We start from the raw sequence: 132,500 nt of genomic DNA on the forward strand, positions 1-132,500 counted from the left end.
ACCAAGCTTTTGGGAAACGCCTCCCAGGGCGGAGGTTGGAAACGGAGGTTTGGCCAGGCGCTGGCGCTGCCAGGATCCACCGCGCTCTCAAACCCCCCAAACCGGCACCCGGGTGCACCGCGCGTTCATGTTCAGGGGGAGCAGGGGGTGCAAAGAAAAGGCGCACGCTCACGACGCCGCACGAACAGGGTACGATGCGAACATCCCAACATCGTGAAATACCTGATGCACTCGATGAAATGACCCACGCCAGGCTAAGGGTCAAACAGGAGTGAGCGCTGCAGGTGACGTTTGCGCCTTCAGTTGGTTGCGAGCGCACACGTCACTCTGCCAGCCTCACGCAATCGTATAAAATAAGTCGCTTTGACACAGCTGATACGACATCTTGTTCTATTTTCAGAGAGTCCGAGAGTCACGCTGCTTCGCCGCTCCCGACTGGGGAGCGGCGAAGCGGCTTTTGCCCTCGTTGATCTTTGGGTCAAAGTTGGCCCCACAAGGCTGAGTTCTACGTGTTTACCTTGCTTGCACACAAAGTCTTTCAAATTCCTCCGCCGTGTTTCCGGCTCCGTGTCCTTTGAGGCAGATTCGACACCACATCAATGAGTGAAGATAGACGTTGACATTGTTTTTGTGTCATCGTCCATTTGCTCCCATGGGTCAAACGGAAGGGGCGCTAAGACTCTAAGCGCTGCAAAATAAACCTCGAAGTGATGCCATTTGGCATTCTGTTGTTTGAACACTCACACTGCTCCCAGTCCAAACATCGAAAGCTGTACGGAAAACAATGAATGGGGTTTGTCAAAATATCATCCAATAGAAATTACATCTAAAGTGTTTTCCATGTTTACAAAATTCCTGCCTATATTGCCAAGCAATTTGCAAGCAGCAAACTGTTCACCATCTGCCTAGTGATCAGGCCTCATAAATACACTTCTAACCACAAACACGACCAAATAATAGAAAGGGCCCCATTATTATTTTTTTATTGGTGTTATGGAAAGAAGAAGTCGCAGTAAAGCTCTACCAACCAAGATGTGCAAAACACAAAGCCAACAAGGCCGTCCAGCCAATGGGAATTAAGAACTGCACAGTGTAACTGACCTTGGGTATTTTGTTGAAGAGATGTTTTATATTTATCTATCTATTTATCTATTTAAAAAATATTATATATATATATTAAAAAAAAATATATATATATATATATAATTTAATTTTAATTAAAATTTCATATACATACATTTATATTTACAATATACATACATTAATTACATTTATAACACATGTATTATTTTGTTTTTTGGATTGTCAACTATAGGCTCACAACAATGGAGAGCTCAGTTGAAAAGAAATGGGATTATTGTACGCAGTATATGTGAAACACACACACACACACACACACACACACACACACACACACACATTATAATGAATCCCCCAAAATGCAGTAGCCAAACCCGCATCCTTCCAATCGTGGCGGAGACAGATTGATGTAATGAAAATGTGCCAAGATAAGAAGGGCTCTGGCAGCTCTCCATGGTGGGAGGGCGGCGGAGTCCATAGATCTTCTGCCATGTCCAACGACAGATAAGATGGAGGGCGACCACCAGGATGCAAAGGTTGAGATGGCAAGATCACACGGAAGATGATAAAAGAGGCATGCGAAAGACGTTCATATTTTTTTTGCATACTTTATTTGCACACATCTTTTTTTGGGACGCGAGGCATCTCGTGAATCAGTCATTAGTTGAACAAAGGATCTAAAAGTCACCTTGAAAGCCTTGTAATATTATGCTCAGTAAATGTTTGTAAAGGGAAGTTTCTCATTACAGTATATGATGCAGGGCGGGTTGTGTCAGACAACTCCACGGCACGATGCTGCCACAGCAATGCCCGCCTGACACCCTGACACCTGTGTGTGTGTGTGTGTGTGTGTGCGTGTGTGTGTGTGTGTGTGTGTGTGTGTGTGTGTGTGTGTGTGTGTGTGTGTGCGTATGTGTGTGTGTGTGTGTGTGTGTGTGTGTGGGTGTGGGGGGCTCATTCATTCAATTACAATAAATACATCTACCATGACAACACTTAATATTGGTTTTGTTTGGAGAAACAGGGAATGGGGACCCACACCCTTTTTATTTATATATACTGTATTTTTCTTTTTTTTTGAAAGGTGAAATGCATGTATAATTTAAGAACCGGGAGGACGGCAGGAGAGAAGGGTGAAAAAAACAGGAGGGCTGACAGCGCTGCGTCGGTGATATTTACATTGTGCTTCATCGCTGGTCATGGGGGTGTGGTAGAACCGGGGCTGGGCGGCTAAAACAACACTTCACCGCTGGCCTTTGGATCCCCTCTTCATTTCCTCATTTCAACACGGTGCACCGGCGCTGTGTGTGTGTAAAGAATATTTAGCGCTCACTTGCGTGATTGCCAACTGCCGTTGTGCGCTAAATGTTTAGCCAAGTAGCTAGCCAGGATAATGGCTCCCAGCCTTTGTTTCGAAGGCTGAGCCGTGCGGTGGCGTGAGGGAGCGGAAGGACGCGAACGGAGAACGGGACTAATTTGGGATGGAATTTGAGCGTTGCCACAGGGAATCCAACACGTCTCAATCACTCGCACGTACTCCCCGCGCACGCAGGAGTAAACAGACAGAAGCACTCGCACACGCGCACACACGAAGAGGCAGGTCTTCATGCCTCCAGTGCCGTGCACATAAAGGGATTCCCTTGCCAAAGAGAATCAAATGCCCGTCGAGATTTCCCCAAATCTGCCCTTACAGATTTCAAAATGCTTCCTCGTGTGTGTGTGTGTGTGTGTGTGTGGGTGTGTGCACTGCAGAACACTTTGATCTTCAGGGCTCCCCAGAGCTAAGCTCCCTTTTCCAAAGAAGCAGGCAGGCAGCCGTCAGACAACCCGTCATAGGCTGTCGTGTCGCGAGCGGCGGGCGGGGCGGGCGAGAAATGAGAGAAATGAGGAAGAGGAGAGCGCATGTGACCCTCCGCAGCGCTCTTGGCCCAGGGAGACGCTCTGTAGCGGGAGATCCTGGTCACGCCTCGAAACACAACCCCAGTATATGAATCATCCGGCCAATCTGTTTCTTTTCTCTTTGTTTGTTTGTTTTTTTTCGGATAAATGTGTCGAGACGCTGCCGCAGAACACGAGGATTAAGAGAGTGACGGCGTTCGTCATTACCCTCCTGATCATGCCGTTCGATGAAGTGGCCGAGGTCAGCGCCTGGTGGATTTCCATTCCTCTCGCCCCCGCCTATTATTCCAAAAATTTGACCGTGTTTTTTGGGGGGGCTTTTTCGCAGGCCGAAACGATGGAATCACAGCGGTTTTGTAATCAAGAAATCGCCGTGCTGCTCGCCAAAGGTTTAGGCGGGGTTTTTTTTGCAATTAAATCTTGGGAATCTTTTTTAATTAAAAAAATAAATAAATAAATAATAATTATAATAATAAATCAATACAATTTGGCGGAAAAGTAAGTCTGTTGACATACTTCACCCGTGTGACATCTATGTTCCGTTTTGGCGGGGATACAAAACAGGTTACTCTGCATCCCCGGTGGTCAGACGGTCTTGACTAGACTATTGTCTGGATCAGTTCACGTGGCAACGTGGAAAACCTTTTTCGCGCATAAATGTTGAATCGTACAAAATTGGAACCTCCGGCGAACAAGACGGGGATCGGTGGGGTTTGCCTTCGTTTGTGTGTTCACAGGCTCGCCTCGCTGGCGGCCCGCCTCCAATCTCTCGGCAACACCATTCCTTAACGCTCCAATTCTTCTCCAGAAAAAAAAAAGGTCAGCGGGCCCAAAGAACAATGTTTTAATGAGGGATTGGTTGAAATGAGATCAAATACAATAAAAAAAAAAAGAAAAGGAAAGAAAAGCATGAGGCCAAACAAAATAAACAACAGATTTGTTTCCCGGGAAAAAGCCACAATTTATTTTTGTGGAAAGCATGACTTCACCTCGGCCCCATCCGGTGATTTCTCTTCTTTTTTTTTTTTGTGTGTGTGTGCTTTTTTCCTTTCAGTACGAATGGCTTCCAGAGGAGAACCATCTGTGACCGAAGAATGTGAGACATGGAAGAGCCAAACTCTTTTTTTTCTTTCTTTAAACTGGAGATGTTTTCACGACGGCTGATGTTCTGCCAAACATTCTCCTCCGTGATTTGAAACACATTGAGAGCCTTTCCCCTGGAAGCCTCGACGCTTCCTTCCACCTTCTGCTCCTCCTCCTCCTCCTCGTTGGCTCGCGCTCTTCATCGGGCCTAACTTCACTTAGCGGCTCTAAAACATGCCTGGATCTTTTTTTTTTTTTTTGAATCCGTTCTATGTGATCGTGTGTGATTTTGATCACTCCATTGTTTTCTTTCGTCTCGGCGACGATGGGCTACGCCGCGTTTCTCCAGTCACACTGCGCTGCCCGTGACAAACGAGAGGCTTTAAAAGCACGAGCTCCCTGCATGGAGACGCTCCCCAAACGTTGTGTAATTGCTCTCGTTCTGCTCGGTTCTCCAGGAAATATTCACACACACACACACGCACACACGCACACACACACACACACGCACACACACACACACACACACACACACACGCACACACACACACACGCACACACAGACGTACACCAGACATGGCATAATACATCGCTGTGTTGTTCTCTTTTGGTTTCTTCCCTCCACCTATCTAGGTCACTGTATGTAAGCCTTCTGGGCTTGTTAACTGTTTAGCACTGTGTGTGTGTGTGTGTGTGGTGTGTGTGTAGACCCTCACGTGCAAGGTGCACATGTTTCTGTGAGCGTGTATGTGTGTGTGACGTGTCAGAGCATAGTGTTGCTGCCATCATGTCTGCAGGGCTGCAGCGGCTATTTATAAGTGTCTGTTTGACCTGGACTAATTTGCCCTGATGCCGTTTATTGCTCTCGAGCCCCCCCCCCCCCCCCCCGGACTTAAGCATTAGCGTGGCAGGAGAAGTGCCTGAGTGGTGTGGGATGGTAAAATGTTCAGGGTGTTTTGTTTTTGGCTCTTTAACAAGGCCTTGTCACCCTGAGGTCAGCTTACAAAACACCGTGACGCTTACATTTTGCCTATAAAAATGGCTCCATAAAACATATTGAAAATATGGATATCTCAATATCTCCCATGCAGGAAAATTACAATCGCTTAGTTATTGACAAAAAAAAGAAAGGAGTAGATCTAAATTGGGGGAAAACATTTTTGAATTATAATGAAATGTATAATAATAATAATAATAATAGTAATAATAGCACTAATAATAATAATTATAATATAGGATGATATTATGGTATTGTAAGTATTAATATTATTAATGTTAGTATTAATGAATTAATTAATAATAATTTTCATAATTATTACTATAAATATACAAATATACTGTAAATAATTATATATATATACATATATACACTGTGTATATATATATATATATATATATATATATATATATATATATATATATATATATATATATAATATCAATAATTGATATATAATATCAATACCAATGGTTAAAGGAATGGTTAAAGTGACCTTACTTTCAGTTTTGTCTTTAGAGGTAATACATTACACATGTACTTAGTTCTTTACTAACCAAGAACATACCCTTTGAAAGCGACATGCGACGACGCTTGTTACAAATGATAGACTTCATTTTTAACTGCTGCTATTACTGTTTCATTTTGCCTCACCAAACAAAAAGCAACCACTGATGCAAAATGATACGAGCGGAAGTGCTGAGGGTTACGTATTCAGAGGAAGAGCGTTACCATGGTAGCAGGCGTTTTGACACATGGAAAAGAGAAAACAGTATTTTACAGATGACTCATATAGCACATGATTCTAACTCCAGATCAAAATGATCACTTTTGGATTGACTCGCATGGCAGCCCATAACTCGACACACCATCGTGCACGGCGAGAAACTGACTACGGACTTTCAGTGGCAGCTCACTTCATAAGACGGTATTCATAATTTCCTCTTGACAGCCCATCCAACCCCACGTTCTTCTGTCCGTTGATCCCAAAAATGAATGAACATTCAAACCATTCTTTCAAAATGGACACCTGGTGTGCAAGTCACAAATCAATACACACCGCTGGCTATGACCCGCAGGCTAAGCTGCCTCTTGCACACACTCCTTTGGTGTCTCACCGGGCGAGGTGGGAGCTGTGAAATGACCTTCACTTGCCGACATTGCAGCTACGAGAACAACACCCCCCAAAAAACGGTGGAGAAAAAAAAAAAAAAAAAAACAGACTCACACCCGCACCTCCATCTTCCTCTGAGAAGTCAGGGGCGTTCTCTCCTTCCTCAGTTTTGTGGTTGGCGGCCGAAGTCTACATCAGTGTTTCCGCCGCGGCACACTTTTTACAATAAAACGGTGCCATGGCACACCGCTATCCTTGTCAACCACTAAAAACCGCAGAATCCCCGCGAACCGAATGAATGAATCAGTCGGTAAATGGAGTACTCTCTTTACCGAACGACTGGTCGAGAACCAGATCTCCAAAAAAAAAAAGTCAAACCTTTTCTCGGTACCCGCGGCACGGTGGTCACTTTCAGAGTGAAACCTGTTCCGATGAACACAGAGCCGCCGCTGTTACGGCTGGAACTGACGAATGAGATGAATCATTACAGCCTTGCAGTTTTTGACCTTGCAACACAAAGGGTTTTTTTTTTTTTTTTTTTTTTTTTTTTGGTCCAGCATTTGGCGTTGTAGACTGGGTGTATCCTTGAACGTCCTGATATAGAACCTTGGAAGCCTTCAATGCATGTCCACACAGTCAGACAAGCAGGATGGATTTATTGATATGTCCGATATAATCTTTACGTACGTTCATGGGCAGATGGTCGATTAACTCGCCGTGGCCCCGAGTCCACATCTCCAGTATGCTTCTAGGCAGCGTTCGCGTTCACTAGGTGCAGACATAGCTATCTGCCCTTGATGCTATAATATAAATCAAGACGTAGTCAATACGTAGCTTGGGAACGGCGGGGGGTTTTTTCTTCCACACCAGGCGTTTATAGCCCGGGCGCAAGAGGTCTCACTACAAGCGCCAGGGACCCCTGCCTGAGAAAATTGGAATTGATTTGCGAGCCAGAAATAAGGCATATTAAAATGAATCTCTGTTCCCGCGTGTGTGTGCTTCAGTGTGGCTGCAATTAAAATGCGCGATATGATACGGGCAGGCTGAAGCAAGGATTCAAGGGAACACAGACCGACATAAATATAGTGTCGACACTCAATGTCAGGTCTAATATTGATGCTAAATGTCGCACCCACTTACAGTTTTTTGAGGGACGCTAAGCAGGTGTAGCACCAAAACATTATTATCCACTATCTTCAAACATCCTTTGCTGGTTAAATGAAATCACTGGTCGCCTCAAAGTGAAACACACGCGCCACTCAGGGTTTGATTTTGATTTTGACATTTTTTCAGGAAGAACACCGTCAAACAAATGGTCGATGGGTATCTTTAAACGAATATACGCTTTTTGGCTTGTCCGCTCCCGATGACCGGGGAACTTGCGCGAGAGCGGCCGCCTGGGCGTCGGGGCCGCAGGCTCCCGTGTCCAAGCCGTCTAAAAGAAAATACTATTGATAGTCCCTTCCCCCTTTCCTGACTGCTAGAAGCGAGTGGTCTTCCTCGCCCGACTCCACAGCCGTTCTTTCCATCCTCCCCTCCTTTCCTTTCCATTCGTCCCTCTGAAATGTCATCTGAGATTATTCAAATATGTTTCCCTGAAGTCGTTCTGGACAAGCTCAACCACTTCCCCGTCTCTAACGATGAAGCCCTCCCGGGAATTGAATGTCCCCGGTTGATGTTGGGGCGGTTGTTTTAAGGGGGGTACAATCATCCTCCCGCCTTCACACCCCGCTTCCCAAGTAATTGGACGCCGTGTATCAGCAACACCCTGAAAACCAGAGATAAAAAAATCAAAGCAGATTCTCACCAACAGCAGGCTTCTCGCTAGCATTAATAACGGGGAGCGAAAGTGAGGATGACTCGCGATACTCACTTTTTGCCCTCCGTTATAGATGCTAGTGAGGTTCAAAAGAAGGTTTTGAGGCGGAGGATTCCTCTCTGTACTCACTCAATGGACCCAGTAGAAACGAAGAAGGCCATAGTGAAACATTAAACCAAACACTGGCGGTGTCCTTTCAGGGGTCGGAAAACAAAGACGCGGCCACACACTGGAGCCGGCGCTATCCGAGCGACGACAGTTTAATAACAGCGGCGTCCTTTTGACCCTTTGACAAAAACGAGAGACAAAAGGGTCGTACATCTCTTCGAAGATGAGGCAGAAGACACACGATGGACGCTTCGTACCCCTACGAACAACGTGGGCCCCGAAGGGGTCGCTGCTCGTCGTGGATAATTAATCACACCGATTATGTACAAATCATACACAAGAGAGGACGTATCAGAATAGAGACACTGATTACAAAAAAGGTCACAAAAATGGCCCCATGCCCAACTCCTTATTCCATCACTTAGACATATAGTCGTACTGAGAGAATTTCTCCCGAATGTTTCCCTTATTGAATTTTATATATGATGTAGTAATCTAACATTTCCATTGACTATCAGACCTCTTTGTGCCAATCTGCGCATGAAGCACCCCCTGGCGTATCATTTCCATGTGTACACTTCACACCATCTACACTACTGTTCTATCCAGTCATTGCCGGTGGTGTTTCTTGGGAAGCAGAGGTAGCGTTTCAAAGTAACTCGAACCTTTAGCGAAGGACGTCGGCCACAAAACAAACGAAAACAGCGGCGTTGCTCTTTTCCACGCCCTACTCAGAGATTATAAAAGGTCAACAATATTATCAATCCTTTCTTTGACGCGGGTATTTCAACGGGAGGAGAGGAGGAACTTTTTAGAACCCCCTCCATTTCCTGCCGTTGGCAACCAAGAGACCTGGGGAGCCGTAGTTGTCGAAAGGAAAGAAAATACTATGGGTTCATTTATTTATTTTTTTCCAACCAAATTTCCGCCCGCCGCCGCCAGGGATCGGTTCTGGTGGACATTCCTCGTTAAAAACGAGACTGAGAGGATCTCTCAGTGAATGGAGCCGTTAAATGACGGTGTCACGTGAAACTTGCACATTTAGTACCGGGTTTTAATGGTCAGCACAATGCAACGCACTGGCAGAAACGTCGCGCAAACACCAGCCGAATTTGAAATCGCGTGGGGGGGAAGGCGGCTGAGTGACAGAGCGGACGCGGCCTAGGAGGGATCGGAAAGTGGGCGGAGGGAAAAGCTTGCGGAAAATGTAATTAAAAACAGAGCGAGAGAGAGAAAAAGTGTTTGGAATGCGACCGGAGGGAGAGAGCGGCGCTGAGCCGGCGGAGTGAGGGGGATTAGAGGCTGATCCCAGGGCAGCCCATCCGACATGGAGAACCTTTCATTGTGGACTTTCCTTCCAGATCTCTCTTAAAGCCCCACCCCCTAGCCCAACACACACACACACACACATTCCAATCCGTAATTCACAGTAGGGATCTGCATTCCAGCCTGATGGTGTGTGTGTGTGTGTGTGTCTCAGGTCAAAATGCATTGTGCGTGCACACTGTGCATTTGTGTGTGAGTGAACGTTGATCCTGTACGTTGAGGTGAAGACACGGTTGTTATCGCTCGGTTCGACGCCCCGCTCTGGCTTGGAGGCCGACGGTTATTAATGTCGCGGCAGATCCATGTGATTAGCCGTAATTAATCTCACAGTCAACCGCGTGTTAACCGCAGGAGACATGACAACATTTAATGGGAACGCAGGCCGACCAAGGAATCCAGTCTTTTGTTTGTTTGTTTTTTTCCTCCAGAGATCCAGGTTCAGGACAGAATCAGAAGTTGCTCCCAGGTGTTTTTATGTTGATGAATGGACTACACTGTTTTAAAGAAGGGTTCGCCTCGTGCACTGAGAATGGAAAAATCCACCGAGACATTTTTATTTTCTCCAACACACTCAGGTACTACTCACCGAAACGACCAGTTCTGTTCCCAGGGACCAGGTCGTGAAGCCAATTGGTCGATAAGCGAGGACTCGTGTTATTTCATGGAAGCGAGCGTGGCTGGTATATATAGAGTATCGTATATATAGTGTACATAGTGTATATAGTATATATAATGTCTATATAGTGTATATAGTATATATAAAGTGTATATAGTATATATAGTGTATACAGTGTATATAGTACATATATGTAGTGTACATATTATATATAGTGTATATACAGTGTATATAGTGTATGTAGTGTATATAGTATATACAGTATATGTAGTATATATAGTGTACATAGTGTATATAGTGTATATAGGTCATATGGTATATACAGTGTATATAGTAAATATTATGAATATATATAGTGTATATAGTGTACATATAGTATATATAGTATCTACTGTATAGTGTATATAGTATATAAAGGGTGATGAGATGAGATGCTTGATGCTGAGACGTCGTGGTATTGTACACAGCGTACAACACAGACTGGTCGTAGAGCTGGTTCTAAGTCTGAACGGTGGTTAGACAGGTAGGTGGTTAGACAGATAGGTGGTTAGACAGGTAGGTGCTTCAGTGAGCAGTACCTGTATTTAATTGAGGCGACGTCTGGGCGCATGCACCACGACGCCAAACCACCACGGTGATGATGGCTGTGGTGAGACAGTTCACCAGCATCTGATGATCGCAACCACGACAATATACACAAATATACACATACTGTATAATGTATATACAGTATTTCTATTTAGTTGTGTACTTTTGGGGTTTGTATATTATATTTATACATGTATACAGTACTGTACAGTGCCCACGTGTGCAGCAGGTGAGGGCGTGTGATGAGTGTGATCAGGCCCTGAATGTCACCTATACATCACAGCAGAGGCCATCAACACCACCTCCACCACTTACACCACCTCCACACCCCCTCCCAACATCAACACCACCTCCACCCATCAACACCACCTCCACCCATCCACACCACCTCCACCCATCCACACCACCTCCCCCACCCACACCACCTGTCAGTATGTATGTATCTATGTGTAGTTATCAGAGGATGGAGGGAAGATGGAGGCAGGGTTGAGGCCTTACTGCACCCTACAACAACAACAACAACAACAACAACGACGACAGAAAAGAAAGGAAAAGAAAAAACAATGATGATGTCAGTTTGTTATTGACTCTCCAGCAGCAGCAGCAGCAGCAGCAGCAGCAGCAGGTCTGAATGACTGAGCAGGAGGGAGGGTGGAGGGTGGAGGGTGGAGGAGGGAGGTAGAGGAGGAGGGAGGGAGGTGGAGGAGGAGGGGGATGGAATCTATCTATTGCAGTCGGGGTGGGTGACCAGCCAGGCAGAAATGAGTGGAGTAGTGTGTAGAGCGGCGTGTAGTGTGTGTGTGTGTGTGTGTAGTGTGTGTGTGTGTGTAGTGTGTGTGTGTGTGTGTGTAGTGTGTGTGTGTGTGTGTGTGTGTGTGTGTGTGGCGTGGGGGGATGGGTGGGATCCTGCTGCAGTCTTTGCTTCCGCAGACATAATCTGTCCCGGTTGCTGCGCAGCTCTTAAATAGTTTACAATAATCTCTCTCTCACCCTCTCTCTGTCTCTCTCTCTCTCTCTCTCACCCTCCCTCCCTCTGTCACCCTCTCCCTGTCTCTCTCTCTCTCTCTGTCTCTCTCTCTCTCTCACCCTCCCTCCCTCTGTCACCCTCTCCCTCTCTCTCTCTCACCCTCCCTCCCTCTGTCACCCTCTCCCTGTCTCTCTCTCTCTCTCTGTCTCTCTCTCTCTCACCCTCCCTCCCTCTGTCACCCTCTCCCTCTCTCTCCCTCCCTCTTTCTCTCTCTCTCTCTCTCTCTCACCCTCTCTCTCTCTCCCTCACCCTCCTTTCCTTTGCCCTCGTGTTGAAAATGGACGACTGTTTTTTTTCGCGCTGAGCGGCCAATCTCTGTGGAGAGAGAGGGAGAGGGGGGGAGAGAGGGAGAGGGGGGGAGAGAGGGAGAGGGAGGAGAGAGAGAGGGGGGGGGGAGAGAGGGAGGGAGAGAGGGGGGGGGGTGAGAGAGAGGGAGAGGGGGGGAGAGAGGGAGAGGGAGGGAGAGAGAGAGGGGGGGGTGAGAGAGAGGGAGGGAGAGAGAGAGGGGGGAAAAAGAGAGAGGGAGGGAGAGAGGGGGGTAGTTGATGAGTAAACCTCTTTACAAATCGTCCTCTGCTTCCTTCCTCCTCATCCACCACATAAACATTAAGGACAGAGACGCGCGCACACACACACACACGCACGCACCAAAATCGCGCACAGCGATACGCGGCTTCACCGGAGCTCACGGTCGCCGCGCGGCTAATGCGGAATTAGTGTTAATTCAATATGGAGCTTGATTCAATGCGGAGCTTGATTCAATGCGGAGCTTGATTCAATGCGGAGCTTGATTCAATGCGGAGCTTGATTCAATGTGCAGCTCGTCAGTCCACGAGGGTTCCACCCCGAGAACACGAGACATACCTGAGCGGCGGTGCGCGCGGGACGCATGACGCAACGCGCTCTCACAGGAAGTGCCGCGCGCTCTCTCCCCCCCCCCCCCCTCCTCTCTTTCTCTCTCTCCCTCTCCCCCCCTCCCTCTCTTTCTCTCCCCCCTTCCCTCTCTCTCTCTCTCCCTCCTCCCCCTCCCTCTCTCTCTCCTCCCCCCCTCTCTCCCCGTCCCTCTCTTTCTCTCTCCCTCGCTTTCTCTCTCTCCCTCCCCCCCCTCTCTCTTTCTCTCTCCCCCTCTCTTTCTCTCCCTCCTCCCCCCTCTCTCCCCCCTCCCTCTCTCTCCCTCCCTCTCTTTCTCTCCCCCCTCCCTCTCTCTTTCTCTCCCCCCTCCCTCTCTCTCTCTCCCCCCCTCCCTCTCTCTCTCTCTCTCCCTCCCTCTCTCTCTCTCTCCCCCTCTCTCTCTCCCCCTCCCTCTCTCTCTCTCTCCCCCTCCCTCTCTCCCCCCTCCCTCTCTCTTTCTCTCTCTCCCTCCTCCCCCCTCCCTCTCTCTCTCCCCCCCTCCCTCTCTCTTTCTCTCTCTCCCCCTCCCTCTCTCCCCCTCTCTCTCTCCCCCCCTCTGTGCCCGCTTCGAGTGGTTTCCTGGTCGGGACGTTTCCCGGGGCTCACGTGGACTTGTTGGCTCCGGTGGTTGTGATGACTGACTCTGTGAACCGGGAACGGGTCGCCCCACGGCCCCGTCCCTCGAGGTGAGAAGGCTTTGACGCAAGACAAAGTCATATCGATACAACTTCATATTAAAACAGACCAATTTACATGTTGCAGTAAAAATAAATACACGCAGTTATATATATATATATACACACACATATAAATATATACACACACAGATATATATAATATTATATATATTATAGGTATATGGCAGTGACTAGTTTGGCAGGAGCTGAACGAGAATGGAGAAGTAAGACGACTCCTTCCCTCCACTAGTCTGGGGGTCCACCTTGAGCCCCCCTGCCTTGGGTCACAGGCCGGGCCTGTACCAAGCCTCGAATGGACACTAGTCCGAGTGGGTGTCGGCTAATCCCGCACCCTCGCGTCGCATCGCACCGCATATTATATGTATACATATGTTATACACGTGTATATATATATATATAAAAATATTTATTTTAAACTGCCACATTTAATTTCTAAAAATATAATAATAAAGTATAAAATATATAGAATCTAAAATCAAAATGGATAAGTGTAAATAATGGAGTTTGAAAATATATTGACAGATATTATTCTACATTATAGATATCATTATATTTACAGATAAAACTCTCACATCAAATATCTCTCCCTGCGCATGTATGCATGAGTGTGTTGGTACATACATGCGCCTTGAATGTATGCACCAGCACACACACACACACACACACACACACACACACACACAAGAAGAGAAAAACAAGCGCACACAAACACCACCTGCAATATGCACGCCGACACTCTCTCCCTCTCACACACACACACACACAACGTGCTCAAAGGACTGTCACATCTCTTTTTATTCCCCCTGCCTCCATGTCACCCGAGCTAAATTATTTAATCACTTATCCGCGGCAGCCAACCATGCTATTACCGTCTCTGTGCCGCTCTCCTCGGCGGAATTAAGATGTATGACCCAGTCGTGCTTCTGTTACAGGAGCCCTTGTTGTTGTCAGGACGCTGCGCTGACCAGGGGTGCTGCAAGACACACGCAGGCTTTTTTTTCACCCCAGTTTATTATATGGAATATTAAATTTCACACTGGCCCTCATGTACTTCCCTTTGCATTATTATCGCATTTGCGCATGGAGGCATTCAACACAAATACAAAGGCCAGAAACCCTCCAAAAACACAACAGGGTTGGTGTGAGCTACTACACACTGACACTGCCATGTTGTTTCTAACATGTAACTCCACGGAAATTGTGATTTATTTTTAACGTATGCTTAATTAAAACATTTGATACAGTTTAAATATTTTAACATTTAAATCTTTTAAAATGCCTATACATTTGAAATATATTATAATAGATTAAAATGTTGTATATTAGAAAGACAGAGGTGGCAGGATGCACTATGGCCACGCATAAAAAAAACACCATATACTGGATGTTGAATTTGTTTGCTTACGCCGTGGGCAGAGGAAACCACTTTCAAAGTGGTCAGATCTCTGGACCGTTCACACCACACCAGCTTCTGTCTTGTGATGGGGAATCTTGCAGGCGTTGTGGTTTCACACTACATGACCAATCGGGGACAGAGGATCACACATTACAAGATCTTTCACCAGGAGGAATCCCCGACGAGTCGGTGGGGTCTCCAAACGACGTCGTTACCAAAACACACGCGAGAATCGACAGCGGTAAGGACGTGATACCATGCGATCCATAAGATACCACGAGAACAAAAGAGGTTGGAAGCAGCGGAGAACGTGTCCCGGAACCGCGTCAGCAGGACACTCAGTTCGAACATAACAACAACTCTGCGGTGGTGCCAGTGGTTCTGCTTTACATAAAGATCTAAAAAAATAAAACAATTTAAACGGTGAAATCAAACCCGACGTCATTTATTGACGGCACCGAATTTCCTCAAATAGTGACCGGGGCTTTTATTGACCTCCGCCGTCGTCGTCTGGGCGCCGCGCTCCTCTAAATAAATACATCTTAAATAAACCGGCGTTATCTTTTGGGGGTCGGGGACACGGAAACGGCCGGGACGCACGGTGGACCAGACACCGCTCTCTCTCCGTCACGCAATCCACCGTCCTGGTCGGAGGCGGAGCGTCCCTCCCTTTAAAATGTTCATGTCATACAATAGAAAGACCCGAAACAATCCATCTAGAATAAAAGAGTAAATCCAGAAGGGGAGGCGGGGCGCGGCGCTGGAGGAGAAAACAAAACACACACTGACACAGATTCAGCATCGTTCACCCCTTTCTTAATGGAGGAAATACGGTATCTGTAAACCGTGCTTGTTGACCCGGGAAGAGGAGGAGGTGGAAGGAGCCGGAAAGGCAGGTTGGATTTCCGTCCTCTGCCGCGACGCACTTAGCTGTGAATCATTTGTTTTTCAATTCTCCATATCCTTTTAAAGGAATTGGGGAAACCCCGTTCATTACCCCATACAACTTGTATTTGTCGACCGGGAAGTCTCGACAGTGCGAACAAACAGGAAGGAAATTACGATTCCGCTTCTGAGGCCGACGGGAGAGCAAGGGTCAGGGGGAGCTGGGGATGAGGAACCACAGGCATGTGATGTGGGGAAGGGAGTGTGTGTGTGTGTGTGGGGGGGGGGGGTGGAAGTTCACTCATGGGGTCAACAGACTCGTGGAGGTTTGGCAGGGGTGGGGTACGAGTGCAGGTGTGCGTGTACTGTAGAGGGGTGACGGAGGGACACCGGTTAGGGGATGAGTGGACTGATAATCTGGTAATGTGAATGTGCAACCGTGGGAGGAGGTGTGTGTGTGTGTGTGTGTGTCAGGGTGATTGAGTGTAGACACTGGGAGGAGGTGGTGAACACCACCAGAGGAAGGTGGGGGAAGGGCGATGCTAACTAACTGCTACTGTTGCCGTCGAGATACTGCTGCCTCTATACTCAGGAGTCAATGAATGATTGTGTAGTGAGGGCGTGTGTGTGTGTGTGTGTGTGTGTGTGTGTGTGTGTGTGTGCAGTGGGGTGGGTGGTCACGGTTACTTGAGGGTGGTTTGGACAAATGCGACAACTCCCCCCCCCCCATTTCTATTCTGTGATTTTTTTGTTTTTCTCTTGTAACAAAAGGTAGGTGCTAAATGGGGGCCACTGCCTCAGGAGGCAGAGCAGGTTGTCCGGTAATCAGAAGGTTGCCATTTCAAATCTTGGCTCCTCCTGGTAGCTCCTGAAGTGTCCTCAAGCAAGACAGCGCTCCCAATGAGCCCTGCACGTCTGCCTCCATCTGTGCACGAATAAAAAGTTGTGAGTCGCTTTGAACCAAAGCGACCGATCAGTGATGTCACGCATCGGGGGGGTGAAGGCTCGGGTAACTTTGCTCCTACCGCGAGGAGGGATCACCTTTGTATTTTCGGTGCCACCATTGGGATTCCGTGGATGGAACACTTGAGACGGAGCGATCCGGTGTCACGCGTCGTAAAAGCCGAGCCTTTGCGACGGGAAACAAGGCAAAAGGTCAAACAGTGTGTGTTTGTTGTTGCCCGGAGAACAAGCTCCGCCACAATCCTTTCGCTCGGCCCCGCGGGGCAGGCGTGCAAACTCTTTTTCACGTCGAGGCGGACGCACACGCTGGAGCCGCCGGCGACATATGTTACGCGTAATCTTCAGAAATTGACATTTCCAACGGTTTTCAATGAGTCGGAATTGATTTGAGGCAGCAGCGCGAGCACGGCACCACCATGACACACTTGAGTTCTACCGCCACCGCCGCCCTGCTGATTCATTCAGTTGGGTCGGCTACACCACCCTTAACGTTAACATTTCCTGGTGGTGTGCTGAGATAGTTCTTTTTAACTTCTCCCAGTCTATTTGTGCTGACCATGCGTGGTTACTCATGCCTAGATGACTTACTTTATGACACAAACACTCCCGCTCAGCTCCCATCATGCTTTTTCTGTGTTGAGGCTACAAGACACGGTCCGAGTCCAGGCGTTCATAAATACTCGCAGTCTTACGTCCCGGTGCTCACGGACACTTCAGCCGGGGATGTAAAAAGATCCAGTTTGTGACAGCGGCACTTGTTTTTGTCGCCCGCGTACCAGGGAGGGACACATGACATGAACGGATCAGTCGTCCTAGTTATTGTCTGAAAACACACAGGCGACCTACGGGTTAAACCAGGCGTGCTTGTGGGTATCGCTGGTTCTTTCTGTGGCTGGTCATAGAACTGTGGCGTACACCAGACAACCTGACAAAAAAAATTAACTGGTTTCAAGAAAAGTCTGAAAAGATGTGGAGTACATTTGGCCTTGTTGGAGAGAAACCTTCCCACCTTTACGTCAATCACCAAAATTGGCGGTAAAATCAGAGGATTTGTCGTGGTGTGCGTCAAGGCCTTTTGTGACACCCAGGGTTTTAAACAGTGGAAGAGGAAGACCTGCTGAGGAGCCAAAGTTATTCAAATACAGGTAAAAAAAAAAAAAAAAAAAGAAGCCACCATTCACATCATGGTAATGCCCGGGCAGGCTGTATTGTATTGTATTTGGGGACAGGACCAAAGTCAAGTGACGGTGGAGCTTCATGAGCCTGTAAGCACCGTGCTGGTTGAAGACAATGCAGGCTACCGTTTTGGTTACTGCACGTCTGTTTTGGCATGTACATCCATCAAAAGTATACGCCCAAATTTGCGGTTCCCTAGGGTCGAGTGGCCTGAAGACCATCATCGCCGGCGCTCAAACCCTCTGGCCCGTGCCGGGCATCCAGTGAGGGTGCGAAACAAAGGGAATGTGGGTGCAAAAATTAACACAATTATTTACAGGAAAATAAACCAAAACAAGAAATGACACGACAGTACATGGACCAGAGGGCGACCTGTGAACGAGCCCATCCTAAATGAACAAAACAAAACCAAAAAATGAGGCTGAACCTCAGCGGCTGATGTTGTTGTTCTCCCTGTGGGTCGCCAGTAGTTGGTGGTATTTCACCAAGAAGGGAAAATCTTACCTACACAACCTGGAAACGCTGGCCCCGGCCCCTGCCAAAAGGTAAAGATAGATAAGAGTTAGATAGATGGATACAGTTAGTTAGATGGATACGGTTAGATTGATAGATAGTTAGATTGATAGATAGTTAGATTGATAGATACAGTTAGTTAGATACAGTTAGATAGATAGATACAGTTAGATAGATACAGTTAGTTAGATACAGTTAGTTAGTTAGATACAGTTAGATAGATACAGTTAGTTAGTTAGATACAGTTAGATAGATACAGTTAGTTAGATAGATACAGTTAGATAGATACAGTTAGTTAGATAGATACAGTTAGATAGATACAGTTAGTTAGTTAGATACAGTTAGTTAGTTAGATACAGTTAGATAGATACAGTTAGTTAGTTAGATACAGTTAGTTAGTTAGATACAGTTAGATAGATACAGTTAGTTAGATAGTTAGTTAGATACAGTTAGTTAGTTAGATACAGTTAGTTAGATACAGTAAGATAGATACAGTTAGTTAGATACAGTTAGATAGATAGATACAGTTAAATAGACACAGTTAGTTAGATACAGTTAGTTAGATACAGTTAGTTAGATACAGTTAGATAGATACAGTTAGATAGATACAGTTAGATAGATACAGTTAGATAGATACAGTTAGTTAGATACAGTTAGTTAGATACAGTTAGATAGATGGATACAGTTAAATAGATACAGTTAGTTAGATACAGTTAGTTAGATACAGTAAGATAGATACAGCTAGATAGATACAGTTAGTTAGATACAGTTAGTTAGATACAGTTAGTTAGATACAGTTAGTTAGTTAGATACAGTTAGTTAGTTAGATACAGTTAGTTAGTTAGATACAGTTAGTTAGATACAGTAAGATAGATACAGTAAGATAGATACAGTAAGATAGATACAGCTAGATAGATACAGTTAGATAGATACAGTTAGTTAGATACAGTTAGTTAGATACAGTTAGATAGATGGATACAGTTAAATAGATACAGTTAGATAGATACAGTTAGATAGATAGTAAGTTAGATGGGTAGGTAAAGGTCACAGTGCACTGGAAGCCTCCATAAACCTCCGTGTACACGCTAAAGGAGGTGTCTTCCTGTTCTGTAACCCACTCCTCCAGTCTGCCGCTACAACCACAACATGAGGCTTTCTCTTCATACTAGAGCCCCCCGGGGCCTATCGTATGTGTGTATGTCTATGTGTGTATGTATAATATGTATATGTGTGTATGCACATGTATATGTGTGTGAGCGTGGGTGTGAAACGGGGAATAGTAGACTCCAGACATTGTGTGCAAGCGCTTATATGTTTACATACCGGAGCGTTTCCCTTATATTTCATTTTAATGTGGATTGACGGTTGATGAATAACCCTCACACAAATAATTGAGGTTAACGACTTAATTGTCCCTTCTTTTTCCCATTCAGATCGATGGCAACGGTTCAAACTCAACTCAAACGTGGATTGAAACGTATGATTTCTATGAAGGATCGCAATCCGCTCAAATAATCGCGATCGAGATTGTGTCATAAAAATAATTGTGAAAGCTCTGCAGTCAACCACTGCCCGTTTAAAATGTAGATATATAGAATATTACTAAACGCGTACAGAATGTTGGATATAGAATATTACTAAACACGTACAGAATGTCGGATATAGAATATTACTAAACGCGTACAGAATGTCGGATATAGAATATTACTAAACGCGTACAGAATGTCGGATATAGAATATTACTAAACGCGTACAGAATGTTGGATATAGAATATTACTAAACGCGTACAGAATGTTGGATATAGAATATTACTAAACGCGTACAGAATGTCGGATATAGAATATTACTAAACGCGTACAGAATGTCGGATATAGAATATTACTAAACGCGTACAGAATGTTGGATATAGAATATTACTAAACGCGTACAGAATGTTGGATATAGAATATTACTAAACGCTTACAGAATGTTAGGTATAGAATATTACTAAACGCGTACAGAATGTCGGATATAGAATATTACTAAACGCGTACAGAATGTTGGATATAGAATATTACTAAACGCGTACAGAATGTTGGATATAGAATATTACTAAACACGTACAGAATGTTGGATATAGAATATTACTAAACGCGTACAGAATGTTGGATATAGAATATTACTAAACACGTACAGAATGTTGGATATAGAATATTACTAAACGCGTACAGAATGTTGGATATAGAATATTACTAAACGCGTACAGAATGTTGGATATAGAATATTACTAAACGCGTAGAGAATGTTGGATATAGAATATTACTAAACGCGTACAGAATGTTGGATATAGAATATTACTAAACGCGTACAGAATGTTGGATATAGAATATTACTAAACGCGTACAGAATGTTGGATATAGAATATTATTAAACGCGTACAGAATGTTGGATATAGAATATTCCTCAGCGTAGTGTTAGGCCTCCTGCCCAGAAGAAGGCTGGGTTGGGGTTGGGGTTGGGTGGGGTTGGGTGGGGTTGGGTGGGGGTTGAAAACAAAAAGCCCCGGATAAGACGGGGTTTGGCTGAGCACGCGTCCCATCCCCCGGACGGAGCCGCTGCTCTCACACCCCCCTCCCCCTCCCCCCGTGTCGTTGTGTGTTCGGAGCGTTACCGACGACCCCATCTTACCCTCTTTCCCTCCCCCCCCCGTCCCCCCCTCTCATACTGCGACACCCATTTTGATGTTGATGTGACTGGAGCGTCTTTCCTTCAGCTGCAGAGTGGCCCCGGCCTGCCTGCCTCATTTCCGCCTGGCGGGTCAGCCCGCTGTGTTTCAGACCGGAGCCGTTGGCCGCCGCCGAAGCGTTTGGCTCCTTTCTCCGGCAGCGAGCAGCCCCTTTACAATCCAGCGCCGCCGCGGCTCCTCATTCATTTTACACCGGGATTTACTCCGTCGACGTCCGCGTTTTCGCCACGCGGCGCGCGCCGGGGTGTCCAGGCGGCGGTTCGCCGGGCGGGGAGGCCGTGATAGCGCCGTTTGGAGGGCGAATCGATCGGCGGAAAAACAACGACGGCGGCGGGGGGAGATTCCATATCAGGAGCGCAGCCCTTGTGTGATTTCGGAGCCTCCGGTAAGTGGTTTGTCCTGGCTTTTTCGCACGGTTGTCGTCGGTGTGAACCGGCGGGGGCAGCGCCTCGCGTCGCCCGTCGCACCTTTTATTCGGACGTTTTCTCGGCGGTGGGGGATGGGCAGCGGCGGGGCGCGAGTGCGCGCAGGCGCGTGACCGCGTGTATGTGGAAGTGTGTGTTCACGAGCTGCTTCCATTCAAGGCTCCAGCTCAGCGGGAGGTGATGGCGGAGGGTGTGTGGACGAATACACCGAAAATAGAAAGATGTAAACATTGCGTGTGTGTGTATCGGTGTGTGTGTGTGTGTGCGCACTTTAATTCTATAATTCTCGTCAACAATCCCCCAACTTTCTCTTATTATTATTATTATTATTATTATTATTATTATGTTTGACTCCACATGTGTGCTGATGGTGATCGCAGCCTATTCCGTTGCGCAACAGACTTGTACTATAAGAATGATATTACAACGCGTGCCATGCGGCTGGATCCTCCGAAGCCACGGGCGTGGGGGAGGGACAACATAAACACACACGCACACGCACACGCACCCAGGGTTACTTGCCAACCTTGTGGAGCAACTCATTGACACAGTGTTCTAATCATAGATAAGACTTGAATTCCGTTGGCAGTGTGGCGAGGACGGGTTGATATCGGGGTGGATTGTGAACTCGCAGATTTTTTTGGGGGGGGGGGGGGGGGGATATTAGAACTGTTAGCATTGCCTTTGTCCCCCCCCCCCCCCCTTAAAAAAAAGGATCCAGTTTGATTTATTTTTGAACACATAGCTGCTTTCATTGTCAGAGGAAGAAGAGTCCCCTGCTGCCCTGCTGATCTCCAACCATTTCCTGTCTTGTTTGTGTTGTGTTTGGCTGCGGTGGCGTCGTCACCAGACTGCTCTGGTTTCATGTCGTGGGTATGTCCCCAGAGCTGGACGTACTTAGGGCTTCATCAGCCCCAGACCCCGGGCAACACCGTATGTCATTGCCGGTGTCGTCGTCGTTGCTGTTGTTGTTGTTAAATTGTTGACATTTACACCGTGCTCTCTTTCAGTGTAACCTCGGTGACCGGGCGACACCGACGTGTTGTGTGCGATTCCATTCGCGGCGGCATGGAATTATGGGGTTTGAAGTGAATGGCGGTAGCTCCCCGATTGTTCATTACTGTGTCCATGAAATGTGCCTTTGTATTTTTTTGTTGAATTGACGGCGCGGTTGCCTGGCGTGACGGTGTTTGCCGGGCTGCCGAGGGTCCGTGGGAGGATTACAACACAGAAACTGCAGGAAAAACGCAGGTCTAATGGTTCAAAATCAGTATTCCTCTCCCCGAAGAATGTTTTACATTCCACAGCGTCGAAAGTTCCGACGAGTTGCAGGGCGACCCATCGCAGGATGGAACTTCTCATGTTTTCATTGGCCAAATGCTCCTTTGGAGAACATAATTACCCCGGTGAACCTGACCACCTGCGAGCTTTGGAAAGGTATGCTGGCAGGTTGACACCGGCATTCCTACGCCTCCCCCACCCTGGCGGTGACTCATATTCATGGTGAACACTGTATGGAGTTATGTCCACCCGTACGTTGACTGAGGTCGTTCACCCTCTCCGCGGATCGGTATAAATTTGAAAAGACGGCATCACCGTCTTGTCCTTGTGTCCATGCCGATAAGGGGTTTTCTCTTCACCAAAAACTGGGCTTTCGGGGGGAAAAACGGGAGGCTCTTCGGAAAAACGGTGACGTACGATTGTCTCGCGATCGTGTCGTCATGTCATCCAGGCTGTAGCCAAAACAGTCGTTCCACTTCATCGCCTGTCCAAACAAAAAAAGCCTTTGTCGTCAGATTTACTCTGTTTGGCTAGCAGCGTTGACATTTTGATAATTGCACTTGTCAACAAAGTGCTTGGAAAATGGCGTAAAGACACTGATGTAAACCTGCTTGGTTGCTGCCTCCGGTTGTTTGTGTGTGCCCGTTAAAGAAATGTTTTGCACTTTGGCCGACTTGGCCGAACTTCTCAAACGTTGTAAGAACGCTGGTGTCGACGGGACACATTTCCACATGAGGTGTGTTTTCAATCAGCAATTCCAAAATGAAAACACAGTCGACGTGTCTTCCGTCGATATTCGCAATTTTTTCAATAACATTACCTGTAAGTTTTTATGAAGTAAAAATACTAGTCGCGGCGACCTTTTTTGTGCCTCCCACCATTCCTCTTGTTTCGAGGCTATTTTCAAAGCTAGGTGTCTTTCACTTGGTGTTTGCCATTTTAAAACTGAAGGAGCCGATATTGCTCTCCCCATATGAGTATTTAATATTTGCAGATGATACTCATCCCTGATGGTGGTTCTGTTGCTAGTGTCCTCAGTGCTGGTTGTTCAGTGATCACTGGCAATGAAACAGTGTTAACAAGACAATGTTTGTTTGTTTTTCTTCACGTTTATTTCACATTGTCAAGGGTCAGCCAATATGAGCAATAAGACCGGGCACAACAAGACAAAACTATTTGGCTAAATAGTTAGGCCAATGAATTGCAAAGAAACAAGAGATGGTTCCACCCCTGAGACATAGTTAAGGCAGCTGACAGAATTGGAGAATTGGAACAGGGACCCAATTCTAGAATTATACAACTTACTACTTAAATCCGTAAGATATGCACAAGCAGGTTATGAGGAAGAGAAACCCCGAATATGGGTTATTAATGTGTCAAATATGTTGTGCATTACTGTAAAAAAAAAAAAGAAAATCTGCATCGGTCTCTACCGGTGAGATAATATTAACTCGTGGCACACTCGTTCAATTGACTCCTGTTCCCATTTCGTATGTGGAGCAGTGGACGTGAGAATATGGCCAGTCACAGATAGCGGGGTGAAGTTATCTACACAACACACATTAATCATCGGGCCTCATTAAATCAGAGAGCGAGAGAGAGCGAGAGAGCGAGAGAGAGCGATATGTGGGCTAGCACAGTTATGTAAGCAGAGCTCGCCCCGGTGTTGTAGAATTGGATGTGTGGGGGAGGGGAGTTGGAGTAGCCGAGGGAGGGAAAGCTGGGACGAACGAACTTCCTGTTGTGAATTAGTCACCGGGCCTTCCGTGGACTGTGGCTGGGCAGAAGCTGGGGGGGATGGGGTGGGGAGGGGTGGGGGAGTCCCCGTACGGTTTGCGGCAACGACATTCCCTGCAGAGATTATTCAAACCCCGAAGAAAGAACGCTGTGTCTGGGTCAACAAGTGGAAAAGCTTTTTAAAAAATCCAACTGTAAACAATCCTCCCCCTCCCACGCAACCAAATGTGCAGATACGGTTTTGGAAGTCTGGCCGTTGGGCTAACCTTTGGCCCAGAGTAATGGCAAGCTCCGGGCCTTTGTCTAATCAGTTACACACACGCTGTATGAAAGGTGGCGGTCTCCTTTGAAACACTTTTCATACTCCCAACCTGTCGTCGCGGCAGACAATCGGTCCTTTCTCCGCACTCGTCAATGCGGCCAGTTTACACTTCTGGGGAGGTTGAAAGATAATGGCAATACCAGGCGTGCCGACGGACAGAAAGAAAAATGGAACTAACATCAGTGATTTGATCAAAAGATGTGTGACTTACTCGTGCGTTAACGCGTTCCCCGAACACGCCGAAGAACAAACCACATTTATCCCTTCCATTTACGGCCGTCAAAGTGAACAGAATGTTTCAAATTGGTCCCTCAGATGACGAGTGCTGACAACAGGACCCACGTGATTTGCGGGGCCCCCGGGGGTCAAGTTCAACCTGGTAAAGGAATGCTGGCAGTGCTGGGCTTCCCCCTCCCCCCTACACTTTGGGCTTTGATGCTTACGGGTCTCCGCTCCTCCAGAGAGCACTAGTCATTTATATCCTGCTAAATTCCTTCCTAACCCCTCTGGGTAGGCCACATGCATTTAGAGGACTGAGATTCTTTAAATTGTAGGGGGGCCTTACTAGCATTTTGATCCTTCCCATAGGCTGTTACGATGGCGATTCAAGTAAATCGCGCAAAAAAGTACCTATGATTAGTGCCTATTGATATGTTTAAGTACAAATGCCATTGTGTGTCACACATTCTCAAGTCAAGGTCAAGACTATACTAGCTTACGCTAGCAAGCTTGGGCCCTGTTTACTGGCATTAAAATGTGTCTTGGGTGATCCGATCCCAAGTGGACAGCTCTTAGTACAGGTGTGAAAGCACCCAAGACGCATTGAGATCCGATCGCTCAGACGACACACAGAGGGGTCTGGGCCGCACATGGCCACATTGAAGGACCGCCTACCAGTGACGTCACGCGGGGGGGTGCGGACTGCACTGGGTGACACCATCAGAGGGGGTGACACCAAGATAACTGTCTATAAAATCGTTCCGCAGGGTTTTAGCAGAAATATATAGTTTTTTTTATAAAGAAATATCCATGTAGTTATTACAACAAATACATTTTTCATAAGCCCAGCTTACATGTACTGTATCAATGCATCAATCACATGTACCTTATATACAAGGCATATAGATACGAAATGCGTAATGGAGAAGGAGCGATCTCCGCTCCGCTGCGTGTTCCCGTGCCAACCCGTGCCGCATCATGCAAGTCTCCCCATTGCTTTCTATTGCTATGGAACTTCATTTGCTATCAACTGGATTTCTTTTAGGTGAATACTCTACTTGTAAATTAGGGGTGTGCATCTCTGCCTTATAAGACGAGCCCATACGTATCTAGATACATGGGCTACGATGCGACCCGATAATAATATATAAATGCGATGCGATTCAGGGATGATACGTTTTAATTCGCAACGCTTCGGTGCGAATACAATGCATTTCGTATTTTTTGCAATTTGTATACATAAAAATTATGTAGATATTATTAAAGATATATATCTTATTTTAATTGAATTGTATTTTTTTTTTATCCTATCTTATTATTTTTATATTTATTGGTTTTTTTTTACGGACTATTGAGCTTGTAATTTTTTAATGCTTATGGTCTGTATTGAAGTGCACCAAACCTCACCATTAGGAATTCTTAGTACATGTAAATGTACATGGCGAAAGAAAACCTTAGAAAAAATTGGATTCTGAAAGTGGCATTGCTTACCTTCAAATAGATATATTTCATAGAAGACCAGGGAATCCCAAGTATTTTGTTACTTTATGGCATATATTGTGATTCAGATATAGTAATATACAGTATATAATATTATAATGACCCTTGATGTGTTGGTTCACAAGTCTCGTGAGAGGGAATGTGCGTGCGCAATCGGGTGGGGGTGGGTGGGGGCGGGGCAGGCAGTTGTCAGTTCAATGGCGTGAGTCTTCCGCAGCAGCTTAGAATTAGCAGCAAAGCTTCAGTCACCCGATTCGTAACTTTAAAATCGGGCCATCGACCCGTTCGTCATGGCACATTAAGATCGATCCAGGGGTCCGTGTGTCGATGTAGTCGAAATAGTAAGTCCTGCTCTTCTGTAACGGGGAGACTTTCTCACTCTCCCAGGCTCCGCAGAGCCATCGACACCCTCCTCCCCCGCTTGGTTTGCTTGGAACACACCGAGGAATAGACCCGGTCTGTATTTTTTTTGTTCTCTTGCCCGCACGCCAAGGTCTTCGCATTTGGTCTTTGCAAATGGAAATGAAGATATGTTGGCGATGGTGGCGCCGCCCCTTGTGGTCGCCTGCGCCGGCGCTCCGGTCGTACTGTACTATATGTAGCATACTGTACCGCGTACTGTGTCACTGTTCAGGGTTGTTCGTGATGCCGTATTGCTGCGCCGTACTGTTGTATACTGTGCTGTATTACCCCAAACACTACCTCACTTCATTCACATGCCACTTTAATGTACATATCTGTATATACATAATTGCCTCTTCCATATACATAAGCATATTTCCTCTATCTATTCCATTTTATTTCATTTTATTTTATTATATTTTATTTTATTCTATATATTTTTATTTTATTCTATAAGTATTCGACTTACTGTGTTACGTTTTAGGAATCAGTTAGTTGGTCAATTAGAAAGAAGTTTTTCCTAGGACATATTGTGTGTTGTCACTGGGTGCGTTGCATTACATTTCACTGCATATATGTATGAAAGTATGTATATGTAAGTGACGAATAAATCTCTTGAATCCTGAATCTTGAATCTTGAAGGGCGTGTTTACTTGCATATCGAAAGGGAAGCGAGATCCGATCACAAGTGCTTTCTTGAGACCCACGTGGAGAGGCATTTTAATGACAGGTGTGAACAGACACACTTGGAGCCTTCCACCAGTGATTGGATCACCCAAAACGCCCAGTTGTAAACAGGGTAGGGCTGGACGATATGGCCAAAAATGTTATCACAATATCATTTTTCAATGTCGATAATTATCACAATAATAATTTTTATATTTGATAAAAATAACAGTTCTAGTTGTATTCTCGTGGTTTTACGTTAAACACTGAAAAATAAAATAAAATAATAATATGCAAACATAAAAGAGATAGATAAATAAATATATATTATACACATTTAACTATGTAACATAATCATCATTGTTGTCTGAGAATAGTCCGAAAACTTGGGAACCTGTGCTCTGTGACGACGGGGACGTTTGGAGCGGGCCGAGGGACTCTCTCCGACCGTGTCAGCGTAGATGTCAATGAAAATCGCAGATTCTTGAGCGGGAACGGGTCCGTGCCGGGCTCGGGTCGGGCGGAGGGCGAGTTCCACCTCGAGTCGATGCTTGAGGAAGATCCTCCGCGTCAGCCGGGGGGCCTCCTCCCCGCTGTGTGCTGTCCGGCCAGAAAGCGCCGTGGCCAGGGAGGGAGCGAAGGATGGTTCTGGACTACATCTGGACCCCAACGCTTGTCAGAGGATTGGCTGTTGGTGAGAGATGGTCTGCTGTACGATTGGCTGTTCGTGTCACATGGTCTGCCGTACAATTGGCTGTTCATGTCGTGTCCTTGTAGGTAAAGGCAAACAGACTCAAAATACTGTATCGAAAATAAAGCTCATAAATTTATCATCATTATCGCAGAAGATTTTTTCATGAGAATTATCAAGATTATTTTATCGCCCAGCCCTAAAACAGGGCCTTAGCTAGTTTAGTCTGGCCCAAAACTGGTCAAATGACCCTGGACCAGTTTACAGTGGCTCACTCTTCTGTGTGAGTTTGCTTTCGTTTTCAATTTCAAATTGAGATGACCTTCCGGGATGCAGCATTGCTCTCAGTGGAACATTTCTTCCTACACTTGGTGCTTGCCACCGGCCCATTGACTTCCAAACTGAAATATTATTATTGTTATGATGATGATTATTGTTATTTAGATTTCAAAAGGAGGTTGCTGTGAATTCTAAATCTCTCCTATACAAGTTAAGTTAGTTAATATGCAGTAGACTAGCACCTTTTATTGGGGTGTGGATACAAAGCAATGGTTAATTACAATAGCCTTTAGAATATTTTGCCCTCCGTAGTATTGCATAATTGCCCAATGATTATCGTGAAAGCCTATAAATGTGACACATTGTTAAACTATAATCTTACCATCAAACTCTTGTTGCGTGGCATATGAACTGCCTGTGCCGTTGGCATTTGTTTTTCTCGGTTAGGTTTTTCCATTCTTTTACTAGACTGGCACCTGGCGTGAGGTGTTCCTTAATGTACAGACAGAATCTTATCGAGTTTAGTCGACAAACAAGCATGAGTCCACTTTTGATTGAACTCTGCGGAACGTTGGTCCTGCTCTATTTATTATGATACTGAAGGAAGGTCATTATAGGAGTGGAGCGATTCATCAAAGAATCTATGGATGGAGAATTAATTGGATACATTACCGTTTTTTTTACTGGGAAAATCTGTTGAAGTCCGACATATTTAAATCTCTCCGGTCAAAATATATGGTGAAAATAAGCACAATTTGAATTAGTGCTGGGCGATAAAACAATACGATAATTATCAGGATATGTTTTTACTCAATCTCGAAAGAAAAAATAGGCTCAATAATTTTGATTAGTTCTTCCGCAGATTTCTTCATTTATAGTATAGTTTGGCAAGTGGCAACGAAAAGCCAATCATTTTGAATGACCTAAAGCTGACCCTTCACCTCTAGCCAATTAGCTTTGTTGATATAGAAAGAAGCCCCGCCCCCTCCCCTCCAGCAGGGAGTCCCTCGTGGGAAGGTTGTGTTTGTAAACACACCATCGGCGGAGACACAGCGGCTGTGTCCAGAATGAGCAACTCGGGGGAGAAGTCGAACGATGTTGTAGCGTTGACAACAGGGCCACATATATCCATAGTTTGCCGTTTTGTTTTTGGTTATTCACGTTTCAACCCAAAGCAGACGGTAATTATTCATTGTGTAAAATCTGTAGATGAGTGTGCCCGACAAAGACAACACAAACTTTATTTATTTTGATTTCGGCCTACTCTTCATATTTATTTTGTTTTTTATTTGATCAAAATTTTATGTAAGTGAAATGTTAATTGAAGCAGCTGCACTTTTGCAGACAGTGTTAAAAAATGTTATAACTAGAAGCACCCGCGCGACTTACCAATATGCCAGCCGTTGTATTTTTTAATGGTATCGTGTGTGTGCGTGTGTGTGTGTGCTGAGGCCCTCGCAGTGTCCGAAATATCAACATTGACTGCCACATAGTGATTTAATTGAATTTTACTTTTTAAAATGTGCAAAATGTATTTGTAAAAAAAAAAAAAAAAAATTGTAGATCTGCTCGCAGCACATTGATTCTCTCTCTCTCCTTCTCTCTCTCATACCCCATTTCCATCAAGTCATTTTTCGGGCTGGTTCGGAGCCGGTGCCTAATCTGGAACCAGTTCTTCCTCGTTTCGTATTAGAACGCACAAGCTGAAAGCCTGCAGATTCGAACTCCGTTAGTCCGCGGAGCCCAGAGCCCCCCCCCCCCCCCCCTGGTTTTTAACATTCACTACCGTATCGTCCCAGCTTTCACGACAATTCAAATAATAATAATATACTTGTTTTCAGCGCTTACATAGACGCCTTTCTCACTCATTACCTAACCCGATAAAACACAATGCTCTATGAAACATAAGCAATGACGATAATAATAATGATAATAATAATAATAATAATCGTGATAATAATAATAATTATAATCGTAACAATAATAATAATCGTAATAATAATAATAATCATAATAATATTTGTACCCCAACCAGATGAAAAGATGTATGCAGACGTCTACAGTGGCGTAATGAGGTGCCTCTCGTTATATCCGTGGAAAAGCAATCCGGTTCTTAGAAGGTTCTGCAAGTTGAACAAACTGTGAACCGGCACTAGCACCAACCCAGAACCAGAACTAGGTTTGGGTTGGTGGGAAAGGGGTGTGACAGACAGACAGACAGACAGACGACGACCTCGTCTGTGAATAGCCCCTCCTCTCCTCTCCACACTCTTGAGTCCAAACATGATCATGCATGGGATGTTTGGGTTGGGTATGGAAACCCCGCACCACTAAGGCACCGGCTCCTACCAGACCGAATTGCAACGCAGATTTCGGCGCCTCATGGCGGCGCCACGCGCGAGCTGCCGATTGAAGCATCCACCCTCCGGTGCTCCGGAAACCACCACAGCCTTCGAGAGACATCATCGCTTGGAGCGTGCTGCCTGAAACCCTCTGTATGATGGCGTTCGTCAGTGTCACATTGTGGCCGCTTAGCCAATCAGATAAAAGAGGGGGATCATTAAAGTTTGAATACAAACTGTCACTAATTGAGCGGCAGGTACGTGCAAGGGGAGGTGTCAGAGCACCTGCCCCATGGACTCCACGGTGCGCTTCTTATCAGGCACTCTTTTTTACACTTAATTTGGGGTGTCGAGGTAGCAGGTTGTCTGGGCCAGATACATTCATGAGAAATTCCTCATGAAGCCCGAGCCTCAGCGCACCTGCCCCTCGCAAAGCCTCCGCACGAGACCGTGGAGGGAAAGTGAGAGCGGATCACCAGAGGTTACTGGACAGCTCTGAGCGGAGAGGGGGAGAGCTTCCTCCTCCCCCTCTCTCCCATCTCTCCTCCACTCCTCCCTCCCTCTCTCCGCCTCCAGTTGCAGAGCACGGTGAGCTCCACCTACACCGTTTCAATCCTCTGATTTTTCCCGGTGGATGAGAAAAACGTCTTGTCATCCATGTCAATTGCGATGGGTGGAGTCGCTCGCCGATAAATGATTTAATCGTGAATCGGACCAAGCCTAGCGTGGCGGGAGACAGGTCCTGATCTTCTACAGCCTTCTTTCCCTCCTCTCGCGAGGAGTGAAATGTGACGACCGCGCGACTCCGCTGTGCGCGCAGGCTGTACGTCACTGTAAGATGCGAAGACGAACTAAATGGGTTTTATTCCTGAATTTAAAAAATTCAGGAATATTTTTTGCAGTTTACAAATAAAACGTTGCATTGGATTGGTGTTCATGTGCGGTCCGTTAGTCTGGAGGATAATTACACATAGTGACTCCTGTCCCCTTGTTAGCCAGACGCGTTGGTCGCCGTAACAACCGCGAACACGGCAACTCTTGGCTCTGCGTTAACAAGCCAGCGTGTTCTGCGTGCAGACATGTTTGCTGTTCGTTCAGCCTTCATCTACCGCTTCCTTCTTCACGGGGTACTTCCTCTCTACTGCCACCTGTCATGTTGGAGAATACTGCAACGGAGAGTGCGTCGAAGTACAACTGCCTTCCCTTGTCTCTCGGAGTGCGTGCGCCGTCCGTGAAGGCCCCCGGGCGAAGGCGTGAGCAAGGCTGTAGTCAAGCAGTTGTGAAGGCTGTGAACGTTTCGTTCCTATCACAGATATGAATACAGCGACACACACCTGAACAACGTTTCACGGTGTGGAAAAGGTGTCGAAGAGCCCAGGAATTGTCACAAGCAGTCTATTTCGGTGCTCTGGCAGGCTTTCCGCAGCGGGGCTTAGGGTCGTGTGCTTTAATGAGAAGGTGAAAGCTGTGTTTGGTCTGTTCAGCTTCGGCTGTGTCACGGGATCTCTGCGCCGGGTGGATGCGTTTAGGATTATGTCCGGGGCTTGCCAAGACCCAGTGCTGCATGATAAAAGTTCAGAGATTAACCTTTAATGCAAGAGCTCAACCCAAACCAAAGAATATTGCTTTTAATTGGGCTCTTTTTATTTGGACCCCTTCCCCGGTAGAGTGGCTAAAAAGGAGATCATGGCGTTGGAAAAATGTGTTGAATTAATTTGTATGATGTGTTATTACTAAGTTATAACTGCTTATAGCAGCAGCCAGGCTGTTGACTCTGTGGATGTCATGATTTGGAAACGGATTACGCCTACCGCCGACGGGAATGGGATCGGATTAAAGGTGCGGCGTGACAAGAGGATCCGCTTCAACACAAACTGGTTTAGTGCTCAAAAGAAGAGCAAAGTAATCACAATGCCCGAGAGGGTTACTGTTGGACTGTTATCAAGACGGGATGCCCCACCCTGACTGGTAGCGCTACCGCCCTAGGCTTCGCACCACATGCTTGCAGCGGTCCATCTCACTCGCTTCCCCTCCCCACCTTCCTGTCCGTTCTGGCCTGTGTCGTCTACAGAAATGGAACAACAGGATAGCGGTGGTTTTCCCAACTCTCTGCATGAAAAAACCCATTCTATTATTAAAACTATGTCACTAAACGCCCTCGCCCCTGAACCACAGAGTGAAATTCAGACGTCAGCCGAAAATAGTATATTAGTATTAGATAGGTGTCCTGGCATTCCTTGAATAGATCATTCAACGCTGCTCTCTACCACACATTTAACCTTTATTCATTGTCAATCTTATACCTAATATCTCAGAAATATATGCCAGCTTGTTTCTTCTATTATATTTCTATTTATTAATAAATCCCATTGCTACTTCTCCCATATTTCTAGAGATACACGGTACAGATTTTTTATTATTATTATAATATTATTATTATATTATTTATTTATTTATTTTGTTTTTGTTGTTATGTTATTGCCCCCTCAACAAATAAATCTTCATGATAGAAAAACAGCTGAACTGTTGTAAAGTCTCATGACACTATCTTTGAATCAGCACAAATTCAATCATACAAATGTATGGAACAACCTTTAATATAACCTTCTTTCACATGACAAAGATTATTTTTGTGAAAATGACCTACTAACTACCTACTGATTGAGAATAATTTTTCAGTACTTAGCCCAATAAAAAATATTTTGGGGAAATATTAATTTAATGTAAAAGCAATAGAGTTAAAAAAAAATCTAATCAATAATCAAAGTTAAAATAATTAAACTTTTTGCCATCATCTGTAATGGAATTACAGCCGGATGTTACATAGCTACAAGCAAGCAGCCAACTCTACGGCGCATGTCTGCTGTGACTGCCAGAGTTTACGGGCCGGTAGATGCCGATTTCTCGGTGCTTGTTTCGTTCCATAAGGAAACGGAGTAAAATAAAATAATCTACATCTAAAATAAAAACACACTGGGTTTGCACCGTCGGAGCGCGGGCGCCCCATCGCTGGTGCGCCGTAGGCCCCGTGGGAGAGGGAGACGCGTGCAAATTGTGCCCCGAACGCTCCCTGTCTGCGCCCAACTTAGGATGGCCCCCTAGGGGGCTGCCTATGTTGCCTACAGGAAGAGCTGGCCCTGCCAACACAACATTTAGCCAGCGCAAAATATATGCAACACAACAGATAAACATCGGCTACTGCCATCGGTGAATGTCATCTTATTTGGCGATTTGCCGATGGCACTCAACAAGGCGGCTATCCTTACATATTTCATCACATTTGCTGTTGCTTTCAACATGGCTTGTGTAACAAAGCCAACAATGAACTAACTACATCCCTGAGTATGTCATGTTCAAACAATGTAAACACTCTCGAGCATTAAAACGTCGTTCAGAGTGACGTTCCTGATTTGAAGAGAACATTTCCAACATGTAGTTGCACTGTATATAGTTCACAACTTGCGGTTGTCAGCTATGTTGGTGCCGTTGTCAAACGAGGTGTCAAGCATGGTAAGCAGGATGGTTTGAGGTTAATGTTTTTTGGTAATGATCTTGGCATATTTATGGTCCCCCCCGCGGCCTGATTTGAGGGCCTACTATAGTGTCCTCTAACAAGCCCTTGTGTGACCCTGAAATGCTTCCAGGTTTTTCCCCCCTGTCCACACCCAAGCTGGCCTGGCCTTGTTCTATGTAACACTATCTCCCCTCATTCTGCGAGCCTGTGTTATGGCCCCAGAGGTTAACGGGAGAAATGGGGGTGGGGTGGGTGGCTGGGGAGCGAGACAAAGAAGAGCGATAAAGAGGCAGGAGGAAAAACAAGGGAAGAGGGGAACAGGAAGCTGAGTAATGGAGCAGAGATTAATGCTGGGTTCAGGCTACATGATTCTGGCCCGATTTTCCACTCGCCGGCAGGTTCTTGGAGATCGCCGACTGCCAAGCCACAGTTCGGCGGAAAATCATTGCACGCTCCCGTGAGCAACGAGCGCGTGGTGTGAACTGCTTCACAACGCCATCCGACTGCTCGCGGAGCGCTCGCTGATGGCTCCCAGACGCCAGCGCGATATCAAGCAGGTTTAATATCTGGTCGGGAGTGACTCAATAAGCTCCAACCAATGAGAGCAGACACGGGGAGGGGAGACGGGGAGACAGGAATGCATGAGGCAGCAGCTAGAAACGCATACATACCTATTTTACTTTTCTTCTCTAGGTTTTTAATATAGTTCTTATTTAAATTCTGCTTTTATTTTACAGTGATCAACAATAGAATAAAAGTAAAATAATCCTGTCCCGCACATGGTATCGCCTTGTTAAAGGCGGGTGTGTGTTTTGGTAACAGCATAGTTTGGAGACCTGACAGACTCGTCCTGGATTCCCCCCGGTGAAAGATCTTGTAATGTGTGACCCCATGTCCCCGATCAGTCATGTAGTGTGAAAACCACAACGACTTCAAGATCCCCCATCACAAAGTTGTGTAGTGTGAACAGTACAGCGATCTGACGACTTTGAAGTGGTGTAATCTGCCCATCCCATAAGGTAAAATTGTACAGCAAAAATAGGGAGGCGACCAAGGGAATGACTTCAGCTGGTAAGGTCAGGGACGCAGAGCCTTTGGGGGAGCTGCAAGACGAGAACTGTTCGGAGGGAAGCTCCCCCAGGGCAAGTCTGTATAGCAGTAAGTGTGCTGATGGAAAAGTTGTACACCATCCAGGGGTTAATGCCTCAACTAGGATAATGTGGCAATGTTTTGGCGATGACTATTGGGGCTTTCACAAGATAGATTTATATACAGTAAATATTTGAGAAACTTGCATTGATAATGTGGATGTTATGACCAAGGCCTTATGTCTAGAAGATGTAGAACAGTCTACAAAGTTCAGAAATTTGTGTTACGGATCACCAGATGATTTCGGGTCTCATGTCACAATATCGACATTGTAAGAAACACTGATCAGCCACAACATTAAAACCACCATTAATAACAACTAATACTGTGTAGCTCCCCCCTGTACCACCAAAACAGCTGTGACCCGTGGAGGCATGGACTCCACAAGAGCTCTGAAGGTGTCCTGTGGTATCTGGCACCAAGACGTTAGCAGCAGATCCTTTAAGTGCTGGAAGTTGTAAGGTGGGGCTCCCATGGATTGTGATGTTGTTCGGGCACATCTCACAGATGCTCGATAGGATCGGACCCTAACCCCAGCCGTCTAAATGATGTAGAGGAAACATGATTCATCAGACCAGGTCACCTTCATCCATTTCTCCATGGTCCAGTTCTGACGCTAACATGCTCATCGTGGGTGCTTTCAGTGGTGGACAGGGATCAACATGGGCACTCTGACTGGTCTGCAGCTACACAGCCCCACATGCAGCGAGCTGTGATGCACTGTGTGCTCTGACACCTTTCTATCACAGCAGCATTAACTTTTACCAATTTGTGCTGCAGTAGCTCTTCTGTGGGATCGAACCAGACGGTCCATCTTCACTCTCCATGCGCATCAATGAGCCTTGGGCCCCATGACCCTGTCGCCGGTTCACAGGTTGTCCTTCCTTGGAGCACTTTTGGTAGTTACAAACTAGAGATGCAACGGTACACAGTATGTTATGGGACTGTCCGGTACGCCCCCTACAGTTCAATACACACACGTGAACCACAGTATTACGATATCACATCTTCCTGTTTCGTGAGTATGACAAGATGTTAACCCTAATGGTTACCTCTAAAAGGAGACTCATATCTCATAAAAGGAGAGATATATCTAAATATTCAAATTTTTTAATGAAGTACAATCTGAAGCTCTGAAGTACAATCAGACTATAAATCACATTGGCTTACATTTGAACAACATCAGGTGTGTTGCCACAGTGTAGGGTTTGGAGCGGTGTATGTTTTTTTTAAACTGCTTCACCTCAATGCTTGCATCAATGTTGTTGTAGAGAGAGGAGGAATGTTGAAAACAACAACCATTTCAATCTTTATTTTACATACTGTTTTTATAATGATTAGTTCTATGTCGGAAATATCATCAATGCTTTCATTAGTTATTGTGTGAAAAATAAATATAAACATTTCTGCTCATTAATTTTTTAAATTACACTACATCTTGAGCTTGGTTAGACTGCCTCACAATATGTCCTATGATCTCTGCATACACTTTAAGTTATACAAGGTATTGCAGTAATCCAGTTAAAAAGTTGTGCCATAAATACCTTTTATTATAATTGAAATTTGAGCTACAACAGTAATTGCATTACTTCTACATACATATTACATATATTAGGACTAAACAATTTAGGAAACTAATCAAATTGTGATTTTTTTTTTTGTTGTAGAACAATATAGTGATATTCATAAAAATATCACAGAACATAAGGAACATCTTATGTTCTGTATTATTCACTGAAGACAAGCTATAAATCATTCCATAGTATGGCCAACACAACATTGCGTACATTCAACATATAAACTGCTCTTTCCTGTAGGCCAGGCCTACGTCTTATGATGAAATGAGATTAATTGATATGAATAACATCTTAATTTATCTGTTGAATTGTAAAAAGAAAACCTTTCAATCTGAAAATTAACATTAGAAAAATATTCAGTTTTTCAGCAGAAATATGTTATTTTTTATAACAATGTTGTGCACATACGTCCACATACACGGAGCGCTGCTCCGTGTGCTCAGGGACAGCTTCATGCTCAAAATAAAAAGGTAAAAAATAGTAATAAAAAGATGCATTATTCTGGAAGAGGCTCAGTCCAGACTCTACGGGTATTCTGGGCTCTGCAAGCAGCACACGCTGCGCACCGGGTCTCACTGGGGGCGAAGGTTAAAACATTCGGAGGGGCACGGAGAAAGTGTCCCCATTATGCAGGGTTTTCCCATTATGCAGGGTTTTCCCATTATGCAGGGTTTTCCCATTATGCAGGGTTTTCCCATTATGCAGGGTTTTGTTCCATATGCACTTGTTTCGTCCCATCAGGAGATGTAAAATAAAATGAAAACACACGGTTCTGGCACGCGCACCGTCATTACCGGCCAAGAAGTAGACAGGTGGCCCACCCGATGGGATGGTGCACTAGGCGGCCGTCTATCCTGCCAATGGGAAGGGCCGGCCCTGGACGGCACTGTTGGTTAGATTGTGTAACAATAAAAAAAACAAAACATTTTTTTCTTCAATCGCAGGCTTTGCGATTTGAAAATTGCCTTCTGTTTAATTGTGATGTCGGTGTGAATTCGATGAATCGTGAGCCCCAACATGTATGTTTGTTCTTTGTATTCAAAACGGGTCTTGATGAATAAGGCAAATCCGGCAGCAGCTCGATGTCTCCGGTACAATGTGGGCTCATATATGATGGATTTGAATTCATTGCACTCTCTCCAAAACATTTCTGTGTAGTTTCATCTTGTGTTTCTATGGAAAACGCGCGCAGTTGAAAAATATATATTTACCTCTTGCGCTCAAGTAGAGAAATGTCACGCGGCTCGGCCTGCGCGGCTGACGTGGCCGGCGTGGCTCCAGCAGTGGAACAACGTGGATTTAATATGAGGCGTGCACGTACGGCACGCCGCGCCGCCCCCGCACACTGCGCCAGCGCGCCTGGTTTGGTTTGCGACCGTTACTCCAACGGCTGTGGTCGGCACACCTTTAAAGCTGACCATCCATTCCACTATTTTAGGAGCCAACCGCACAGATGTTTGGCTACCTGCCACCATGTCTCCTAATGTTGACAAACCACCCGCACGGGCAAGATTCTTCGACCGTCCCTTTGACTTTCCTGCTGAGGGAACGCTGGCTGTTTAAAGGCTCTGGGAGTGTGTCATCGTCTCTCTCTCTCTCTCTCTGTCTCTCTCTTAGTGCCGAAGAGGTGAACCGCTCTGAAGACTTCTGAATGAGCGTCGATCACATGGTAGGACCCTTGAGCCTCTCACGTAGAGCCACCTCGGGCCGCATTTCAAACGGGAAACCCACCTTTGGCTTATGGGCTGCCTTGAGATTTAAATGTCAGTTCTCTGCGCCTTATTGTGGTCGTTTTTCAGTTGTTTCAGTGCGGTGCAAAAACTATTTGTGTGCCGGCACTTTGGGGGGATTTGGAGAGCTCTGAGTTTGCATTAAAGTGAGCGAGGAATGCAGATTGTTTGTCTGCGTGTGTTTATCACATTTTTTATCAGCCAAATCTCTACCGCCTTGGTCATGTTTTGGTGTTTTCAAAGGCTTTAAATGAGCAAACTCCACTTCAGTTTTTAATATTTCTTGGCTACTCTCAGCCCTCCATGACTTCCAAGCAGCTCGACCTGTTCACAGGTGTTGGTCCACATTGATGGTTTTACTTTCCATCAAGAGCTTTGGGGCTCTGGGTCAGCAGAACGTTTGGAGCGATTTTTTTGGACACGGCTGTCCATTCCCTCAAGGGGAAATGTAAAACCGGAAATAGATTATTGCCGTTTTTATATGTTTTGTTCCGCCGCATAAAAGCCTGCGTTGCTCACTGTTCTCCGTCTTCCTCAACACAGGTGCTGAGCTTCTGGGAAAAGGCTCCAACTGAACATACTGGTGGTGTAAACAGACGTAGCTCTGTGGTGAGTAGTCTTCAGCTAAGCCAGGCTCCTGCCAGGGCTTCCCCGTGTGGTATCTTCACACACACACACACACACACACACACACACACAGAGGTCCGCCTTATGCTTACTGTATGAGGATTGATGATGAATGCTGCACTGGGAAATGATGCCGGTGCATTCCCACAAAGAGACTTCCTTGGAGGTTGTTCTCTGCTCTTGGAGGAAGCGTTCCTTCTTCCAGCTCACACCGTAAAAGCGCATCTGGCCTCGTTCATTAACTGTGTTGTTCTGCAGCAGGGACAGGTTTCTTCCTTTGCCTCTCTTTGACTCATAACCTAGTATTATGTGTCTTGGAGTTAATATTAAGGCGTGGACCTTTATTAATGTGCAGTGTTTAGACTCAGCTTCATGAATTAGTTTGCGGAGTACCCACACCGAGCATCGAGACGGAGCACAGGGAACCCAAACTAGTGTATATTTCAATTAAAATAATAATAAGATCACTGATTTTGAAGCCCCTGTCTGGTTACCATTGATATAGGAACGACTTAGTTAAAAGTAGAGCGCATGAGTGTAACATCAGACCTGATGCCAATATTGGCATCCCGAGTTAGGGATTATGGATGAGTCCCGTGTTTCACTGACCCTTTGATCCAAATCACACCGGTCATTTCATCCTTGCAAACGACTTGTGGAAAATTATTTTGGCCATGCATCTTGCCACTTGCTTCGTTGACCGAATGTAGTTCACGTTCAGTATGTTTTTAGCTCCACTGCTCTCACACGCTCTTAACTCTCCACATTTCTACCACGCCATGCACCGGCACAACAGACTCCCACACTTTCTCCTCTAACACAGCATATTATATAGTCTGTAACACAATACTTGTCATGCAATGCCAATACTGTCGCCCCCTCGGCGTCCATTACAGCTTGGCCATCCCGGAAGTGGAATGGCCGAGTTCTCCTTCTGTGACCCCTTCTCCAGTTTTCTTTCCTTTTTTCCTACAAGTGGGTTTTTTTTCTGGAAGGGTTTCCTTGGCCTGGTGGGGGATGTGAATGTGTTCTTAGTGAAATATGGGCCTGTGAAGTCCTTTGAGACTGTACTGGAAATTAGGACTATATAAATTGACTTGACAGCCAGCTCACCCTTCTCCACCATGACTGGTGGTTATAGGTATTCACCGGTATTCATCGTCATTGTTTTCATCTCCTTGTATGTAGGGGTGAAGCCTTGTCACAGGAAGTGTATGCTCCGTCTGGGCTCTGACTCAGGACACAACATCACCGTCGCAATTTTAATTTGCCGGGGCAAGTGTGTGTGTGTGTGTGTGTGTGTGTGTGTGTGTGTGTGTGTGTGTGTGTGTGTGTGTGTGTGTGTGTGTGTGTGTGTGTGTGTGTGTGCGCGTGTGTGTTTGTGTGTGTGTGTGTGTGTGTGTGTGTGTGTGTGTGTGTGTGTGTGTGTTTGTGTGTGTGTGTGCGCGCACGCGCGCGCACAGAACGTCCAAACGCCGGGAAGGGACGTTACACGCACAGCTACGAAAAGCGTAAGTCGGTCTATCTGGCAAATGCTTTGATCACGTTTTGTTCAAAAATAATTTATTTTAATGTTGAGAAACGGATAACTGCAAAGGAACCTCGGGGACACCTGGCTTGCTTGGCAGTTCTAAATGAGTTGAGCAATCTCCCAGTGAATCTGAAACTAAGGCCCCTTTGGCACGGTCGGGCCGAACGCTTCCCAGCGCGGTTGGTAACGGTTACGGTCGCAGTTCCTAAACGCGTGGTTTAGCGTGAAACGGTTGTGAATATTGGAAAGAAAAAAAGTTTTTTTTCCAATGGTAGAACATGTTATTTGATAAGTCAACAAACAAACAGTGGTAGCTCGTAAGGAAAATGATACTCAAACTCGGAAACCCAAATAAATGGAAATCCTCAATTGGGAAAGAGTGCGTGGCCAAGACGGCGGGGTCGCCATATCTACGGGAACGACAACAACGGTCGCTGACGCCTCGTGTCATTTGTTGTCGTCGCTGCAGTTTTCCTTGGGGGCCTCCCAGTGCTGGTTCTAGCTCCGCCGCTGATGGAAACACAGGCCGTAAAAACCGAGAACACGCCAGCTAATCGGTGCGATTGGGCTCGGTGCGGCGGCGCTACGGCCTCGGAGCGATCGTGTAAAATGGGCCTTAACAAGGAGGGAGATTTTGTCACTAATTGCAATCAGCCATATTTAACTTTACTAATTTGAAATGACACACCTTGATGGTTCTCTCCTGGTGCTGGACTCCTTAAGTTTCAATTGAGTTTCCTCTCTCACATCTTTATAGAGCAATATTTGGACAAACCAGTGCGCTGTACCGCCTGCCTTGACCATGGGACCTCTTCCGCTTAATTGCGTGGTTGAAGGGGAGAACGGTTAAAATACACTTGGAATTACTGAAGCGTTGGGAAATGGATATCCAATGCTCAAGGTCATTTTTCAAGACTCACAGACCGGGAATCTGATTTAATAGTGGACTTTGGTGGGTTTCATTATTCAGCGAAATTTTGTTGCCTCCACGTAGCCACTGTCGAAAAAAAAAGAGAAGCAGACCGGGGCCCCGTAGTTTTCTTTTTCTTGAACTGAAGAACATGAAGTGTTTGTTATTGACACGTTGTTCCGGTTTACCTAGAAAGACTCGTACGCTGCTCGCTTCCCAGGTTGTGCTCTCGCTCTCAAAATACACCGCAAATATGTCAGACGCCCAACATCCAACGTGTCCTCGAGGAAGCAAGAAGCACCACACCCCCAGCAGGGGGCTTGTCCTCCAGTAACCCGTAGGTAGTCGTGACCTTTTTAGGGTGAGGACGCGGTGTGGACGGGGAAGGAACGTGGACTGAGTCCAGGGGAGGAGAGAAGGGAAATGGAATTGAGGGATGGAGGAAGATACAAGGACGGCACGGCCACGAGGCTCCAGTCGTTCTTCAGTTGCACAAGTCGAGATTGTTTTGTTCCGTCGGTTTAAAAGCCTTGTAGCCTTTGCTTCTCATTTAAAGCCGCGGCGGAGGCGATGGATTGATTCTCGTGTCGTGAAATGTCGTCTTTTCTCCGTGTGGAAGAATCTGGGAGCCGCAGATGGAAGCAAATGCTGTTGTTTGCTTTCAAAGGAATCTGGTGCGGCTCGACAACGGAAGCAGGGCGGGGTCTGTGGGGGGCATCCATCTGTGGTCCCTCAAACTCGAGGCCCTTTAAAGCACACTGGTTTATCCTGACACACATGATTACCGATGCCTCTGAAGGAGAGCCAGGTTCACTGGGACACTTGTGGTAACACCTGGTAACGCTGCTGGCCAGCAAGCCAATGACTAACAACACAAGGCTCTACTGTGTGTTTGAACAGAAAGGCCTCCACCCGTACACCATCCAGCACGCCACCAATCACATTATCATGAATCACATCATCATATTTAAGTGTGGGCTTCAAAGTAAGTAACGATTATCTAGTTTTGCTGGAACCACCTCTTATGTTGTTGGCGCCGCCATCTTTAGCTCAGTTCCCATGACCAACTGATAGCGCCCCCAGTCTCCTCCATGTTAAGAATGTCCTCCTACATTTCAGTATAATTTTCTCCATTTAGAGAAAGCCAAGCGTTGTACAGCTGTTCTGCCAGAACACGAACAGATCAATGCGTCTTGCTGGTCTGAAGAATCCGCAGTGTGACTGGGGCGATGCATATGCTGCTTCATTTGTGGGCAACCGCATATAAATCTTTTCTGAGTCCTTACGTGGCCACAGAGACAGTTTTGATGGATCTGAAGTCAAGTTTATTTATACAGCCCTTAATCACAGTACAGTCTCGGAGGGCTCTGCAGGCCCAAAATTTCACATTTCTGAAATCAAAGGCATCCCCTGGTCTTAGCCCCCACCCAGTCAATGAAAAACTCCCGGAAAACCCTGGGGGGCAGGGAATGGAATCCCTCTTCCAGGACGGCCAGGCTGCAACGGATGCTGAGAGGGCGACATCTTTAGCATTCTAAAAGGAGATAAATATGACTGGACACGGAGGACTGTGTCCAGCCTACTCCTGCCTTGTCTGTCTAAGTTCAGCCCTTGGGTCTCCTGGCGGCTCTGTCAGGTCATCAGGGCTGTGGCACTCAGACCGGTGGATGGACCAGAGTTTCTGTTATCCAGGAATTACCGTTTTTGGACCGGGAAAATCTGATGAAGTCCGACATATTTAAATCTCTCCGGTCATAATGACCAGTGAAAATAATTCCCGCTAAGCACAATTTAAATTAGTGCTGGGCGATTAAACGATTACCATTATTATCACCATATTTTCCTCTGTGTCAAAATAAAATAGACTCGATCATTTCGATTAAAAAAATTCCGCAGATACGTTCATTTCGCTGTTCATTTTCACTGTCGATATAAGCCCCGCCCCCTCTCTCGTGGACAGGTTGTGCTTGTAAACCCAGTAAACACACACACACACACACACACACACACACACACACACACACACACACACACACACACACACACACACACAGAGCACAGTCTCCACAGCTCTGAGTGGAAACAGAAAGATGATGTCATGACAACAAGGACACTTACATCCACTGTTAAGCCTGTTTTGGGATATTTAAGTTACGACCCAAAGCAGACGGTAAATATCCATTGTGTTGTAGAATATATGGGACATAGAACACTACAAGCTTTTTGATTTAATGAAACATACCTGACATATTTATTTTGTTTGTCCTTTTCTCAAATGTTTTTTTGGAGTGAAACGTTAATTAAAGCAACTGCACTTGTTACGTATTGTTCCCAAACAAAATTATTTGATTTCAAGTAGTAATATTCCTCATTTTTATTTATTTATAAAATGGCCTTAACTGATTGGGATTAATTTTATTTTGAATATTCAATAATAAATATTATAAATCGACATCCCTTCATGATTTCATCCTTTATAAAGCCCGCCTATCAATTGTTTTTAAGCTCAATAAACACAGATCATATTTGACCGGAATCGCTCCCATTCCTCCGGGGACACTGAAATCTTCCATGACAAGTGGACCAGCAGCAATTTGTTCCAATGGAAACTCCGGGATGGACTTTGCTGTCCCACCACACACACACACACACACACACACACTCACACACACACACACACACACACGCACGCACGCACGCACGCACGCACGCACGCACGCACGCACGCACGCACGCACACACACACACACACACACACACACACACACACACACACACACACACACACACACACACACACACACACACACACACACACACACACACACACACACACACACACACACACACACACACACACACACACACACACACCCCACTGTGGCCACCTAATGGTCCCCAACTGTGACTAGATTGCCTCATCCATCCTGTTTGTCTGCTTCCCCTTCTCCAGTCTCGCCACTACAAATAGGTCCACACCCAGGTGTCAGGTGGAGGTAAACAGACTGAAACACTGGGACCAGGCAGACTGCTTCCTTAGAATTAGCCAAATGTTTTACAGCCAAGACTTTGACTGATTGCTCTCGGAATATATTAGTGGTCGACCGATATGTGGTTAGAGTGGGGTGGCCGGTGGCCGATATATAATGCCAATATCATTTTTTTTTGCATCTGATAAAATACGACAATTGAATTTTAATAACAAATGAGATACAAAAGTGCTGAGGTTATATGGACATTTGTTTAACACTAATGTTTTTGTCTGCATTGTCTCTACAGTGCACTGATTTTAATAAACAAATGAATCAACTGAATAGATTTCCACAGGTAATCAAAAAACTAACCTGAATGAATGGCAAAATAAATATTTGGCTGAGGGTGTCTGAGCACCAGCCCCGTGATGTCAATGGCGCCCTTTTTATGTGCTGTGTTTTTTTTTGTTTTTTTTTTTTGTTTTTTTTTAAGCGTGAATGGGCATCGAGGTAGTGGATTTCTGCGATGGGGACGCCCGCGATGGCCAGCATCATGACGCCTGTGAGCTGCGCTCCACTATGCGCTCCGTTACCTTATTGAACCGAAACCAAAAAAAACTGGTGTTTTGTTGAAAAAAAATTGTTTCATTCAATTCAGGAAACAGGAAAAAATGAATAGATCCAAATGAAAAAGACAGGAAAACCGGAACACAGGCACGGCGCGGTGCGGCGCTGTCTGGAGGAGAAAAGAAAAAAAAAAACTCCACTCCGATTCTCTGAGTTAGGTTTACGTTTGGCCTCAAAGGATTTCCAGACAGCACTCCTGCTTTTCTCTTTCAAAACCGGTCGCGGAGGCTCTGCCCTTTCCGTCTTTAATGAGCTAACACCATAACACATTATCCAGACCGCAAAGACAGCGTGAGTGCGAGGAGGCGGGGCTACGTGAGCCCCGCAGCGGGGTGTGTGGCTGTCAGAGAGACGAGAGAGCAAGGAAGTGCTGCTGGCATCCGTGTATCTAAAGTGCAGAAAATGAATTTGGAAACCGTTTCAAATATTCTGAATATATGTATAGAAAATTTCATATTTTTGACAACACAATTTTATTATTATTTTTTTTTTATTGGCCTGGTGAGCGCAGGCATCGGCCGATGCGGATTATCTCAAAATGTGCAAATATCGGCCCAATTAATCGGCCGACCGATCAATCGGTTGACCATTGGAATCATGGAGTTTGTTCCTTCATTGACAGTGAATGCCTACACTGCAAAGAATGTTGCAAAATATTAAATAGGCCTTTTGTCTTCTATTTTGACAGTAGTTATTTAACAGTGTGGTGGCATTGTAAATGCATTTTTCTTGATTAGTTATTGTTTTATATTTTCTGTCTCTATATACAGTCCTAGCACATGGTGTTACCCCCGAGCTTAAACTGCACCTCGTAATGTCACGCATGGTGCCCGGTCCACCACGTCATTCTTTTACAGTATACCATCGCCGTTCCAACAGTACATTGCAGAAAAAGACGCGGAAAAGCATGCAGGAGGAAGCGAGATGCCGCGACGAATCAACGTTACGTGAAGGAGTTGACCCTGTTAAGGGGATTCCTGGGTTTGATTGGGATTCTGACTTGGGCGTGGCTTTCGCTAATCCATTCCCGCCGGCCACGGTGAGATAACCCAGCGCGATGACTCGGTGACCCGCCGCATTCGCTGTGAGCGTGGCGAGCAGGTTGGGCGAACACGCCGAGAAGCTCAGCACAGCCGGGGCAAAGCACACACACCGCCATCTGTCACCGGCCGCAGATAGAGCGCCGGTGCAATCTGTCGCTTCCTGGGATGGAAGGAGAACAGCAGCAAATAAACAGGAACACCATCCCCTGCCCCCTCCTTCCCTTTCCCCCATTTATTGCTTTCTCCTCTATTTGGCCTGACCCTCAAGCTGTTGGTGGTAGTAGGAGCACGGTCCTCGAAGTGACGTCTATTTCTGTCCATCAGCACGTCTCCCGGTCACTCAATACCCCAAGTTCAATCACATCAAAAGTAAATGTTGTAGGGTGGTAGTAGTAGTAGCTGTTGTAAGAGCCACCTGATGACTTGGATGTACAGGTTTATATTTATATTTTTTTCACACAGATTTTCACTGCTCATGATTAACTATGCGTGGAATACTGCAAATATCTAATCTCCACACACTACACACCCACATACACTCTGTATCTCTGCTGCCTCTGATTCCGCCTGGCAGATTCGGTTAAAATCTGGGCACGCTCTGCACGATCAAAGTGCATAGATGATGTGTAATGCAGATGGCCCATGTAAATGACTACGTAAGAGCCTCCTGATTTACTATGAGACGTTTGTTGCCATGCATTTTGGCGATCGACAATCAAAGCCGTAGAAGGCCTGCACGATATTAGGGAAGTCTGCGATATGCGATAACATGGTTCAAATATTGCGATGACGATATGACTTGTGATAAATACAAAATATTTAAGTGTGCATATTAGTTATGTCCTTCTGCTTTAATAGATACACTGCTGACATAGACCACAAACATTGAATAGCCTATGCAGATTGAAAAAAGAAATTAAATAAATTATTTAGAACATGCTTTTACTCAACAAATTGTACAAGAATCACTAACCAATTAAACAGAACAATCATTTAAATAAGACATTCTACCTTTAATATATAAAAAAATAATTTCCCCTGCTGTCTTTGAAAGATTTTCTTCTCAACTCAACAAAAACATAATTTTTAATAACACAAACACAAATGATAAAAAAAGCACTGGCGCTCCATCCAGCGTCCTTTATGGCATAGTACGCACATTTATTTAACAAGTCTAAAATAAAAATAAACATTTATAAAATGAAAAAATATATTTAAATATCTCATCATACATTGTTACTGTTGTATTTTTGTCTGTCTTTTTAAAAACAATCCAGGACAGATCCACTAGTGACGGGTCCTGTCGCTTTAAGAGATTGCATTGTGGGTAATGTACGGCGCAGAGATCGCTGGTGAGAGCCGATACACTGGTTGCGTGTTATTATTTTATCCTAAAAGTTAGAACATGGCTGTATGCGACCTGTCCAAGAGTACTGCCTCATGGTGTCTCTGAATGGAACCTTGTTTTTGGGAACTTCCAACAAAGAGTGATTTCCTTCCACAAACATACTAAACACGTGTGCATGTGTAAGCCCTCAGATATCTCATCCACTTTTTAAACATTTGGGACTAAAATACACGACTCAGACTCACTGCTCTGGAGCTGCAGGCGAACTTCATGTGTGAGAACACAAACAATATGTTTTGACTGACTTGGGGGGTGAGTAAGGAATGTCAAAATTACAATTCTGCTCACTAACTATCGACGCTGACATGGTTATTATATGATTATATTCAAAAATGGTATTTTTGGAATTTGCAAATCAGTTTAAAATCTTAGAGGAGATGCAATGTGTTTATCGTGCACGTTCATATCACGCCGATGATGAAAATACGATTTATCGGTCAGCACTGGAAAAAAAAAAAAACACACCACCTATGTTTTTGTAACAACTACCTCAATAATTCAAACATAAACTAGACGAGTTATCAATTCCAAAACTGTCCAAAAACAACCAGATGATGAACTCAGGGTCAGCTCCTTGAACATAGTCACCACCATTGAGCTTCCATTGACCACATTTAAGTGTAAAAGCTGGTTCCCTGAGCACTGCTGTGCTGCCACTTCCCAACAGGACAGGACAAACAGGCAGCTGCTCATCACACGTCCTCCATGCAGCTTAGTTTCAAATCCAGGCTGAACACGCCACCGCCAATGACGGGGCCAATAAAGGGCTGGCATGCGCCGAACGATTGTTTCCGGAAGACTCCGCAGCTTTTGTAATGCAGTGTAAAAGGCCGTTATAAAAGTTAAATACGCTCCGTCAGCTATGAGGTTATCCAACAGCTCTACGTGTTGGTAAAGAGCTGTTGGGGGGGGGGGCATTGAAAAGTGATGATTTATTGAATTCAGACGTGAGCTGTAGCCGGTTCACAACATTCAAAGTTTGCAGTTAATCACAGAGATGTTGCAATTAGAAACCCCATTGTTATGTTTCAGTGTGTTTGTCCACATTTACGGCTCTAAGGTCGAGCTATTTTGGGGGTCGCAGCTATGTAACGGGAAATGCAGTTTGCTTCGGGACACTTGGCTTTTTCCACAAAAAAAAAACAACATTTCATCTCAAGTTCAGCTCTGGTGAGCACAAACAAATACAATGCCTAGAATACAACTGATATGCACTCACTGAGCACTTTATGAGGAACACTTGCCCAGCGCGAGTGGATATGGTGGCATCCCCCACTTCTCAAGCCAAAGTAACGCCCTTTCCCGGGGCAAGTCAACTCTGTGGTCGGGGAGGTGGAATGCCTCAGGCAGCTGTCCGATCAGACAAGTGAAAAAAACATGTGCTCTCTAATCTAACGTTAATCCGAAAATAAACTGCTGCGTTGCTTTTCCAAGTGTGATCTCTACGTTATCTGAAAGTAAACTGCGTACTGTATGGCTGAAGCGGAGCTTTTCCAGCTGAGCCGCCTGCGCGGGTTGGCCTGGTACTTGAGCCGAAGCCCCGGGCGGCGGAGTCGGCGCTCGCAGGTTGTGCGTTCTAATAATGAAGAGAAAGTGCGCTCCGGAATATGATGAATATGATCAATTATATCTAAATACGATAAAAACTGATATATTTTACAATATGTCCCCTTGATTTGTCCACTTAAGAGGGCAGAACAGACACCGGCAGCTTGTGAGAAGTGCCGGTCTGCGCCGGTACGCGCTCCATACGGGTAGTTAACGTTATGGATATGATTTGGGCTGTGATATCAAAGATAAGATAATAATGTCAAACGGAACGTGGCGCCGTGATGTGATGAGTTAAATTAGAAGAACATACAGAGCGGACGCGGTCGTGGTGGGCGGAGGAGAAGAGATACTTGCAGTGGTTTTGAAAAGTTTGTCTCTTTTCATTGAGTCCAGACGCTCCCCACTGAAATCCTAAAATCAATCATTTAAAAAATGCTAAACAGAGAAAACATTTTTTTAATAAAAACAAATATACATTTCTTTCCACGTCGTCCATGCTGGTGTTTCACTGGCGGGCTGCAACGTAACTCGCCCTAACCTATATGAAAATAGAAACGATCGCCCAAGCCGTATATATACCATACTGTGTATCTATACCTTATTTATTGTTATTGTTACCTGTCATTAGTGCGCTAATAAATTATAATAATTGTCCAAATCCCTGCTTGTTTTATTTATTTTTTAATAGTCCTACATTTTCCATTTTTTGGACAAGTAAATTCGGACCCCTACAATAGCATAATGTGATGGACTCCAGGCCAAGAATAATTGAGGCTGTTTTGAGGGCAAAGGGAGGCCCTACCCAGCATTAGTATATTGTTCCTAATAAAGTGTTTAATGAATGTAGGTCCAAATGTATAAATAGCCTTGAAATTAAACTTAAAATGATGCACTTTGAGGACTGAAAAGGATGCTATCGGTCATGAGGACGAGACAAATGGGGGAAAACAGCTCATGTCTGGTGCAGCGTTTCCGTTATCGGGTAATTGCCAGTTTTTGACCAGGGAAATCTGTTGACGTCCGACATATTTAAATCTCTCCGGTCATAATGTCAGGTGACAATAATTCCCTCCAAGCAGAATTTAAATGAGTGCAGGGTGGATCATTTCGATTAGGGGGGAAAAAAAAAAAAAGTCTGTAGATCTGTTCATTTCAGCGCTCGGCAAGTGGCAACAGGAAGCCAATCAGTTTGGACGATCTGTCCCTCCCTCGTGGACAGGTAGACACACACAGACAGAGCACAGCGTCCAGAAGAGAAACAGAAGGATGACGTATTGTTGACGACAGGGACACATACATCCATAGTTTGGCGGGTTTCTTTGGGATACTGATGTTCCGAACCAAAGCAGACGGTAAATACTCATTGTGTAAAATATGTCGACGGGACGTCCCAACATAGACGGACAACACCACAAACTTTATTATTCATTTATTATTTACTTGTCATATTTATTTTGTTTTTGATTTGATCAAAATTGTACTTTAGTTAAATGTTATTTAAAGCGGCTGAAACGTATTAGTTATTGTTCACAAACGGATATTATTTGATTTCAAGTCGTAATATTTGTAATATATATATATATATATATTTTTTTTTTTTAAAGGGCGTTAACTGACAGGACCTATTTTATTTTCAATATTCAATAAAAAAAATTAGACATCTACATGCCTTCATGACTTCATTGTTTATATAACCTGCTTATCAACTGTTTTCAAGCTCAATAAACACAGATAATATTTGACCGGAATCTCTCCCATTTTTTCGGGAAATTGAAATCTTCCAGGACACGTTGGCCAGCACCAATTTTTTCTAATGGAAACTCTGCTCTGCTGGTTCCAAATTTAGCAGCGCTGATCCTGGTTTGTTGAGCTGCGCTCGGATGACAAAAGACAAAGTAGATTGCAGCCTTGCCTACGCACACTCTCCTAATAAATGGGCGCTGCCATCTTGAATCGGGCGCTGTGCGTGTGTGTGTGTGTGTGTGTGTGTGTGTGTTGGGGTGCGTGTCCTGTCTGCGAGTGCGTGACGTTGCAGTAAATCAGATTTATAGCTGACGAGGGGACTTTCCTGGAAGGGCTTGTGCAATGTAGCCAGAGGAGAAGGAGAATCGAGCTTTGTGTGTGCGCGCACGCTCGCCACACAAACGTGCAGCGCGTTTACCCAGCGTATGTGTTGCGTGTTACTGGCCCTTACATTCCCAGTGGCGTTCAAACAGAAGCCACATAAGTGGCCTCGCTCTCTGTCTGCGCCGCCGACCCCCCCCCCCCCCCCCTTTAATATTTCCGCACATCGTACGTCTTTGTCAGAGTCTTCCATACCTGTGGAGTATGCTCTCGTTCGGGTAGTTTATCACCACCAAACAAGCGGTCAACACAGCAGATTGGGAAATAGGTTTTGAATAAGCCGAAGTGTGACGCTGTGGAGCCGTTTCCGTTTTTGTTTTGTTTTTTTGGCGAGAGCCATGCAAAGTCACTGAAATGGTCGCAGACACTAATTTCATAATAACATTCAGTGTACCAAATATAGAGTTTCTTGCGTCTTTGACCCCATCCCCGCCCTTCTGCGCTTTGGGAAGCGGTTGCTCTCAGCCAATCAGACGAAATGTGCTAAATTGGTCACACAGCTCATGGAGCGATCCTGTGCATTTCGAAGGCACACGTTGCAATCACCGAAGCCCGAACTGCGGTCAGCCCTTCATTGAGACCTTTTGGAAAATCTGTTTATTTTTAGAGAGATGGATGGAAAGACTGATAGATCAATAGATATACAGTATAGATGGAAGGATCCATCTGTCTACGTTGGCTGAATGGAAGGTAGAGAAAGGCAAGTTGTATCTCGCAGGAAAGGAATGTTTTTCTCGCAACACCCGCCTCCCTCCACGTTTCTCTCCTCTTGTCTTGTGTCCTCACTCACCCCCCCCCCCCCCACCCCTACGCTCTTTATTTAGCAGTTTCTGAAAATAGGCACGCGGCTGACATACGGCCATTAAATAGGAATGAGCAGCGTTTCCACAAGGCCGCGTAATTGTCAGGAAAAGGCAGCGGCTGCAATCACAGCCGGCGAGGCCTTCAGTGTGAAAGGAAACAAATAATGGAGGGATATACATTGTGATACCTCAATGTCGCCGGAAGCTATCATTACGGCCCCCTCCCCCTGGGGGGCTACAAATCATACCTGCCAATGTGAGACTAAAATAATAACTTCATAACAGTACGCAGCAGCACCCCCATAACTGTCCTAATATTTTATTTTTAAAACCACACGGGTCTGTGCAGTGGAGATTGCCTTGATGTTCTGGAGACCCCGCTCGGAATCTCTGGCATCCCATTGAGGGTGCCTGAAGGATCCTGCCTTCAATTGTGTGGATCTAAATTTGGGAACAGTTTTGTGTGGGGGGAGGGGGGGGGGCATCTTTCCACCCGGTAATATTAATACGGTAGGTGACAGAGCAACTACAACTTAGAAGATGAGCTGCTCTCTCATGTGAAGTACCTTTTAAAGATACACGGTCACTTGGCTTCTTTGAATAATTTGGTGCATAACAGCATAGCAAATAGCAATAAACATAACAGGAGATAATAAGAAAGTAAAACGCAAGTGCTGCAAGTCAAGAAACATAAATGTAAAATAGAAAACAATATGTAAAATATGGCTGTTCTTTGAATAAAGAGCTGTACAGTTTGTGCAGGAATGTGTAAAATATGAACCAAGGAATGTGCAAATGTTCACAGTATGAAGTATAACAGTATGTGCAATGTGCAAGGATAATGGTCCAGAAGAATGTGTGTTAATGTAACGCATTGACAGATGTGGGGACTTGGCGGTAATTTAACGTGTAGTGTCTAAGGGGGCGGGATGAGAGTCCATGTCGGGGCGGGGGGGGCCCGGGCCTTGTTGATGAGGCTAGCTGCAGGCGGGAAGAAATGTTCTTATGGCATGGGGTTTTGGTCCTAGTGGACCGCAGCCTCCTGCCGGTTGGGGCGTACCTCAAAAAGTTTGTGTCCAGGGTGATAGGCCACAACCTTTCCTGCTCGCCTCAGAGTCCAGGAGGCGCACAGGTCCTGGAGAGACATTGCAGCCAATCACCGAGCAAAATGCATAATGCATGCATAAAGCATAATGACCGAGCATAACCCAACTCCAGGGATAAGGGAGGTATCGCCAATTTGTAATGTAAACATGGACCCGTAAAGCCATGTCAGTACTGTGAGAATAAAGCTGATCAAACTTGAGTCAGAATAGGGAATACTTCTCTGGTGGTTTTCCGTCTATGCTCGGAAACCACCGATCTGTCATTTGATGTGGAACTCGTTATCTGTCAGATTGGAGGCCCTGCGGAACAGATTACGTTGTTTTGGTTTTTTTAGCCGCTCCCTGTGGCCTGTGCCTCTGTGTCCAAAGCAGACCGCTCAGAATCTCCTCGGGCTAGTTAAGTTGCAATAATTCATCCTGCAAACCTGATGGTTGACACCCCTTGTTGTAGAGGGTCACCAGTGGAGGTCACAAATGAGACAACTGGAACCAGTCGCTTCTACAGGTGGAGCTGGTGCTTACTTCTAGGTTTCACCAGTGAATTTCACATTTGAATGTACCCATACCTCCCTCAAATGAGACCCCTTTAAGCTGTAATTGGTAGAAGACATTTTATAGTACGGGTGCTCCTCACTTAACGACCGAGTTCCGTTCCTAGGACCAGGTTGTTAAGCGAATTGGTCCATAAGCGAGGACCCGTGTCATTTTGACGGTAAGGGGGCGTTGCCACTGCGAACGCTAGTGTAGTGGATACTGACAGACTGCGGGAACGAGACTGAGACTGAGAACGGTGATGAGATGAGATGCTTGACGCTGAGACGCTGTGCACGCAGCGGTCTTGTACGCAGCGTACAATACCGACTGGTCAGAGAGCTGGTCGTGAGGCTGAACGGTCGTTTAACAGGTATGTCGTCAAGTGAGGAGTACCTGTACGTGGTCTAGGGTAAAAGCTGAAGGTGACGGGCCCGGTGTGTTTGGAATGACCAAGTTGGAAGAGAGAGGAGGACAATGGAAATTTTAGATAAAAGAGCTGGAAATTCTCGTGGACAAAACAACTTGAAAGGGACATGTAATTTCTGCTGCTAAAGAAAACAGTGTTAAGCGCATTGCATCTTTAGCATCATACATAATTGAACTGCTAATAATAACTTGAAGGGATTTTTATCTCTTTGGTGAGTCAACGTGGTCTATCTAACTGATGAAGTCTAAAAATGCCTGTTCTGCACCACACAGTCATAGGTGGAAAATCCTGTATCCAGTCTTCAAGCTATTATTTGTTTTTCATGTTGTTACATTTGATGAGCAACTCAATGACATATGTATGTAGGATGTATAGACAATGAATGCAACATACAGTAGCTCCATTGTCACGATAGGACTGATTGCTATAATGACAGCGAACCCCACACCCTTAATTTCTCTTGTTCATTTGTAACACTAACACTTGTATCACTTCAGCAGGCAGCATGTAATCCCCACGCTGCATTTTGACAAATAATCACAAATTTTTCACAAAAACATCATGGCAGCAAAAAAATTGCGTCCAAATGCTGTCTTGGCCCATCTCCACTTACTGGGCCACTGTGGTTATTTTTGTCTCACTTGGAAGCCTCAGCACTTCCCTCTTCCGACATAATCTCATTAATCAACATCACATGTTGATGCCTATGAAAAAAAAAAAAAAAAAAAAAAGACGGCAGATAATAAAAAACAAAAATAGCGGATTGCCTCTTCAGTTCCTTATCGGGTAGAGAGCGGTAGAATGGACGGCGGTAGAGTAGACTCCCTTTGTCCCTTCTCAGAAATCGCTTCCTTTTAGGGCCAATCTGTTATTTCCCAGGACACGGGATTCCATCGCAGATTTCCCTCATCACCATCTGTCGTCATATCGACGTGAAATGAATCAACCCGTCAGAATATTAACAAATTGCAGCCCACCTTTTAAAACCGGCCCCAATTTGCATGCTCCGACATGTTTTTGTGTTAAAATATTTGACCCAGTTGACGCTGACCTTGCGCTTCCAGTGAGGGGGGGGGGGGGGAGAAAAAAAAAACAAAAAAAAAACCCCAGTATACGACCGACTTGTTCTCTCGTTCTGCGGCTTCAGCCTTACAGTCCTCCCTCTCTCCCTCTCCTGCCTCTTACACCATGACTTGATTTGAGATCTACTGTACAGCCAAGCTCACCGCTGGCAGCACACACACGGTGAAGGGGGGTGGAGGGTAGAGTGAGCGGGAGAGAGAGAGATTCCTGTCTCCTTCTCCCCATCCCCCCATCCCCCCATCCCCCCAGCTCCTCCTGCCTCTGTCAACAGTCTGCGAGCCAGGTTTCGGTTGTGGCCGGCGGCTCCACAGCACCACTGCAGCGGTGTGGCCGTTTGGCGGAACTGCGGGGTATTGTCACTGGACTCCCGCGGTTTTAAAGAGATGCGCCACTGCTGCCCCCCCCCCCCCGCCCATTGTTATGTGAATTTAGTGTTTTACCAGATTACTTTAATAAAGAGCTGGGGGGGGGTAGTTTTTGTTTTTTTGCGTGAATGGGCATCGAGATATCATTACAAACAAAACAGCCGTATTATACTGTTTATCGACCAAAAGAGGGGTCGCCAACCCGACAGACCCCTGTTTTAGTGGGACGGTTGGAAGGGGGTGCTGATGGGCGATCCATTTCTCCCATAATAATAATAAAAAATAAAAATAAAAAAACTTGGGATAAAATAGGGTAATATATGACCGAACAATCGCCACATTAAGGGGGCGCCACTGTGTGGTTTTAGTGGGGAAAAAGGAGACAATAACTTCTTTCCCAACATTAGTTTTTATAATCACGGCGGGAGAATAACATGGCAACACTTGTGTTTTAATGAGTCATGTTCCAGAATAAACAACATTATTTAGCTGGGAGGAGAGAGGAGAAGAGAAAGTCCAGACGAGCGGCGGGAAGCGGATTTATCTTCTGGGCAAGATATGAATATTCATGATGCACACGTTCTGAACGCGTCCTCATCGCTCTAGTCCAAATTAGTCTTCTTTGTTATTATTGCTGTTATTATTATTATTATTATTATTATTATTATTATTATTATTATTATTATTATATAGTCTACTGCAAAGGGGAAAGCAATGCTTGCTTTGCAATGCACGGTAAACTTCAGAGACAACGCGATTGTTGCTTGTAGAAGTATTGTCGGCTTTGTTTTAGAGGGATCGTGTGGTGTTTAAACATACATTAAAATTATTTATGTATATTTATAGGAAAGGTGGAATATTTCATACATTTTTGAAAACCATAAACAACTTGCGATTATGACGGTGTCTTTGCGCGTGTGTGTCGATGACAATCGATAACCGTGAATCGCTCCATTATGAAGTAATGGGCCCGGCCCTAGTTTAATGGTGTAAATAGATTGAACGTCAGCCCCTTGTCCATTGTGTAGGACGGGGAGCTCCAATCGTGGGCGTAAATCAAACCTGATGACCTCCCGCTCTGTCGCTCTCTCCCCCTCTGTCTGTCTGGCTATGCAAAGGAGTAATGTTTTTTTTTCCTTGATGATGAGACTCCTCCCTCCCCCCCTCCCTGTCTCTCTCTCTCTCTCTCTCCCCCAGGGCCAGGTGTGTGTGTGTGTGCTGACCTCATGGTGTAACAGGAGTAAAGATGAGCATTAGCAGTGATGAGGTCAATTTTCTGGTCTACAGATACCTACAGGAGTCAGGTACCAGAACACACACACACACACACACACACACACACACACACACACACACACATTTCTCTTTCAGTATTTGAACTATGACCTTGGGGAAGACTCCACTCTGATTGGCTGGAGGGTTTCCATTCAATTATAATGAATAGAAACCCACTTAACAGTTGCAGCCAAACTGAGTTGGCTGGTCCTGTGACTGGGGGTGTCGCTGTATGAAATTTCACCGTACGGTATCTACCAAAATACCGCAGTATACGGTATTTCAGGGCATTGATTTTCTGCCTACGTTTTCTGTACATTCAGTTCATTATTCGTGCATATTAAAATAGGAAGGCACATGGTAAAGCGTGTGACGTGGCGCAGCATGGGAAGGCGCGTGGCGAGGCTCTCAAATTCACAGGGGAGACAGAATAAGCAACATCCATATCAAAATTGAAGATGTAAACTTGAATTCACCTCACCTTGTCCGCCGCGCAGTAGCAGATGGACAAAGGTGGTTCCAGTCCATCCAACGGGCAATTTCCCGCAGTGCCACGTTCCGCCATGTTGGTTTACACTCGCTCCCACGCGCACGCAAGTAACGTAAAGCACCGTGTTGTAAAATATTGCCGTGAAACAATTCTGCCGCTGCCGCTCTAAACAGAAGATGGTGGAACATGTCTGCTGTGGTAAGCGTGAATTTAAGTTTACATCGTCAGTTTTGCAACATAAATGTGTACGGGGGACACGGTAACACAGGGAAAGGCTCACGGTTCAGAACCGGGGTTGCTTGGTGCCGCAGTGCACTCTACCTGCGACACTGCTCCCAACTCTGTCGTCCACACTCAGTTCGAGCAACTTTCCACGTCTGGTGAACGGTGCATGCGTGGTTTTTGTTTCCAGACAGTCGATAGACAGCAGATGTTGGTGAAAGTGTTCAAGTGATTATGCACACAGGCTATATGTACTTTTCCTGTTGCTGGTACCTATGTACCCAGTATGTCTGTAAAGGAAACATCCATTGAGCTTCATATTTTCTTCACATGTAGAATACAATTCATGTCATAATGCTCTGCCAAATGTTTTGCAGATGTGTTGCATCTTTTATATATAGTATGATTTTGACATGATGATTGTAAACTATTAATACATCGATTGTATTCTATTGTATATATATTATGTTGGCCAACTATAAGCAGCGTAGAAGACAGTCAGAAAGACGAGCCTGCCCACTGGAGTATTAACAAACCAGTTCCATTGTAAAACAATCCAGTGTGAATTAAGGATAGTCCATTCGGTCAGGTTCCGGGTATTAGAATGACCAGAAGGTGGTCACCATGGAAACAAAACATTGTCTTGTTAAAAAAAAATCTGTAGTTGTGGGATAACGCCCTTCAAGGTGCACATTATAATTATCATGTTTATTGTTATTATTATTATTTTTTTACTCAGATATGACCAGTGTGTTCCAGTCAGTAGAAACAGATGGTTGTCATTGCGTAGTTGTTATCGGATGGGGTGAAACATGCTAATACACACAGGAAGTGCACTGCCAAACCCCTGAAGGTGACGTCGAGCCCCCCTCCCCCCCTCAGGGTTTTCCCACTCTGCGTTCACCTTTGGCATAGAGAGCCACATCAGCCAGTCCAACATCAACGGCGCGCTAGTGCCCCCTGCTGCCCTGATCAGCATCATCCAGAAGGGCCTGCAGTACGTGGAGGCGGAAGTCAGCATCAATGAGGTGAGGTGGTGTACATACACATCCATCATCATCCATCCTCCTCCTCCGGTTCATCATATTCACTTCCGTGCGGCTCCACCCCCGGTTAGGGCCCGGTGAGACCAATCTCGTTTTTCTGTTGTTAAGGCACTTTTCTTTAAGAAACGGTTGTTGGTGAATCCAGAAACATTTCATTGGTCATCGTGTCCTATCCTCATATTGAGTTTTATCGACAAAGCGTTGACAACTGGAGGAGAATGATAGTTTCAATATCTTTGTTGTTTTGTCAACAACTCCACCTGAAGTTGTAGGTGTTGCTTCGAATGGATCCAGAAAATGATTAAAGTATACAAGTATAATTATATAATTATATAAGTATAATTACATAATTATATAAGTATACGTGTAATTATATAATTATATAAGTACGAGTATATAAGTATAATTGTATAAGTATAATTATATAAGTACAATTATATACTTATATAAGTATGAGTATACGTATATAACTATAAGTATAATTATACAAGTATAAGTGTAAAAGTATATAAATACATAAGTATAAAAGTATACGTATAAAAGTGTCAGTATATAAGTATAAATGTATAAGTATATAAGTATAATTATATAAGTATAAGTGTAAAAGTATATAAATACATAAGTATAAAAGTATACGTATAAAAGTGTCAGTATATAAGTATAAATGTATAAGTATAATTAGCGTCTTTCAAATAGGTACACTTCTACTCTATTTCACTCTAAATAAAACTGGATTATTGGCAAAAGCTCTAGGAAGTAACTCTCTTGGATTCCGTGGTTCCAATTCAAAGCGTCTGCAAATGTTGATATAATGACACGGTAAAGCAGAAAACGATGAAAGCTTCTCCCGGTCAGAGGACAGCGACGAAAACGCCGAAACCTCCACGGAACCCTCGCAGGCGTCCTCATTTCAGGGCGGAGCCTTGTCGCCGAGGGCTCCCCCGCTGCACGCTGCGGATGACAACCAACGATGTGACGACTCGTCTCTGAAGCGACTCGGGAGAAGCTGAAGCAGAAAAGTCAACTTGTCTTTCTCTGTCGCCACCGAAACGCAGGACGGAACGCTGTTCGACGGGCGCCCCATCGAGTCACTGTCGCTGATCGACGCCGTGATGCCAGACGTGGTGCAGACCCGGCAGCAGGCCTACCGGGACAAGATGGCCCAGCAGCAGGCGGCCGCCGCCGCGCCGGCCTCCTCCACCGGGGGCAGCATCTCCAGCAACGCCAAGAACGGCGAGAACACCGCCAACGGCGAGGAGAACGGGGCGCACCCCTTAGCCAGTGAGTGCACGGGGAGAGAGGGAGAGAATAACAGACGGACAGTTTGTTAATACCAAGAGCTATGATCAAGTTTTATGTTTTTGTTTTTTTTTATATATTGACGTCTCGAATAGACAAAAGTGGATCACATGTCAATAATTCATCAGGCGAAACGTCCAAAAAAAGTTTCCTCATATCAACTAGACATTATAACAACAGACATGAGCCTGCTGCCAGTAGTCCTGTTGAACCTCCGCCTCCATGACCTCCTCTCCTCCGTCAGACAACCACACCGACCTGATGGAGGTGGACGGTGAGGTGGAAATCCCCCAAAACAAGGCCATGGTTCTGCGGGGGCACGAATCGGAGGTGTTCATTTGCGCATGGAACCCCGTCAGCGACCTGCTGGCGTCCGGGTGAGTGACCGCGCCCCCGTCAGGAAGCAGAGCCTTTGAAACCAAACACAACAATGACGTCACATGGTCTGTTTTGTCGGTTTTATCTGGAAATCACCTTGACTTGAAGTGTGTGTGTGTGTGTGTGTGTGTGTGTGTGTGTGTGTGTGTGTGTGTGTGTGTGTCTCTCAGGTCCGGCGACTCCACCGCCCGAATCTGGAACCTGAGTGAGAACAGCACCAGCAGCTCCACCCAGCTGGTGCTGCGGCACTGCATACGAGAGGGGGGGCAGGACGTTCCCAGCAACAAGGACGTCACCTCACTAGACTGGAACGTAAGGACGCACACACACACACACACACACACACACACACACACACACACACACACACACACACACACACACACACACACACACACACACACACACTGAGATGCCTCCTTGACGTGCAACTGTTATTTTTAATGCAGGGGTTCCCGGCCCCCTTTGGGTCCTCGAAGGAATTACAGGGGGTCAGCCGCAAGCTTTTATTTTTTCTCACTACACTATCGTTCACACAATAATACTAATATATATATATATATATATATATATATATATATATATATATATATATATATATATATACACACAAACACACACAGTGTTTGTCCTATATGCAGCTAGCAGCGGCAGTACGCCACTATTGAAATACGACCACCGCTGCTGAATGATTATTTTTTTACGAGAGTCTTACAAGGGTCTTAAACTAACGTTATATTATTTTGCACAATGGACACGTCACATCCAGGTCAATTCACACATCTGTGAGTAAAGCATGTAAACGAGAAACATTGCTCTTACCTGAGAATGTCAGCACAACGATTATAGCAACAACAAGCAGCAGGTAGATGTCAACAATGAAGCGGGCAATGCTGACCACGGACACAGGATTATCATTGGCCAAATGGAAAAGAGTCCTGCAGCTTCAACAACACAGTCAGTCAAAAAACGAAGGCAAATCTAGACTTAAGAATAATAAACAATAAGTTACTTCTTACACTACTACTTAAGTTACTCACCTAAATAAGCAGAAAAAAAACAGATGCTATCTTTTCCAATGGGGAACACTGGTAGTAAAAGGAGAATTACTAAAATCCCGCCCATGTTGTCACGGTCCGTTGGCAAATGGCCTCTGCAGTAGAGGACATTCTGTCGGTGACGGTCGGGTTTATTTACCACTTTCATCACCACATCAGTGGAATGACTGGACATTCTTGTCAAAGACGCACTTCGCCGTGTACACGGAGTGAAACGTGGAGGAGAGGGAGTGGCACCGGTGCGCTTGTGATTCTCCGCCGATGTTGACTTTACACCGTTACTGAAATATTTCACACAAATGTGCGTTCACTGTGCAACAAACTGGATGAACTTATATTGAACTTTATTTTTTTATAACATTCAAATTTCGTTCCCTGCAGCCCTAGTGCCGGGTGCAGTGTGCGTTGGGGGGGGGGGGTGCTGTGGACCCCTCTGCGTAGCCGACCGCAGCTCTGCCAACTCCAAGTCGGAGCCGCAGTCGACTCCTCACAGGGGCCCGCGCCCCCCAGCGCCAACTGCCTTTGTTTACCGGTGGATTTGAATGCCCCAATATGCCGACCGTGTGGGACCGTATTACCCACAAAAATACAGGGAGAATCAGGAACCTGATTATGATTTTGAAGTTGAAATCAAACGCTCATTTTGATTGGTTTTCAGAACCGTGACACCCCTAAAAAAAAGAGTTAGGGTTATATATACAGTATATGGTCCACTAGATCCAGATTTTTATAATTATAAAGCCCAGAATCGTGATTGTGGCACTGCCGCTTGGGGCCGCCTGTGTGAGCACCTCGTGTAGATTACACACATTTTAGTATTTTTAGAGCTTATTGTGCGTAATCGTCAGGTGTCATGACATTTGTCTGCATATACAGTATGTATTTGTATGTGACAAATAATCTCTTGAATCCTATCTAGACCTGTCTTTATCTTGGCATTAAATATTATATATTATATATCATATATTAATATCATATAATAATATATATATTTCTTCGACATGGATGCCTTGCTAACCCTTCTCTCTCTGACAGAGCGAGGGAACTCTCCTGGCGACGGGCTCCTACGACGGCTTTGCCAGGATATGGACGAAAGACGGTAAGACGCTGGCTGAACGGCTGTTTCCACGCTTGGCGGTGCACCAACGTTAGGGTCATGGGACCAAACAAGCTGACTCACTCTGGGTTAAAAAAAAACAACAACAAAAAAAAAAAAGCAGTAGCCCTGTGTGCCAGGTTGATGTTGTTTCCATTCTAAAATCCATCCTGTGGCTTTAGCTCCACTTCACCGTTTAAATATAAAAGTAGAAAAATGCCATCACACGTTTAATGATAAAATATTATTTAAACGTTTAGTAATAACCCGCCGCTAAGCTGCTAAACAGTGTTTCCCCAGACTACGATCCATACCTACCATCCAAATCTACCGCAGCGTGTTAATATAGTAAGATTTCTGAAGAATACAAAAAAATAAAGCTCTTGCTCCCCCCTCACAGATGTAAGGCGTTATTAAAGTTTGCTCTGGTTTGTGGTGTGACTGTAGGTAACCTCGCTAGTACACTGGGTCAACACAAAGGACCCATCTTCGCTCTCAAGTGGAATAAGAAAGGAAACTTCATCCTCAGCGCCGGCGTGGACAAGGTGATGCAGCGGCCGCTTACTTGACGTCCCAGCACACGCCAGGAAACGAGTGACAAATGAAAGCCTTGTTCAACGTGTGTGTGTGTGTGTGTGTCTTCCAGACAACAATCATATGGGACGCCCACACAGGAGAAGCCAAACAACAGTTTCCTTTCCATTCAGGTACAGGAACGTGAAATGTATCCCCCCCCCTGGAGCTGAACTCATTCATTCGTTCATTCGTTCATTCATTCATTTAGTTTAGTTTAGTTTAGTTGAGTTTAGTTTGTTTATTTAGTTTGTTTAGTTTGTTTGGTTTAGTTTGGTTTTAGTTTAGTTTAGTTTGTTTGGTTTAGTTTAGTTTGTTTAGTTTAGTTTAGTTTGGTTTAGTTTAGTTTAGTTTAGTTTAGTTTGTTTATTTAGTTTGTTAAGTTTGTTTGGTTTAGTTTGGTTTTCATTTAGTTTAGTTTGTTTGGTTTAGTTTAGTTTAGTTTAGTTTAATTTAGTTTAGTTTGTTTAGTTTGGTTTAGTTTAGTTTGTTTATTTAGTTTGTTAAGTTTGTTTGGTTTAGTTTGGTTTTCGTTTAGTTTAGTTTGTTTAGTTTAGTGTAGTTAGTTTAGTTTGGTTTAGTTTAGTTTAGTTTGTTTATTTAGTTTGTTAAGTTTGTTTGGTTTAGTTTGGTTTTAGTTTAGTTTGTTTGGTTTAGTTTAGTTTGTTTAGTTTAGTTTGTTTATTTAGTTTGTTAAGTTTGTTTGGTTTAGTTTGGTTTTAGTTTAGTTTGTTTGGTTTAGTTTGTTTAGTTTAGTTTAGTTAAATTTGGTTTAGTTTAGTTTAGTTAAGTTTGTTTATTTAGTTTGTTAAGTTTGTTTGGTTTAGTTTGGTTTTCGTTTAGTTTAGTTTGTTTGGTTCAGTTTGGTTTAGTTTAGTTTAGTTTGTTTATTTAGTTTGTTAAGTTTGTTTGGTTTAGTTTAGTTAGTTTAGTTTGGTTTAGTTTAGTTTAGTTTAGTTTAGTTTAGTTTGGATTAGTTTAGTTTAGTTTGTTTGGTTTAGTTTGGTTTAGTTTAGTTTGTTTAGTTTAGTGTGTTTAGTTTGTTTGGTTTAGTTTAGTTTAGTTTAGTTTAGTTTGGTTTGGTTTGGTTTGGTTTAGTTTGGTTTAGTTTGTTTGGTTTGTTTAGTTTAATTTGGTTTAGTTTAGTTAGTTTAGTTTAGTTTGTTTAGTTTAGTTTAGTTTGCAGTAGCTATGGATCCAAATGTTGATTCGGTTTTATTTTCCTGAAAGGAGAAGTGGAGGTGTGTGTGTGTGTGTGTGTGTGTGTGTGTGTGTGTGTGTGTGTGTGTGTGTGTGTGTGTGTGTGTGTGTGTGTGTGTGTGGCCTGACACTGCTCCTCTTCATCTGGATTTTGGCTCTTATTGAGGAGACGCGAACAGAATTCAGGCACATCTGCATTAGCTCTCAGTTACTTTTACCTCTTAGTAACTTTTACCTCGTAGTTACTTTTACTTCTTAGTTACTTTTACCTCTTAGTTACTTTGAAACGTACACTTACAGTACGACCGTGTGAATGTCCTGACTGTACTGTAAATATTCTGTATGTACTTTACTTCTGTCTCAACTTGAGCGTCTTGGATGGAGCACATCTCTGCACGTTGAAGCTACTCCAACCAAACACCTGGAGCTGGATTCAACACCTTGAATAACTGTCATTTAATAACCTTTCTCAAGCGTCCGATCCAATCCAGAGAGGCTTTTTTGTGTTCACGCCAATGTCGGCGGTGGTTGACGAGTGCACGGTGTCCCTGCAGCTCCAGCTCTGGACGTGGACTGGCAGAGTAACAACACGTTTGCCTCGTGCAGCACAGACATGTGCATCCACGTCTGTAAGCTGGGACAGGACCGACCAATCAAAACATTCCAGGGACACACGGTGAGTGCAGGTCCCCACCACGTAGGGAAGCGGAGCAAACCAAGAGTCGATGGTAGAACAGGTTGAAATATCATCTGTGTGTGTGTGTGTGTGTGTGTATATAATATCAACGTAGGAGATAGTGAAGAGTAGTAACTCCTCCCTCCTCCTCCACCCTTCTCCAGAATGAAGTGAATGCAATCAAGTGGGACCCCACAGGGAACCTTCTGGCCTCCTGCTCCGATGACATGACGTTGAAGGTGAGGCCACCTCCACCCCCGTCCTTTACTCGACGTCTCCTACAGCTTCCTCACTTATTATTTTGTCATTCTTGTCATTTTTATGACAAGTGTCAAGGTCATTTGGGAAGAAGCGGCTTGATAACCATCACCAACCCACACGGAGACTTTCCTTCCTTAAAGAGTCTTGAGTTTGTTTCTGACAAATCCCGAGGGAACAAGTTTGTTTTCAAGTTCCTACAACGTTGTGGTTGAAACCCCAGAGCGGAAAGGAGGAAGTTCTGTGTGAAGAATCTGTTTGAAAGGCACAGAGTCAAACAAACAAAAAATAAAATTAAATCAAAAAATTATAATAATGATTAAAAAAATAAAATAAAATGAAAAGTACAGAATCAAACAAACAAACATTTTTTTAATTGATGAACAAACAAAAAAAGAAAGGCACAGTTTCTATAGGGTTTGAAAAAAGGAATTTGAAAGCAGATTTTATGTACATTTTAAAGTGATACAGTATGTGATGTGTAAATCTAATGTGAATTATACACATGAAACCCACTTCATGACATGCATGAAGTTTACTACATCACATTTCCCTCTACATGTACATGTGTGTTTCAGATCTGGAGTATGAAGCAGGACTCGTGCGTCCACGACCTGCAGGCTCACAGTAAAGAGATCTACACCATCAAGTGGAGCCCGACCGGCCCCGGCACCAACAACCCCAGCGCCAACCTCATGCTCGCCAGGTGAGTGTGGGGATCTGTGCTTCTCCCCGAGAAACGACATGACGATGATGAACAGAAACTCCGTCACCACATTGCACCATTCGCCGGATTACACCGTCAACTTGCAGAAGATGATGTAAACAAACTCAACGGAAATAACCGATGGAGGAGGGGTGGAGATGCTGTGAGGAGCAGTGTGGACTTACAATGTTTACAGAATTGGAATTTCCTCAGTGAAAAACGTCATCATTGTTTTCGTGGAGCAGCAAGTTGTTTTCTGCGGTGAAGGAATGAAAAGCAGCAGAACACAACTTTTTGCGCAATTGAGACGAGTTTAGAAAAAAGAAGCAAACATATGGTGGTGTTGGCAAACCCCAAGACCCCGGTCTGCAGTGGGTCCAAAGCAGGGGGTGTAGTGGTTGTAGTATATTGGTGGCGGGGGCTGTTTTTTGGTGAAGTTCTTTCTTTGTTTCTGTTTTCGTCACCTCTGCCCTCCTCTCCAACTCCTCCCAGTGCGTCGTTCGACTCGACGGTGCGTCTCTGGGACGTGGAGCGCGGCATCTGCATCCACACGCTCACCAAGCACCAGGAGCCCGTCTACAGCGTTGCGTTCAGCCCCGACGGCCGGCACCTGGCCAGCGGCTCCTTCGACAAGTGTGTCCACATCTGGAACACGCAGGTACGCCGAGGAACGAAGAACACCGCGTGGTTTTCAAAGAGACGTGACTGAAACGGCGTCGCGGCACGATGTCCACTCTAAACAACGCCTTCTCCCTTTTCTCCCCACTGTGTCCAGACGGGGGCACTAGTCCACAGCTACCGGGGGACGGGGGGCATCTTTGAGGTGTGCTGGAATGCAGCGGGGGACAAGGTGGGCGCCAGTGCGTCCGATGGATCGGTAAGTGAATACGGGATCAATTTAAAACAGTCACTCTGGCTGACTCCCAATGGCCAAAAAAATAATGTGTAGGTAAAAAAAAAATACCGGTGGTTATTGTTTATACCGTGTGGGGTTGTGATTGCACGGCGATTCTTTGATCCCGTTTCAAACATGGTCTCTGCTCTCTCCTCAGGTTTGCGTATTAGACCTGCGGAAATAAAACTGCTGCTGCTCCTTGGAAGCCATGGACCGACCATGAATGTGTACATAGCCAAATGACTGTCCCTGCCTGCCCCGCCGCGTACTGCACACGCTCATCCACCACGGCCCCGCCCACCGCCAGACAGACCAGACAGGAAGCAGGGGAGCAGGAACAGGAAGCCAGCAGTGCACCCCGACACAGCAGGTCCACGCCGAGGGAACGGGGGAAGGAAAGGACACAATGACGGACGGAAGAGTGGAAGAGTGGAAGAGTGGAAGCGCCCTCTCTTTTCTCTCTCTAATCTGTGCAGAGACTGATGGAGAGGTTGGAAGGGACGCGGTCAAAAACTCAAAAAGACAAAAAAAACAAAAAAAACAAAACAAAGAAGAGAAAACAGATCCGTATACGTACCAAAATTTGGAACTTATTTTACTTTTTTTCCCGATCTTTAACAACCCACCGCACTCGGCATCTTCATGGAAAACAAAACAAGAAAAAGCAAAAAAAAAAAAGGCTAAAAAAGGCAAAAAAAAAAAAAAAAAAAAAGAGTGTTTGTTTGGTAGCTGGATGTCAACGTTTCAGACATATCAACCCTCCACACCCAACGGGACTGAGGCGCTCAGGCCGCTCGCAGATTTCAACCTGTTTTTTTAATGTGATTTTTTTTTTTTTTTTTTTTTTTACTACTTAGTGGAGCAGGGTCGGGTCAGATCAGAGTTGCAATAAGTGAGGAGGCGCGGCGCAGCGCACACACACACACACACACACACACACACACACACACACACACACACACACACACACACACACACACACACACACACACACACACACACACACACACACACACACACACACACACACACACACACACACACACACACACACACACACACACACACACACACACAAAAAAAATATCTGGTAGTGTCTTTACTTTGGTTTTCCAACCAGCTCGGCAAAACATACAAACTACAGCTCTAAATCAGTTTGTTTCTTTGGCTTGTTCTTTTGGTGTGCATGTGTTTTGGACATGGGGTTTTCCAGCAGCATCCAAACGCACCGTCCTGCATCCAGGGGGTATTTTTGTTTGGGAGGGGTTAGTGGAGAGGCTGTCTGCTTTCAAATTTCACCAGACTCATAAGTAACGAGGAAGATGGAGCTCTGAAGTGACCGTGTGGGGGAAGGCGTCGAGATTCTTCTTTTTTTTTTTTTTTTTTTTTCCCGGGGGGGTTGTTTTGTAGAAAAACTAAACTGGGGGCTTCGTGTGTCGACCCCCCCCCACCCCCCCCCCCCCAAACATGGTGTCACCCGGGAGTTGTGTCAACAGATCATCCCATTACATTAAGACTGGGTTCAATTTGGGACGAACTGAACATCGTGCTCATACTTGTTTCATCAGGTCGGTTCACATCCAGTCGGTCTAAACGGTCAGATGTCTTTTTTTGGGAGGAGGCTTCTCCCTCTTCAAACTGCAATTCTTGGAGCGGAGCTGTGTTTTTAGGGGGAAGAAATAGGAGGTGCCCCGGAGCCCGAAAAGTTAGAATGGTGGAATCATGACGGTTGACCTTGGCTCAGCATTTTTTTGGAAAAACAATCCTTGGTCTCGCATTAAAGCGATAGCTGGACATTTGTGGCTGGTTTTCGTTATCAGTTCTAATAACATGACTTTTTAAACCGGAGATCATTTTCCCATTAGATGAGACGGGGAAGTGAAGGAATTGGTTTCCAAACCGAATGTCGAGCTATCTCTGTAATGTGTCCCGCTTTACGGCTCCCTGTGACCTGGTGAATTCTGCTCACTTTTTTGTTCTGACGTTCCTTTCTGACCAGACATTTTATACTCTTTTAAAAGAAAGATTTTAAAAAGTAAATTTTTTTGTAATTTCTTTGTAGAATCTATAAAAAAAAAAATTGAAATGTCAGTTGATAATTTATCGGCCGTACAGCGTGCCCGCTAACTACAGTGATTTTGTTACTTTTAAGAACAACGCAAAGGTTGACTCAGTAATTTGGACACAGCTGGAGGTTTTTTATTAAAAAAAAATGTTTTAAAGGCGTTTGCCTTGTATTATGTTCCTGGGAACGCATTTTCTTTTTTAAACAAGAAAGCCTGTATTCATTATTTTTTAATGTTTCTTATAATCTGAATTAAAAAGCACTTCAATAGCTTATCTAAAGATTATGTTGAAATATCTCAACACAGGAAGTGCTAAACTTCCAACTGCTTTTTTTTTTTTGGCCATATGGCTGCAGAGGCTGAGAGGACATTACTGAGTCAACCTTTACTCTTGTTCCTGCGATAAAGAGCTTGTTTCAGCCCTGCAGCATCTCTCCAATGGGTCAAAGTTCTGCCCCCTTCCCTTGAGGTTTTTTTTTTTTCCTTTCCTTTTTTTTTTTTTTATTATTTCTTTCGGGGAAAGTTGCTCTTGCATCACATCGATCTGTTGCCATTTCAATCAGATCAGTTAAAAAAAAAAAAAAGTCCAGAATAAAATATATTTTGATATTAAGACTCTGTAGTTTTGCTTTTGTATCCCCCGCTTTAAGGAAATGCAGGGTATGTGCACTCGACACACACCGCAACCACGTTTCTTCCAATCGAGTGCAACAATAGCGAAGATTTTGAGTTGGAGAAGGCGTCTAATGTCGCAGAGGTCCTGACTTTTTTTTTTTTTTGCCATTTCAGATTGCATTTTTAACCAACGGTGCTTATCCATGTACTAATCCCAATTGGTTTTTATTTTATTTATTTATATTTTCACATCTTTTACAATACAGCCGCCATGAATGACAATAACATCTTAATGATATGAATAAGACAAACAACCCTCCTCCCCGTCTCCCTCCCTCCTCCCAGTCCAAGAACACAGTAAAAAAAAAAAAAAGACCTAAAGATGAATACATGAATACTCATTTTCTAACAGATTTTAATGCATAAACTTAAGTTATTGCTTTTCCATTTTGAATCTTGCGATACCTATGTTTTTAAAAGCACTTGTCCCGGAAACCAAGTCACCCCTGGTGAAATTAGCGATAATCGTCGTCTAGGACTGACATTAGATATGTAAACTTATTAAGGAACATTAGACGCTGCTGCCCGGTGTCTGTTATTTTTATGTACACGTTATACACGCCGGGATTACGCCAGGTTCTCACCTTAACGTCCATAACGTAAGCTCCCCGTTTAACTCTGGGTTTATTAAGAGTTAAGCCAGGGAATTGGTCACACTGTCTTCTGATTGGTCAACTTCTGGGAGCCTGCCAGAGGGTGTAGTCAATGCAATTTGACCCGAAATGGAAAGTCTTGAAATCTAAACGTAGGTGTTGGAGCCCGACTCAGATGAAAATGAGCTCGTAGGTTACTGCAGAATGTCTGGTGAATTTTACGCACAATACCTACTTATTGTGACATAATGGTGGATTTTGTCTTTCAAGCAATCTTTCAAGCCGTATATTTTAAAGTATGTCCTCTATTTTTCCGTCAAGAGGTGTATTGGTGAGAAATGCACTAAAATCAAAATTGATCAAAGTTGAAAACATCTGCTGTCAGGAAATAAGAAGGTTATAGTAAATCGTAATTCTGCTGCTACTACTGTATAGTATCTCCCTGGACCGCCTGTTTTACTTTGATAGCCTATTATTCAATTCACTGCATCATCTTTTCCTCATTGTATTTGAGGTTTTTACCAATTATCCCTGTTTGAGAAGTTATTTCGGATGAATCAATGGACAAATATCTACTCGAGTGTCACTACTATGTAATCACTTCACCACTCCTCTTTCTCAAAGCTCCCACCGTAACAGAAATACGTAAGCCCCGCCCCAAACCTGTCAGCCAACAGGGAGACGGGTGCCACCAATCACACACCAATACACAAGGATTTTTTTTTTAATGAAAGCTTTACCTTTCAATTCCAGCCTCCCTGAGGAACAATGGTTAAGCATGGGACAAAAACATCAAAATAAATTCAAAACTTTTTAATAGAGATTCGAAGAAAAACGAGCACATGCTACATAATCACACAACACAAAGTTATAGAGTTCACATTGTAGTAGAACCAAACATTGGCTGACAAAGACTGATGTATCCAACCGCAGACATCACTGGATACATTAAAATAGTGACTCCTCCACAACAGCAAAGATTTGAAAACTGGTTTTGGCCAAGACGTCGAGGATCCCGGCAGAAAAGCATTTGACAGAACAGAAATTATAAATTAAAAAAGTTCCACATCTGCCCCTCGTTTATGAAGAGAAATAAGCGGAAGACAGGGAGGGCTTGGACGGCCGCAGAGGGAATTCTGTGGGAGGAAACACAACAAATCTGAAAACACAAAACCACCGTTAAAAATAAATAAAGATCATTAATGAAAATATGAATAAATTGAAACAAGGAGTTGTTTTGTTTTATTTTACCGGGTGACCCACCTCGGGGGTTGAGGTTGGACAGCAGCCCGTGCAGGGGGACGCTGTTGTCTCTTCTCTCAAAGTACTTTGAGTCCAGTCCGGCAGCGTCTCCTCTTAAAACAGGAAGCAGACGGAGGAACGTCACGTAGATGAGGGTGGAGTAAGTCCAAACCTGTAGTATGTGTCTGTATGTCCAGGGGGCCACTGATCTGACTACATAAACCACACTGAACAACGGTTGCGTTGTGGACGGCAGGTTTTGGTTCATGCTTTTTTTTTTTAAGTTTGCTTAAAGGGAACCAATGATGCTGCTTTTTTAAGTTTTAAGTTGATGTAAGTCTCTGAGGTCCTTAAAACAGGTCTTTGAAGTTTGCTGAAAACACCGCTCAGATGATGCATTCGATCCCTTCCAACAAACCTCTTTAACCCTCGTATTCCAAAACGGTTGTTGAGGTGGAGGGAGCCTCCTGAGGCCATCGGGTCTGTCAGCCAATGAGGTTTGAGCAGGGCGGCCGGGTTTTGTTTTATTGATTCTGTCCCTTTCACAGATTTCACCTGGTGAGGCCGCCAAACTGTGTTTCTGAACAACTCAGAGAAGTGAACACTCCGGTTGCTGAACCTTCCCTCATGTCAGATCTACGAGGCCTCGTTTAAAGCTTTGTTCTGACTTTCGTTGCCGCGCTTCAAGCTGGTGGGAGGCGCCGCACCGCGACTTGGACACAGGGATTTTTTTGTTTCAGGTAAACCTTGTCATGTCAGCCTTAAAATAAAATAAATAAATACATCTACAAATGACGGTACAAAAGAATCGGTGACGGGCTAAAGTCAACTCTTGCTGAGAGTTAGGGTTAGCTAGCTCGCCTTAGTGGTTTGCTCACGGCGATTCCTTTGTCATTAGTTTACCTCATCATTTGACACTTTGGCCATGTCTAAAATGAACATCCAACATTGTAACATTATATAAAGGACAGAAAAAAGGAAAAGCATAATAGGTCCCCTTTAATATCATATATGTCAATAACGACACATCAATAAATTGGACACGTTAATAGTCATATCACGAGAACATTTATAACGTTAAATTTACAACTGTTGCTAAGACAGAGTGCTGTTGTAAAACAAAGACATAAAAAGTGACGCAAAATCTTTGACTAAATAAAGTAGAGATGCTTTGAGGAGTGAGAAAGCAGCAACATGAGAACAGAATGGGAACTCACAGTTTGCCGACGAGCTGCAGCGGGCGCTGCTCCGTGGCCTCCACAGGAGACGGACCAGGCTTGACCACGGGGTAGAACTGGGCCTTGGAAAGAAAAAAAAGTCATGAAAATGAACAAATGACGACGGGCTACGAGCTGGATCAAATCAAAATGGCGGGATGCGGGTAACACTGTGACACAAGTGGACACTGCATTGTGGTTTCCTACCCTGAGGCCTGCGGGGGGCGTCTGGAAGGACTCTGGTGATGGAGGCTTCCTGGAGAGTTCCTTCTCATTGAGCTGCTTGTTGAGCCAGTTGATGACTGAACAAGACACCACAACGTCAGGGAGGACAGCTCTTAACAAAACAACAACTTTCAAAATACTCCTTCAACGACCAGTTTTGGAGCCATGACATCGTAACGTCGAGCAAATTAGATCATAGGGGGAACTTGTGCCCGGCGGCCATTTTGTACATCGTCTACATCGTTCAAACGCATATTTACAAATGTCTTTCTAAGTCACAGCAACTGATCAAGTCCTAAATGATTCATCCAACATCAACGTTTAGTGACACGATGGAGGGAAAGAGGGAAGGAGCCGCCAGCCCCTCACCCATCAAACCCCTCCTCACCGTTCTCGTTGGTCTTCAGAACCTCTTTGCTGTCGTTGAGCTTCTGGACGGTGGACTCCAGCTGCCCCTTCAGTTTGGAAACCTGGGAAACAGAAAAGAGGAAGCTTGACGGCTGCAAACTGCTGTCGTGTTCAGTTAGTGGAGGTGTCCTTGATTCAAAAAAGAAACAAAGAAGAAACAGGAAACTAACAGCAAAGCTGCAGATGAGAAAGTTAATTCCATAATAACTGACATTGTGACAAGACAATCAGGTTTCATTCTTCATCACTAAATTAAATTCAAGGACTTTAAAGTACTTGCTTTCTTTTTTTTTTCCTTTTAGGACTTCACACAAAACAAACATAAGTATCAATTTTCAATGTGATGAAATGTTATATAATATTAATCCAGGACTCAAAACAAACTTTTAAAAGTCAAGCATCAACAAGCAGCAGAAACCTGGCGTCAAACTTCAGTTGCCGAAACTCAAAATATGGTTATTTTAAGCCACCGTATATTTTGGGTCATTTAGATCAGTGCTTTCAAAATACATTTTGTAATTCATTTTAATATCTAACGCGTTAAAAAATTAACACAATTAACGCAGCTGCATTTTGTTTACCCCCGGGCCACACCACAAGCAGAGCTGCAACCTGGAACATATTTGATATGGTATAGGAGCTACTACAGCTAACTATATACAGTACACAAACTATATACAGTATACAACTATATACAGTATACAAACAATATACAGTATACAACTATATACAGTATACAAACTATATACAGTATACTACTATATACAGTATATAGGTGTACAGTGTACACCTATATACAGTATACAAACTCATCTGATGAGGATATACCCCTTGAAATGCATCATCTGGTAAAGTTACTGAACATGTTTACCAGCTACAGATGCACCGATGCTCATTTTTGTGGCCGATTCCTATTTGTGATTTTGTTTTAAGTCCGACCTGCAGGTTCAGACGGGAGTCTGCTGTACATACATGACAAATACATCCCCACATGCACATACAGACTACCGCAGCAATTTTCAGTTACCACAATAGTGCGATTGCTGATTTTGATACTGTTAATTATTGTTCATTATTCTGAGGACGAAATTCAAGCACTTCAAGGACCGGGTGAGAACCCTCCACCCACCTGCTCCTCCTGGCGCTCCAGCTGCTGCTGGGCGTCCTGCAGCCGCTTCCTGCTGCTCTGCAGCTTCTCTGAAGTCTCCTGTAGCAGCTTCTCCTGGGACACCGTCACCGTATTCTTCACCTTGATTTTCTCCGCCAGGCCTCGCAGCTCCGCCTGCAGCTTCTTGATGATCCCGTTGGCCTGTGGGGAACAGGGAATGAAAAAAGTTTGGAATTGGTTGGGGGGAAAAATAAGATCCTAACCCTTGTAGAACTAAGTGTGAAAACATTAAATAATTTAGGAATTGACCGTGCTAAGTATTTTGGTGAACTGCATCCTGTAACATAATAACATTAAATGTTAACGTTACCAGTGTAAAATACTGTATTTGTTCCAAATTGTAAAATAAAACAAAAAGTTACATTTTAGACCAAAGAAGCCTGTTTGGGTTCAGATAACGTGTGAAAGATTTACAACCATTTAAAATTTGTTCATCAGCGCAGATTGCTCAAATGATTCAAAAAGTAACGGCTGTTTCAATAACTGAAGCGGAAGTAGTAAAACCTTGATAAGCAGGCTGTGTACATCCGCACGCACCTTGATCAGCTCCTCAGACAGCGACTTCACCGTTGATTCCAGCTTCCTAATTTGATGTTCCTTACTTTCAGCGGAACCTTCTATCGATTCCTAAACGAGCACATGGACCAAATGAATGAAAACAAAAAGTCATTTGACACAGTATTACACATGAAGAGTCCTCAGTGCTTCAAGACCTCCCTGCTAATCAACAAAACATTTCCTTTTCACATCGACTGAATGTCCTACAATGTGGGTAAAGTGATTCAACTAGTTAAAAAAAAAAGTCAACAGTCAGGCGATATTCTTTGAAAATGTAAACTTTAATATTTATTAATAATTACTATAAGAATATTAAAAGTGACGCAGCGTACGTGCTGCCTCCTATTGAATCAACTGTTGCGGCTCCACCGCCACGCCGTCGTGCGGAGCCGCACAGCACTCCTCCTTTTTTGCGCGAGGGGTTTATTTCATTTCATTTTTCAACTGCTACGCAGGCTTTTCCATCGAAACACAAGATAAAACTACGTAGAAATGTGTTTGTAAAGAGTGCGATCAATCAAGGTGTCCGGTCTGGAAATAACGTGTGGACGTGTCCCTCTTTATTACGGACAGACTCTTCAGACACTTGCTTCCCCTCGCTCTAGCGTCGGGTCGTCCACGAACGATCTGGTTCTTTTGAACGATTCTGTTGTAGTCTGTTCTGTGTTGTCCGCTTAGGCTGCCGTCTCCTGCCACCAGGAAATGTTCCCCCCTCCGTGTAAGCGATAGTCTATGCAGGAAGGAAGAGGAGGAGTGAGGCGAGCGCTGGGTGCGAGTGGAAGGAGAGAGAGAGAGAGAGTGACTGAAGAGAAGTCGGTTATAAAAAGGGACATGGACATCCCAGGTTGTAACTTTCCGACTGGACACCTCAACCCCGGGGTAGTTTTAAGCCTTGCAGCAGGTGGTAAAAGCGGCTTCAGCTTTACACGGAGGTTCCGTCTGCGTCTCCTTCATTGTGTGTCTGTTCGACCCCGCCCTGCGTCACAGTATTATTCAACTGTGTTGAAAAATGTTTAAAATGGCTGTTTTCAATGTTCCTCCCCACATCGTTAAGCCTGGGTCGCCACTTAGCCAGTGGAACCAGTGTTAAACCACTCTGCACGCCGCGCCGCCCGATGGACTTAGGCCTCATAAATAAGACAGCAAAATAAAAAAATAAAAATGATCAAATCATGTAATTATCCGGGAGAAAGCCCGAGCCGCGCTGCGTCTCTGCTCCCCGGAGGAGGTGGCGGCTCCCATGGGACGGTGCCCCCCCCCCCCCCCGGCGACAGCGGTGTCTGAGTGCGCTCTGCACTGCCGCGTTGCTCCTCCAATATATGAACCGAACTGAAGCGAACCAAAGGAAGAAAGAAAGCCTGTTTCAGAATGACCTGGAAACGGGGTTGACGATGATTTGTGGGGAGGGGAGAAAAGCACCAGACACGGTGAAGGTGGAATACCAGCTCCTGTTCACACATGCTTTGAATTGTGCTTTACAGGTCATTAAATCAGCAAAATGAAAGGACAACCCCCCCCCCAAAAGTAATAAAAACACAGAAGGACTCAATCACTGGTTGTCGATATATTCGTTCAGTCGCCCAAGCCTAATGAGCACATCAATTACAATGTAAGACTATGAAATGACTTTCAAGACGGAATATTAGTAATAAACTGAATTGAAGACGTTTAAAGATGCCTGAAAGGACCCTGTACAAGAAACTTCAAGACAATCTTCTTTGCAGTGTGCGGATCACTGTACCATACCCTACCATACCGTACCGTACCCTACCGTACCATACCCTACCCTACCATACCATACCATACCGTACCATACCGTACCATACCATACCGTACCATACCCTACCGTACCATACCATACCATACCATACCGTACCATACCATACCGTACCATACCATACCGTACCATACCATACCGTACCGTACCGTACTAAAACAACTACAGGTACTCCTCACTTAACGACCGAGTTCCATTCCTAGGATCAGGTCATTAAGCAAATTGGTCGATAAGCAAGCGGCTGGTATATATATAGTGTACTGTATATGGTGTATATATAGTGTATATAGTATATAAAGTGTATATACTATATATAGTGTATGTAGTATATATAGTGTATATAGTATATATAGTGTATATAGTATATATGGTGTATATATTGTATATAAAGTAAATATAGTGAATATAGTGTATATAGTAAATAAAGGGTGATGCTTGATGAGATGCTTGACGCTGAGACGCCGTGGTCGTTCAGTGAGGAGTACCTGTCTCGTGGCCACGTGAGAGAAGACAAACATTTTCCCGGCACTCTACGCTCGCTCTTCTTCACCTTCTGCTGCTGCGTGGCCTCCAGCACCTCCCTGGTGCGGCTCATCAGCTGCTCCTTGTCCTTCACCTCCTGCTCCAGGACGGCCAGCCGGGTCTGCAGTTGGCCCAGCAGCCGCTCCTTGTCGTGGCACTCTGTGTCCAGAGCCCCGTTCTCCCTGCGCAACGACAGAGCCTGCTGCTTGGCCCGCTGGCACTCCTGGAGGAGGAACGACAGGAGAGGAGAGAGGTGAAAGATGGAAGGAAGCATGTGCATCATTTCATGAAAGGTAAAAAAGGGTAAAATTACAAATAAGGTTGTTGAAGCGGAGTCAAATAAATAAATAAATAAATAAGTTAAAAGGTAGCTCGATTTTTTGTTGGAAGTTAGATTTTTGACATCATTTGTTAAAGATGTCCGAGTTATTCAATTTAAATTCAAGAAGAGGTCCAGTCAACAAAGTTCCTTCCCAGCAAAGGTCCAAACATCATAATGGCTCATCATGATTCAGGGGCCTATATTGTAGTTATCAAATGAAATAAATAAAGTACATTTCAATAACTTTTCAAGAATAGTTAGTCAATTCTTGTCAAAACTTTCCTCATACAAGCACATTGAACAAGAGGAAATATAAATAAATATAGCTTCATTTATTTTATTCAAATGCTTAATATGTTCAACTGAGTAAAGTATAACACCCCTTTAATATGCCCGTTTTTTCTGTTTCCTACTTCTCATGGTTCACTTATATTTCTTGTGTAGTCAGAGAATGGGCATAATTTGAACAAATCATTTTATAACACAGCTGTGATATCCAATGTTCAGGAATGTAACTGGCAAAGACAAAGCAGCAGGAAAATATACAGAGTGGGGGGGTGGGCAGCCCTGCAGAGCCTGAGAGAGGGACTGAGAAAGTCTCCCCGTTACAGAAGTGCGGGATTTATTATTTACAAGTAAAGAGTATTCACACACAAAAAAAAAAAACCTAGTAGCAACTGAAATTAACAGGGAGACGTGCATGATGGGGCACAGGACGCATGGGGATCTTTGTTTCGTTCAATTAGGGAAACGGGAAAAATATTAAATACATCTCAAATAAAAACAGATTGGTTTTGTTTGGAGAAACGGGGACGTGAAGCGGAGATCGCTCCATCTCCATTAGATATTTCCCGTGCTATAATTACATCAATATTAAAATCATGTATTTATGTTTACATTCAGTTTGTTTGACTATTTGCTTTGCGCAAGGCAGAAAATGTATTAAATATTTAAAATTGCAGATATATACAAGTTACTCGAAGTGAAACTACATAGTGACCTGCATCTAAAGTACCAACCGGTTGCTAAACACCAGTAATTAGTCGGCGCTCCAAACCCCACTTCCCAGCAGTTCCCCCTTTTTAGAGTGAAATCCCATTGGGATTATGTTGTTTTTCCCCAGGGAGCTCTCCCCTGTTGTACTCATTAAAACAGTTTGGGTGCCGCCAGTCATCTAAAATAGTTAAAATAGTAAGATTGGGCTGGAGCTGAACGCAAACAAACATCCTCGTGGATACTTGGAAGGGGAAAAAATAAATAAAAAAAATCTTCACGCACTTCGGCCTATAACGGTCCTCGAATCTCCTCTCTATTTCACTTGGGCATCACACGCACACACACGCACGCACGCACACATACGCACGTTCAGGTCAGAAAATCCAGATTAATCAGGAGAAATCACATCCCAGATTTTTTTTGTCCCAGTACTTCCCACTCTACCTTCCTTGTTTAGTGAGAGAAATGAGCCTTTGCTTGTCGTGCCAGTCGTTTACATCCAAGCTGGAATGGAGTCAGTGCCATTCTCATGTGCATGTGTAGGTGCTCAAGGTATGGTTGCTATGGATGATACTTTGTTGTAAGGATGTTCATAGTGGAGAGAGCTGCCTTACAACCAGGTGCAGAGCTACTGTGGTTGCAGGGAACGTGTCCCAGACACAGTGTGAAGCCAGGAAGTGATCAGTCAGTGACTCTGAAACACTCACTGCTGCTACTACTACTACTACAACATACTGGAAGATGGGAGGCATCTTGCTCTGTCCATTCATGTCACTTCTCTCTCTCTGAAGTCAGTCTGATTGGCTGAGGTGCGTGAACCACATGATTTAAATAATAGCGTGTGATTGGTCTGGAGCCTCTCCACTCTGCTAAGCCAGTGCAGCAAATGCTGGACAAGCTACGCCCATTAAAAAAAAAAACAAAAAAAAAAAACGCTCCATCGACAGTGTTATTAACTTCACAATAATTGATCAGAAATAGGTTGCAGTCCGGAAAGAGCCACTCATTAGTGAAGCCTGGTATTAAGGCTTGTGGGCCTTTCCACTGCCTACAACACAGAGGCTTTTAAAACACACAACTCCCAAAATAAATTCACTGTGGTTTCAAAGTGAGCGTACTTTATAGACAGGTCCTCCGTCTTTTCTCTGTCCTCATATCTAGTATATCGTAATGATAACTGATTCGAAACTAAATTTTAAAAAGCGGCCAGACACACCCACCTCCTCGGCGCTGGCCAGCTTGATCTTCAGGTCCCTGATTGCCGACTCGCTCTTGTACCTCCGCTCCGTCAGCTCGCGGTTGGAGGCGTCCAGCTCGGCCAGACGGCTCTGGAGCTGCTGCGTGCTCCTCTGGTGAGCCCCATCCAGCTCCTGGCGAAGCTGCTCGTTCTGCTGCTGCAGCTTGGTCTGGATCTGGAGAGCCGGGGGGGGGGGGGTTTGCACTTTCAACGGACGAGCCCCACCCATCTTAGCACGTTATTTTAAAAAGCTGAAGGAGCCGCTGACCTCCAGAGCCTTCTCTCTCTCCGCCATCAGGTCGTGGGAGTGGCGGCTGGACAGCGAGCTGCTCTGGCTGGTCCACTCCGAACGCAGCTTGTCCAACTCCCGGGTCTTCTCCGACAGCGTCTGGGAGACGCACGGGGACAAATGAAACCAGCCAGACGCCGTTCCATCGCCATGACGACCTCGTCATTATTTTGTGCGTGCAATCTCACGTAATCTAACCCAACCCAAATGTCTCCAAGTAACCCAGATGTTTTTTTTTTAGTTTTTTTTTTTTACTCGTCGTGAAGCCGCAAGGTGCGCCGCTAAAATACCCTCGGCTTTTGAGATGCTGGAAGGTGAACTTCCTTAATTTCACAGGGCTGGCTGGTCGATGCCCTCTGCAGGCTTGCATTGAGCCAACAGTTAGAATGCAGCACGTTGTTACCTCGGTTCTGGGCACAGGGGTGAAACTGATATAGAGGTTTTTGTCTGAATCTGCCTGAAGCCAAAAAAAACTCCCAAAGTCCCCCCCCCAAAAAAAACAAAAAAAACTGTTTAACATACTTGGTTTTTTTTAAATTACATTAAAGACAATGACCATCATGTCATGACCATGCCAGCCCAAATCCTAATCTCTGCCATTTATGATTGAAAAATAAGTCTTTTTATGCAATGTCACCAGCCTAATAACGACTTTAACGAAAAAAAACATGAAAGAGGATACGTTTAGGGACAATGATAAACAACGTATGCACCAGATACATACAATATTCCATATTTAAAACAAACGGCACAACATGGCAACATGGCAGTGCCTGTCACCTGCTGGGCGTAGCTGAGCTGCCGAGAGAGATCCTCCTCCGTCTTCTTCAGCTTCACCTCCAAGCTCTGCTTCTCCTCCTGCAGCAAATGACTGAGTCAGTGTCCGTACACATTACCACACGGCAAAGCCTCTAGAAGCACATTACGTCATATGAAGTCACCCCCAAAGTTATTTTTCCGGGCTTTGCTCTATTGCAATTAGTGTAAAAGCAGTAGAGCTGGGTGTTGGCAGGATCTCATGGTCACGTTTGTTTCATTATCATTCAACCAGATACTAATGAGATGGCTCACAATACCATTCTATATCCATATAGTGACATTTTATACATAAGAACTGCTACCAACCTTTCTGTATACCTGATGTGAATGAAGAAGATATTTCACAGAACAAATTCAGTCCATCGCAAAAGACTATATACTGTGTGTGTGTGTGTGTATATATATATATATATATATATATATATATATATATATATATATATAAATTATATTTCAATTTATCTGTGGTAATATATTAGCTTATTGTTGTGTTTAATTTAAGGAGAAAATGTTTGCATAACTTACAAAGTATCGATAATCCCATTTTCAAATCGACCCAGAAATATTAACTGCAGAAATAAATTGTATCGAATTTATATTTAATCAAACGTACCCCCTTAAAGCACTATTTAGAAAAGCACTCAAGTTATATTTTCTGGCTTGATTAGCATAAAAGCAACGCAGAATCACACACACACACACACACACACACACACACACACACACACACACACACACACACACACACACACACACACACACACACACACACACACACACACACACACACACACACACACACACACACACACACACACACCTGGCAGAGCATTTCTAAATTAATTTAAAGTTCATTAGGCGGTATAGACAATTACCGAATGCCAGACGTGCAATTTCATATTCTGAAATAAATAACGGGGACATTTAATTCGGGGAGGGGAAAGACAACACCCCCCGCCCCCGCCGCCCAAAAAACCCCAAAACAATTCAGCAAATGAAATTCAAATGAGTCTGGGGCTGACCTTCAGGGAGGAGAGGCATCCGGCCAAATAATCCTTGATGTCTTTGTCGCTGCCCTGGAGCAGCTTGAGGGACAGGTGGTTGAGGTGCTTGAAGGCGTTGGTCTCCACAACGCTCAAGAAAGCAGAGCCGTCCACCACAGAGGACTGGCACGTCAGCTGCAGCAGGAACCTGATGCAAACACCACCAGTTCAAGTTCAAGAGATTATTTGTCACACACATAGACGTACAGTCTTGCGGCCGCCTGCGCGAGCACCTCGTGTCGAGTACGCACATTTTAGTATTTTTAGAGCATATAGAGCTTATTGTGCGTAATCACCGGGTGCCATGACAATCTCAAAGCTAATAATTTAAGATAGTTGTTGAGGTTGGGGCTGATAGGGATGAAATATACACTGAGCAGGACCTAACATGTCATCAAAACAAAACAGAGAAAGAGAAGGACACCAACACACCTCCAGTTGTTCTTTAAGGCGACCACAGACAACACGACTTTCAACGTCCTGACGTCGGCGGGGCGTTCACACCACACAACCCTTTTCCCACCGCCTCACGCCAACACACACACCAGACCTGACCAAACCTCGGTGTTTTTTTTACACGCGACCATGCCGAAAGTAAACGAAAAGAACGGACGGAGCTTCATCACGATTAAAGGTTTGCTGCTGTGGCTGCGAGACTGCTCGTCTCTTTTGTGCTCACAAAAGAAAAAAGAATAGGACATTATGCAAATTTGGAGGAGGAGCGGGTGCTTAGACGCGGACTGGCATGGATTCATTCTGCAGTCGGAGGTTAATTATTATATATAATCATTATTATAAACAAAGACCTAAACTGTGAGGTGCTACGAAAATACCCAACGTACCTTTATTTTAATATACGCTGCCTGAACAAGGCATTAGTTGAATGGAACTGGACGGTAAGTCTTTGTCGCAGGGATCAGTGCTTTGCATCGGCAAGAATCCAGCATTTACAACATGCGTCAAGATACATTTTGATGCTGGTTATTATAGAAATATGCTGCAATTTAACTCTCATTAGTCCCTATGTCTTCAAAGAACAATCGATAGACGTTGGGATACAACGGATCCTGTTTGCGCAATACAGCTTAGTGGATGGGGGGAGACAAAAACTACAACTGGATATTTATCACGAATATCTTGAATCTTGATGCCGTTGTTTCAAGAAACAATACAGAAGCTGTGTGAACCAAAGAAAACAAATAAATTTATTATATATATATTATATACCCATAACAATAATTTATCCTGCGCGTAGAATCACACCTTGTATAAACTGCACATTCTATGTATATATTTGACTACTCCTGCTTTGTATTTTCAGCTATTTTAGTATATTTGACAATTTTTATTTGACTTTTTATTCAATTTTTATTTTTCCAGACCATTAAGCTTTCAGTAATGCCGATCGTCTGTAGTAACGCAGCAAATCCTGAGCATGACTAATTCCTTTTACATGTGAATGCGCCTGACAAATATGAATAAACCCATTGTGTGTGGTGTACAGGTGTTTTCCTGGCGGCCCTACCTGGGACTGTCAGACTCATGTTCCGCCAAGCAGAGCTGCAGCAGGTCGATGAACTTCTGAGGAAACGAGACGAAGTCGATCAGCAGCCCCTGCTGAACTTTCAAACTTGGGGCCAGACAAAAACACAGGATAAAACATGTGGTAAAACGTCTATACGTGTGCCAAGAATACCAAAGATTTATGCGTTGTTTAAAATAGACAGACAGACTGGTGGTGGGTGGGTAGACAGACAGACAGAAGTGCCATAGCAGCTCACATCAAAGTAGGCAACGATAATAAGGAAATACAATAAAAACTGAGAAAATAAATGGCAATGCACAATAAACCTTAAAGTTAACAAGAGGGTGTAAAAAAAATGACAATATACAATAAACTTGACCATCACCACTAAAGTAAAAAAAAAAAAAAAAAGGAAGGTAGAACTAAAGAATAAAACAAGCCAGAAAAATTCACCTAAAGTCAAACAGCACAGATTTGGTAACGAACAATAAACCTAATGATAAATATAAATTGAAATATACTGTATATATATATATATATATATATATATATATATATATATATATATATAAATTAGCCAAAACATTTTTAAATGTATATTTATTCTTTTTATTTTTTACTGTTTAAAAAAAAAATAAAAGCGCATAGTAGAAGTTCAGTAATTTTGCCAGCATACCTCTGGAAGTCCTCCTCAGATATGGAGAGGGTGAATAAGAAATAGGGGTCCGCATCGTCCGTGAGCCTCACAAGGAGATCCTGCGGGTCGAGGGAAAGAGTCAAAGGCTGGCGTCATGGACAAAGCGTTCACTGGAAACGCCGCCCAAGACACAGTCTGTTCTCACCCTTTTGTGGACCGGGCTCATTGTCAGCTGCAGCTCGATGGTCACTCGGATGTTGGCTTTTCTAAAAACGTTGAATCGCAAATAAGTTATCTGATCACGAAGCACGAAGCAGTTCAGAAGAAGATCACTATAAATATTTGGCCGCAGTGATGTGAATCTATATTATTAACTATATTATCAAAATGGCTTGAATTCAAAACTAATAGTCACCGGGAAAAAAATCTAACACCCAACAACCAGAAGTGTGAATTAGTTCATGCAGAGGTGTATCTTTGCTGTATATCGTTTTTTTTGTTTTCATGTTAATTGTCAGTACAGTATTGTCAGCTTGACTACGTTGCTAAAAATGTTCAGGTTTCTTTTCCGTTATCTGCAATATGTTATTGTGTAAGCGGTCCTTCCTAAGGTTGATATTGCTAAAAAAAAACAACAACATTGGATTCTGGTTTATTTTCAATTATCCTACAATATTTTTCTCGTTCACCGTATACTTCACTTTCTCCCCAGATATTGACGGCCTTCATTTCTGTTGTTTGTTTTCTTTACAAGTGAGCTGCTGGGACCCTGCAATTACAACAGTCTGTACCGTACCTTCCTACTGCAATGAAACGCTGTGGTGATCATTCAAAAATGTAAAACGCTGATATTTGTGATTGTTTTAACTAATGTGTCTGCACTGTGTGGAATTTGAAAATGTAACTGAGTTCATTTCATCTCAGGACCAGAGGAATAAATCATTTTTTCTCTTTTCTTTTTTAAATAGACTAACCGAGTAAACCGTACGAGCATTTTCATCAGTTGATGGTGCACAAACGAACAGTAACGAAATAAGTGGAAAGTATTTTTTTATTGCAAAAGACGGTAAAAAAGGAAACACCCTGGTCATCACAGCAGGGTGCGTATAGATTACACGCCATTGATCCAGAGGTTTATCGTACGTTTCCATTTCTTGTGAATGTGCGGCTTGATGCGTGTTCCTCGTTTTCTTCCCGATTGTTGGTTCGTTTTCAGCTCGTCGACATATTTACCACGTTCTCCCGTATAACTCTGCTCTCGCTGCCTGTTGGAACCACCTTAGGGGGAGGCCGGGACGACGTAGCGACGCGGGCCGCCGTGAAAACGCAACCGCCGTCGAGGGCGGACGGCGGAAGCGCGGGGCTCACCTGTCCTCGCAGTCCTTGCACTTCACGCACACCTGGAGTCGTTTATTGAAAAGCTTCTCCATCGTCGGCGCCGTAAGCAAACGCGGGAGCGCCCGGCGCCCTCCTGCTGCCCAGCGAACGGACGGCGACGCGCCGTGGCGGAGCTCCACGCCCACAACGAGCCGCCTCCGCCGGGGTCGCGTTTGGCGCCTCACCGCCGCCAATCGGAGCCGAGCACCCGAGATGCATTGCGGCGGAGCGTGTAGTGCCGCGTTCAAAACGTACCGGAAAACGGACACTTCCATTCCCGTGCGAGACGTGCGCTTATCTACTCTGTTCGTGGAAAGGGCGGACGACTGCAGTGGATGTATGTTTGTTGGTTCGCCTGTCTGACAAACACGACACGGAATGATGGTGGAGATGTTTTACGGTTAAAACCCCACGCAATGCATTGGGAGTGGGAGGGGAGCAGGTTGAATTATTTTTCCAAGTTCCAAACGGGATTGGAATGCGGCAGGAGGAGAGGCCCACGCACAGGAAGCGGAAGCGGCAAGAAGACGCGTTCGTTTGTGTCGTCGAGCCCAGTAGGTGCGCGTCACCGGGGCGGGGTTAATTCCATTCCCCATTGGACGTCTGACGCGTTTTGTTGTTGTTTTTGTTTTGTGTTTTCTTCACCAATTGTTTTTGCTTCGTTATATTATGGGTTTTGTTTTGGGGTTTTTTTTTCTGCATAGCCGCGTTTGAGAAATGTGCTGTTTGTATCGCATTGTCTACGTTTTATGGGAGTGGTTTTATTGCTCAGCGGAGTTGTTAGACGGTCGTGGAAACGAAATGTACCGTATTTATGTCATGAATGTGGGGGGGGGCGGGGCCCTTTCGACGCGTCCCTCGAGCTTGACGTTTTTGAAAATCCCGACGCTGCCATTGGCTGATCGGCGGCGGGGGGGCGCTGGCCCCGCCCACTGCAGCCGGCCCTGAGGTGAGCTGCGCCGGAGCCGAGACGCCCAACACCAGGTGGCGCGGGTGTCGTGAAGATGTCAGTCAAACTATTTACCGCTGTCCCTCAGTGAACCCCCCGAGCTTAAAACAAATAAATAATACTACTAATAATAATAATAATAATAATTCGTTCGTCCGTGCTACACTGGCAATGGGGACATCAGCCATGAAGTGGTATCGTCACCCAGCCCAATGAGGCCGCTGCCTCCACGTGGCGATTTGAAGAGCGGGCGTCCATCGGCGATGCGCTCAACACTCTGTGGTTTCCCGCATTCGCAGAGACTTGTGGCGGACACTCCAATCCTCTGCAGGTAGGTCTGGGTCTTTGCGGCCCCAGAGGTAAGTCTGTTGAGGTTGACCCAGGCGGACCCGTGGTGGGCCACACCCCGGCGGGTTGGTTGAAGGGGAGTTGATGAACTTCCTCAACGTTCAAGCTCAAATTCAAGTTCAAGAGATTATTTGTCACATACATATACCTACGGTCGTACATATATGCAGTGAAATGTCATGACACCCGCTGATTACGCACGATAAGCTCTATAAGCCCTAAAAATACAAAAATAAATGTGCGTAATCAACACAAGGTGCTCGCGCAGGCAGCCGCAAGGGGAGGCGCCACAATCGCGATTCTGGGTTCTATAATTAACATTAGATAATGAGGACGGCGTAAACGTAAGAGCCTGCTTTCCCGTCGCAACGAATGTGCACCACCCGTTCGGAATTGCAACATGTATTTATAATAATGATAAATACAGTGGAGGATTCTGATGACGTCAAAATCTTTCGCTCGTGAGAGGACCCAAGCACAGTAATAACAACAGACAAAACACAACTAGTATTAACTTTACAACATCATATTACACAGGTTTTTTTTGTTTTTTTAAATGTCGTATCTTCACCATTCCCTGCGGGAGAAAAATGCAACGTGCAGTGCCACATAAAACAAGGATGTAGCTGCTGTATTGGACACTGTTTTGTTTTATTTTATTTTTGTGTCAGGGCTGATTCGCACAGCTACCAAAACACCCCGAAAAACAATTGCTATTATTATAAGATTCAAGATTCAAGAGGTTTATTCGTCACGTACATATACAAACCTTCATACATATATGCAGTGAAATGTCTTTACAACGCACCCGGAGATGATGCACAAGTTGCTAAACCCAACATAATGTCTAACCTAATTCCTACCTAGCAACTAACTGAAACTAACTGATTCCTAAAACTTCATGCAGTTAATGAGTTAATGAATATGGGATAGGCTATTTGTATATACAGATATGTGCAGTAAAGTGCGTGTGAATTATTTTTCAGGGTCATAGCAAATGCCCTTCTCAAGAGATTAAAATGTCTATTAGTTGACTTGAGTCATTTAACCCGATGATGTACTGATGTCTGTTAATGTTTTTAGATTTAAACTTAACTTGAAGCAACATTGTTTTTAAATTGTGTTTTCCTCAAACGCTTCAATTAAAATAATTCAATCAAATCAGTTACCTAAGTCTCTTCATGGTGTATTGCTTGCATGCGACAAATGGGGTCGAGTGATTTCCCAATGGAATACTTGAGTGGTTGGTTGGACGGACCACTTGAGTTTGAACGCACTGACATGTTATATTCGACCACCAGGCTGAATGGCACTCAGCGAGAACTTTCATTTGGTTCCCCTCCCCCTCCCACTGCCCAGACATCTTTCAAACGATATCCTTGATTCTTTAATACTCAGAACAGTCCTCCGCTGCTGTACATCAAAAGCATCAATCAAAAGCAAACAATGACTTGTACAAGGAGTCATCATCACATTTTATTTAAACTTACTTAACACCAAATGCGTATCCGCATCATGCGGTCAAATCCTCCCCAAAGTGGCGGTGGGATGAAGTTCGTCTGGCATCAAATGGCTGTTATGTCAGAGATTTATCATGTTCAATGAATGAGAGTTTTAAAAACCCATTTATATAGTGTTTGCAAAGTGCGGAAGAAAAAAGTAAAATACACACTTCCATATACAATTCACTTACATAACAATGGATTTATTGATAGTGAATAGGGGGACATCCAATGTTAATAATAACAATAATAATTAACGATCATTACGTTATTATTTCATATACGTGATTTACTTCGTTTTAAGCCCAGTTCCAATAATAAAAAAACTCGACTGACATCACTTTCGTTCGTAGTTTCGGCCGAAACCGTTGCCGATTGTCGTATTAGGTGTGAAGCATGCTTCACCCCGACACAGGTAGGGCCAGTGAAAGAGCTACCTTTTGAAATCCAGTCGAATGAAATTGAAGATCAAATCTTACGATTAGAAAAAGCGGACTGAGTGAGAAAGACAGCGAGATAGAGGGTGTACAGATTCAAGAATTCATTCAACAAACAGGCTGAGTTGTGGCATAGCTAGTTTATTTATGGTATATTTTTGCATAGGGAAACATACTTCCAGTAATGAATTCATCAGCAGCTGCTGATGGCAATGGCTGAATACGGTTATAATGAAATATTATCAAAGCTGTTTATATCCCTTACACCAGATCAGTAACACCAGTTGAGGAACTTAACGCAAAAATCAAGCTCTGTAAAAAATATAAAATAAAACTTGTGTGTCTGTATTAAAATGTCAGAATCCACGGGGCCACCGTGTTACAATACAATTTTTTAGGCCCGTGTAAAAGCAGCTTTAAATAGATGTTAAAAATTGAAGCGTGGACGTATCGCCAACTTTTTCATCCACTGAACGATCTGTGTGAGCATGAGAGAGGTTTTTTCGTTCCTGACTAAACGGTGAATCATCTCGGTGGGCAGTGGGCACTTAGTCCAGCTAACCCAGCTGAACCCAGCTCCAATTTGGGTCAATCCAATTTTTTTGTACTGATGTGAAATGGGAGTACACAAAGGGCTAAGCGCCGCAGGATTCTTATTTTGAAAAAGTTCAACAATGCCCTGAAATAAGCTCATTGATAATTAAAAAAAAAAAAAAAAAAAAAAAACGATGAGAAGACTATGGTTTTCGGGTAGTTTTTAGGCATGGAGCCTGTGGACGGGCGTCACGGCTGTTCTCTTCTCTGGTGTGAGGGATACATGTCTTGGCGGCAAGCAAAGCAGTCCTTTACTATAGTATTATCTGAATAGTTACAATGAGAGAAAAAAAAACTCCTTAAAATATGACGCTGCGTTAAAATTTTTTTTTTTTTTTTTTGAGAAACAAAAGTGTTTCATCCCTTCTTTCAAGACTGTCTACGGCACATGGAGAAAAAAACGGCGCGCGGAAACAAAGTACCGACAAATACATAAAGGAACGGGTTTAGGACAGCTGTCGGAGAAACCTCATTTCTCTTGAGAAAAATCGCTCGGCATTATATTTTCGTTCTTATGTAAAATACAATTATTGAACACGAAAGGGGTTTCAGAAGGGTTTTTCCCGCTTGAGCTAAGGAAATATGAACAAATTGTAACAAGGGCGAGTAGGAAAACAAAGACAAAACATTTTTAGAAATTCTGAGTTATTAGGTTTTCAGGCAACAGTAGAAGCATCAGGGTGGAGCAGAACAGTGCGGCTGGGTAGGGGGGCCATCAGATAAACCGTTTATAGAAAAGAGCCCTCTTTGAGAAAACAAAACAAAACAAAAAAACAAAAACACATCAACAACGCCCCAACGTTTAGTTTCCATAGCTACTACTCAATTTTCCCTCGAGGACTCTTTCTGCTCTTCAAGAATTCACCCCAAATTCATGTCGGAGCACCGCCGAAAGAAACAAAATGTCATTCAAATCCACAATGGCTGGTTAAAGAAAGAAAGACAGCAAAAAAAAATAAAAATAACAGACAAAACAAAACAAACGCTGACAGCCCAAAACGTTTGTAGATTCCAACCGCGCTAACGGCGATGGATCAATCGGAACCGCGAGTGCAGGAAAACGTGCGTCCCCCCCCCCAGAAAGATGATCGGCATTGTTTGCGCTTCGCACATGCTCATGCTGACAGCGACCCTCTTGGACAGCCACCCTCCTGAACAGCACTTGGTTTGCATCCTAAGAGTTAAAAAAAAAATCTTTAGGGAGCTGCTGATTCCCCGTCCCCGTCTGAATTCCCCCTTACTTGATTTGAACGCAGACATCAAAATGTCAAGTGACTGTGGAAGGGCTTTGAGAAAGTGTTGGCCGTGGATTGTTCTCACAGTGGATATCGTTGCATCAAGAGGGGAATTATCTGCCATTGTTCCTGCTTCTAATCGACCCTTCATTACTCTCGATCAGCGAAAGTAGAGCTAGCAGCTAATTACACCCTCCCCGAAAGCAAATCCGACCTTCAACACAGGCATTTGGGACCATTCCCTCCAGATTTTATTTTCCGACTCTTTGGTTTGGTATGGCTTGTCACCTCACCTGCATGGCCGGGGGCCGGGGGCCGGGGCCTTCGACGCTTTGAACACGACAGTGCTAGGCGTACAAAACGACTCAAATCAAACTATCAGTAGAACGACAGGCACTGCTCGTCAAAAAAATAATCGTTTTTGGTTTGTATCGGTTTTCCCGCCCTCTCACACCTTGCTGGTTTGTCTAAACGAATAAGAGGAAAAATGAATGTATCTGGGTATGTCTATTTTGCTTCATTTGATACCTGAGGAGAGGACAGTATTAGCATAAGAAGCTGAATGAGGTGGGGGGAGGCAGAATGGAGGGTGGAGTGAGGAAGGTGAAAGCAATTTTAGTCCTACTTCAATTTCTGGTGGTGACATTGTTCTCACCTTGTCTATGCTTTTCTGAATCGGGCGAAACGTCTATGTCCCCCGACCGCGCTGAACACGGTAGAAACGCCAACCGCTGGCTGTTGAGTCCCAGCAGCTGCTCTCTTGGACTCCTCGCATCGGTCGGCGGCTTTGGTGTCCCTCCTGCCATTGTTACGGGGCCCCACAACTTTTGATAACAATCGCCTTGATTTCTCGCCACCTGGAGCAGGCTTCCTTTTGACCAGCTTGGGGCATTGTCTGCCACAAAAATGAAAAGCTTGGTGCTTGTTAAGGGTTTTGATTGATCCAAAGGGGTTTCATCCAAAGGGCCAAGGGTCCAACTTTGACACAGAACGTATCAAATCCATTGCCGTCTCTTGGAACAAATTCGCCTGAATTGGCACAGCTTAGATGTCGGCGGTTGCATGGAGGGATATTTTGAGGAACAAAACATCCCCAAGTGGGAAAACCGGTGCGCTGATCGAACCCTCTCCGTGGAGACAGGAGACTCGCAAAATAATTTTAAAATTTCACATTGCATAGAGAAAACCCACGGAACAACCGTCAACCGAGTTGGCGCACGTTCGAGCGTCTCCGACCGCCACAGATCCTTGGAACTTTCTTGTTTTCTTTCATTGCCGAGGGACAGTATCCAGCCCTCTTGGAGGTGAAACCAGAAGGAGAAAACATTTTTTTTTTTTACAGTGCACTTACGAACGAAGTCAAACTCCAACCCCAAGAAAACATAAAAAATGATTTACCAGACGATGACGGTATCTGGAAGAATTTTACTAAGATAGGTTCCTAAATGGGACATTGTCTAGATATTGTAGTTTCAAACGACGTTAGCTCCTTTGTACTTCATTGAATTGAACCGCTTTATCTCCAGAATGTACGTATTCCTACCAGGGTGCTGTTAAAGAGAACTCAAAGATCTACTTAAGACTTCTTAGTTGCAGCGTGGGATGGTCCAAGGCCATGATGTCAAAAAGAAAAGTGTTTTTTCTCCCCTCTACCCGTCTCTCTCGCTCGGCCTGATCGTAACCCCGCCGAAATTCAAACCCTTGTTTCCTCACGGCTCTTTCGACACACTTTCACAGAACCTCAAATAGACTCCCCGCTCGCTCTGCTCACCCGGCGCGACGATCCAAGGGTGTCAAAGTTCCACGGCCACTGAGGTGCCGCGACCTGTTTCCTGACACTTTTTGTCCCGTCGTCAAGTTGACGTGTGGAGTCCTGCAAGCTGCTGCGGGGCAAGAGCGCTTCCCATTTACAACGTTAACGGCGGAGGAAGAAGTCACGGCTGCGGATACAGCAAAATAGAAATGTTTTTGTCGCGGCTGATGTCCGTGTTGGCCTCGAAGCGTTTTCGAGGCCCATTGCTAATGGCTTCATGAGGGGATCAGCTGTTTCCCTCGACTGTTGATAAATACCAATCGAAATGTTTTTGTTTTTTTTAAATATGAAAATCGTTTGAGATCGCATCTCGTTTTTTTTTTGTTTTTTTTTAGCGTGAACTATTTTAGCGGCAACCACATTAGCCGTCCTGTAAACCTGTTTTTTTGTTTGCTTTTATTGCATGCCGTTGAAAAAACCTCGAGGATTCGATCGTTTCCGATCTTTATCGATCGATCAAGGTCATTGTTATCATATTTACAACCAAGTTCTTTAAACCCCAGATAAGGACCTGGCTGAGCTCCCTCTTGTCTTTGGCTCTGGGATAGAAGCACACCAGGTTAACAGAAGAAAAAAAAAAAAAAGAAAGAAACGACTGGAAATGCTGAAACTTGTTTACTGAAAAATGACCCAGAGCAAAGAAGCTTGTTGCTCCTGGGAACATAGACACTTCCCTATTTACACTGGTTTTGTTTTCACCAGGCCTTGCTCTCGTTCATCCTCCAGTCCTTTACTTCTTTGACTAACCCTCAGCTTTGAGCCAACTCGTCTTTACTTCCATTTGATGGATAATCTGTGGCTTGGCCACTAGTTATAAAAAAACCCCCAAAAAACCTCAACAAACTCAAAAAGATTCTATACACATGTATCCTTTTGTTAATAATGAATAAGCCTATATCCACACTTTTTCCTTAAAGCTGGGATATTTCTACAAGCAACATAATAACAAAGAAATATAACTAAAATAAAAAAATAACAAGCCAAAAGCTTAGTTGAATAGGGATAGTGTTTAGTGCATGCATCGGTATGAAGCACAAATCTTTTCTGTCTTTTTCTTTGTTTTAAATGTCTCCGACTCCAAATAACAACAAGGACGGAGTTCAACCAGCCTATCAGGTGGCTGCAGAACTTATTATAAGCCCACGAAATGGACAAATATACAATCCCGACCTCAAAACCCCAAACCTGTAACACTTTTCCATTTGATGGAAGTCGTACATGGGAGTGGCTTAGCCACAGCCTCAAAGGAAATCACGTTTGGCCAAATTCTCCACCGTACTGTATATGTCTTCGTAAGATCTTGTGGCAAGTGGCGCTTTCTCTCCGCAATTAACACTGTGACCCAGAAGCGGAAACAGACCTTAACTTTTACCACCCTCGCCCGGTCCAAGGTTCATAACTTTAATACTTTCCATTTTTTTTTTTAACCGTTGGTCTATCTTCATAGCAAAACCACAAGCCTTTGTCAGAACCATCCTAACGCATGTTTAGTTGGACCGTGACACTTGCGTTGTCCCTAAACTCAGTCATAGACACGTCACCGCAAGGCTGTGACAGTTCATTCCCTCCGTCATGGTCAGCAGGCCAACCATGTTCTCACCTGGAAACCTCTCTTCTGGCTAAAAACTGGGTCATGACAAGCGGTCACGCATGCAGCATAGTTATTGTTGTTGTTTTTCTTTTAAGTGCTACCAGTTGTACCGAAAAAAAAAGGAAAACAAAACCAAAAAAATAAAATAAAATGTTTTGTCTATAACGTATGTCTTTTTTTTTTTTTTTTTTTTTTTTTCCAAACTATATAGGCAAGGCACATAATGTGTTTTTATGAAATATCGTGCAAAATAGAAGTTTTAACAACAGGGCTTATTATTAAAAATCCAAAAGAAGTAGACTTCTGTAGGGACGACCCCGCCAGCCTCACGCCCCCCTTTTTGGGGGCACGAGAGGGGGAGGGGGAGGAGAGGAAGGTTACAATACGATGACACAAACGGGGTCGGGGTGAGGAAGAGGAAGAGGGTGAGTGGGGAGAGAGGGAGGGAGGGAGAGGCCATGCATTCTGTAGGTCAGCACAGCGACCGTAGCAGCACCATGCAGTGTTACATCAGCTCTCAGCTAACTTATCCAAAATCCCCCAAAACCCACCCACCCGCCCGCCCGCCCCCACCCAAACCCAAATCCCCCCCCCCCCATACATCCACCCGCCTAGTTTCAGCAACCGGCGGGACGCAACACGAGATCTCCGCGGCTGTTTTGATAGACCCAGCTTTTCAGAGGTCACGTCCTAGTGTCGGGTATCGAACCACCGCCCTCCATAAATAACATTCATATTGAAAATTTTTCACACCCACTCCCGTGTGCCTCTGACTTATTCGACCCCCGATCAGAAGATCGAACAGTCTTCTGAATATATGTATATTTGTGTGTATATATACAGTATATATATAAAAACACCCCACCAGGATTTAAAAAGTTTTCTTACTTGTGCACGGCTGTTATCGGGTTTCGTCGGCGGCGCATTTTGTATATACTTTAGCTGTAGTGTGAGTCAGCGCCAATAGGATATCCGTGTTTGGTATCCCCCGTTCTCATGGATTCAATGGAGTTTCCTATACGGTGATGTTTAGAGATGTATGCCACACAATAGAGTTTAAACACAGCGATGCCTTTAAAAGTTTCTTTGACTTGAGAGGGATCAGTAAATGAAGCTGTTTGGTCAAAAAACCTCATGACAGAATATTGCTTTCCCTACTAAAGTGCTAACAACCTCCTGTGGCTAGGTTGGGCACCCGAAAGAAAAAAAAAAAATAAGAAGGTCAGTTTTGACTTATAAAATAAAATAAATGCTATTTTTTAAGAGTCCTTCAAACTGCCCGTTGCCAGCAGAAAGCAATTGAGGCTTTGTGTGTTTTTTTTTGGAGCCGAGCTCGGCGATCGAGCGGCAACCCTCGCATCTAACGAGCTGCCAGGCCCTAACACTACATTCGTCTTCTAAATCACGTAAAAATCACATCTTAACCGTTTGTGAGTTATGGACATTCTATGATGGAGCGGCTCGTTCTGGAAACGGCCGCCGTAGAAACCTGGATCTTGTGCTCAGTTCAAACAAACTAACATTCGGTAAAGCCTGCCGGGGACAGGTTAGCGATAACCTCGAGAACAGCAACCGCGCTATAGGCCAACACCCGCTTGGCAACATGCCACACAATAATAATAATAATAATAATAATAATAATAAAAATAAAAAAGCAAATTTAACTCAATCATAGTGCAACGCCCGCGGTATCGGAGAGACTTCGGCCAAAAACGCGAGCCGGGCGCAAGTCCCTCCGCCGCTGGCGACCGACTTCCTAAACTACGCCAGCGTCTCCCCCGGGACCAGAGCAGAGCATGGGCGGCGGAGACGTGAGGGACCCGCGTCGGCGTCGTGGGGCGGCCGCGCAACGCCGCGGGGACAAAACCACGCCTGTCGGAAAAAGCGCCCTCCCGAAAATCCCCGCGCAGGCGGCCTGGCGACGTGGGCTTTTGTCCGACGGGGCCAAGGTGATACAAAGTGTTATAAAAGCGCAGCCTTTCCAGTGACAACTACATATATATACTGTATACATACAGTATATATATGTAGTTTTCAGGCTGTCTGGATACACTCAGTGGCATTGTGGGCCGTGTCAGAAAAGGGACTTCAAATACAGTTCTAATGTTCCACCGTCTGATTTTTGTTTTGCGATTAAAAAAAAAACTAACAAAAAAAAGAAAAACCCCTGATCCTCCCCGAAGCAACGTAAAGGGAACAGGTGATGATTGTCAATAAAAAGAAAGAGAAAGCCTTCGGTCCCTCCCTCTCCGCCGTTAGCGCATTCAAAGCAAACCCACTTTGAAAAGTGCAAAAGGAACGTCATATTCACAACAGGATCTTTCTGTCTCTCTCTCTCTGTCTCTCTCTCTGTCTCTCTCTGTCTCTCTCTCTCTATCTCTCTCTCTGTCTCTCTCTCTCTATCTCTCTCTCTGTCTCTCTCTCTGTCTCTCTCTCTCTCTCTCTTTCTGGTCGGTTATAAAATTGAGGGAGGCTTTTTTTTTTTTTTTTTTTTTTTGCATATATAAGAAGCAGCACCTGTAGCGGAGTGGGGCATTCTGGGAGTGACGTGGGGGTGTGCGGGTTCGGGCTGATGTCTTTCCCCGGGAGGGAGGGAGATAAAGGGGGCAGGGGCCCAGGGTGTCACGGCGGAGGATGGTGGGGGGGGGGGCGTTTCGGTTAGGGCCGCTGTCCGACACCGGGAACGGCTTCCCGGGAGGCTCAGGCACCTCTTCCCGCCGGGTCGGCAGCCAAACAGCTGGTCGACGCGCCCCGCCGATCACATTGCACCGGCCGCCGCCTCGCCACTCGCGTCCTTGGGGCCGTCTTGAGGAGGCCGTCTTGCGTCCCTTTTGGCATTGGGTTCAGTTAATTTTGGGGCTTTGGCAACGTTGAGAGAAGCCTGCGTCGCTCAGCGCACTCCTTCCCAAGTCTCTCCCTCTCCCTCTCCCTCTCTCTCTTTCTCTCTCTCTCTCCGTCCGAAGAAGTCTCCGAAAATCTCCTCTAGGTAGGTACACATATATAAATATATCCAGGCGTACATTTATATATGCATAGCCACCTGTTATGCATCGTTATACTAAGTGTAGTTTTCCCGTGACGTCATCTTGACAACATTGCTTGGCTTCCTTCCAGGACGCTGTGTTGCCGTGGTAACAGTCCCTCCTCTACAGGTCGCTCAGTTGCCCAGGTACCAGGACTGGAACACAGAAAGAGAAGCACAAATTCAGTTTTATGGTTGACTTCATGGTGCAGGCGCCTGAAAACAAGCTCCTCCGCTGTTACAGGGGTGTTTTTTCCAATCACGAAATATTCACTGAACACTCATAGACAACCTCCCACATTCAATTCATACCTGAATAAAGAAGAGAACTCGTGGTTTTCAATCAGATTGAATACGATTTTCTTACATTTTTATAAAAACAATTTTTGGACATTTTCAGTGGCCAGTAGGTGGAGATATCTTCACCCTGAACTATTCCTCACGTCCTTTTCCTTTGTTTTTGTGCCTTTTCTGCAAATATGTATCTCTTATGTGAATATGTATTAAGTACATATTTACTAATACTTTTCCTCTTGACTACAAAATCGTCATATCTGCGTTGGTCGTCTTGAGCAAATAACGGCGCTCCGTTCTCAATATTATCAGAGTATGAACGCAGGCCACTTCCTGCCTCACGGAGAGTGAGTGTTTTATTTCGCTCTATAAAGAACTGAGTCAGCAGCCGTGTTGTCAACAGGCTGTAATCACAGCACGAGTGTGAAGAAATGCTTTTACTTTACGGTGAGTGGGCGAGCCGGCCTGGATAATCATACGTCACGTTGATTCCAAGCGCCGGCTTGACCATTTAGAAACTTTCGGTGCTAAAATGTTTGTCAAAGACGCGTAGGGTGCCTGAGAAAGACAGGAAATCCATGGAAGAGCAAAAACTACTGGAGGAGCACTTTCATAGGTCTGCAGCTATGGAACTAAACTACTTTAGTAGGGAGTAAGAGCATTCTAGGAGAAATACCGTGCAGGAATATAATGTGCAATATATTGTAATGACACTGTAATAACGCTTTTATAACATTATTATTCATCAAGAAGAGAAATATTCCAACTATATTTATATTTATACCCTGTGCATCCTTACTAGTACTCTTACTGCCACTTAGCCCCTGCCATAGCCTTCTTTATTAATCTTCATCTGGTGAGAAAAGCACATTTTTTATATTCTGTATCTATTCTATATATATATATATATATATGTGTGTGTGTGTGTGTGTGTGTGTGTGTGTGTATGTGTATATATATATATATATATATATATTTAAATGTATTATAATTTTTTTTTTTATGACTGTTAAGCATTTTTTTCTAATGCTACTGGTCTGTCTGCACTACAATGCACAGCATTCCTCCTATAAGTGTAAATTAAACGTATGGAAACTTAGGGCCGAAACAGATATTTTAAATTGATATTTATCGGTATAACAATAAAAAAATATTTTAACAGACTGTATGCTGGTACTTATGTACGTAGCCTGTCCGTCCGTCCGTTCCGTTCTAAATTCAGACGTGAAAAAAATACCTTGGCTAAAAATTGAATCTGGGATATAATCTGATAAATCTGAGATGAGGGTGTGTGTATCTCGGGTTTGTCATGTGCATAACTAGTGTCAGCGATCAGCAATGACAACGGTCTGATCAGCAGCCGTACGTTAAGGCGGAGATCAGCAGGTTTCAGAGCTGAATGTCGGGACGTTTGCCGGGTATTAGGGCCTCAATTCGGAATGTAAGAAAATATCGATATATTGATAGGCTGTTTATTTGAATGGTGGATTGTTATTAATAAAGTGGTATTCGGTGAGATACTATCCTACATCCACTGTATAACCACAAACATCTATCACTCTAGTACCAGCTTGAGCTTTTAAAAGTCTCTCATCTAGTACTTAAAAGACGGATTCCCTCCTTGTTTGACTCTGTCTCGACCAACCTTTTGCTTTGGACCACTGAGACACACACACACACACACACACACACACACACACACACACACACACACACACACACACACACACACACACACACACACACACACACACACACACACACACACACACACAGACACACACACACACACACACACACACACAGTCAGGCTCCTGGCTCAGCAGTATTTGCCGGGGGTTTTATGGGGCAGAGGCACTGCAATGCAGCAGCAGTGGGGAGCCGCTACCCAGTCCACACAACCTGTCACCCGGGCCGGGGTTTACCTTCCCGCAGTACCAGCACCACCTCCATCTGTGTGTGTGGGTGGGGGGAGGGGGGTGCATGTGTGTATTATCCATCAAGGTTATTGATGAACAAAAACACAAAAGCAAGAATTCTTGTTAACCGAAATCGCTGTTAAGTGGAAAACATAGAGAACTGCGTTCGCAAAAAACGCCGTACTTTGCAAAAACAAAGGCCACACTGAAGGCCGTATTGTTCCTCAAACTTTTTGTAGATGAATCATTTTTATATTTAAGAGAACTTTCCACACATGAAAGAACGCCATGACTACCGAGGCACCAGTAACGACACTACACTTGATATTGGTCTGAAGCGGGGCTGCACCATATTGGTAAAACCTGGTGTTTATTTTCTGTGGTATATATTGCAATATGAAAATGTACAGGTATTTTCACCATGTGACTTGAATAGCTCTAGTTGTATATTATTAATCATTCTGGAATGATTGGGCTGATTTTGTAGGGGTGGTCATCTGCATAGAGAGTAAAAATAATAATATCTTTATTCTTGGGGTTTACTGTTCGCTATGATCAGTAAACTGTCGACAGGACAGGATGGTTTCTGTTTCCCTTCCTTTATTTTCTTTTTCCCAACACAATCCAAAACTATTTAAATAATTTATGGCAAAATATTAGCACATTTTTTTTACTTCTTTTGTGAATTCAAGCCAAACAGTCGAGGGTTTGCTGCGGTCAGCCATGGTCCAGGATGTAAACAGAAGTGTGTGCGCACCCAATACCCTTTTTATTGCCCCTAGTGCAAATCAGCGGCAGAAGCTTTACGGCAATATTTTACGCCCTATGGCGCTTTACCTCATCTGCACGTGGGACAGGATGTAAACAAACATGGGGGAACGTGGCACTTCGGGACATTACTCACTGGATGGATTATTACGACATTTCCCCGTCTGCTACCGTGCCGCGACAAGGTGAGCAAGGCAGGAGCGACTGAGATATGCAAAGAGTTAGGATACAATTCGGGACCGCTAAGCAGAATCCAAGAATCTTATGGAATCCACAGTTCTTGGAAGTTTGGAAAACAACCCCTAAATCGGAGTAAATGATGTGATATCAGACAGGCTTTTCTTGTAGATTACTCATGAAAAAGGAGAACCGCGCATGTTTTCCTTTTGTATCAAGCAGCAAAAAAGCTGCAGCGTGACGTCTTTGAGTTAGTCTGCCTCACTCCACGTCGCATGTCTTGCGATGTGACTATTGTGGTTTCTTCTTTTTTTTCTTTCTGCTTTTTTGTTTTTACACGTAGAAACAGGCTCTATGTCTTGAAAACTCTGTCCAGACCTGGAAGATCCCGTCCACAATTTATAAGCGCCTTTAATTTAGTGGCACTTCAAGCAATCCAGGGACACTTTACCAGCAAAGTAGTGCGGAGGCATAAGCATTCCTGAGAACACTGGTCATCAAGTTGCTCCAAATCAACTACGAGTGCGAGTCTTCTCATAAAAAACTCTGTCGTAGGATAAAATAGAATTCACTTGATATCTCGTGGCTGGAAAATGTGAGGTAAAATCAATTCGCGCCTTTTAAAAAGTGCCGAGCACTTCCAGCGGATTACTTCCATTCACCACAGCCGGTGGTAAATGAATAACAAGCAGAGATGGGCCAAAGTGTGTGTGAATTCAACACTGGAGCGAGCGTTGAATTCTCGAGTGTGAAACATGGAGTCGGCGCGTCAAAGCGAGAACAGACATCCTTCAAACTTTGACGAAACTTTTGCCGGTCTGCTCGGGTGAGAGGCTGTAATGGGACGGGCAGCCTCATGGAAGTACCTGTTCATTCATAAGAAACAGGAAGCGGTGACTCAGCTCTCCAGCCCAGTAAAAAAAAAGTGAAAGAATGCAGAAGAAGGGCTGCCGCTGAACATGGCAGCAACACAAAAAAAAACAACAACTTTGAGTTGGCTTCTAGGAAAGAGCACGATTATTTGCATATTAAGTAGGGAAATGTCATCATCAGTGGAGATGCATGTTAATGTGAGGTGTGAGGCCAGCTCTTACATTGGGAAAATGCCCTTTATTGTTTTCAACTGATACTTTAAATGCAGGGCAACACCTGTCCTTAATGGACAGGTTCACTACCTTTCACCCCAACCTCGCTGAGGCTTTACTAATGAGAAACTTACCACTCTGCTGCAGCTTCTCGCTGTGCTCAAATGCAGTTTGATGGGGCAAAGTCCAAAAAAATAAAAAATAAAATAATATAAAAAGTTGAGTCTTGTCTAATATATCTAATATTGTCAGGCCGACTTTACATGTTATACCGAAAGAAAATGGGTCTCAAATGTTGGTGCAGTTTATCCGTTTTTTTTTGTTCGGGGTTTTATTGATTCTTTCGCACTTCAGCAAAATCAGCTCTCTCAGCTGCATCCTTGCAAATGGAAAAGACGAGAAACATGAAGCGTGGCGACCTACTGGAGCCAACCTTACACTCTGGATGTACTGCAATTGGAAGAAGTCGTTTTTAATCAAATATAATTGAACTCTTACTTTTTACTATATCACATGTACACAGACTAATTCATTGATTAAAAGTGTTTAAAAATACACTGAGACACGCTGGACTCCGATGGGGGCTTCCTGTCTTGGATCAAAGCTCCCGGTGGAAAGGCCCCTGGGGCTGCCTTGGCAGATGACTGGATATCATCTCATATTGATCATAGGCTCCTCAATGAAACTGAAATGTTATCTTATCACGGCAATGTCAGACCGCTGAACCCCCACTAACCTGGGCTTGGTAGAGTCCGGCCGGGTCTCGAGGGCCGATGCCGACAAAGGAGGAGCGGTTGGTAGGGGGGGTCCCGGGGGCCGAGTATGCTTTGGTGGTGGAGGGGTTGGGAGAAACAGAAGGAGGGCCGTGTTCAACTTTAAAAACTTCTCTCCTGTCAACCATCAAACCGATACCGAGGAATTTACTGGTTCCCTCCAAACTTAAAAAAGTGCTGTTGTGTTGCTTATTTGTTGTTTTTGTCGTCTTGTCTCGCTCCCCCCCGCCCCCTCTGCTAATTCCTAACTCGATTCTTAACTCGTATAATCATCTCCGACTGAAAGTCTTTACTTGGTTATGGGATTCTCAAATGCCCAAAAGGCTTTCCCTTCCACAATCCATTGTGAGTAAAAACGGATCTACGACTTTGATTACTGCCGCTCTGAAATTGGTTTTGTCCGTTGGGGTGGTTTCACTTACTGGGCGACGTGGGGGAGTTGGCTCCGCCGTCGGAGGAGGTGGTAATGGTCTTGGAATCCACTGGCAGCGTCAGCCTGGGGTGGGAGGATGGGGGCGGGGCCAAGGAAGAGGGGGCGGGGCCCGGCGGTGCCAGCATCTGGGAGGAGATGTAGTGACTGGGGAGTTTGACCTGACCACTGCCGTTCAACTAGACGCAGAACCGCAAAGAGAGAAAGATTCCACAGGTCAAAACACGCTGCCTCTCACTCTAAACCGCTTCCTGTCTTTAAGTGGTGGTTTTCTCTCTTTTTCTATTCAATTCAGTTCGATTCTATTCAAATTTGCTTTATTGGCATGAAATATGCTGTGACGTATGCTAGGCCTTGGCACATCTTACCTTGTCAAAGCATAATAGTAAGAATAGGGTATATCATTTCATATAAACATATAATGAGGTGAAGATATGAAGACAATAATGACATTGATAAATAAATTAATAAATAATGATAGTAATAATAAAATAAAATAATACAAAAAAAACCCAATGTAAATAATAATAAAAAATAAATAAAGTAAAAAAAAAAAAATGATGATGATGAAAAGAAAATCATCACACTGATTCAATAACATTGGGTTAGGGTTAATGGCTCCGGGGACGGGGGCTCTCTTATTTTACCCTTCTTTCCCGTTTTTTTATTTTCCTGTAAATATCCCGTATTTTTAACCTTTCTGAAAAAAAAAAAAAAAAAAAAAGAAAAACTGCTGGACGGAAATCGCGCGTAACCGTCCGTAACTGTACATCCGTTGCCGACTGATTGTCCAAACGATCTCATCTACGCTGGAACGCACCGTCCCTTCCCCATCTATTTCGGAATTATCAAGGCCTGTGTGAAAAGGCGTAAGACGGAAATGTTACGGAATTTAGCTAAATGTGTGAATAGTGAAAAACACGAGGGGTGCTGGAAAAGTTATCCCTGTAATTTACCAGGAACTATGTGTGAAAGGGGCTTTATACAGACACTCTTCAAACCATAACTGGTAAATAAGATAAGAATAACACTGAACAACGGGGGGAAATTCAGGTGTTACAGTAGCAGAATTTGAGATGAAAAAGAGATAAAATATAAATGAAATAAGAATATATGTACACATATAAACAGAGGGTAACTATTACTAGTAGGTACTGAGCCCAATACGGGGATACAATGGGGACTAAAATAAATGTTACCTTACGTTGCAGTAGGCTTGGGCTGATATTTGATAAATTTGAATATCACGATATTTGCCACCATATCGCATATCACAGTATCTAAATACTGCGCGCACAGAGAGGATGTACAGTATGTGGACGTATGCGCGCAGCCTCGCAGCAGCGAGGAAGCAGAGGGAGGATTTGGACGTGGTGGTGCGCGCGGCGCGGACGGTGGTTAAGTTGCAGCTCCAACAGCACAGACGATGCGTGCACCAGTGATGCGCGCGACAGCGATGGGTTTCCCGCGATCGGCGCGCCAAAACAGAGTTTTTATTTCAGATGTGGCTTATTTTTTTTCACGTCTGCTTATGGAACCAAACTGGTGCGCGTGGAACTAAGCCGTGCGTAACGGGGACATTTTCTCTGCGACTCCCACCGATCGCCCCCTCTCCATGCGTTATGCCCAGGAAACAATCTTTACGAGTGTACGAATCTGTCCCCGTTCCTCCGTGCCTCGTCTCCACGCCGTTTTTTGTTGTTTTATTCGGAGGAACGGGGCGTGGCTCTCCGTGTTGCTCTCTCCGGGGCATGCGCGGACACGCCCGAATCCGGACAAATATATTTATGATTCCCCTTATTTATAATTCCCCATTTTAATGTTATCCCTGTGCGTTTTGGCACCTTCTATCTGTTCTGTCCTGTTATTGTAATTCACACTGATTGACTGGTGAATGGGAGATCCTTTCCGCACGTACGTTGCGTGAACGCCCACGCGCAACTTGCGATCTGTTGTCCTTGATCCGGCATCAAAGGTTCACACTTTCTCCCAAGAAAACAAACACGGAGTCTTTTTATTGTTGATGAATTCAACCGAAAAAAATGCCATGCGCAACCATGCGTAACGGGAACACTGTCTCTGTCTCTCTCTCCCAAACCTACTTTGCTGCCCCTTGTGCTTGCAGCAGTATGTTGACGCAGGTTTCAGATAACAACCAGGCATGAAGCCGTCATCCACTCATGGGTTCATTTCTGCGCTGCACCTTGCAGAGGAAGAGCTAGGCCAAGCTGCGCGTTGAACTCACCGAGCTGGGGCTTTGATTGGCAGGGTCGCAGGCCAATGAGACAAGGTCTTTGAGGGGGTCCTGGGTGAGGTGAGGAGGGTAGCGGATCGCACCGTGCGAGAAGTAGGAGGAGGAAGGGAAGTGGAGGGATGATGACGGATGGGGACTCCTCGACAAACCTGGTGGAAAGAGAGAAAGAAAAACAGAAAGAAAGAAATACTGTATGCACCTTCCCTCCTTAATATATTTTATATATTTATTTGTGAATGTAACTGTCTTTTGAGTATGTTTGTGTGTGTGTGTGTGTGTGTGTGTGTGTGTGTGTGTGTGTGTGTGTGTGTGTGTGTGTGTGTGTGTGTGTGTGTGTGTGTGCGCGCGTGTGCATGCCATGCTCACCACTGTGCACGGCTATGACAGGCCGGTGGTGCTGGGTGAAGGGTCCCAGCCTGGGTGAATCCTCCTGGGGTGAGGGGCTGTCCAGCTCTGCCTTCTTTACTGGAGGAGACATACCTAGACACACACACACACACACCACACGCACACACACACACACACACACACACACACACACACACACACACACACACACACACACACACACACACACACACACACACACACACACACACCACAAACTGGATCATCATTTAATGCATTTTGTTTCCACTGTACCAGTGGCACCTTAGAAAATGAACTATGACAGCATCGGATTACATATACTTTTTTCTACGGTGCAAGTGTGTATATCTGTACATATTCACACCCACACACACACACACACACACACACACACACACACACACACACACACACACACACACAGACTTGTATTTACAGAAAAAGTTAAGTGTGTTTACACAATCATACATTTTTATATACATATATTTTCCCCACTCCGCTCTTGTTTCTTCAAATTCCAAATGCTGCTGCAAAATTTGAAGATTTTGATCATTGTGTATATTTTCTTCTTCTTTTATATGTGCAATAACACTGGCATTGCGCTGAACAAACTGTAATAAGCTAATTACTACATAGTAATAATTCATATTTATAATTTATACCCATAACAACCATTTATCCTGTGCATATCACATTTTGTATATTCTGTATATTTTTACATATCTGACTATTTCTGTTTTGTATTTTTTGGCTATTTGTATATATTTGACTATTTAAATGTTTTCTTTTATCCTTACTTCATTTTTTATGGCATTTTATTCGATTTTTTTCTTATTTTATACTCTGCTACTGCTTTTTTGTTAATACTAATCGTCTGTCCGTCGTCTGAAACGCAACAAACCTCTCCATGACAAATTCCTCATATATGTAAATGTACCTGGTGAATAAACTGATTCTGGTTTTCCCATTTAAAAATAAACAATGTTTTGTTATTTGTGCGTCAGCGAGAGCCGGCGGCTCGCGGCGCTGGCGTCAGCTCACCTCCCTCCATGTCGTCGGTCCAGTTCCTGGAGCTGCTGGCGGGGGAGGATGGCGAGGGGTAGTACTCGCCCCCCGGGCTGTCCGCCTCCTCCTCCATGGAGCCCGACTTGTGGCGCTTACTGCTGGAATGGAGAGAGCGAGGGGAGTCAGGGGCGGAGAGGCGCCGGTGATCACTTCCCGCTCTGAAGCAGCGTGACAGCTTGAGCACTAAAGGCGCGGGAGGCGTCGCTTTGAGAGGATTCTGAGCCAAACTGGATAAACACGGAGGGGAATAGCTTAGCAAACAGTCCCTTCTTTTTATGGGACCAATAACAATATTTGGATAGATTGGGATTGTGTGACACAAAACAGTCAAATGAAGCGGGCCGCCAAATCCTAAATTGACTCGAAAGAGAGCAGCACGTACGTATTAACAATTTGTGTACATTGCATCTCCTTTGACAAGCACCATCTGCTTGCAGCAAAGCGAGTCGGTGTCTCTAAATGAGGATTCAGCGGTTACACCCATAGAATGAATTTAAAAAACATGGATATTCCTTCATCGGTTGTTGGTTAGTTTGCAAAATATAAATGATGCCTCAATTGTTTTTGTGCCACCATGTGCTTTTGTTTGTTAATACTTTGTCTCTAGCTGATCATTATCCATGTCGTCGAAGCGTAGTTTATAAGTTTTATTGTCCATCTTTTTCACCACAGAGCAACACAAAGCCTAAAATAAAACACACACACACACACACAAAGTGTTTATAATGGGTGCACTACAAAATCAATTGATCACAAACGAAGCCGTTCTTCAGATCCACCTTAAATCTCTCGTACACAGACCGTAGCCTGCCACAAGGTGGCGATTGATAGTTCCCCGTGGACTTGATTCTGTCGGGACTCGATATCCTTGAAATGACTCAGCCGGTTATGTGAGAGTTTGCGTCACATGTACTTTGGACGTTTCAGGAGCTGGCCAGGGCGCTTCTTAAGCTTGGGGGGTCTCGTTTCGACCTGTGCCTGCCCAGGGCTCGCTGTTCACTGGTGGGAATCAAATCAGCAGACGCTTTGTATTCACATTTCAGTAATAACTCAATTCCTGATAGCCCCTCCGCCTGTCCATTACACCAGGCTGGACCCTCCTCTATGCAGCAAATGTATTCAAGAAATGCTAACTCAAATATAAAAATAAACAGAGCAAGAGGTCATTTTGATGTTCTCCAATTTGCGCTCTGAATAGTCGAGTCAGCGTCCTATCTTGTTGCTTTGCAATGCTTTTGCTCAAACACGCAAAACTTTGCACTCAAATACAACACGCTCTTGCATGAATTTGTTCTTGTCGCTCTCAAAAACCGGATGTGTGCGCACTGATAAACTCTAGCTCGCACGAATTTCCTCCACTCCCCCACGTTATGAGAGAGCCACGTTCGGTAGCCATTCCTACCGGCCTTTTCTTCTGAACCTTTGGAACTTGATAAAAGCTGCGGTCTCTTTCTGGGCAAGATTGATCCGAACCATAAACAACCAGAGCATTAGTGCCTCCAACTTATGTGAAGATGGCTGAGCTGCACTTGCCTATTGATTTTTTTTGTTTATTGAGCCGGGGGGGGGGGGGGGGGGGGGTTGGTTGCCAGGTACGAATTGCAAATGTACCGTCAGCAAAACTCAGTCGGCTGAACTGGCAACCCGACAGGGGTCGGCTGAGAGCTTGTTTTCAGGTTGTTGCTTTTACTCGTAATGAAGATGCAAGATGCGCCGCTTCAATACCTCTGCCGGAAGGTGCATTTCATCTCATTTCGCGGGAGCTCGTCTGGTCGATCCGCCCCGCTGCCTTGCGTTGAGCTAACACCATTAGCATACATCCCATCATATAACGCTTCTAGACAAAATCGGTGTTGACCTTCTCACCAGATTGTGGGCAGGGTAGACACACTGGACTCATGATACCGAAACGCTGTGACAACATACCTGCCGGACGACGTGCTAGCCAGCGACCGTCGCAGGCTGACCGGCTGGTTAACCGACTGGTTGAGGTCGTAGGCCAGGTGACCCTGTAGCTCTCCCAGAGAGAAACTAGGGCCGGCTCCCGTCACGACCGGAGCTGGAGACACAGCGAAACATACAGGTGAGTGATGAAACATGCACCGGTGGTAGGAGTCCGGAACGGGCGACCTCATTAGCTTGCCCCCAAAGTCAGTGAGAAATGAACAATGATCATATACAAGGTAATAAAGAGAGAACAGTATTTTCAAGTTACATTTAGTAAAATTTGGCTATTTGGCAAAGAAATCCCGGGTCCGTCAGCATCAACGAACAAACGGGAAACTTTAGCCTAAGTTTTCCACCAAAGACAAGCGCTTTTTGTTCAAAGAGCGACAGGGGTTGAGAGCGGCTCACGGCGACGAATTCCAGACACCCAAACTATTGTTCGCTTTTTCAACCCGAAGACAAGGTGGAAGTCGACAACAAATGCCAGGTAAAGGTTAAGCGACGGCGGCCTGGGAGAGCGGACGCTCGGGCTTACTTCTAGAGACCTGGACCAGCTCGGTGACATTGAAAACCCCTGACGTGACGAAGCTCTCCTGGAACTCTGGACCATCTGCGTGGGGACAAAAGCAGCCGTACGCACGTGTCACCAGCATTCCATATTTTTACTTGGAGCAGTGATGGCGAGTGTGTGCGTGCGTGTTGGCGTGTTACCCTTCATTGTCGTACCCATGGTGGCGGTTCGACTGTCCTCCTGGTCAGAACCCATGCCGGTGCGGCTGGGGCTGCTGCCCTGCTCAGCTTCTGCGGCGACAAAACACAAGTCGCGCACGAGTTTGTCACGGTTGGCCTGTGGACTCCGACACCGTGGCTTTCTTTCCATACGAAAAGTGAAAAATGCAGTGGTTATCAACTTTGCCAACCGCTTGGAGCTGCCGCCAGCACCTGCTCAAGTCGGGCCAACAAAGCATGTTCACAGACGCTCTCGTGGCGGCGCTACTTGAGTACTTCTATCATTTCACTGTTGTCATTTTGTCCATGGAGTTGAATCGAGTTGAATGTCCCTTCTAATCAGCCACGGCACACACGGCCGCTCACCTGAATTTATTTCTTCAAGGAACCATGGCGTCGCTGCGCGGCCCGTCTCAGGGATGACGGTGAAGGGGCCATTTCCCGGTTTCAATGATTATTCACGGCGTGAACCGATTCGAATGGATAACGTCTCACTTTCCAAACGCTGCCGCAAAATCTTCGGCACAAAAACGTTTGTCAGAATGCATGGAAATCAGGAGCAGCTGTCGAGCCCTTCTCCCCTTAAAAAAATGGATAATTTTGGTGAATAATCGCAAATTCTCAACGGTGCCACCGTGTCGTGCACGCAGGCGCACAAACGCAAAACCGGTGTTTTACGAGGCTTCATTCACCCAGGACGCTCTGTCCGTTTCTGCCTCTGAAACGTCCGTATGCGGCCCGTACGCGCCACACGTGGACTCCCCACGTCCCCGTTGCCGTGCGGCCGCCGCCGTTGCTAGGCTTGCCCGCCTCGGTTTCTGAGGACAGTATGTTTTCCGAGGGGGTGACTTTTTCTTCTGTGTTTCTTGGCAGGAGGGTAATGAGCAGGGGAGGGAACTTCTGGCGGACCATTTAACCTCCTACCCCTGCCCACCCTCTTTACTTTCCCCCCGTAGCCTCTCTCTCTCTCTCTCTCTCTCTCTGCCGTTCTGTCTCTCCTCACTGTTTTGACTGTCTCAGCTACAAGAAGCCTCGGTGCCAGGGGGGGGGGTGCTGCTGTTGCTACTGGCACACAAAGACTGACCCAGAGAGAAAAATAAGAGCAAAAGAGAGGGGGAGAGAGAGAGAGAGAGAGAGAGAGGGAGAGAGAGAGAGAGGGAGAGAGTAACCGAGAAATAATCTGACGAGGATTTTTTTCCCCCTCTATCCGGCGTTCGTTCGGTAACTACAGTAACATTCACACTCAGATAAATATGAAGAGAAAAAAAAAAGGAGGACAAGCACGACCCACGAAAGCCGTGTACAGTAAATCGGGGGAATCTTCTTGGACCAACAAAGGCTCTTTTTTTTTTTTTTTTTTTTCCCCCGTGGAGCTTTGACGCATGACAAACTGCGAGAGCACGCGCCACGCGGAGGCCGCAGATCTTCAAATTATAGCCCCTCGCTTTATTTGAATTTTGACACACGCGTGTGGAATTTTCAACACATCTGAGGGTAATTTGGAAAGATACACATCCTCTGCTTTTCATACCGACATGCAGTGTGTATTCGGAACGACGGCGGTAACGGCAGCCCGCTGGCTGTGGGGAGGACCCGGCGAATGTGCCGAGCGTTTTGCTTCCACTTCTCAGGCGTTGTGAAGCCGTCGCTCGCTCTCATCCCGTTTCTTCAACCGCCGGCCGTGAGCACGGAGATGACGTCGTGCAGGCGGCCAGGCGGCTCCCTGGAGCCCGCACCAACACCTTCTGACCCGGGACAGCGTTACGGCAGGAGCATCCACCTGTTGGGTTCCGGCACCTGATCACCAGCGGAGCCCTTGGCACCCGGAGAGTCCCCCACCCCACCGACTTCTCCCCCGCGCAAAGTGATGCACCGAAGAGGAGCTGGCTCAGCAGCAATTCTTTTCGTCGATCCCTCTTATTATCCTAGACCTCGGGGCTCGTGAGAACATAAAAAAGAAAACACGTGGCCGCATTATTCACGCCAGAGGGCCGTACTTTGTTCCAAACTCTCGCTGTAGCAGAAGAAAAAAAAGCCTTCGCCTTCTGGGTGAACCAGGTTCATCGAGTCCCGCTCGAAAAACGTGATTTAACGCCGCGCTGACAGCTTTGAGCCGCGATCACATCCCGAACAGATAATGCGGCCGGCTTTAAATCTCGAAATCAGGTGAGGAATTTCGTCCGCGCCGGGCCGACGAAACACAGCCTCCATTGTGGGGAAATTCATGGCAGACCCCGGGTCGCACTTTGAAACGCTTGGAGTTTGACGGGAATGGACTCTGACGCGCGGGGGAAAGTTGCAATTTAAACGAAAACAAGACGGCACGATTCAGACACTCCGAAAAAACAAAGTCACAAAAAAAAACAAAAAAAAAAACACACACACACACACACACACACGCGCACACACACACACACATTGTTCTGTTCTCAGTGTCCTGACATGAGTCCACCACTACCATAATCCTCCTCCTCCTCCTCCTCCTCCTCCTCCATGCGTTACCCCAGTTGCTCGACTCCTCGGCGAAGAGAGAAAAGCAATATGAAAACCAGATGTGAACACAGCGTTCCCTTTCAGTTGTTTTTGGACCCAGCTCACAGTCGTATTAAATATGTTTGTACAAAAGGGGCTTGAGCGAGCCAGCGAAAAGAGACGAGAGAAGGAGGGAGGAGAAAAAAAGAAAGAAAGAGAGTTAAAAAAAAAAAAAAAAAAAAAACCTCATCCCTCCCCATTCCTTCTGCCCATGTGTGCGAGTGTCGACTGGGAACCGGGGGAGGAAAAAAAAAAAAAAAAAACCCTCCGAGGACAACCCTCCGGCCGGGCCCCCGAGGGGCCACGTTTGACGCCTGCTCGCACAGCTTTCGCGTTGAGCGGGGGGCCGAGTCGAAAACGGCGCCCGGCGGCGTTTCCCGGCGGCGTTTCCGTTGCGAGGGGGGATCTTCCCCTCGTTGTCATCCTCCCGTCAAAGCGTTCACAATGGATTCTTTCATTTTTTAATTTTTTTTATTTTATTATCTGGGTATGATTCTCATTTGCCGGCGTGAATCAAAAGCCAACACGGCTGTTTCGCACGCGGGGCTGTTTTCGCCGAACTACGACGACGACCCGTTAAAAAAAACAAAAAAAAAACCCGTACGTATTTTAAAGACTATGACCGCATCCTCCAAACGCCCCTTTTGGACAACAATTATGACTTTTTTTTCAAGCATCTAGTTTATTCCAGATCCCAGGTATCTCCCATTCCGGATTTGAGGTAAAGTGTCATCAAAAGTGTCATATTTGGTATTCACCCCATATTTACTTAGCTGGCACTTCATAACAAACAGCCATTCAATGTGTGATGCTGCTCTTGCTGCTCTACCGTATGGGCTTGTTTCCAACGTCAGCGGCGGGGTCCGCCTTTCCCATCGACGAGGCAAAAGACCAGGTTAGCGATCACAGACAATCTCACGGATTCTAACTGGAATTGTGTTTTGTCGAAAATGTCCCACAAACGTCGGCCTGAAACGCCGATTACTCCGCCTTCCCTCAATGTGTCTGAGGCGGCGGCGTTGGAACGCTGGCCTGGCTCGTCCTACACTGCTCACCGCCGGCCTGGTCCGACGCGTCTTAAAGGGTCGGAGATCGCCGCCGCACGCGCTGCGAAACAAACGTCACCAGACCCCAGGGCTGAGCCGGCGTTTCGGCGGCAGGACGAGAAACCGGGGGGGCCGGGGCTAGCGAGGCCTCCTCGCGGCTAACCTCCCTTCGGTTATAGCCTGGCTGGAAAATTAGATCTAGGTCTTCCCTCGCAGCGTCTCCGGTCTGAGAGACACTGAGGAGCTAAAAATAACCTGGGAGCTCACGTCAATACACACACACTGCCAAGGAGGCCGAGCCTACCGGCAGGCGGTCCGTGTGCTCTGCATGTGAGTGTGAGTGTGTGCGTGTGTCTGTGCGGTCTGAACTGGAGGCCTCGAACCTCGGCTGGGAGAAGGTCCCGGCGTCTCTGCCTCTTTTCCACCGCAGTCGAGCAGACGTGTCGGAGCAGCCTGAAACGCCAGGCGGTCAGAGGGGCCTCGCTCGGGGACGAGGCGGCCCGCACCCTCCGCGCCGCCATTTCAAACGGATGTAGCACTGGCTGGGGATGCCCCGCTCGGCGCTCGGCGCTGAGGTCAACCCGAAAGCCATAACTTTCCCCGCAATCTACTTCCTCGAGGCGCCGACAACCACGGCGTGAACCCCGGAGCGACACTGGAAAGGACGCTGCGTGACTTCCTGGTTAAATTCATGAAGCTCTTTGACGCGGCGAGCACAGCTCTTCATGTTCACACTCCACCGCACGCACCAGCGCCCCCATTTTTGCCGTGGCAGCAAAAGCGAGTTTACGCGGGCTGCAGGTTCGTGAGCGGCAAAATCATGTGCATTTGTCTACATCGGTGGAACGGCCGCCCCCCCCTACGAAACGGCGGCGGATCAGACACGACCAACGGAACACAAAACTCTGGTTTGGGAGTGAAAATGACAACATTCATCCTCGTCCGGCGTTGCCTTCCCCCGAGGCAACGCCGGCTGACTGAGCGGGGGCCTCCCCTCCGTGGAGGTGTGCACACTCTGGCTGACTGTGTTGAACGGCTGTTTGAGGTCAAACGGAGCCGTGCTCGACGCCGCCCCCGCAGGAGGAGGCTGCAACTGCAGGGGTGACCTGACTCGACCCCTCCGCGTCCTTCCTCACTTCCTTCCTGCGCTCCGCAGCCCTCTCTTTATCTCTTATCCTCCTCTGTCTGTGAGGCTCCCTCTACCTCCGTTTATCGCTGCCTCTTTCTCCCCCCCCCCCCTTTCTATCTATTGCTCACTCTGTCTCTCTCTCTCTCCCCATGTCTCGCTTTCTCTGTTTCATTGTGGTTCTTTTCTGAACAGAGCTGGCTGCATTCCACAGAGGCTGCCAGCATTCCATCTGAAGTCCTCACTTTTTTCTGTCTCCGTCTCTATCCTTCTGCCCCGTTGTCCGGCTCCCTCTTTTCTCCTCCTTCTCCACCGCTATCCGTTAACTCGTGCCTTCCTCCCCCAAAGTCTTCCTCCAGTTCTCTCCCTTGTTCTTGGCATGAAACGCTGACTAGGCCTCCTTCCTTTAACCTACTTTCTCTCTCTCTCTCTCTCTCTCTCTCTCTCTCTCTCTCTCTCTCTCTCTCTCTCTCTCTCTCTCTCTCTCTCAGTCACTCCCACTTCACATCCACCCCCTCGCTCCTCGCTCTGTGTCTATAACCTCGCAGAGTTACCCTCAATGACTATAGACTTCATTGGACTTGTGTGAAGATCGACCACCATTTTATTTCGTAACATGTGTAGAACTGAGCGGCATCTAGTGGTGGGGTTGCAGATCGCGACCGACTGAAAACCCCTCCCCGTGGCGGTGCAACATGGCGGCCTGCGTGGGAGAAACTCGCGGAAAAAACCCCACAAAAGGCCCCTTTCTAGAGCCAGTGTTTGGTTTGTCCCTTCTGGGCTACTGTAGAGGAAACATGGCGGTGCAACATGGCGGCCCCCGGGAAGCGTACCCGCTCCCTATATAAAAAATGGCTCATTCTCAGCCCACAGCAACAATTCTCATTTTCATGGGATTATACACAAATGAAAACATATGACGCTTGTGAATATTATAATCCATTCCTGCCAAGTCCGTGCCATCAATTCTACACACTGCTCCTTTAAGAAACAGACTGAGGCTTATTAAGAATCTGCATTACTGGTCAAAGTGCAGATATTCCACATTGCATATTAGGGAACTGCTTCATGTGAATTTAAGTGTCATGTAGGCTACTTTTATTATATCATAGAGCATGGAGGCAGCTCCAAATGGATTATATAGAAACAACCATACATTTCAAACCTATTTGACTTTGACTTTTTTTATATATCAATCAAATATCAATAGGTCAGTTGAATGTCCTGTGGCCGCAAGGCTGAGAATGTCTGCTGTAAGGAAGAGCAGCGGCACCGACACGTGGTTAGAGTGCGCAGGCAGGGCGTACCTCTCTCCTGGACGTAGTAGGCCAGGTAGAGGTCCAGCTCCTTGACCGAGACCGAGATGTGCCGGGGCTGAACGCAAAGCACCGGGTTGGAGCACTGGCCGCCCTTCACCAGCCGCTCGCCGTCCGTGCTCTCCAGCGGGATTCCTTTAAACAGGATCACCATCACCAGGTCCAGCCGCCACACCTGGAGGTGGTGGGGAGTAGACTTTATAATGAAGCTTTTTGTCTTATATGGAAAAAAAAAGCCTACTGGATATTGAAACATAAATTACGGGATACAGTGATAAAGACTATATTGGTGGGACTGTAACCAGTTTGTCCGTCTCTGCTCTTCATTTGAGTCAAGGGACAGGTCGTCCACAATTCAACCCAGGCCTTGTTTCATAACGTCGCTGAAAGCCTGTGTTTTTAAGGCTTAAACCTTTGCCCCATCGAACTGCCTTGGAGCAGAGTGAGACGCGGCAGCAGAGTGGTAAGTTTCTCAATAGTAAAGTGCTCATCGAGTTGTTCTGTTAACAGTTATAAACGATGGGAACCAACATTTTCATCAGGCCTGAGGTTGAAAAATGGCAAACCTATAACTGAAGTCTAACTGCAGTTTGTTTTAATGTCTAAATACGATTTGGCGTAAACAACGTCCCCAACACCAAATTCCGTTCTAGAAAAATAATGACTTATCAATGCCGTTGGTGGCTTTTATGCTGCACTCCGAGGTGCATATTCTGTGATCATTATCAGAAGTACATTCAAAAAACATCACCCCCTCGACCAGGACTCATTTTCAGCCCAGGAGTTTCATGTTGCCCACTTGTGTGCTTTGAACACCTATTGTACAACCTCTGCAATATATTTCAGTGTGCACGAGTAGACACTTATCATCAAGAAATACGTAAAAAAATAAAAATTCAAGGACTTTTCTATTGAAATGTAAAAAATTCCAAGTTCGATAACGCTGAGACTAGGTAATAATTGGACATAAACTTCGATGCACAATCTTTTAATTTGAAAATAAAAGTTACAACACCTTTTTTTTTTAAATCAAAAGCCAAACGCCAAAGACTAGATCCTGTAACTATATAGACCTAGTTTGAGTGCTCCCATGACCAAAAAAAAAGCTACTGAACTTTGTAATTTCAAAATGTAAATAAAAAACAGCTTTTATTTTCAAATTAAAAGGCTGTGAAGCATATAGACTTAGCTTGAGGGTTGATTCAAATGACAAACAAAAATATATTATATAAATATTTATGATATAAATATATTATATATATTTTATATATAATGGGGTCACGAGTGTGTGTCAGTAGCAGTATGTGTGTGTGTGTGTGTGTGTGTGTGTGTGTGTGTGTGTGTGTGTGTGTGTGTGTGTGTATGTGTACTATAGCGACTATAGCGATGATAAAAGTCTTGTAAATGCGGTGATAATATTAAAATGATTGCCTCGTCACTGGGCCAACAACTAGAGGCCCACAGGGAATCTTCATCCTTCTCCCGATAGGCCACTCCAGGCCCGCCCCCGACCCCCAGAGCGACCATTTAACAGTCTGATCCAGGCTATCTTAACACCTGGGAACCAGCTCGGGCACTCCTCGGACAGGTTTATGCAAAGGTGCGCAAAGGGCTAAAACATATTTAACCCTGTGACTCTGCTGAAAGGACTCGTTCATATTGAAGGCTGGGGGAGCATAGCAGTTGCACTGACAGATGAGCAGCCAGTTACACTCCTGCCGAGCGATTGAACGTGAACGTACCTTGTCCGCTTGCCTGAGGCAGTCTATGCGTCTCATTTTGCCTTTCTGATCGGGGTTGGATAGCACGCAGCACGCCGTCTTCTTCCCCGTGATGGACAGCACAAAGTCCTCCCTGCACTCGGGCCTGATGTCCTTTCTCAGCTTGGCCAGGAGGCGGCTGGCCCACTTCTGCTTCACCTGGAACGACGAGTACCAAAGGAAACCCACTGACCTTAAACACGCGCGCCATCGCCAGAGGTAAGACACTTCGCTTTGCTCTAGCCCCGTACAATTTAACTTCAATTCAACGCAAACAGCGCTTGTAAAGAGAAAAACAACAACGTTGTCAATGCTTGACGGCGTTCAGAAGGTCATTCAAATCGAGCGAGCGGGGGAATGACGTCAGGTCGCACCTCTGCCTTCTCCCCCAGCAGCTCGTCCTTGACCGCTCTCTCCTCCTCCTTCGTCATCCTCTTCTCGTGCTTCTTGAAGTACTTCCTCTTCCTGGCCTGGAGGTTGAACCAGGTGTAGGCGAAGGCACGGACCTGGGGCAGCAGGGCCTCGATGAACGGATGGAACTCATCCTGAAGGAGCAGAAAGAGGGACACGGTTTTCTTTCACCTTTTTGTCTTTACCGATCGAGGGACGAGGGAGAGGAAGAGCAGAGGAACGGCACGGCCGCCATTTTCTCCTCGCTGACGCATGTCTGACTTCAGCTGCCTGGTCAAGGAATCATCGATTTGTGCTTTCTGTACTTGCTCAAGTCTTGTGTTCATCCATATTGGATTGCATATTGTGATAACTGTATTGATAGGAGATCCAGTATTCAGTGAAGTTTTACTATTTGCTGATTCTTTCATGAATTAGAATTAAGATGTCACTGGCAGGATACTGTAGCCGGTAAAATAGATTCTATTTTTGATATAATAAGCTATAATGACTTGATAATATTATCTTTGTGAGATTGAAATCTTACACGGTCCCTGTGGTATACTAGCTCTCCCTCAAACCTTGATCACATCTGTTTTCCACCACTGGGACTTGGGCTGAGCGGTATGGAAGAATTTGTCATAATAATCCAATATTGATTATGATTGACAATGATTTGAACGTTTCCCTGTGTTTCCATTTCATAAGCTGCAGCCATGTGGTTTATCTATTGCAAACATCAGGTAGACAGTTATTATACTAGCAGACAAGTTATTATAGTTATTACACCGTTACTACACAAGAAAAAATATACACATCACGCGTGCTGCCATCCTCAAAAAGCAAAATGGAAAAAGCAGCTTTAACACACATTTGACTGATGGAAGGAGTTTAAAGGTACAGCAACACTTGATGAAAAACTGCATTTGGGGAAAGTACAGAAACTGCCTTTTTCAAATACAATTCCCTCTCGTGTTGCAGACCAAGTAGGGTAAAGATAGCATATTTCTCCACCAGCCCTCACTCTCCACAAGCACCTCCGCCACCAGTTAGGGTTGTTACTGTGATTATTACCGTCAACTTATTGCTGAGTAAATTGCGACATTTCCAATATGTCACTATACACTAGGCTGATATTGCTGAAATTAGATACATGAATCACTGCCGTTGGAGTAAATACGCTGACAAAAACAAAACTGACCGACGGCTCGGATTACATCCTAACATATATGGTACCACACGGTACACCCACCATAACACAGCACGCAGCGCAACTGCACTACAGTGGTCAATTCTACGATCCCTTCGTGAGGCTTGTCATTTAAAATACAAGACCAATAAAAAAAACAATTCTGATCGACGTCAACCTGCCAGCGCTGGGCCCCATAAAGCCGAGCCCAGGACCCAAAGTGACAAACCTGAAGATAAAGGCACCGGAGCGCTTTCGACCTTTCCGTGTCCAGCCGAGTGAGACGGCATCTTAAAAAATGAAATGCACACCTGTTTGAAAAATGTGTGTTATTGGACCAAGTTCACCTTCAAAAAGAAATGTAATTGATAATAAAATAAGAAAAAGATCATTAAATACACTCGGAAAATAGCTCAATCCATATTCATATGCATCAGTTTTTTGGTGCTTGCACTATGAGCCAACCAAACAAAGTTGGAAGTAATCTGACCAATCAAACTGACACTATGGGGCGGTTTCGCAGAGTGGGTTTAATCTAAATCAGGACTTGACTAATCTTACTTAAATTAATTCAGAATTAAAAAATGCCTTTCGGAGACGTTGCTTAGTTTAAGATGAATTAGTCTTGGACTAGGAAGTCCTGGACTTAGGTACTGAAGGACCAGTCAGCTGCTCCTGTCTGGTCTTGGTGCTGGTCTTCTTCCAGATAATCCATTTTCTCTATTTGTCAAGGTCGACCTGGAGGCCCACGTCCATTACTCCACAGATAAACCTGCATCTGGCCGGGTTTAATTTAAAACTTCACCTTGACCTAGATAAGCTCTAATCTTCCTTCTGAAAATACCATTTTTTTTAAATAAGACTATACGGCAAATCTGAGACTATTTCAAACCATGACTGAGAAAGGCCATTTCAGTTGGTGCAAATGAAAAATGGGATTTAGTCTAAGATTTGGTGTAGTCTGTGTCCGCGAAACCGCCCCATATATAATCAATTATTGACACAAAAACATTTCAAGTAGTAGTCCTTAAGAGAATGTGTGTATGTAATTAGTTTAGGGATGGATGGATGGCTCTTGGATGGATTGATAGATAAATGCACAGACGGAAGGATGAATTGGTGAATGAATTGGTCATCGATGGACTGAGGGGCGCAAATCAGCACAAATACTACAGTTCGAGCAAGATATTGTCATCCGGGAAAAAGCAAAAGCAAAACTACAGAGACAGCCTATTACAATCGAGTCCACTAGCACGGGCTGAGCAAAAATGATATCTAAAGAGAGTGCAATTTTTCGGAGAACTGTGTCTCACCATGCAGCTGACTGGACTGATAATTGAAGAACAATCATGTCGTGATTTCCTGACCACATGTCGTGGTCAGGAAAGGGTCCTGCGTGTTTTTAAATTGGGGCCCTTTTTTTATATTGGAGGAGACTTATTTGAGCACCGGGAGAACATGCAAACCCCACACAGAAAGGCCACTTATCGGGAGACAACACACCTGAGCATGGTACAAAAAGAGCCCCAGGTGAGAATGGAACCCAGGACCTTCTTGCTGTGGCGCAGCAGTGCAAGCACTGCGCCACCGGTATCATCAACTTAAATGTAATAATTATGAGGAACCCTGGGAGTGAAGAGGAAAACATCTTGAGTGTAATTCCTCAAAGGATCACCAATGACAATGATTACTTTTGATCTCCCTTAATGAACCAAGAGGCTGTCAAAAAATGTAAGGCAATAGACACAAGATTTTATCTACCTTCACAAAAATACGGACTATAATTTGTCAGAAGCACTCATCGATGCATTTTCCCTTGTTGCTACGGAGAACAATGAGTCGTACTAAGGGATCCCAATCCATCATGTGAACCAGAGCCCAGAATATGGAACACTCTGCCCAAAACTGTGACTGAAACAGGCTTTGTACTTTGTGGTGTGGGGGTGGTGTGGTTTGAGCAGCCACACCTGTCCTGGGTCTAGGTAATTGGGGCCCAGGATCAGAGTGGCTGCAAACCTGTTGCTCGTTGGTTGGGCTAACAAGCAACAGGTAAAACCCCCATCCCCACACCCGCTCAGGAGAGGAGCCCTGTCATGACAGATCTCCATCTGCTCCTGAGCTTATTCCAACGAGCCCTCCCCTCCCCTCCCTCCGGTAAACTGTTGTGTCTACAACCCTGTTGTCAGTGTCTGTGCCGGAGGTCCCTGAAAGTCACTTGGCTGGCGTGTGGAATGCGAAACTGCCACATACTTCTATACGTGCATTGGTAGAATATGAGCTCAGATTAACATTAAAGCAGCGATGTAACACGATGTAACTTTTTTACCTTTAATTAACAGCTTCAAAATCCTTTTGACGGTACACTGACTTGTACTGTGTTCGGGTACGAAACCACGGGGAAAAGTGCGTTACGCTCAACGACACTACCTCACTTCCTTGATGCACGGCTCCGGTAATTACTTTTTTTTTTTTTCCTGGTAAAATTTCTATCTTCAAAAGGACAACCCCAGATATAATATTAACTTGCCGCTCAGAATGCCCGGTAATAATGATCCTCCCCGACGGCCCCGGGTGAGATGGGATGGGCAGGGCAACCGCACGTCGGCGCGCCGGGCTCTCACTTTCATTGCGTCACGGTGTTTGTTTCACCCTCTGACTCCCTCGTACGAGCCGATCTGCCAGGCCGAGCACATCTGGTACCTACACACAGCAGAAGGCTGATCCCCGCACCCTCCCAAGAGAGGCTCCGGGGGAGCCGTGGACGGGGTGCTCGCTGAAGCGGCGAGGTCCATGCAAGAGGTGCTGTAACCTTGGTGTACATTATATTTGCCTTTGCAACATAGACTGTTATTGAAATGTGACAGATATGGTTCAAATTTGTCAGGTTAAATTCATTATTTTTACGACAGCGGTGTTAAACTGCAACTGTAGGGGCGCCAAATCCCAAATACCAAAAGTAACATGGTGCTGCTTTCAGATTGAATTCTAACTCGCAACCTCTTAGTTCGAGGCTAGGAAGTCCGAGACTAATGTAATGAAGGACTAGGCAGGTCCTTCTGCCTGGTCAACCTGGAGGGCCACATCCATCAATCCAAAGATAAACCTGCTTCTGGCCAGGTTTGATTTAAGCCTTCACTTAGACCTAGATAAACTCTGATCTTCCTTCCGGAAATCCTGAGACTATTTTAAACCACGCCTGAGAAAGGCCATTTCAGTTAGTCCAGATTAAAAGTGTAATTTAGTCGAAGATTATAGGCCTAATCTGTGTCCACAAAAGTGCCCCTAGCAACACGAGTAACACTAATAATTTTTCAGATTCTGCCTCTGATGTCAGTCACCGTGGCCCACGCCGAGCTGGAGGGAGCTGCTCCACTTTTTAAGCCGCGTCCCATTTCGTACTATACTGGCTCCATTAACAAGAATCCCTCCCAAAACGTCCCACAAAGGGCCTGCAGAGCCATCACAACCCCAGCGACTTGGGAGGATAAAGTCTTTTCTTTTCTGAGTTTGGGAGGAAAATGTCTCTCTTGACTGTGAAAAGCTCTCGCACGCTGAATCACATCTTAGAGTCGTGCGTAGAACTCCGACGTATTCCGAGATGACTCCTACCGCTTTCATAACAATAAAACAATCACAGTAATGTGGGCGTTAAGACCAAGCAGGAAGAGGCGTTGAGACAAGTTCAGAAAATTGCATTTCTTTCCCTTAGTGCAGACTTAAAGGCAATATTTAACTATATTACGATATTAAAATAACCAAAATCGACGATATCTATGCTCATATTCAAAATGTATTTTGTTTACAAATATATGTTGCGGGAGTAGAATGCGGTAGCCCTCTTCTCAATTAACAAATACAGTATATGGATAATACTCCTGAAAGCATTATTTTCCTAATCTTTCATCTACCGTATCAACGTCTATCACTCGGTTATTGCCATAGCCAATTTTATTTTGCATCTTTCGCTTAGGTTTATATTTTGCTTTATTTTTTATTGTTTATTGTACATTCCCTGTCTTCTATCTTAAATGAATCCCAAATATACTTTACTGTATATTGACATTTTTTCAGGTTTACTGCATATCGTCATTTTATTTTTTCCTGTTTGTGTTCTTATTATGTTATTGTTATTATTATTATTATTGCCTTTTTTGACGCAACCTGCTGGCACGCCAAAGTCAAACGTCAACAAAACCGCAACTTTTGCGGCGCCAATATCGAATAATGTAGAAAGGAATAACATCTGCCTCTGGCTTCTCTGATTTGTCAGCACACCGGAAAATGAAAAACATAAACACAAACACAGGGATCGCAGGAGAGAAAAAACGTCAACATCTGACTCCCAAACTCAAGGCCAACTTATAAACATCAGGAGTGTTTTTCCAACAAACAAGTCCACGTGGTCTCGCAATGAGGTCTCTCTTGCGGTGTTGCTCTGTGCAGAATATGTGGTCGAGAATGACGGCGGAAAATATTTGAGTCTAAGGATCTATGAAATTATACAGTCGTGCAGTGCACTGGTATAACATTCGCGAGGATCAAAACGTGAGTCGGTTATATTGCGAGACAAGTTGAAAAACTGTCTGATCGGAAAAGAAGGACATGGATTAATTTTCCGCCCATGTGGCTGAATCTCAACAACTTAACTGCAAACAGGTTGGGAACTTGTATGAGTGTCTATATTTATAAATATATATTTGTTTTCTCAGAACAGTTAACAGAATAAGACATTCTCTGTGGATCAATTTAAGTTCACTCCCAATATTATTCAGAATGTTCTATTTTATTTATCACAATGAGCAGCCAACACTGATTTACAATGCATTATTTATATTTGTTTTACACACCATATAGAAGTAGACCATCCCGGGGTCCTTGGAACACAACACAACCATTGACATTTAAGGATTTTTTTTCTCATTAGAATGAACACCTTACTTAGTGTACACTTTTTTTTAAGAAAATAAAGTTGGCTTTTCTTTTCAATCTCACATACTATGTTCAATATTTGGTGATGATTATATATTTTTTGAAAGTATCACATTTTTTTGAATACAGTTAGCTTGGTTGTTTTGGTGACTTGGAAACTTTTAAGAAAATACAGAAGTTATTTTTTGAAATACCAACTTTTGAAGTATATATGAATAGAGAGAATGTTTTTGTTGGCAGCGGTTACAGATTGTAAACCAGACGACAGAACTTTGAATTCCACCTCAGGATTCATGGTGTTTGAACTGTGGTAGGATTTGCTCACCTTAGCCAAAGTAAAATGAATACAGCATTTCTCCTGCAGCCAGAACCGTGCACAAAAGGCCCACTGGGTCCATGGTGCAGAACTGGCACGCCCCTGTATCTGTGGCGTACTGCTATGGCAGCAAATTGGGACAATTGCTTTTTGGAATTCAACACGTTCGGTCCTGCTTGCATGGGTGGAGGAACGTGATGAATCGATGGCATCCCTGCCAACAAATTTTAAGAATTAAGCCTGCACACAATATGTTTGGTTGTAAACAGAACGGATCCCAGAATGAATGACAAAACTGTGCCGAATCGATAGCCATATGTCGAGCATCAAAAACTGCACCGGACTTTTTGAATCTAAAGATTAAACTTCCACAACATAATTATGAGCAAAAGCTTGGCGGGATGCTACTCATAGAAGGGCTCCAGACTAACTTTTTTCACCATTGTCCCGGATCGCGTCTCGAAAAACAGTTCTAACCGTCCCAAAGTGAATGTAAACCGTCCCGAAATCAAACCCTAACCCCTGTTGTTTCTTTACTTTGTTATTATCGTCAGTAGTTGTTCATTGTTAGTGGCATAATAAAAACGCCATTAAAATGTTGAGGAAATAAATATTTTTGTTTATTTTGCTCCATTCAAAAAAATTGGTTTTGCAGGATTGATTGTAAAAGCATCCGGATTAAATCAGAGTTAATTGCTGTGCTGCTGTACACTTTTTGTTATCAAAGTACAAGTACCTTGAAGCATTGTTCTTCAGTACAGAACTGGAGTAAATGTATCTGGCTACTTTAATCTCTGGCAGAAGTTTGTTAACTGATGTAAAGAGTCCGTAACTTCTAACTCAAGGCACCTTTACCTCCAAACTGTACTCAGCTGAAGTACTTTAGTACATTTATTTACTGTAAATGTTGAATGCTGAATGTAATGTGAAATTTTATTTTCAGTTAGGCAATGCTATTTGCAGTGAGGCGGTCAGAGGACCACCGTGGGGGTCTACGTGGGGTCCTGGAGTCAGGGCGGTCCAGTGCGTAAAAGAGAGCGAGCAGGGATTGCACAGAGAGTTTTTTCGATGTCACAATAAACGAGCGGCTAAATGGATATCCTGGACTGTGAGTCATTTTTGAGATCTTGAGATTATTACAGTGAACTTGTTGCGTTGTCACATTAAACCTGCTGTTCACCGTCTAACGCTTCATGTTCCTAATAAGAATGCACAGATTATGACGATGGATGTTGACCATGGAAGTGTGTTTACACACGCCAGCATGGGATATATCTTCCCGTTGGTTTTACTGCTCAAGTATAAATGGCTTTAAGTTGACGGCACCGCACCACAGCTTCAATTCCCCTCGATCAGCCGATCCAGGGCAGAGAGCGGGGAACTTTGTGGGTGCAGTTCCTCCCTCTCACCACTAGGGGGGATAATGTTATATTATCCCTTCTGCCAGAACAGATTGAGGTAATTACTCTTTGAGGGTAAATCCAACTTCAAAATACGTGTGCATTTCATCACGGCAAGAAGCAATCAATTCATTTGGGCAGAAGACATGTAAAAATGTTGTAAACAGCAAGCGGCGTGGTTTGTCGAAATCTGCAGATGTCAACACATCTATGACAAAAGCCAATGTGCGTGTGTTAGTGTGTGTGTGTGTGTGTGTGTGTGTGTCTGTGTGTGTGTGTGTGTGTCTGTGTAATCTTAGAGATACGTCGAAATAAATCAAAATTGGGATCTGCAGCAGGGATAGACAGATAGATCGATAGATAGATGGATGGATAGATAGATGGACAGACAGACAGACAGACAGACAGACAGACAGACAGACAGTTAGACAGATAGATAGATAGATAGATGGATGGATAGATAGATAGATAGATAGATAGATAGATGGATGGATAGATAGATAGATAGATAGATAGATAGATAGATGGATGGATAGATAGATAGATAGATAGATAGATAGATGGACAGACAGACAGACAGACAGACAGACAGACAGACAGACAGTTAGACAGATAGATAGATAGACCTTCAGGCCCCCCTATTTGTTGTGCCCTTATTTAGGAAATAATACTTATTTCAGTTTATTTGAACTAAATGGTGCCCCTATATGTACAAATAAGGGATTATCATTGTTTTTATGTTCTATATTCTTTTTGGTTATTCCTTCCTGTCTTGTCTTATTTTTAGAACAGATTTGTGTAAAGCACCGCGGCACAAACTTTGTTTTGGTTTTAAAGCGCACTATAAATAAACCTGAACTTGAAGCAGCAGCAGCAGCAGCAGCAGCAGTAAAGAGAAGAGGGCCCACAGCCTGGATGTGTGACTCACAGTTCAATAAAACCCAACACAGACACATGGAGGCTGCAGCTGCACCGGGTGTGTGCCACGGTCAACACGAGCCGACCCACAGCAACACTTGAGCTACGCCGAGGCATAAAGCCATCTCATGTTCCTTGTTGACCGTTGTTGTGGGTGGATCAGGTCCCTCACTGGCACAGCAATTGCGGCCGCTGCCATTTTTCAACATTCAACCTAACTTCGGTTTGTTTTTGGTTGAAAAAAAAAAGAAATTTAAAAAATGACCCAAAAAAAAGCTGCCTCGCCCCCACAATTACAGCTACGCTTATGTACCGTGGTGGAATGCAACGAAGTATAAGTACTCAAGTACTGAAATGTATTCCATCTTGGAGCCTTTATGGACAATTTTCACCCCGTTCCAAAGCTAGTATTACACTTTTGGTTTTTTTTTTTACTCAATTCCATTTACAACACAATCATGACATTACATTTGTTTGATATATTTTTTAAGATGTATCTGTGTGCGTGTGTAACTAGGTATATCAAACCCAAGGAAGGATCAGGAACTGGATCCAACGTAGTTCTAATACAGGATTCTCATCCACGACTCATTCCTTTATTAACTATTCACCTTTTTATGCAACAGAAAGAAGGTGAAGTCTCCCTTACCGCTACGTCGTATAACTAACTCTGTCCTAAAACGTGCCACGTTTTACTTTGAATACTTGAAGTACATTTAAGAGCAAGTACTTTCACGTCCCTGAAGTAGAAACTTCAATGGGCTATGGGTGGTAGTTCTCCTCGCAAGTAAACGTTGAGTACCTCCTCTCACACGCAGTGGTCGTGGCCGCTCCGTTCGCCCGCTCGGCCGCCAGCGCTGTTCCAACGGAACGTAAAGAACCGGAGGAAATCCACGCGCTGCCCCGCAAACCGCCGAGCCGCGGCGCGGGCGAAGGGGCCGACGTCCCCGCGCTGCCACGCGGACGCCGAGGCTTGCTCGCCCTGCCCGGCGCAGCCACGACCCAGACCGCCGCCCGGTCCGCCACGGGGCCGCCCGGTCCGCGACGGGGCCGCCCGGTCCGCGACGGGGCCGCCCGGTCCGCCACGGGGCCGCCCGGTCCGCCACGGCGCCGCCCGGTCCGCGACGGGGCCGCCCGGTCCGCCACGGGGCCGCCCGGTCCGCCACGGGGCCGCCCGGTCCGCGACGGGGCCGCCCGGTCCGCGACGGGGCCGCCCGGTCCGCCACGGGGCCGCCCGGTCCGCCACGGGGCCGCCCGGTCCGCCACGGGGCCGCCCGGTCCGCGACGGGGCCGCCCGGTCCGCCACGGGGCCGCCGACGAACCGCGGGCCCCGTCGCGCCGCGCGAGAGAACGCGTCCCGGGGCGTGTGTGTGTGTGTGTGTGTGTGTGTGTGTGCGCGCGCGCGCTCTCGCGGGCGGGCGCAGCGTGGCGGGGTGCGCGGCGGGCGCGTGCGCGTGCGGTACCCGTACCTGAGACAGCGAGAGCGGGGAAAACATCATGGTGCGGGGGCGGAGGCGGAGCGGGCGACGTCCAGATCCTCCGTCTCTTGCATGAGTTTGGCGCCGGGCGGGCAACGCGTCGCGCTTGGTCACGGCTCCGTTTCTTCCAGCGGCATCGTCCGGAAATTTCCGTTAATCTGCGTTTCCGTTAGTGCGATTTTCCGAAGTGGTTTTTTGTTGGGTTTTTTTTGCTTTTTTTTTGTTAAAAAAAAAATATATATATATATAGATATATATATATATCTATATATATCTATCTATTCGTTCATATCGAGAGATATAAATATGTCTCGATATGAATATCAATCCGGGATCCTCGGATGACTCCGCTACGGAGGGGGAACGTCACGTTAACTCCAGGAATGATGACAAGCCGGAAAAAGTTGGGGCTGAGAGAAGGAAAAAAAAAAACAAACACACACACACACACACACACCCACACACGCACACACACGCACCGCCCCGCAGAGAGAGGGAGGCGGGGGGAGGGAGGGAGGGAGCGGGGAGGGGGGGGGAAAGTTCGGAAGGACTCGAAGAAAGAGCGTGTCCGGGGGTGTGAGGAAGCCAGGAAGGGGAGAAGAATGAACGAGCGAGAGGATCCGCGGAGGGAGGAATGGAGTGACGTTACGAGCGCGGCCCATCCCAGAGCGCGGGCTTAAAGCCGCAGCAGCTGCCGGACTCCGTTCGACTCGCCCCCCTCCGCCGCCCTCCCCCCCCCTTAAACCGGCGCTGCGACGCACGGCGCGGCCGCCTTCGGAGCTTAACGTCGGAGCCCCGGCCGCCGGGGGGTGGGTGGAAAACGCCACGCCACGGGTGTTGGACGGGGGTGGCTATCCGGACAGCGGCTCCCGACGGGGGGGTCCGGGGACTCCCCCCAGCGCGGGGGAGGCAGGGGATCCCCGGCAAAACGATTAAAAACCAAAAAACGAGAGGGGTGGGTCGCACCAACAAAGCGTTAACGGCAGAGTTGAGGAAATCCTGCTTTGAAGTGGATTATACGTCTAAAGCTGATCTGAGTTGTGTTGAAACACCGACATTTAACCATAGTGGTTCTACTTTACTAAGTTCACAAGGCAATTTACCATAATGAACATCATTTTGATCGTATGTTCACTGTAACATCGCTTACTGTGGTATAGACTGACATGGCGCTTTGGACTAAATCATATCTAACAATAATTCATAATAAATAAATACATTATAATAATCTCCTCAGATTGGCGTCCCAGACACAAAATCGTATCAAATTGGGAATCAAAGCGAGGGCCCCCGATGTGAAAAAGTATGAGAAGAACTGGCAGAAGGTATATTAAGTGTAATGGAGCTGAGTGTAAGTCACCGTTACTACATAATCGCCTGATCCCAATTATTTGAGTCGATGGTGAGTATTTTGTAAAAACCGTTAAACGACGGAATCGTGTTTCCATCCCAGTCGAAGGGGAACTTTAGTCGTCAACCAAAATGTGTATGACGCTGACAGAGGATGGCCGGCGACGCAGATCCATTCAGGTGTCGCCCTGCAATTAAGAAGCGGAAACAAATCCTCCACTCCGACTGACACAGGCAACAAACCCACAAAGTACCAACCAACAGAAAGTAACGCGGCCGCTATGTAAGCACCCCCCCCCCCCCCACAGCTGGTATGCAGTTGTATGTGTACAGGATGATCCACATCATGGCAGACGATCAAGGGGTCATGGAGTCAAGCACCTAATCACAGCCGTTAGGGAGGCTCTACAAATGCCAGAGCTCTATCAATTCACAAAGCAAGTATTGAACCTTTTCCTCCTCAGGGCCACTGGTGGATGAACCTTTGTACCAGCTGACCATGAGCATAATGTACAGAAACACCGTAACGCTCCCACACACACACACACAGGCATCCTTGAGTATCCAACAAGCCAGGCCCAGCCGCTACCTGCGTAAACTCTACACGTTTAAGTGTTTGACAGAAAGTGACTTGAGATGTCAAATATTTGCCTCTGACTCGTATCCGTTTGTTACTACAATCTATTTCATTTGTGCTAGTCACCATTAATTAAGTACTAGTACCTATTCATTAGTGACTAGTGCCTTTTCTTGCTGTAACTATTAACATTTGTTGTTTTACCAGTAACATATAGACATACTAGACAAAACTGCTTGTTGATAGTTTAATTTAAAAGGTTACTAGTGAAAATAATGAAGTTCAAGTCAAGTTAAATTTGTTACTACGAGCAACAGGAAAAGGCACTTGTCCCCAATGGATACAAAGTCGTCGCTACTCATTTAATAGTGACTAGTAAAAGTGAAATAGATACTAGTAACAATCAGAATGGATACTAGTAAATATTACTATGTACAAATATTTTATAGCTGAAACACAAAAGGCCATAGGAGTCAATGACAAAATTGTCCAAATTGTTATTATAACATTGCGATAGTTACTACTAACAATTTGAATAGTTACTAGTATCTAATAAATAAGTACTAGTAGCTGATACATGCTGACTAGTACAACAAAATAGTTACTAGTATCTAATAAATAAGTACTAGTAGCTGATACATGCTGACTAGTACAACAAAAATAGTTACTAGTATCTAATAAATAAGTACTAGTAGCTGATACATGCTGACTAGTACAACAAAAATAGTTACTAGTATCTAATAAATAAGTACTAGTAGCTGATACATGCTGACTAGTACAACAAAACAGTTACTAGTATCTAATAAATTAGTACAAGTAGCTGACACATGTTGACTAGTACAACAAAACAGTTACTAGTATCTAATAAATAAGTACTAGTAGCTGATACATGCTGACTAGTACAACAAAAATAGTTACTAGTATCTAATAAATAAGTACTAGTAGCTGATACATGTTGACTAGAACAACAAAACAGTTACTAGTATCTAGTAAATAAGTACTAGTAGCTGATACATGCTGACTAGTACAACAAAATAGTTACTAGTATCTAATAAATAAGTACTAGTAGCTGATACATGTTGACTAGAACAACAAAACAGTTACTAGTATCGAATAAATAAGTACTAGTAGCTGATACATGCTGACTAGTACAACAAAAATAGTAACTAGTATATAATAAATACGTACTAGTAGCTGATACATGCTGACTAGTACAACAAAATAGTTACTAGTATCTAATAAATAAGTACTAGTAGCTGATACATGCTGACTAGTACAACAAAAATAGTAACTAGTATCTAATAAATAAGTACTAGTAGCTGATACATGCTGACTAGTACAACAAAAATAGTAACTAGTATCTAATAAATAAGTACTAGTAGCTGATACATGCTGACTAGTACAACAAAAATAGTAACTAGTATCTAATAAATAAGTACTAGTAGCTGATACATGCTGACTAGTACAACAAAAATAGTAACTAGTATCTAATAAATAAGTACTAGTAGCTGATACATGCTGACTAGTACAACAAAAATAGTAACTAGTATCTAATAAATAAGTACTAGTAGCTGATACATGCTGACTAGTACAACAAAACAGTTACTAGTATCTAATAAATAAGTACTAGTAGCTGATACATGCTGACTAGTACAACAAAAATAGTAGCTAGTATCTAATAAATAAGTACTAGTAGCTGATACATGCTGACTAGTACAACAAAAATAGTAACTAGTATCTAATAAATAAGTACTAGTAGCTGATACATGCTGACTAGTACAACAAAAATAGTAACTAGTATCTAATAAATAAGTACTAGTAGCTGATACATGCTGACTAGTACAACAAAACAGTTACTAGTATCTAATAAATAAGTACTAGTAGCTGATACATGCTGACTAGTACAACAAAAATAGTAGCTAGTATCTAATAAATAAGTACTAGTAGCTGATACATGCTGACTAGTACAACAAAAATAGTAGCTAGTATCTAATAAATAAGTACTAGTAGCTGATACATGCTGACTAGTACAACAAAAATAGTAGCTAGTATCTAATAAATAAGTACTAGTAGCTGATACATGCTGACTAGTACAACAAAAATAGTAACTAGTATCTAATAAATAAGTACTAGTAGCTGATACATGCTGACTAGTACAACAAAAATAGTAGCTAGTATCTAATAAATAAGTACTAGTAGCTGATACATGCTGACTAGTACAACAAAAATAGTAACTAGTATCTAATAAATAAGTACTAGTAGCTGATACATGCTGACTAGTACAACAAAAATAGTAACTAGTATCTAATAAATAAGTACTAGTAGCTGATACATGCTGACTAGTACAACAAAACAGTTACTAGTATCTAATAAATAAGTACTAGTAGCTGATACATGCTGACTAGTACAACAAAAATAGTAGCTAGTATCTAATAAATAAGTACTAGTAGCTGATACATGCTGACTAGTAAAACAAAAATAGTAGCTAGTATCTAATAAATAAGTACTAGTAGCTGATACATGCTGACTAGTACAACAAAAATAGTAGCTAGTATCTAATAAATAAGTACTAGTAGCTGATACATGCTGACTAGTACAACAAAAATAGTAACTAGTATCTAATAAATAAGTACTAGTAGCTGATACATGCTGACTAGTACAACAAAAATAGTAGCTAGTATCTAATAAATAAGTACTAGTAGCTGATACATGCTGACTAGTACAACAAAAATAGTAACTAGTATCTAATAAATAAGTACTAGTAGCTGATACATGCTGACTAGTACAACAAAAATAGTAGCTAGTATCTAATAAATAAGTACTAGTAGCTGATACATGCTGACTAGTACAACAAAACAGTTACTAGTATCTAATAAATAAGTACTAGTAGCTGATACATGCTGACTAGTACAACAAAAATAGTAGCTAGTATCTAATAAATAAGTACTAGTAGCTGATACATGCTGACTAGTAAAACAAAAATAGTAGCTAGTATCTAATAAATAAGTACTAGTAGCTGATACATGCTGACTAGTACAACAAAACAGTTACTAGTATCTAATAAATAAGTACTAGTAGCTGATACATGCTGACTAGTACAACAAAAATAGTAGCTAGTATCTAATAAATAAGTACTAGTAGCTGATACATGCTG

General features: G+C 44.7%; 3 protein-coding genes across 12 annotated transcripts in view; 1 reads left to right on the forward strand and 2 right to left on the reverse strand.

Annotated features, from left to right (window-relative positions):
- Positions 1-21,139: 21,139 nt before the first annotated feature.
- LOC307242233 (F-box-like/WD repeat-containing protein TBL1XR1) lies at positions 21,140-69,697 on the forward strand (the record flags this gene model as incomplete). 4 transcript variants are annotated; one of them, XM_080016610.1, is made up of 17 exons in its annotated part: positions 21,140-21,290; positions 38,627-38,678; positions 39,283-39,348; positions 57,048-57,154; positions 58,720-58,865; positions 59,939-60,164; positions 60,427-60,559; positions 60,731-60,872; positions 62,654-62,717; positions 63,162-63,259; positions 63,361-63,421; positions 65,042-65,163; positions 65,328-65,402; positions 66,000-66,127; positions 66,620-66,785; positions 66,903-67,004; positions 67,180-69,697. In XM_080016610.1, exons 4-17 carry the CDS (start codon positions 57,097-57,099, stop codon positions 67,204-67,206), a joined length of 1,548 nt encoding a protein of 515 aa, XP_079872736.1. In that variant the 5' UTR covers positions 21,140-21,290; positions 38,627-38,678; positions 39,283-39,348; positions 57,048-57,096. The 4 variants fall into 4 exon arrangements, with proteins under 4 accessions (XP_079872736.1, XP_079872735.1, XP_079872737.1 ...); XM_080016609.1 differs by lacking the exon at positions 38,627-38,678; XM_080016611.1 differs by lacking the exons at positions 38,627-38,678; positions 39,283-39,348.
- A 1,463-nt stretch (positions 69,698-71,160) lies between these two features.
- On the reverse strand, positions 71,161-85,830 carry sass6 (SAS-6 centriolar assembly protein). Of its 2 annotated transcripts, none has more exons than XM_080013045.1 (16): positions 85,710-85,830; positions 84,547-84,607; positions 84,381-84,460; positions 83,705-83,809; positions 82,159-82,327; positions 81,098-81,175; positions 80,297-80,416; positions 80,012-80,203; positions 77,502-77,696; positions 75,154-75,243; positions 74,578-74,757; positions 73,429-73,510; positions 73,023-73,117; positions 72,816-72,898; positions 71,620-71,711; positions 71,161-71,492 (listed from the first exon to the last, which is right to left on the reverse strand). In XM_080013045.1, the coding sequence occupies exons 1-16, from the start codon at positions 85,769-85,771 to the stop codon at positions 71,437-71,439; spliced, it is 1,740 nt and encodes a 579-aa protein (XP_079869171.1). In that variant the 5' UTR covers positions 85,772-85,830; the 3' UTR covers positions 71,161-71,436. The 2 variants fall into 2 exon arrangements, with proteins under 2 accessions (XP_079869171.1, XP_079869170.1); XM_080013044.1 differs by having other exon boundaries at positions 71,608-71,711.
- Positions 85,831-94,841: 9,011 nt separating this feature from the next.
- nfic (nuclear factor I/C) overlaps positions 94,842-132,500 on the reverse strand; it is a 39,946-nt gene continuing 2,287 nt past the window's right edge. Inside the window, exons 1-13 of one of the 6 annotated variants that reach the window (XM_080002749.1) lie at positions 127,411-127,477; positions 117,174-117,344; positions 116,782-116,958; positions 115,031-115,214; positions 109,017-109,091; positions 108,826-108,900; positions 108,270-108,402; positions 106,320-106,441; positions 105,276-105,389; positions 104,901-105,058; positions 102,648-102,834; positions 102,189-102,277; positions 94,842-97,365 (exon numbers count right to left, since the gene is read on the reverse strand). In XM_080002749.1, coding sequence (XP_079858875.1) covers positions 97,345-97,365; positions 102,189-102,277; positions 102,648-102,834; positions 104,901-105,058; positions 105,276-105,389; positions 106,320-106,441; positions 108,270-108,402; positions 108,826-108,900; positions 109,017-109,091; positions 115,031-115,214; positions 116,782-116,958; positions 117,174-117,344; positions 127,411-127,440 — 1,536 coding nt within the window. In that variant the 5' untranslated portion in view covers positions 127,441-127,477 and the 3' untranslated portion in view covers positions 94,842-97,344. Of the gene's footprint in view, positions 97,366-102,188; positions 102,278-102,647; positions 102,835-104,900; positions 105,059-105,275; positions 105,390-106,319; positions 106,442-108,269; positions 108,403-108,825; positions 108,901-109,001; positions 109,092-115,030; positions 115,215-116,781; positions 116,959-117,173; positions 117,345-126,743; positions 126,860-127,410; positions 127,478-132,500 lie in introns of those variants that run through there. The other 5 variants (XM_080002748.1, XM_080002747.1, XM_080002752.1 and 2 more) reach the window with 5 other exon arrangements.

Source organism: Zeus faber, assembly GCF_960531495.2.
Source record: "Zeus faber genome assembly, chromosome: 1".
NCBI lineage: Eukaryota > Metazoa > Chordata > Actinopteri > Zeiformes > Zeidae > Zeus > Zeus faber.

Excerpts from the sequence above, each read along its gene's own strand:
- sass6 (XM_080013044.1), bottom strand. The coding sequence starts at position 85,771 with ATGGAGAAGCTTTTCAATAAACGACTCCAGGTGTGCGTGAAGTGCAAG. Across the intron at positions 83,810-84,380 it reads TCTGAGGAGGACTTCCAGAG|TTTGAAAGTTCAGCAGGGGC; the intron begins GTATGCTGGCAA and ends TCTGGCCCCAAG. Across the intron at positions 71,712-72,815 it reads CTGCAGCTCGTCGGCAAACT|AGGAGACGCTGCCGGACTGG; the intron begins GTGAGTTCCCAT and ends TCCTGTTTTAAG.